Source organism: Hemitrygon akajei, chromosome 9 (assembly GCF_048418815.1).
Source record: "Hemitrygon akajei chromosome 9, sHemAka1.3, whole genome shotgun sequence".
NCBI classification, from domain to species: domain Eukaryota; kingdom Metazoa; phylum Chordata; class Chondrichthyes; order Myliobatiformes; family Dasyatidae; genus Hemitrygon; species Hemitrygon akajei.
In genome coordinates, this window is record NC_133132.1 from 112,682,378 (window position 1) to 112,826,556 (window position 144,179).

Genomic DNA, 144,179 nt, shown 5'->3' on the forward strand with positions numbered 1-144,179 from the left:
TGAGGGAATTTGAGGTAGTTCACAGATCAGTCTCAGCAGGCCTTGAAAAGGCAACAAACCTGAGCCACACGTGGAAAACAACCCCATGGCAACATTGTCCAGTTTTAGACAAGATCTAATTTTGATAATTGAAGTGAAGCCGGAACTGTTCTCAGATGGTCAGCAGAAGCATTGGAGAAAAATCACTGGGTGGTATCTGAGAAGGTGCAATAGTGTCAAGTCTTATTGCAACAAATCATTGACTTATTACAGAAATGAAAGAGTGTCAGGAAATGTAGAGGAAGCTTGACTAAAAAGCAGAGCAGTAGAGACAATTTAGCGATAAACAATATTTTATTAATAGAGTATAAAATAACGGCACAAGGAACAGAAAACAGCAACTAAACACAATGGGCAACAAGATAAACTTTAGGCAAGGAGAACAAAGGCTAGAAGCAACAGGTTAAGGCTGGCTGCTTCAATGAATGAACAAGTGTGGGTGAGAACTGAGGTTCAATAGGCTGCAAGTGATGAGACAGACACAAGCGATAGGCTTATGCTGTTAGCTGGGTGGAAACTAGGAAGTGGACTGCCTTGGCGAACCGGTTTACCACTATCATGATCAAACCTTTGAAGAAATCATGGTAATGTAGGACCACCGGCATCAAAGGACTGGTAGAATTTGCAGGAACCCGAAGCATGCTGATTGGAGAAATTGGACTGTGCAAACTGAGGGCAGGCAGCAATTATCTGATACACATCAGTGATCAGTGTGGGCCACGAGAACTGGAGTCATAGAAAATCCAGAGTCCATTTTATGCCTAGATAGCCAGAGAGGGGTGAGGAGTGGGCCCACTGGAATCCACCAGAGTACACAATCACAGGCATGTAAAAGTGGTTGTCAGGTGTGTCAGCTGGACCAGGCTCATGATTTAAGGCCAGGTGGATCCAATACTCAAGATTTCAGATGGTCGGAGCAAGGATTTTAGAGGATGGAATGATCAACAGTGGGTCAGCTCCATTCAACAGTGTCAAAATGTCATGGCAGGGCATTTGCTCTTGTGTTCTTGAAGCCAGGTCGGTGGGAGATGAAGTTGAATTGGTTAAGGAAAAGGGCCCAGCAAACCTGACGTTGGTGGTTTGTTGTATGGAAATGAAGTTCTGATGGTCAGTCCAGATCAGGAAAGGCTAGGTGTTTCTCATCTGCCAAGGTCTCCACACTGCCATGGCCCATTCAATGGCGAGTAGCTCCCTGTCTTCAGCTCCATAATGACACTGTACAGTGAGAAGGAGACATGAGATTGTGTCTTCCCATCCACTTCCCATCCTCATCCTCACTGGGAGAGGATGGCCCCAGAAGTCCACAACAGATGCATCCACCTCTATCACAAATAGTCTTTATGGGTTTGGATGGCAGAAAATGGGAGTGGTAATGCAGGGTTTCTTAAGCTCCTTGAAAGTGTGGTCCACAGTAGCATGACAGGTTATCCATGAGGTAGCTGACTCGGTGAGGGAGGTGAGAGGAGCAGTGATTTCTGATGAAATGACAGTGAAAATTGGAGAAAACCTAAAAATGCTGTAGATGTTTGGAGGTGCACAGTCATCGCCATTCAACAATGGTGTGCACTTTCTCTGGGTCCATGGTTATGCCTTGGGGTGAAAAGACATAACCCAGGAAGGAAATGATTGGGGTTTGGAACTGGCACTACTCTACTATGCAGTACATTTGGTTTTCAGGGAAGCGCTGAAGGACTGAATGGATGTGACAAATGTGTTCTTGGGGACGATAAGGATGTGTTTGAGGTAGACAGACGCATACCATGTGTGATATGTCTCTGATGATCTCATCAATGAAGGCTTGGAAAACGTATGGATTTCAGGGCCAGAGGCAAGGGATAGGCCAGTGAGGTTTACTTGTCTCTGCGCTGAATGGGGGCTGTGGTTTACAACCAACAGGCTCAGACCTAATCCTATCTTGACCAGCTTTGAGGCTGTGAACTCAGGTTTGTGAACTTTAGCTCTGAATGTTGTTTACTTTTTGCACTATTTGTTCTTTTTTTGGATATTGGGTGTTTAACACTTTTCGTTTTTTTTAACGGGTTCTTTAGGGGTTCTTGGTCTTGTGGCTGCCTGTAAGGAGATGAATCTCAAGGTTGTAAGACTAAGTTGTAATGTTCCTGTGGGAGTTTGGTGAGGTTAAGGATTTCCTCCATCGATTTACGAGGTGAAGTCAGCTGAGGTTGAAGGCAGGTGGTCTGGCAGATGGGTCCCCAACTCAGCAGTGAACTGATGACCAGGCTTATGAGTGGAGAGCCAGGAGTAACCCAGGATGAGAGGAGTGTTGAGTAGGTCGATGAGGAGGAATTGGATGGACTTAAGGTGCTCTCCAATGCTCATGTACACAAGTTATGTGCACGCTCTGACTGTCCCAGGCCCCGAGAGATGTCTGCCAATGGCTATGATGTTGAAGGGATAGAGATAGGTTCAGTAGTGAGTGCAAGCTGCAAACACAGGGTCCAATCCAGGAATCCACCAGAGCCTCCTGTGCATGTTGAGCTGACAGTGAGTGAAGGAGGAGAGATTGAGACAGATGATGGAACTGGAACAAAAGGCTGGAGTGAGCTTGCCAGAGGCGCCATCCTAGATGAAGTGCGCTTTTGATGGAATGGGAGTTAGCTGCTCCAGTAGTTGTTTCTCCACTGGCGTGCTTGCTTTTGGTAGGGGGGGGGGGGGTGAAGGTGGGGTAATAAAGAAGCTTTCCCAAGCTGCGTGCACTCTGAAGGTGTTGATAATGAGGGTACTGCAATCTGAAACAGAACTGAAGTTCTGGCTGTAGATCTGGAGTGTCATTTGTCAATATGAGAGCCAGAGTGATGAGGCTTTCAAGGTTGGTAGGCATCTCCTGGGAAGACAGCTTGTCTTTCAAGTGCTCAGAGAGGTCGTGATGGTAACGAGGCAGCAGCACTTCTGTATTCCAGTCACACTCCATCACGAGGATCCTGAATTCACAGTGTAATCCAGCACAGAGCAGAAGTCTTGGCGTAGGTAAAGTATCAGATCCACTGGCTCCCTTTCGCTTCCAAGATGGTGGAAAACCTGGTGCGTTTCAATGGTGAAAACCTCATATCTGTTGCAAATAGTGACTTTATTGTTTCAGTTGGCGGTGACCCACGTCAGAGCTCACCCACTCAAGAGAGAGGGATTAGGAATACAATCTTAACCCAGTCCATTGAATACAGAAGTGGTTGGAGCTCAATTAGAGGGACAAGAAGTTGTGGCATTGGACTGGAGACCCATCAAAGTATTCAGGCACTGGAATCTGGGGCTTAAAGGGAGGAGACTGACTGTCATGGAGTTGCTGCACTGAGGCGGAGAGTTGGTATGTGTGACAGAAAGATGGTCAATTGTTTCCTGCTGCATCAGGATTGAGTTGTAGTCAGTGAACAACGTGCTTTAGCGGAGCATACTTGCAGGCTCAATTGATGATTAACTCATCCTGTCAGGAAATGCAGAGGAGGCTTGACCCAAAAGCAGAGCAGCAAAGAAAACAGTACTTTCCTAGTAGAGCACAAATTAACAAGTCACAATGGGCCACAACACATGAGAGAACAGAAAATAAACACAACAGGCAACAAGGTAAACTTTAGGCAGGGACGATGAAGGCTTGGAGCATCTGGCTGAAGCCAACTTGTTCGATGATTGAACATAGACTGTGAGTGAGAATTGGGGTTAAATAGGCTAGCAGTGATGAGTATGGAATGAGCAGCAGGTAAATCCTACTGGCAGGGTGAATACTGGGAGGTGCCTGCATGTGTAAGCCTATCTAAGAGGACTTTTCTCTGTCAGGTTTAGTCTGTTTCCTAGAAACACCACACTTCATTCCCCTGCTCTTTCCCCACAGCAGTGCTAATTATTCTAAAGTGCAAGTCCAGTTCCCTTTAGAAGGCACTACCCTTACAGGCAGTGTATTCCAGACTGGAGTCTCTGATTTTTAAAAATCCTTTATCTCACATCTTCTTTGTGCTTTTGCCTAGAATATCAATTATCTCATGAGCTTGAACTATTTCTGAACGGGAACTGTTTCACTCAATTTACCCTACCTGAAGCATCATAGCCTTGTAGCCCTTTGTCTATTCTCCTTTTCTCTAATCTGGTCCTAAGTCTTTTCTACTCCTTCTTTTGGAAGTATCAAGTCCTCCATAAAGTCTGGAAATAGACCTGAACACAATTTTCCAGCAATATCCTAACCAGTGCTTAGTACAGGTTTGACAAAACTTGCTGTTTATAGACTCATTGGCTAACAGAGTCACAAATACATACTACACAGAAATGTTTTTTTCTCTCATACCAAGTACATACTAACCTTATTTTTTAAACCTATCTACACCAATTCCACTTGCCTTCATTAGACATGTATCCTTCAGTGTTTTGTCTTTTGAGTTCCGAACGTTCACTCATCTCCTTCAACTTGCACCTGCTTCAGATACCCTTTCTTACACTCACGAGAGAGAAATTAGCCTTATTGTCACATGTACATTAAACCATACAGTAAAATGTGTTTGCTAAAGGACTAGTATGTAGTTGACAACTCCTTAGAGAAGCACCAGGAATTGATCCTTGATCTTACAGCTGGCACTGTAATAGTGTTACACTAACTGCTACACTGCCCCCAAGATGCTGAAGGGACACAATTGCTCAGGAAACATCTGTAGAGATGGGCAGTAGCTATTTATGTTTGAGGTCATCATGAGTCCAGATGAGGAGTCTCGATCCAAAACACTGATGGTCTATTTCTCTCCATGGAGTTGCTGAGATAATTTTGCATTGTGCCAGGTTCCAGCAGCTGCAGACTCTCTTGTCTCCAGCTCTGTTCTACAATTGTAGCCCTTCTGCGATTTTCTTGTTTCTTCTGATTCAGGTTTTTCTGATTCCTGGCTTCAACTAATTTCCTTGTGAGATTATTAGGGGCATTTTAATACCATGGCCTTTTATGGAACATGTTCTCAAACATGTAAGTGGGGAGAGATGGAAGAGCATTCAGCCCTTATTCTGGTCTCCTTCAGCAACCAATGATACATCCCACCTGAATCTGATGAATTGTTTAATTTGAGCATAGCCAGCCTTTCTTGTAACTTCCTCTTTATCATTTTGAACTTATCCTTTCTGCTAGGGATTTGGCTGTACATTCTATCTTGCTAAAGATCAATACAAAATATTTATTTTGTATTCTGCAAAATCTGAAATTTAGTCTACAGTTTCATGCATCGGCCAGATAAATTAATTTGGTCTTGGATCAAACCTTGAAAAGCAGTGCACCAGAAAATATGATAGCGTTGCTTTTGAGCTGTTTCCAAAGTGGCATGAGGTTTTTGAATAAAACGGGGAGGATGAAAACTGCATAACCTTGACACATTCTGGTTTATAGGAACTACATCTGTTTTTCAACTTTTCATCTTTCCACCTGGATGCTTTCTGTAATGAATATTAGAGATAGCAATCCCTTATGCACAAAGAATCGTGTGCATTCAACGCTTTCAATCTTTCACTTACAAGAGTATCAATACATGACTACACATTTGGTCTTTAGAATAGCCTTTTGAAATATATGTTGATTTTCCTTCCCCGTCAGTTTTGCAGAGGTAAGGAAATAAATGAGGAGAAAATTATTTCTAGCAAATCTTGTTTGACATGGAATTAGTGTGCAAGTTTAATTCTACATCAACACATCAAAATCTTCTCAAAACATTACTCCCAGGAGCTGAACTTTGTTACAGGCAATGATAGATACATTGCTTCATTATCCATCATCCTGGCCACTGGGGTGATATAAAATAAAATTATTATAAATAGAAAAGCAGAAAGATCATGTTAGAATTTAATTTTTCCATGGGCAACTCCAAGCACCATGGTTCAGGAATGATGAAAACAAAATTGCTGGGAGATCACCAGGAGGTGATTTGGAATGGAGACCTTCATTTACTTCAGAGGTTGGACAAGTTAGAACTACCCTTGGATCTGTGTAGGAGGAGCTGTGTAGATAACTTGAACTACTGCCAGATCGGAAGGTGGAGGCAGATACAATCACAAAATTTAGAAGGCACCTAGATAACCATTTGAAATTGTAAGGCATAGTAAGTCTGTGAGGCTAATATGGGCAAATGGAAATAGCACAGACATGCAGAACAGTTGTCATGACTCTCTGAAGTTATGTACATTACTCACCTCTCAGATAAAATCAATAAAACAGCCAATTTCTTATTTTGCCTCTATTATTATTCTGACAATTTGATAGATTGCAGTTTCCTGATCCAAAACATTTTTACCAAGTGATGTGCATTCCACATGAAGAAGAGTTGGAACCTCTATTCCTTTTCAACAAGTACCTGACCAGTTCCCCTCCATCAATACCTCATTTGTCTGGCTAAGCATCTCACATTGAACAACTTTATCATCTCCACTCACTTTTTCCCAATCAGTGATGAGCAATGGGCCCTCACTTGGGCCCAAGCTGTGTCTATGTTTTGGAGGTTTCATAGAATAGTCCTTATTTCAGTCCTCCTCAGTCCTCCTCAGTCCCCCTCACTCTCCTTTTTCTCTGGTACATTGATGACCATATTTGTGCTACTTTATATATTCATAGAGAATTTTGGAATTACATGCCAGCTGCTGTCAATTTCCACTTACTATCATTGAATTGGTTCATTTCTGACTCCATCCTGTTTGGAAAATTTCTGTCTGCATCTCAGGAGATGGCTCATGGCCAAGATCCATTTGAAGTCCATTGACCTTTACAACTTTCTCTACTGCACTTACTATCATCCAATTTCTTATATAGACCATTCTATTCTGTAAGGTCCTGAGTCCAACATTTATGCTCTCAAATGAAATAAATATCAGAATTGAAAACAAAATTAAGAACTGACAACTATCAATAACTATGTTCCATCCAGAAATTCATCTATGTAATACAGTTGTTTAAATGTTAGAATCCTAGTGGTTTACTCTCAGTTTGGAATGGAAACTATTAGATGGTACTTTCTGACATCAAAACAATATTATAATTTTGTGATGAATGAAAACAATTATGAAACAATTATCAGACTGGATAGATCAAGGCTCACAAACAATTGATTTCAACGGATGCTGCCCGACCTGCTGAGTTCATCCAGCTTGTTTGTACGTGTTGATTTGACCACAGCATCTGCAGTGTACTTTGTGCTCACAAACAATTGGATGGGATAAAATTAAAAGTAATGATAGTGAAATAAAATAAATATTAAACAGTAACTTCATGAGGAATCTAGAGGGAAAGTGTAAATTAATTGTAAATGTAAATTAAATCTTTCAAAAGGAACTGCCAATGAGTTTCTAATTCCCATGCACATCCCAGACTTCCTGACAGTTGGACAAAAGTGACTTCAATTGTGCTCTTCTTCCAGCTGACTTATGGTCAAGTAGCATAGTAAAATATTGCTGCACATCTCCCACCAATCAAAAGCCAGGGAACAACTTGCATTATATTAGATTTCCTACAGATTGACTTATTTTCCTTCATTTAAAACAATGGAGGAAATTCTTCATTGCGAGGGATTATATAACATAAAAGAACAGCACAGGAACAGGCCCTTCAGCCCATGAGGTTGTGCCAAACTAATTGGTGAATTTTGTCTCAGACCCGCTTACCATAGGATAAAGATTTTTACTATCTGTGCCATCTCTCTCTCTCCATTTACTACGATTCTTTATGACCTGTCATTTTTGTGGTGAGAGCTGAAGTTTCCAAGGTGCAGGGCAGTTGCGGCACAGTGTGTACAGGCAAAATCGAGGTGCTGGGTCCCAGTCCTGAGAGTGAGGAATGAGCCAATGTCTGGCCTTTGGTGGAGCAGACTTGGAGTTGATTCCAAGTACCGAGCTGAGGCAGGCCGAGGCAAGGCAGAATCACGGATGCAGGGCCTTAATTCGAGTGCATGGAACAAGCTGATGTTTGATCGATTTGAGTGCTGGACATAAATGGAGAGGTTGGGTATGGTCCATCTCAAGGTGGTGGGACCCAGGCCTGAAAGCATATCAAAGTGACAGGGCCCAGATCAGAGTAAAGAATAAAGGTTGGGCACTTTAAGCACTGGGCCAGATTGAAAAGTTCAACATGTTGGAACCGAGGGCAAGGGCTGGCCACTGCTTGGTGAGGTTTATTCATCTCTGCACTGAACTGAGGCAACTAACAAGCTCGTGGATCAGCTGTGACTGGCTTTGTAGCTGTGGACTCACTTCCATGAACTTCAGTCCTGAGTGTTATTTGCTTACTTTAATTGTTTGCACATCTTGTGTTTTCTGCACATTGGGTGTTTGATGGTCTTTTTAAATAGGTTCTTTTGGGTTTCTTTGTTTTGTAGCTGACTGCAAAGGGATAGCTCTCAAGGTTATATATAGTATTGATATTTTGATAATAAATGTACTTTGAACTTTAAAACTGGGCAATGTGTCCCAATTAACATAAACTTTGGCTCGTTAAAAATATGTAACCTATCCTTTTGTGTAGCTAGATTTCTCAGTTGTATTGTCGTTTAAAGAACTTAACTTACCCACGTGCTGGAACAGTTAGTTTACTTAAATGCAATGTGTGTCAATTCAATGTCAGAAAATGTAACTGTTCCAGCACATGGGTCCACTTTTCCTACTGTCGACACTTTGGACTCTGCCCACCTTCAGGGTATCCCTCAATAAGCTTCAGCTGCTGCATGGCCAGCTTCCCATTTTCTGGTCCAATATTCCCACTAGATTAATGTTAAGCAGACTATTCCTCATTCATAACGATTAATATAAAACAGTATACTAATTTGCTGAATCCATAAATGATTTTACTGGGGAATTTCACTTCACAGGACCCAAAACTTGGAGTGCATGCAGGAGTTTAGAAAGGTAAGTCTAAAGGTGAAGCTAGTTAACTGATCAACAGCAGCTAATAAATAGAAGTTATGGTCATGCAGAGCAGCCATTTTGAAGTAGCCATTGTGAGAGAAGGCTAGTATAGGAGAGGGAGTCAAGGCTTTGCTGTGAAATGTCTGAGTGAGTCGCTTGGGTGTTGGAAGTGACAGTGGATCTTTTAAAAAGGCTTCACTGGGAAGGAACAGGTAAAATTTACTTTGCTGATGATCTTTAGTACTTGATTCAACGTAGGCAGAATGTTAGCTAGGGCAGTGGAATGCTCTTCCTGCAATATAAAACCATAAGATGAAGGACCAGAATTGTGCCATTCAGCACAAGGACTCTTCTGTCATTCCACCATGCCTGATTTATTATTCCTTTCAACCACATTTTCCTACCTTCTCCCTGTAGACTTTCATTCCCTGACTAATCAAGAACCTATCAACCTCCTCTTTAAATATATCCAATGACTTGATGTCTATACAGCTGTCTATGTCAATGAATTCCACAGATTCACTACCCTCTAGCTAATGAAATTCCTCTTCATCTCTGTCCTAAATGGATATCCCTCTATTGCATCTATGTTCTCTGGTCGTAGATGGCCTCTCCTCTGCTCCCTCACTCCCGCCCACTGTAGGACACATTCTCTTCATGTCCACTATATAGGCTTGTAGGGTAAAGTACTGGGTGACAGATGATGCATATTGTTCATAATAGAAACTGTTCTACATAATTCACAAACACCATCATTGAGTTATTGTGTTTACTTAAAGAAAGTGGTTTTGTCAGTGTTAGTCTTTGGTTTGTCCTGTTTCACTCTGGGGGAACATCGTATCATTTCTTAATGCATGCATGCATTTCTAAATGACAATAAACGAGGACTGAGTGTCCTCATAATCTAAACGGTGTCCAATGTAATGATGTCTGTGTAAGGAGAATGCTTTTGGCTTCTTTGTAATGGAAGTAAAGGGCTGCACATTAAAAAGACTCCCATGTTTTGTTCACAAAAACCTATAGGTCTTTCAAAATTCATTAGGTTTCAATGAGATCCCCCCACACTCATTCTTCTAAACTCCAGCAAGTGTAGACCCGGAGCCATCAAACACTCCTCAGAAGTTAACACTTTCAGTCCTAGAATCACTCTTGAGAACTCCCTGGGCCCTCTCCAATGCCAACATATCTTTTATTAGATAAGGGGCCCAAAACTGTTCTCATTGCTCAGAGTGTGATCTGACCAATGTCTTATAAAGCCTCAACATTACATGCTTTCTTATCTGTTCTACTCCTTTTTGAAATGAATGCTAACATAACATTTGCCTTCTTCACCACCAACTCAACCTGCAAGCTAGCCTTTAGGGAATCCTGCACGAGGACTTCCAAGTCCCTCTGCACCTCACATTTTTGAATTTTCTCCCTATTTATAAAATAGTGTACACCTTTATTTCTTCTATCAAAGTGTATGACCATAAACTTCCTTACATCATATTCCATCTGCCAATTCTTTGCCCCTTCTCCCAATATGCCAAAGTCCTGCTTCAACAATATCTGCTTCTCTAGCTGTCTTTATATCATCCACTAACTTGACCACAAAATCATCAATTCCATCATTCAAACCATTGACGTATAATATGAAAAGAATCACTCCTAACACTGACCCCTGCAGAACACCAGTCACTAGGTGCCTACCAGAATAAGCCCCCTTATTCCCACTCATTCCTTCCTGCAAGCCTACCAATGCTTTATACATGCTGGCATGTTTACTGTAAAATCATGGGCTTTTATCTTGCTAAGCAGCCTTGTGTGTGGCAACTTGTCAAAGGCCTTCTGAAACTTCAAGTATACAATACCATTGATTCTCGTTTGTCTATCCTGTTTATTATTTCCTCAAAGAATTCCAACAGATTTGTTAGGCAGGATTTCCCCTTAAGGAAACCATGCTGACTTTAGCCCATATTATCTATATGTGAGAAGCCAAGCTACCTCCTGTTCTCCCTGATAGCTACATCTAAGGAAAAATCACCAGATATACTGTCACTCCTGACAGACTGGGTTAAGGAACTGGATAGGATTTGCATGTTCTTTCAGCGGCTAATAATAGTATGGACTGTCTGAGGCTCGGAGGGAAGTGGTGTAGCCAGATAGATTTGATAGTATGTCAGACAGAGACTCTGGCTACAGAAAGGATGTCAGGATGACGTGATGCCTCCTGTGTGCCAGGCTCAAGGATGCCTCTGAGCAGCTGCAGAAATTTCTCGAAGGGGAGGGTGAACATCCAGAGATTGTTGTACTTCTTGGTAGAAAAAGGGATGAGATCCTGGAGCATGAGTATGATGGAGCTAGTTAAGTTAAGTGAGATTGCAAGCATAATGATCTCTAGATTTCTCACTATGTCATGTACTAGTGAGGTCAGAAATAGAAGGATATTGTGACTGTGGTGAAGGGGACAGGGGATTTTTGGTTCTTGGACCATGGGGAACTCTGTTGAAATAAAGGAGATCTGTACAAGAGGAATAGATTGCACTTAAACCAAAGAAGGACCAATATCCTTGCAGGGAAATTTACTAACTCTACATAAAATGGTTTAAACTAGATTGGCAGAGAGAGTGAGGCTCTGAGCAGGAACAAAAGCAGTAGCCAGCAAGACCAAGTTTAGTAAAGAGTCAAATCAAGTCAAGTCACTTTTTATTGTCATTTCGACCATAACTGCTGGTACAGTGCATAGTAAAAATGAGACAACGTTTTTCAGGACCATGGTGTTACGTGACACAGTACAAAAAAGCTAAACTGAACTACGTAATAAAAAAAAAAGCACAGAGAAAGCTACACTAGACTACAGACCTACACAGGACTGCATAAAGTGCACAAAAAAAGTGCAGGCATTTACAATAAATAATAAACAGGACAGTAGAGCAAGGTGTCAGTCCAGGCTTCGGGTATTGAGGAGTCTGATAGCTTGGGGGAAGAAACTGTTACAGCCACTGGATAGCCAGTGTTGTGCTCTTTGTACATTCTGTGGGTTACTAAGAACAAACCATATTCTGGAAGAATTAAAACTAGAACTTTTATTTAACAGCAAACAACAAACGGGTTTAACCCAAGCTTCTCGATCATTCTGTCAGTTCTGCGCATGCTCACAACTCGGTCCAATCACGTTCTGACACATGACACATGATATCACCACAGCCGGGGGGCATAGTAAGGCAAAGAAACCAATTATCTGTGAAGCTTTGAGCAAATTTATAGGTAAATTGCTCATAGTTGCTTGCGTTAATGTTGTATTAGTGGAAACTAGTGGTTATTTACAGGACCACCCTGAGTGTGGGCTAGATATGGTGTTATTTCTGAAATTCATCCAGGTAAGTTTCCTGTGTTAATATAGAGTGCCTCATTTGGGGGGCAGGGGGTGGGGATTTGTATGTGCAATACTGGACCTCTTTATTAGAGAACAAAGTAGGGCAAGTAGCGAAAGTGTCAGTCAGGGTGCTAAGGACCATAATTCCATTAGTTTTGCTGTACAGTTATCTTAGTGTGGGCTCTGCTGCCTAGTAGTATCTGCAGAGGAGACAAACTAAGCTATGTACTGTATATAAGTATACCAAAACATATTAACCAAAGTAAAAAGAAAACCTGAGAATTAATCTGACTCAACATACACACATTGCTGGTAGAAATCAGCAGGCCAAGCAAAATTTATGAATGGATAGAAATAGTCGACTTTTCAGGCCACGATGATGGAGACCTCATAGATGCTGCCTGAGTTACTGAGCTCCTCCAGCATTTGTGTGTTACGCAATATTTCCAGCATCTCGAGAATCTCATTTCTGTGAAACATATTAGTTTCAGTTTTACTTTCCTACTGAAAATTTCCACATTACTACAAAGACCTTAGTTGAATAATTTACATGCTGAAATTGGGCTTTTGCTGATTTTGTGGTTCCCCATTATGAGCATGCTTAAAACTTAAATTTCTGGAGAGCCTTATTACTATTTTCACTACCTTGAAACTAAAATAATTATGGTCACTAGAGTCAAAGTGTACCCTGGTTAATTGATGAAATTGGGAGCAAGTCATCAGTCAGTTGAAGGCAATGGGAAAGAATTCAGAGTAATAACAAATTTTGAACTTTTTTTGTGAAATTGATTAGTTTTATTTACAGATACAGTGCAGAATAGGCCTTTATGGTCCTTGAAGCTGCACCTCTTACCCAACACCAGACAAACCCAATTTTAACCCTAACCTAATCACCGGATAGATGTACAAGGTAGTTACCCTACCCAGTACATCTTTGGACCATGGGAGGAAATTGGAGAACGTGGAGAAAATCCATGCATTCCATGGGAAGAAGGTACAGACTCCTTACAGTGGAAACCAGGACTGAACTCCGCATTCTAGCACCCTAAGCTGTAACAGTGTAGTGCTAACCACCCCTGCCATGCTACATGCCAAATAGAATAATTCTCCTCAATTTGAAAGCACTGAAATCCTATATATAAAATATATATTAGTAATTCAAGTTGGCGATTCTGCTTTGACTCCAATTTTTGACCAGAAAAGTTATTCTTGAAGGCTTGACAAACCTTTTATTAAACTTATTTACACTTTTAAAGATAGTTATTATTAACTATAGACCAAGTGTCAAGAAAAGTTAATATCAACATTGCTGCACATTGTATTAGGCCAGAACTCATGGAAATTATTGCCAAAAGCCAATTCAAAATGTGTTGCAAGGTGAATCTATTCCAAGATGCTTTATTTTGCCTGATTGAAAAAGCACCTGCATCATTTATTAAAGCTTGCAAAAAATCTGTCGGAATGTATGTTTAAATATACATAACAGTTCTTCTCTGCATACTAAGCAGAAGCCAAGCCCCTCAAATCTGCTAAATAAGCATCACCATAGTCCCAATGCATCTATAATACATTAGAGAACCAAACCACTGGTGGCATGCCTGATATCTTTATGCTTAATAACAGTTTGCTTTTTCATTTATTTTACTTCTATGGCAGGAGTAAAAGAGATGAAAGGTACAATCTGAAATCTGATAAATTTCAGAGAAGCAGAGAATCACAGCAAGGATTAATTATGCTTGAGAGTAGAGCGACCAGGAAATATTATGGAATAAAGCAGTGTGTGCTCTGTCTACACCAAAAACATTTGAAAAATTCAGCACCCTGGAGGTACTAATTCCAAACAATAATCAACATTATTTTGGAAAACTCCTAAATATACACGATTGACATGAGCATTAAACTGATTTTAAAATGATTCATAGAATCCGATTTTCAAGTTTCCAGTCTTCTATGCTTTGGCTTTTGAAATATTCTTTCAAACATTGTGTAGGAACCTGCCTCCACTCCAGCATTTGATCAGCTAGTGTGCTCCAGGTTTCACACACTTCCCGGATTTAAACATTTCTTCCATAAGTTTTTTCTTCTAACTGTACTATCCCTTAAGCTGGTTCCAGACAAATGTACTAAAGGAAAACATTTCCCACTGACGATCCTATCTACACTTCATGTAAACTTTGCCTTCCTCTATTAGGTACCCCTTCAGTCCTTTTCTGTTTCGAGGAAAACAGCCAACCTCTCGAGTCTCTCTCTGAAGCCAAAATCCCCATCCCAGACACAATTTAGTGAATCTTTTCTGCATCCTCTCGAGTGCAGTCACATAATTATCAAACCCTTTCCCTTATTTTAGCAATTTTCTCCCAATATATTCATTTTTCCACTGCTCTCTGCCCCCTCCCAACTCTGCCTTGGACTCCCCTATACAGGAAGAAATTTTGGTAAATCACTCTACACAAATCCTTGGACAGGAGGAAGGCACTGTGGGAAGCTTATACATTATCACTTTTGTAAACGGGCATTGATAACTAAGTCTAATGTCTGGAGCAGCATGGTAACACAGCGGTTAGCATTACACTATTACAGCACCTGCATCACGTGTTCATTTCCCACCACTGTCTTTAAGGCATTTGTACGTTCACCCTGTTACCACGTGGGTTTCCTCTGGATGCTCCAGTTTCCTCCCACTTCCCAAAGACATATGGTTTAGTAGGTTAATTGGTCACTTGGGGGTAATGGGTCATGTTGGCTGATTGGTCTGGAAATGCCTGTTACTGTGCTGTATTTCTAAATGACACAATAAAATAAAATGAACCCCTTGCTGACATACAAGTTACTTAATACACTGTTTGAGTTGGCGCAAACAGTTATACTGAAGAAATCCTGAAAAACGAGAGATTCAATCAGCTGGATTTATTCTCACTATAACGCAGGTGGCTGAGGGGTAACCTTACAGAGGTTTATGAAGTTCTAAGTGGCATGGATTAGATAGATAAAATATTTTTTCTGAGGAGTCTCGAACTGGAGGGTATAGATTTAAAGTAAGAAGTAAATTTCAAAGGAATCTAAGAGATAAGCTTTATTAGTGTTGAACAGCTGAAACAAACTACTGGAGAAAGCAATGGAAGTGGATATTATTACAATATTTAAAAAGACATTTATTTGAACAGGTACTTTTATAGGAACTGCATAGAGGAATACAATCACATGCACAATGGGATTAGATACAGGCAGGCTGAAAGTGTTCTTCTCTGTGCCCTGATTCTATGATCTATGAAAACATTGATATAGAAGCTATATCCAAAAAGGGTTATCTTTAAGATAACCCTTACTTTTTTCTGTTCCATATGGTGTTTTTAGTGACTGAGTGATAGAGAGAAAACAAAACAGAATTAAAAAAAGAACGTGTGGCAAGAGAGTGGTTGATTGGGATACATACTGAGAAATATACATACAATATGGAAAAAGTAAGAGAGAAAGGTTAAATGAGAGGGCAAGTTACCCTTTGGCAAAAACATACTCTGTGCCCATTTTATTAAGTACACCTGTACTTTAATGCAAATATCTAATCAGTCAATCATGTGGCAGCAACTCGATGCATAAAATTATGCAAACATGGTCAAAAGGTTTACTTTCTGTTCAGACCAAACATCAGAATTAGGAAGAAACGTGATCTAAGTGACTGTAACCATGGAATGATTGTTGGTGCCAGATGGGATGATTTGAATACCTCACAAACTGCTGATCTCCTGGGATTTTTACACATACTAGTCTTTATAGTTTACAGAAAATGGTGCAGTAATAAAGCATGCAGTGAGTGGCTGTTTTGTGGGTGAAAATGCCTTGAGAGAGGTCAGAGAAGAATGGTCAGATTGGTTCAAGCTGACAGGAAGGAGACAGTAACTCAGATAACCACGTGTTACAACAGTGGTGTGCATCAGAACATATCTGAATGTAGAAGAACATCTCTGAATGCACAACACAACAAACCTTGAGGCTATAGCCGCAGAAGACTACAGTGATGTCGAGAAAACAACCTCTCTCTTAATGTTGCAAAAACAAAGGAGCTGGTTGCGGACTACAGGAGAAATGGAGACAGGCTAGCCCCTCTTGACATCAGTGGATCTGGGGTTGAGAAGGTGAACAGCTTTAAGTTCCTCGGCATACACATCACTGAGGATCTCAAGTGGTCTGTACATACCGGCTGTGGAGTGAGAAAAGCACAACAATGCCTCTTTCACCTCAGACGGTTGAAGAAGTTTGGCATGAGTCCCCAGATCCTAAGGACTTTCTACAGGGTCACAATTGAGAGCATTCTGACTGGCTGCATCACTGCCTGATATGGGAACTGTACTTCCCTCAATCTCAGGACTCTGCAGAGAGTGATGCAGACAGCCCAGTACATCTGGAAATGTGATATTACCCCTATTCAGGACATTTACAGAGATAGGTGTGTAATAAGGGCTGAAAGGATCATTGGGGACCCTAGTCACCCCAACCACAAACTGTTCCATCTGCTACCATCTGGGAAAAAGTACCACAGCATTAAAGTCAGGACCAACAGGCCCTGGGACAGCTTCTTCCACCAGGCCATCAGACTGATTAATTCACACTGATACAATTGTATTTCTATGCTATATTGACTGTCCTGTTATACATACTATTTATTACAAATTGCTATAAATTGCACAGCTAGACAGATACATAACATAAAGATTTTTACTCCTCATGTGAAGTGGGTATGTGAAGCATGTAAGAAAAAAAAGTCAATTCAATTCAATAACAGTGGAGTAAATGAATAAGTGAGGCATGAGAGAGGAGCTCGCCAAAGTTGATTGGAACGGGACACGAGCCCGGTTAATGGCTGAAAAGCAATGCCTGGAGTTTCTGGGAGCAATTTGGAAGACAAAAGATAGATACATCCCAAAGAAGATGTAGTATTTTAAAGGTATTGATAATGCAACCATAGCTGACAAAGAAAGTTAAAGCCAAAGTAAAAGACAAAGTGAGGGCATATAATAGAACAAAAATTAGAGGGAAGTTGGAGGATTGGGAAGCTTTTAAAAACCAGAAGGCAAATAAGAGCCATCAGGAGGGAAAGGATGAAATATGAAGGTAAGCTGGCCAATAAAATATCAGAGGATGCCAAATGTTTTTCAGATATACAGAGTAAAGAGAGACACACTGTAGTAGATATTGCATTGCTGGAAATTGATGCTTGTGAGATAGAAATGGGGGACAGCAAAATGGCAGACAAACTGAATAAGTATGCCAGAAGTTTGAAATTGTCAAGGATAGATCTGAGTGCAGTTGCTATTACCAAAGAGAAGGTGCTTGAGAAGCTCAAAGGTCTGAAGGTAGGCAACTTATTCTGGACCAAATGGACGACATCCCAATGATCCTGAAAATGGCAGCTGAAGAGATTGTGGAAGTATTAGTCATGATCTTTCAAGAATCAATAGATACTAGCATCTTTCCAGAGGACTGTGAAATTACAAATGTCACTCTACTCTTCAAAAAGGGAGCAATGCAGATGAAAACAAATTAAATCTGGTCTCTATGTTTTGAAGATGCTGAAGTTGATGTTAAGGATGAGCTTTTTGGGACTTAGAGCCACATGATGAAATAGGCCACAAAGTCAGCATAGTTGTCTTAAGGGAAAAACTTGCCTGACTTTGAGGAAATAACAAGCAGGATAGACAAAGGAGATTTGGTGGATTTTGCACATATTTTCAGAAGGTCTTTGGCAAGGTGCTGCACATGAGGCTGCATAACAAATTGCGAGCCTATGGCATGACAGGAAAGATGCTAGAATGGATAGAGTATTGGCTAATTGGGAGGAGCAAAGAGTGGGAATTAAAGTAGGTTTTTTTCTGATTGACTGTCAGTGACAAGTGGTGTTTCACAAGGGTCAACGTTTGGACTGTTACCTTTTCATTTTGTATATCAATGATTTGGATGAATTTTAAAGGCCTACATAGAATAAATGTGGAGAGAATGTTTCCTATACTGGGGGAGTCTAAGACCAGAGAGCACAAGCTCCAAATTGAAGGAAATCTATTTAGAATAGAGATGAGGAAGAATTTGTTTCCCCAGAGGGTGGTGAATCTGTGGACTTTGTTGCCACAAGTGGCTGTGAAGGCCAGGTGATTGGGTATATTTAAAGCGGAGTTTGATAGGTTCTTGATTAGTCAGAGTGTGAAAGATTATGGGGAGAAGGCAAGAGAATGGGGTTGTGAGGGAAATGGATCAGCTATGATCAAATGATCTTATGGTCTTAAATACTAGCAAGTTAGTGCATCAAGTCTATTTCTAGCTCTGTTTTCTCTCGATAAATGATGACAAGTGCTAGTTGTTGACTCTAGATTCTTTTTACGGAAGCATAACATTATCTACCTGTGGTTGGTCAGAACTATGACTCAGGATACAAAGTAATTTCATTTGAGGCAGCCCATATCTCTGCAATCATATTTCTCAAAAACAACTATGGGTTCATCATTTCAAATCTCACATACTGATGTTTGTTTTGACAATTCCTTGTGGATAGATATTAATAAAATGCCTGCGCCAAATTAAATAACATTCTGCAATTCTGAAGTTATTCAGGAAATAAAACTGCCCAACACATCACTGGCACCAGTCTAGGAGACATTAAGTTCATCTGTACAGAAAGGTGACAGAAAAGGGCCAGTGACATCATGAAGGATCCCACCCAGCCTGGCCATGGGCTTTTTGCCCCACTCTCATCAGGGTTGAGGCTACATAACATCCACGCTAGGAAAACCAGTCTCAGAAACAGTTACTTTCCCAAACAGTAAGGCTGACTAACACCTTGACCCACTAACCTGCCCATCCAGAGTCACAACTACTTCTTTTTCATTTCCTGTCAGTTGTTTTATGTACAGACGCTCCTTTGCCTAGCATCACTTTAGATATACAATCAATCTACTGCATGTATATAAACTCTTTATGTATTTGCATTTATTGTATTTTTATTATTATGGTGCTCTTTTTCTTATTGAGTTTTTTTTACTGCTGCATTGGAGCCAAAGTAACAGATATTTTATTCTCCATCAACTCTTGTATACTAGAAATAACCTTAAACAATTTTGATTATGCAAAGCTGATCCATCATAATACTGTACCAGGCATTTCCAAGTGCAATTCAGGAGAATGGGATTGAGTAGGATAATATATCAGCCATGACTCAATGGGCCAAATGGCCTGATTCTGCTATGTCTTATGGTCTTCATTTGCATACATATTAATGTCATTGATATACTCACTTAAATTAATGTTATAAATATGATCAACAAGATTTGTTTTTGACTCCCAGTGAATCAAGGACAAAATCCTCCAAGTCAACAAGAAGATGTGAATTAAAGCATTCCATCTAGGACACTGATAAATATCTGTCTGCAACCATCTGTCTCTGATTTTATTGTTCTGCACAGTTCAGAACAATGAAATCTCAGGCAGACAGTTGCAGATCATTGCCTCAATCTCCTGCCTTTCCACATATCCCTTTGTGCTCTGGCCAACCAAGAAACTATCAATCTCTGCCTTTAAATATGCATAAAGACTTGTCTGGGGCAACGAATTCCACAGACGCACCATTCTCTGGCAAAAGAAATTCCTCCTCATCTCATCCTAAGAGTTCAAAGGTTCATTTATTATCCAACTATACAACTTGAAATTCTTCTCTGGCTAGACATGAAACCAAGATAGAAAAGAAAGGCAGCATGATCATCAAGCCCCTCCCCCAGCACAAAAATAACAAACAAAATGCAATAGGCATATCACCCCACAAATCCCTCCTTCCTGCACAATAAAACAAGCTGTTCACCCTCCCACTTAAGAAGGCTAAGTACTTGCTCTGAAATATCCTGGACCCTGGCACTTGGTGGGGGCAACATAGCATTTGGGAATCTTGATCTCGCCCACAGAACCTCCTGTCTATTCCCCTAACTAATGAATCCCCTATCACCTCAGCATGTCTCTTACCCCTTCCCTTCTGACTCAGCCACTGTGACTTTCCTCCGTTAGGTCAACCCTCCGACAGGATCCAAAGTGATATACCTGTTGTTGAATGGAATAGCCTCAGGGGTACTCTGCACTGGCTCCTTAATCCCTTTCCCCTTTCTGACTGTCACCCAGTTTCCAGTGTCCTGCAGAGGTGTAACTACCTTTCTACATTTCCTATCTATCACCCCTTAGCCACCCAAATGATCTGGAGTTCATCCAGTTCTGGCTTCAAATCCTTAACATGGTTTGTTAGAAGCTGCAGCTGGATGCACTTCTCTCAGTTGTGGTAATCAGGGACACTGCAGGACTCCCTGCCTTCCCACATCCTGCAAGAGGAGAAGAGGAGCATTTCACTAACCTGCCTGGCATCTCTGCTGACCTAGCTGAGCTGATACAAATGAGAAGGGGAAAAAAAAACCTTGAGCTTTACTTTCCTTTCTCTGAATGAAGCCTCTCTTCATTGAAGTCTTGAACAGTTAAATCTTAAGATCATTTCTGACTATGTCCACTCAGACAATTGCCCCTGTTCTTGCCCCTGCCTTCCTTTAATTTGTTATTGCTAATCAATCTTAACCGCTGTTTGGTTGCTGGGCAAAGCATTTTTCTTTGCTGTGCTGTCCCACAGCTACCTTTTATCCCCAAGTTGTGGACCTGATTGAAGTCCCCTCCTCTCAAAACTTGCAATGTTTGAATTGGCCACTGGTCAAAGCTCTTTTCCTAGCTCTTGCAGCAGGATTCTGAATTCACAAATGCAACTTTAAATGACAACAACTCTGACAAAATGCTACTTCTCCCTGGAGGTGAGGGTCTTGTGAATGGCTGTAATCAGAGTTAAGGGCTGACTTGGATCATCAGGGTTCTCCACCTGATGTTGCCAGACCTCAATAGGTGCCATCCTGACATATATCTAGGCAAAACATCTCCTTGAAATATCCCCACACTAATTCTCACATTATGCAAAATATAAATGACAGGTACTAATTAAACAGTATATACTTAAAACTGCAGAGTGTGTACTCCGCAATCTGCCACTTTTGAGTGCTTGACCTCATGATGCCTGCTGTATTCCCTTGAATCTCTGTTACACCCTCACACTTACTCGCAAAAATGTGTATGCTAAAATGCAACCCCCAGAACGAGTATACCCAGTCCAGAGGCATTCTGAACCTTCATCTCCCAATGGCCACCCATTTTAATTCCACCTCCCATTCCTAATATGGCCTCCTCTACTGTCACAATGAAGCCACACTGAGGTTGGAGAAACAACATCTTGTATTCAGTCTAGCTAGCCTCCAACCTGATGGCATGAACATTGATTTCATGAACTTTCTGTAATGCCCCACCCTCCTTCACCATTCCCCATCCCTTTTCCCTCTCTCACCTTATCTCCTTGCCTGCCGATGGCCTCCCTCTGGTGTTCCTCCACCTTTTCTTTCTTCCATGGTTTTCTGTTCTCTCCTATCAGACTTTGCCTCTGAAGAGATGAGTTACAAACTTCAAACTTTCTGCATAATCACTCAAAGAGTTGACCTGCATGTGCATGTAATGAGAGCTGTATAACTCATCTCCTTCTACTTTAAGCCACAAACTTATCAATCACCCCTGCTGTGGACCACTTCTGGAGGCCCAAGACACCAAATTCAACAAAGAAGGGATCCGTATGCTCCACCACCGCTGGACTAAGTGTGTAAATGTAGGAAAAATAAATGTGCTAGGTTTTCTAAAATTGACTCCTTCTACCTTGGGCTATGAACTTATCAATCACCCCTCGTATTTCAGGTCAAAAACACTTGATCAGAACTCTCCATGATCAAGGAACTGAAAAAGATTAAGCTCTTTCATGATATGATAAAGGCTTAGTAATGTTGTTCAATGAAAGCCAAAGTGGCTCAATTCACCAGCGAAGCAACTTTAAACATATTTACACAGCTACAAGTAATTTTCCAACTTTGGAAAACATATATACCAAAACAGAAAAGATTTAGAGGAAGAAGCACAGGTAGGGGATGGGATGGATACAAAAATGACTGGTATGAGTTAGTGTAAGTTAGCTTGCAATATTATTATTAATAATAGATTTCAGTTTCATTGAAACAGCCAGAGAGCTGTGAATTTTATTCATAGTGTGTATCATTGGTTGATTTGAAATCAGTTTAATTAGATAGTTACTGTTTAGCTGCATGGAATGTATAATAGGATTAACCGGGTATGTGGCTGGCAAAGTTTAGGATATTGATGATTCATCAGTGCCTGACAGGATATAAATAAGTAGGTCCTCCACTGTTCTCGATGTACAAAAAAATTGTGTTGCTAGTGAAGGAGCTGATTAACAGAACTCTGATGATATGAAAGCTTGGAATGTATTTGAAGACCTGCCTCTGTGGACTTTTAATCAAGTTAATAGCATACATTCTCTATCTATCGTAAATTCATAGCCATCTTAATCCATCTGCATTATGGCTGATGGCTTGTTTTATGACTTTTTTCCTCATTAACTCTAGCACTCCCCAGGGCTTTTCTTTGCCACACTACAAGCCAATAGTTCTTTCAGGCCTTCAAGCTTTCACTGTTCCCTACAGACCTTTCTCAGCTAATAGCAAAACCCTTCCAAAACACCCATTCCTTCGCTTCCCCCTCCCGTTACTTTATCCACTTCTCTCTCTTTCTCCCCAGGTTTCTAGTTCTTTACTTCTCCTTATTTTCCTCCTGAATCATCATTCAAGCCCTTCACTATCACTTCACCTGTTGTCACAGGCTTGAATCTGTCTAAATAAGCATGGAACTTCACTCATCCCATTCTTCCAAAGATAGATAAATAGGTATTTTATCAATCCCAAAGGAAAGTACAGTGTCACAGTAACAATACAAGTGCACACACATACAAAAATTAGAAGAGTAAGAAAGAATTAACAAAGTTTCCTTAAAAATAAGATGTACAAGTTCACACTGATAAGATAGTAGTACAAAAATTACCATAACGTTATTCAGTAATGGGTGCATAGTCACACCGTCCAGTTAAGAAGTGGTAGTAGTATTGCCCAGGGTGACTGCGATAGCAGTGTTACGTACCCTGTAACTGGGTGTCTAACCAGCAGAGAAAGAAGAATTCGTTGAAGTCTAGTGGTACTATACTAAAGGTGTTTATTAATAAAAATAAGCAAAACCATATCAATAATGCAAATATACATATAAAACAAGTTAGCAGTAATAAACCTAAAAGTGTAGGAATAATAATAATCAATAATAAACAAGCTCTATCGATGTCTAGGGGTAAATAAATTGTCATAGAAAAGTATAAAGTTCAGTTCATGAGTGCTGATGTAGTTATAGTTGTTGTATTGTAATCGTTGGGGAGAGAGAGAAAGAAAGAGAGAGCGAGCGAGATGTAACAGCTACAGTCAGGCAAACCTTCTTTTGCTTTCTTAATCCGTCATATCGGTGTGGTCATTCAGTTATGACCTCTCCGTCCTTCTGCTAGACCGTTCTTCTGTGGTGGACTCATCACTCTGGCATGAGTGGACACACACACAAATCCCCACCGACCCTGCTTTAACACTGATAGCCTTAATGACCGACCTCCTGGTTCAGTCTTTGAAGCCCCCACCTTTTTTGTGGGTTCCAACACTCAATCAGTGTCCACTGGCATGTCTGGAGGGTGTCTCTCCAGACCTGTCTTTTATCCCTACTCACAGGGATTCAGCTATCCATCACTCCTGAATGACTGTGTCCATCAAATAACGCCACTCCTTCAGTCCACTGAGGAATGTTTATGAGCAAACTATTGTCCTTGCAGCGAAACAGTAAATAATTCAAAAAGAAGTCACAATACGGTTAATCAGCAATTTCCCCCTCTCTCTTATCTGTCGCCGATGTTCTTGCTTGTTTTTCCGTCTCTCTTTCTTATGGTCAGCATAGCAACAATAATAGTTTGTGTTTCTTAGGAGGGGAATGGTTAACTCTGTACCCCATTGTCCATCAGGTCTATTCATCACTCGTAACAGCAGGGTGTGGTAAAGAGAGCTAAATTAACTCTAAACAAGGTCTGGTAAGGAGATGTTAAAAACAGTCAAACAGAAGGGGTCATCACTTCCCCAGCAATAGGCTGACTCATTAGAGAGCCTAACAGAGGAGGATAAGAATTACCTCACATAGCGCTTTGGGAGCAGAACAGTTGTTTTAGTCTGCTACTGAAAGTGCTCCTCTATTCAGCCAAGGTGGCCTGCAGAGGGTGAGAAACATAGTCCAGAATTGCCAGGATTTTCTGGAGCATTTCAGCTCCTTAAATTTCCCTGAACTTCTTGGACAGCACATCAATAAAGGGAATAGTTATGGCCAACTTCCTTCCTGTTCAATTTCACCCATTCCACCTGCTGACTCCCTGGACCCTGTTGGTGGATTAATAATCGATATTCTTTTCCATTCAGCACATCTACTCATATGAGGTAATGTTGCTTATCACTTATGTATGGCTTCATTGTCATTGATGTCATGTGAGAGCATCTGACTTCCAGCTTGAATCTGCTGGAAAATGATGTTAGATAGATAGTAACGGTGGGCAACTGAATAAGTATTTTGCATCAGTCTTCACTGTGGAAGACACCAGGAGTATGCAGGAAATTCAAAAGTGTCAGGGGGCAGAAGTGAGTGCAGTTGCTATTGCTAGGGAGATGGTGCTTGGGAAACTGGAAGGTTTGAAGTTAGATAAGTCACCTGGTCCCAATGGACTCCATCCCAGGTTTCAAAAGAGGTGGCTGAAGTGATTGCGAAAGCATTATTGATCATCTTTCAAAAATCAGAAGACTCTGTCAAGGTTCTGCAGGACTGAAACTTTGCAAATGTCACTCCACACTTCAAGAAGGAGGGAGGCAGAAGAAAGGAAATTATAGACCAGAAAGCCTGACCTCAGTGGTTGGGAAGATGTTGGAATTGATTGTTAAGAGAGTTGTTTTGGAAGCACATGACAAAATAGGCCAAAGTTAGCATGGTTTTCTTGTTGGAAAACCTTGCCTCCCAAAACTGTTTTGGAATTATTTGAAGAAATAGCAAGCAGGATAGACAAAGGAGAATTGGTAGATGCTGTGTTCTTGAATTTTCAGAAGGCCTTTGACAAAATGTAGCACATGAGACTGCTAAACTAGCTAAGAGCCCAGAGAATTCCAAGAAAGATAGCAGCATGGACAGAGCATTGGCTGATAGTCAAAAGGCAAAGAGCGGCAATAAATGATCCTTTCCAGATTGGCTGCTGGTGACGAGTGATGTTTCACACGGATCTGAATTGGAACTACTTCTTTTTACATTATATGTCAACAATTCAGATGGCTTGTGTTCAAGTTTGTGGATGTTACGAAGATAGTTGGAAAGACTGTAGAAGGACTTGGGCAGCTTAGGAGAATGGGCAAAGAGATGGCAATGTCAGGATGTGTATGATTATGCACTTTGGTAGAAGGAATAAAAGCATAGATTATTTTTTTAAATGGGGAGAAAATTTAAAAATCAAGGGTGCAAGGGATTTGGGAGACCTCATGTAGGATTCCTCAAGGTTAATTTGCAGGTTGAATCAGTGGTAAGAAAGGCAAGTGCAATATCAGCATTCATTCCAAGAGGACTAGAATATAAAAACAAGGATTTAATGCTGAGGCTGTATTAGGCACTGGTGAGGCCTCACTTGTCCTATTGTAAGCAGTTTTGGCACCCATATTTAAGAAAGGATGACCTAACATTGGAGATGTTTCAGAGGGGGTTCACAAGAATGATTCCAGGAATGAAAGGCTTATCACTTGAGCAGCAATTGAGGGCTTCGGGCATCAAGAATGGTGGTGGGGGTGGGGGGGGAGATGGAGTGTTGCAATCTCATTGAAACCTATCAAATGATGAAATGCCTCGATAGAGTGGATGTGAAGAGACTGTTTCCTTTGCTGGCGGAATCTAGAACCAGAAGGCACTGCCTCAAAATAGAGGGAAGTCCATTTGAAACAGAGATGAGAAGGAACTTCTTTAGCCAGAGGGTGGAGAATAGGTGGAATTCATTGCCGCAGGTGGCTGTATAGGCCAGGTCACTGGGTACTTTTAAGGTGGAGGTTGATAGGTTCTTCATTAGACAGAGCATGAATGTTTATGGGGAGAAGGCAGGACAATTGGGTTGAGAGGGGAATGGATCAGCCATACTGAAATGATGGAGTAGGCTCGATGAACTGAATGCACTAATTCTGCTCCTATGTCTTATGGTCTAATAGTCTTATGAATCTACATTTCATGTTTGATGCAATGCACATTATGGTGGAAGAACTCAATGGGTTACCATCTATGGAGGGAAATGGACAGTAGATATTTTGGGTTGAAACACTTCATCTGGAATAAATTCAGACAAAACATCTCAACCCAATACATTGACTGTCTATTTCCTTTCACTGATGTTGTCAGATTCATTGGGTTCCTCCAGCATCATGTGTGTGGCTCCAGATTCCAGCTTTTGTAGTCTCCTGTGTTCCATGTTTGATAATACATGCACAAACATCTGAGTTCACCTGAACAGTGACTGAAGCATTTTTCTGTGGGACCATCAGCTATTAGGGAAATTTGATGTTAGTTTACAGATGCCTGAAGAAATGCCCATCACTAATGGACAAAGTACCATATACATTTCAATTTTTATACAAAAACATAATTTAAGTCTAATTTTGTCATTTACTTCCTCTGAGAAACAAAAACACTGAATTAAATAAAGCAAGATTAAGATGTTCTCAGTTAGTAGATTATGCTGACAGGAGATGTGTGTTTTATTGGGAAAATAATTAGGCTACATGAGGAAGCAAAAATATAAGCATATTCTAACAATATTAGATTATGCTGGATAAAATACTGAGAGATATTATCAAACTGACACTAAATTAGTAATTATTTTCACAAATATATTTATGAGATCTTTAAAATTACAAGAGATTGAATCACATTGCTGTTGAGGTTCAAGTTTATTGTCATAGTCATACTTCCACAGGATAAAAATGCAATGAAAGTTGGCTTTTAGCAGCAGCAACACAGTAAATTTGAATCATAACAGCCATAAATTAACAGAAATTTAAATTAAACTACACAAAATTTACAGAACAATACAATGTAAGAAATTCAGCAGTCATTTGGCAAGGAGATTTCTCCAGTAACAATGCTATGAACAGATAACTTTTTTTTGTAATTTATTTTTTAATTGAAATTCATCAAACAAACATTTCCATAAGATATATTTCAGACATTGTACATATACATCAAATAATCATATATATCACAAATCTCCACAAAGTATTTATCTGGGGTTATACACTTATAGAAAAGAGTGGAAAGAAAAAATGAGCAAAAGGAAAGAAATATGTACAAGTAGGGAGTGATTTTTTTTTACAACAGATTCATTGATTTGTGAGAAAAAAATCAGGCCTATGAGGCATTATGTAGTTAAACCATTTTTCCCAGTATGAATTAAATTGTTCCAGCTTATGATTAACAGATGCTGTTATCTTCTCCATTTTGTAAATGTCCATTGTAATTTCCATCCATGTATTTAAAGTTGGGCTATCCTGTGATAACCATTTCCTAGTAAGAGTCTTTTTACCAGCCACCAACAGGATATTCATTAAATATTTATCTCTTTTCAACCATTCTTGAGTTATATACCCAAAATTTATGGTCTTACTCTCCAAGGTTATTTCACACTTAAAGATGTCTTGTAGGGCATTGTGTATCCCCCTCCAATAGTCTTTGATAACAGGGCAGTCCCAAAAAATATGATAATGATTTGCATTTTGATTTCCACAATTTCTCCAGCAAACAGGGAGGTTACTATCATAATGGGATTTCTGAGAGGGTGTAATAAAATATCTTATCAAGTTTTTCCATCCAAACCCCCTACATTTCTGTGAACTGGTACACTTCCATTGATAACTCCATATTGTTGTCCATTCTTCCTCAGATATAATTATCCCTCCTTCCTTTTCCCATTTTGTTTTAATGTATGAAGTAAAATGTGTTTTAAGATTTGATAACCCCTTATACATGCTTGAAATGATTCTACTACCATTATCTGAATTATATGCTTTTCTAAAGAGCTCTATCAAGCATGTATTGGCCTTGGTTACATTTTTAAGCGTCTTATTAACATATTGTCACATCTGTAAATACCGATAAAAATCGTTTTTCTAATAAGTGGTTTGCTTTAAGCATTTCAAAACTTAAAGTGTTCCTTCTTTCATTATGTTGCAAAGAACTGTTATTCCTTTAGCTGTCCAGTCCTTAAATCTAGGATCCAATTTATTTGCTGTAAAATCCGAGTCATATGCACACCATTTAAGAATTGCAATATCTCCCTCAAGATTATATTCTTTTATAGTAGTTTTCCATATTTTAAGAGTCAAGAGTCTATTTTTAGTGTTCTCCACCACTGCCATGCACTCACTCTGAATTTCCTCAGTCAACAGTTAAAAATAATTATCTGTTCATAGCATTGTTATTGGAGAACTTTCCATGCCAAATGACTGTGAATTTCTTACATTTTTAAAATCTCCACATTTTTACTAAAAAATGTTAGGGGAATTTGTGAATTAGATCACATAATTTCTAGTTTCATACAGTCATAGAACACCTCAGCGCATTAACAGGCCCTTTGGCCCATCTAGTCTATGCTGAACTAGTAATCTGCGTAGAACCATTGACCTGTACATGGACCATAACTCTCCATACCCTTCCCATCCATGTACCTATCCAAATTTCACTTATATGTTGAAATTGATTCTGCACCCTTCACTTCCAATGGCTGCCTGATCCACACTCTCACCACCCTTTGAGTGAAAAAGTTACCCCTCATATTTCCCTTAAGCACTTCATCTTTCACTTCAGTTTTATTCTCACCCAAACACAGTGGAAAAACACGAGGAAATCTGCAGATGCTGGAAATTCAAACAACAACACACACAAAATGCTGGTAGAACACAGCAGGCTAGGCAGCATCTATAGGGAGAAGCGATGTCGACATTTTGGGCCGAGACCCTTCGTCCTGAAACGTCGACATCACTTCTCCCTATAGATGCTGCCTAGCCTGCTGTGTTCTACCAGCATTTTGTGTGTGTTGTTGTTGACAGTGGAAAAAGCCTGCCTGCATTTACCCTAACTATACCCCTAATAATTTTGTATACCCTATCAAACCTCCCTTCATTTTTGAATGCTTTAGGGAATAAAATCCTAACCTATTCAACCTTTCCTATAACTTAGGTCCTCAAGTCACTGCACTCTTTCAATCTTGTTTACATCTTTCCTGTAGGTGGGTGAACAAAACTGCACACAATACTCTGATTTATGAATGCCAATGTGGCAAAAATTTTCTTTATAATGGTATCTACCTGTGCCATCACTTTCGATGATTATGTATCTGTATTCCCAGATCCCTTTGTTCTACTGCACTCCTTGGTGCCCTACCACTTACCATGTAACTCCTACCCTGGTTTGTCCTCCTAAAGTGCAACACCTCACACTTTCCTTTTTCCTTTATCGCACAACTGTACCTTCCGAGAAAGCAACACAGAAATAGAATTCAATGGGATAGATAGTAAGGTGGGACATAGATAATGAGGTGGATGTTTCTGCATGAGGTGATTAAGATCGTAAGACTTTGGAGCAGAGTTAGGCCATTCAGACCACCAAGTCTTTTCTGCCATTTGCTCATGGTTGATTTATTTTCCCTTTCCACCCCATTCTTCTACCTTCTCACCAAAACCTTTAATGCCCTTACTAAACAAGAAGCTATTAACCTCTGTTTTATATATACCCAGTGACTTTGCCTATCTGTGGCAATGAATGCCACAGACTCTGGCAAAAATAATCCTCCTCGTCTCTATTCTAAAGGGACATCCTTTTATTCTGAGACTATGTCCTGTAACCCTGCTCTTTCCCGCTATTGAAAACATCCTCTCCATGTCCATTCTATGCAGGCCTTTCAAAGTTCATTTGATTTCAATAAGAGCACCTCTCTCCCCATTCAAAGGCTCTTCATATGTTAACACTTTCATTCCCATGATCATTCTTGTAAACCTTCTCTGGACCCACTCCAATCCCAGTACATCCTTCTGAGATATGGGGCCCAATCTGCTCACAACTGACACACACAAAATGCTGGAGGAACTCAGCAGGCCTGGCAGCATCTATGGAGAAGAGTACAGTTGACACTTCAGCAGGACTGGAGAAAAAAAAGCTGAAGAGCAGATTTAAAAGGTGGGGGAGTAAAGAGCTGAGAAGTTAATTAGTGAAGAGATTCAGGGCTGGAGAAGGGTGAGTCTGATAGAAAAGTAGTCTCAGATTTCACCTATCTTTTGACTTCATCCCTCCCCTTCAGGTTTCACCGATCATCTGGTGTTTCTCTCTCCCCTCCCCCCACCTTTTACCTCTATCCCTCATCATTTTTTTCTCCAATCTTGCTGAAGGGTCTCGGCTCAAAACATCAACTGCACTCTTTTCCATAGGTGCTGCCTGGCCTGCTGAGTTTCTTCAGCATTTTCTGTGTGTTGCTTGGATTTCCAGCAACAGCAGATTTTCTCTTGTTTGTGATCTGCTCACAACTGGTCGGAGGAACACATTACAAAGCTTCTGCATTCCATCCTTCCTTTTATATTTTAGTCCTCACAAAATGAATGTTAACAATGCATTTGCTTCCCTTTTGACTAACTCAATCTGCAAGGTAACATTGAGGGAATCCTGCACTCGGTCTTCTAAAAACCTTTCAACCTCCAACTTCTGAATCCACTCCCCATTTAGAAAATAGTCACTGTCCTTATCCTGTCTCCTAAAGTGCATGCATATTCTTCCCTACACTATATTCCATCTGCTACTTCTTTTTCCATTCTGCTAATTTGTCCAAGATCATCCACAAGCTCACTGCTTCCTCAACATTACTTACTCCTCCACCTATCTTTGCATCATCCATAAAATAGGCTACAAAGCCTCAATTGTGTTGTCCAGATCATTAAGACGTAACATGAAAAACCCATAGTGTTATCCCTGCCTTCAGTCCATTCAGTACATTCAAATGTTCCATATTGCCTGATGTTAAATTCTTAACGCTTTCTGTCTTATTCTGTATTTTGGAGACTTTGATAATGTCTCATAAAGTCATAGTCATTAATCTGCCTAGTCGCATCGACCTGTACCTGAATCTTAGCCCTCCAGACCCTCACATCCATATACCTATCCAAATTCCTCTTCAATGTTGAAAGCAAACTTGCATCCACCACTTGTGCTGGCAGCTTGTTCCACACTCTTACCACAGTCGGAGTGAAGAAGTTTCCCTCCATGTTTCCCTTAAACATTTCACCTTTCAACCTTAACCGATGACCTTTATTTGTCGACTCAACAGCCTGCTTGCATTTGGTCTATTTATACTCCTCATGATTTATTATAATCCCATCAAGTATCTCCTCAATACTTAATCTATTCAAACTTTCCCTAAAATTCGAGTCCTCAAGTTCCGGTAAAATCCTTGTAAATTTTTGGTACACTTTTTCAAACTTATTTACATCTTTTCTGCAGGTAGGTGACCAAAATTGCACACAATACTCATTTTACAAATTAAGCCTCATCAATGTCTTATACAGTTTCAACATAACATCCCAACTGTCCTGCAATCTCCTCTTTCACTTTATCCATATTTTTGAAACCTCCCCCTACTAATTAGCTTAAATGCTTATCCACAGCTCAAGTTATGTGATTCGCCAGAGCTTGATTCATGTAGAGTTTGTCCCATCAGAATAGTTTCCTTCTTCCCCAATATGGGTGCCAATGTTCCACAGATTCAAAACCACTTTCACACACCAACCATTGAAAAACACATTTTATCTTCTATCTTATTAACCTTGTACCAATTTGCATGTGGTTTAGATAACAATCTAGAGATCATTACCTTTTTGGTTCTGTATGTGATTGTCAGGAGAAGGAGGGAAAATGCACAGTCAATGCAGAGTACACTTGCGGCCATTCCTCTCAATAATAAGTATGTAACTTCAGATACTATTGTGAGGAAAGACCTTCCTGGGGGAGCCACCGTGACCGGGTCTCTGGCATTGACTCTGGTGCTGTGGCTTGGAAGAGCGGAGAGGTGAAGAGGATTGCAGTGATGACAGGAGATTCCATGGTCAGAGGAACAGAGATGATGTTCTATGAGCATGAAAGAGACACCTGGATGGTAAGTTGCATCTCTGGTGCCTAGATCAAGGAAGTCTCAGATCGTGTCTACGGCATTCTCAAGGGCGAAAGTGAGCGGCCTTGGTATACGATGGCATCAATGACATAGGTAGACAACATAAGGAGCTCCTGAAGAGAGATTTTAGGGAGCTAGGTAGAAAGCTGAGAAACAGGACTTCCAGGGCAATAATCTCTGAATTGTTGCCTATACCATCTGCCAGTGAGGGTAAGAATGGGATGATTTGGCAGGTGAATGTGTGGCTGAGGAACTGGTGCAGGAGGCAGGGGGATCAGATTTATGGATCATTGGGATCTCTTCTGGGAAAGGTATGACCGATATAAAAGGGGAAAGGGGTGGGTACTCCTGAACCTGAGGGGGTCCAATATCCTTGTGGGCAATTGGGCTAGGGTTGTTTGGTGGGTTTAAACTAATTTGGCAGGGGGATGGGAAATGGAGTGATAGTTTGGAAAATGAGGAAGTTGGATTACAACCAGAGTCAATGTGTAGTGAGACTCCTAACAAGCAGAGGCTGTTGATAGGGCAAATTTACAGTCAACAGGATGAGCTGCAGCATAAAAGGCAGACAAAATTGAAAAAGGTGAATACAGGACAAAAGGTGTTATACTTGAATGTGCACAGTATACAGAATAAGGTCAATGAACAGTTGCAGATTGGCAGGTATAATGTTGTAGGCATCACTGAATCATGGCTGAAAGAATATTATAACAGGGAGATTAATGCCCAAGGATACACATCTTATCAAAAGAACAGGCAAGAAAGCAAAGGGATTTGTGTGGCTCTGTTGGTTAAAAAAAATTAAATCGAATCATTAGAAAGAGGTGACATTGGATAGGAAGGTGTTGAATCATTGCGGGTAGCACTAAGGAATTGCAAGTGTACAAAGACCGTGATGGGAGTTATATTCAGACCCCCAAACAGTAGTAAGGATGTGGTCTACAAATTAGAACAGGAGATAGAAAATGCATGCCAAAATGGCAATATTACAACAGTCATGGGGGATTTCAATATACAGGTAGATTGGAAAAATCAGGTTGTTGCCGGATTTCACCAGGAAGAATTTCTAGAATGTGTAAGAGATGACTTCTTAGAACAGCTCGTGATTGAGCCCACTAGGGGATCAGCTATTCTGGATTGGTGTTGCGCAATGAACTAAAATTAATTAGAGAGCTTAAGGTAAAAGAACCCTTTGGGGCAAGTGATCATATTATGATTGAACTCACCCTGAACTTTGAGAAGGAGAGCCAAATTCAGATGTATCAGTATTATAGTGAAGTAAAGGGAAGTTCCAAATTAAGACAGAAGAATTGGCCAGAATTGATTGGAAAAGAGCACTGGTGGGGATGACAGCAGAGCAGAAATGGCTGGAATTACTGGAAACAACTCTGAAGGCAGAGGATAAATACATTCCAAAGAAGAAGATGCCACAACCATGACTAATAGATGATGTCAAAACCAACATAAAAGTCAAAGAGAGGGCATATAGTACAAAAAAATTAATGGGAAGTTAGGAGATTGGGAAGCTTTTAAATACCATCAGAGGGCAACTTAAAAGTCATTAAGAAGATAAAGATGGAATACTAAAGTAAGCTATTCAACAATATTACAGTGGAAACCAAAAGCTTATTCAGATACATGAAGTGTAAAAGAAAATTAAGTGTGGATATAGACCACTGGAAAACAATGCTGGAGGGGTAGTAATGGGGGTCAAGTAACTTGTGGACAAACTGAATAAGCATTTTGTATCAGGCTTCACTGTGGAAGACACCAGTAGTGTGGTGAAAGTTCCAGGTGTTAGGGGTCATGAAGAGTGTGAAGTTACCATTAGTGGAGAGAAAGTGTTTAGAAAACTGAATGAAGAATAAATCATCTGGAACAGATAGGGCTCTGAAAGATATGGTTGAAGATATCATTGGAGCATTAGTAATGATCTTTCAAGAATCACTAGATTCTGGAATGGTTCTAGAGGACTGGAAAATTGCAAATATCATTCCACTCCTCAAGAAGGGAGAGAAGCAGAAGGAAGGAACTTATAGGTCATTTAGGCTGACCTCAGTGGTTGGGAAGATGTTGTCGTCAATTGTTATGGATGTGGTATTGGTGTACTTGGAGGCACCTAACAAAATAGGCTGTAGTTAACATGGTCAGGTGTCAGATCTCTTAGTGGGAGAGCATTTTGGAGATAGTGATCACAATTCTGCATTGGAGAGGGATAGGAACAGACAAGTTAGGAAAGTGTTTAATTGGAGTAAGGGGAAATATGAAGCTATCAGGCAGGAACTTGGAAGCATAAATTGGGAACAGATATTCTCAGGGAAACTTATGGAAGAAATGTGGCAAATGTTCAGGGGATATTTGTGTGGGGTTCTGCATAGGTACAGTCCAATGAGACAGGGAAAGGATGGTAGGGTACAGGAATTGTGGTGTACAAAGGCTGATGTAAATCTAGTCAAGAAGAAAAAAAGAGCTTGCAAAAGGTTCAAAAAAACTAGGTAATGATAGAGGATTATAATGCTATAAAGGAGCTTAAGAATGAAATTAGGAGAGCCAGAAGGAGCCATGAGAAGGCCTTGATGGACAGGATTAAGGAAAACCCCAAAGCATTCTACAAGTTTGTGAAGAGCAAGAGGATAAGATGTGAGAGAATAGGACTAATCAAGTGTGACAGTGGAAAAGTGTGTATGGAAGCAGAGGAGATAGCAGAGGAACTTAATGAGTACTTTACTTCAGTATTCACTACGGAAAAGGATCTTAGCAATTTTGGCAATGACTTACAGCGGACTGAAAATCTTGAGCATGTGGATATTAAGGAAGAGGATGTGCTGGAGGTTTTGGAAGGCATCAAGTTGGATAAGTCACTGGGACTGGGCGAGATGTACGCCGGGCTACTGTGGGAGGCGAGTGAGGAGATTGCTTAGCCCCTGTCAATGATCTATGCATCATCAATGGGGACGGGAGAGGTTCCGGAGGATTGGAGTCTTGTGGATGTTGTTCCCTTATTCAAGAAAGGTTGTAGAGATAGCCCAGGAAATTATAGACCAGTGAGTCTTACTTCAGTGGTTGGTAAGTTGATGGAGAAGATCCTGAAAGACAGGATTTATGAACATTTGGAGAGGCTTAAGTGAATAGGAATAGTCAGCATGGCTTTGTCAAAGGCAGGTTGAGCCTGATTGAATTTTTTGAGGATGTGACGAAACACATTGATGAAGGTAAAGCAGCAGATGTAGTGTATATGGATTTCAGCAAGGCATTTGATAAGGTACCCCATGCAAGGCTTATTGAGAAAGTAAGGAGCCATGGGATCCAAGGAGATCTTGCTTTGTGGATCCAGAACTAGCTTGCCAATAGAAGGAAAAGAGTGGTTATAGACGGGTCATATTCTGCATGGAGGTCAGTAATCAGTGTTGTGCCTCAGAAATCTGATCTGGGATCCCTACTTTTCATGATATTTATGAATAAACTGGATGAGGAAGTGGAGGGATGAGTTAGTAAGGCTGTCAGAGGTTACAGTGGGACATTGATAGGATGCAAAACTGGGCTGAGAAGTAGCAGATGGAGTTCAATCCAGATAAGTGTGAGGTGGTTCATCTTGGTAGGTCAAATGTGATGGCAGGATATAGTATTATTGGTAAAACTCTTGGCAGTGTGGAGGATCAGAGTGATCTTGGGGGTCCAATCCCATAAGACACTCAAAGCAGCTGTGCAGGTTGACTCTGTGGTTAAGAAGGCATATAGCGTATTCACCTTTATCAATTGTGGGATTGAATTTATGTGTTGAGAGGTAATATTGCAGCTATATAGGACCCTGGTCAGACCCCACTTGGAGTACTGTGCTCAGTTCTGGTCGCCTCACTACAGGAAGGATGTGGAAACTATAGAAAGGGTGCAGCGGAGATTTACAAGGATGCTGCCTGATTTGGAGAGCATAATTTTTGAGAATAGGTTGAGTGAACTTGGCCTTTTCTCCTTGGAGTGACAGAGGGTGAGAGGAGACCTGATAGAGGTGTACAAGATGATGAGAGGCACTGATCGTGTGTATAGTCAGAGGCTTTTTCCCAGGGCTGAAATGGCTAGCACAAGAGGACACAGTTTGAAGTGTCTTGGAAGTAGGTTCAGAGAAGACGTCAGGGGTGTTTTTTTTTACACAGAGTGTGTTGGGTGCATGGAATGGGCTGACGGCAATAGTGATGGAGGCGGATACGATAGGGTCTTTAAAGAGACTTCTGGATAGGTACATGGAGCTTAGAAAAATAGAGGGCTATGGGTAACCCTAGGTCATTTCTAAGGTAAGGACATGTTTGGCACAGCTTTGTGGGCCAAAGGGCCTGCATTGTGTTGTAGCTTTTCTATGTTTCTATGAAAAATCTTGCCCGACAAATTTGTTGGAATTCTTTGAATAAATAAAAAGCAGGATAGACAAAGAAGAATTGCTTGAATTGTACTTGGATTTTCAGAAGGCCTTTACAAGGTGTCACACATGACACTGCTTAACAAGCTACAGGTCTATGGCATTACAGGAAAGATTGTAGCATGGATAAAGCAGAGGCTGATTGGCGATAGGCAAAGAGGGGGAATAAAGAGAGCTTTTTTAGGTTGGCTGCCAGTGACAAGTTGCATTCTACAGTGGTCTATGTTAGGACTGATTTTATTTTACACTGCATGTCAATGATTTGGATGATAGAAATGGCAGCTTTGTTGCAAAGTTTGCAGACAATACAAAGATAGGTGGAGGGGTAGGTAGTTTTGAGGAAATAGGCTGCAGAAGGACTTAGATTAGGAGAATGGGCAAGAAAATGGCAAATGGAATGTAGTGTTGGGAAGTGTATGGTCATGCACTTTGGTGGAAGAAATGAAAGGGTTGACTATTTTCTAAATGGAGAGAAAACACAAAAATCTGAGGCACAGTGGTGTTTGTAAGTACTTGTGCAGGATTTCCTAAAGTTTAATTTGCAAGTTCAGTCTGTGGGGATGCCTGACAAAACTAGTATTTTCTTCATGACAGCAATTACTGGATGTCCTCAACTAGTTCAAAATGTCAGAATTGAAGAGCAGTTTACAACAAACCTGCGAGGGATTTTTTATGTATGGTATTAGTATAGTAATACAATTCCATTAATAAATTCACCACCCTGTAACTAAGGATATTTCTCCGCATCTTTGTTTTAAATGGACACACCTCTCTCCTGGCAACTCACACAAAATGCCAGAAGAATTCAGAAGGCCAGACTGCATCTATGAAAAGGTCTACTGTCAATGTTTCAAGCTAAGAGCATTCAGCAGGAATGGGGAAAAAATTCTGATGCTGTGCCCTCCTTTCGTAGACTCTTCCACCTTGAGAAACATCCTTTCCACATCTACTATGTCTTGGCCTTTAAACATATGAAAGGTTTCAATGCAATCCCCCCTCGACCTTCTAATTTCCACTGAGTATTGAATCAAAGCTATGAAATGTTCCTGGGATGATAACCCTTTCATTCCTGGAATCATCTTTGTGAACCTCCTCTGAACCCTCTCCAATGCCATCACACCTTTTCTTGGATGAGGAGCCCATACAGTTCACAATGCAGAAGTGACAGGTAGAGTTTAATCTGGAAAAGTGTGAAGTGATTATTTATTGGATGGCCAAACTCGAAGGCAGAGTACAAGGTTAATGGCAGGATTCCTAACAGTGTGGAGGAACAGAGGGATCTTGTGATCCACATCTACAGATCCCTGAAAGTTGGAGCACAAGTTATCGGGTGGTGAACAAGGCATGAGGTGTGTCAAATTTCATTAGTCAGTTGACTGTGTTTAAGAGCCATGAGGTAATGTTGCAGCACTATCGAACACTGGTTATACCACACTGGAAGTGTTGTCTTCAGTTCTGGTCACCTCATGATAGGAAAGATGTGGAAGCTTTAGAGAGAGTCCAGAGAAGATTTACATGAATAGTGCTTGAGATAAAAAGCATGACTCATGAAGATAAGTTGAGCAAGTTAGCGCTTTTCTTTTTGGAATGAAGGAGGGATGGGAGGTTAATTGATAGGGGTGTACAAGATGATAAAAGGCATAGATAGATTAGACAGCCAGAGACTTTCGCAGGTTGCAATAACTTTAAAGTGTTTGGACAAAATGTATAGGGGTAGTTTTTTTACACAGAGATTAGTAGATACAGGAGCACATTGCAAGGGCTGGTGGTAGAAGCAGATACATTTAAGAGACTGATAGGCACGTGAATGAAAGAAAAATATACCGCTATGTGGGAAGGGAGGGTTAGATTAATCTTGGAGAAGGCTAAACGGTTACAACATCTTTAGCTAAAAGACCTGTAGTGCACTGTACTGTTTTATGTTCTATATAATGCAAACTTGAAATTTAATAGGGAGAAAGGAAAGGAGCCAAGAGGTAATGTTGCAGCTATATAGGACCCTGGTCAGACCCCACTTGGAGTACTGTGCTCAATTCTGGTTGCCTTGCTACAGGAAGGATGTGGAAGCCATAGAAATGTTGCAGAGGAGATTTATAAGGATGTTGCCTGGATTGGGGAAGATGCCTATTGAGAATAAGTTGAGTGAGCTCGGCCTTTTCTCCTTGGAGCGAAGGAGGATGAGAAGTGACCTGATAGATGTGTATAAGATGATGAGAGGCATTGATCATCTGGATAGTCAGAGGCTTTTTCCCAGGACTGAAATGATTGCCACAATAGGACACAGATTTAAGGTGCTGGGGAGTAGGTACAGAGGAGATCTCAGGGGTAATTTTTTTAAGCAGAGAGTGGTGAGTACGTGGAATGGGCTGCTGGCAACAGTGGTGGAGGCGGATACGATAGGGTCTTTTAAGAGACTTTTGTGTAGGTACATGGAGCTTAGTAAAATAGAGGGCTATAGGTAAGCCTAGTAATCTCTAAGGTAGGGACACGTTCGGCACAACTTTGTGGGCCGAAGGGCCTGTATTGTGCTGTAGGTTTTCTATATTTCTATGTGAAATTCTGATGTAGCAGTATTTCAGAGGAGTAAGGGCAATTACAGTGGTTGAGAGAGGAGCTGGCCAAAGTAACTTGGAAGGAGCTGCTGCCAGGAATGTCAGCAGAGCAGCAATGGCGTGCATTTCAAGGAAAAATGAGGAAGGTGCAGGACATACGTATTTCAAAAATGAAGAAATACTCAAGTGATAAAATAATACAACCATGGCTGACAAGGGAAGTCAAAGCTATTGTAAACGCAAAAGTAAAGCCATACAACAAAACAAAAATTAGTGGGAAGATAGAGGATTGGGACATTTTTAAAAAACTAAGAAGTCATTAGAAAGGAAAAGATGAAATATGAACGCAAACAAGCAAATAATATCAAAGTGGATAGTAAAAGTTTTTTTTCAAGTATGTTAAAAATACAAGAGAAATGAGAATGGACATGGGACTGCTAGAGAATGAGACAGAAGATAGAATAATGGGGGACAAACAGATGGCTGATGAACTAAATGAGCATTTTATATCAGTCTTCACTGTGGAAGACACTAGCAGTATGCTTGATGTTGTAATGTGTAAAGGAAGAGAAAGAGAAGTGGGTGCAGTAACTATTACAAGAGAGAAGGTGCACAAAAAGCTAAAAGACCTAAAGGTACATAAGTCACCCAGACCAGATGAACTGCACCCTAGGGTTCTGAAAGAGGTAGCATTAGAGATTGTGGCGGCATTACAAATTATCTTTCAAAAAGCACTGGAATCTGGCACGGTGCCAGAGGACTGGAAAATTGCAAGTATCACTCCACTCTTTAAGAAAGGAGGAAGGCAGCAGAAAGCAAATTATAGACCAGTTAGCCTGACCATAGTGATTGAGAAGATGTTAGAATCAATTGTTAAGGATGAGATGATGGTGTACTTGGTGACACAGGACAAGATAGGACAAAGTCAGCATGGTTTCCTTCAGGGAAAATCCTGCCTGATAAATTTGTTGCAATTCTGTAAGAAGATTACAAGTAGGATAGATAAAGGGGATGTAATGGATGTTGTACACTTGTCTTTCAGAAGGCCTTTGACAAGGTGCCACACATGAGGCTGCCTATCAGGTTAAGAGCCCATGGTATTACAGGAAAGTTAATGTCATGGTTAGAGCATTGGCTGATTGGTAGGAGGCAGCGAGTGGGAATAAGAGGATCCTTTTCTGGTTGTCTGCCAGTGACTAGTGGTGTTCCACAGGGGTTGGTGTTGGGACCACTTCTTTTAATGCTGTAGATAAATGATTTAGATGATGGAGTAGATGGCTTTGTTGCCAAGTTTGCCTCACCTTGAGTATTGTGAACAGTTTTGGACCCCTCATCTTTGAAAAGATGTGCTGGCATTGGAGAGGGTCCCGAGGAGGTTAACAAGGATGATTCCAAGAAATGAAAGAGTTATCATATGAGGAAAATTTGAGGGCTCTGGGTCTGTACTTGTTGGAATTCAGAAGGATAAGGAGGTTTTCATTGAAACCTTTTGAATGTTGAAAGGTCTAGACAGAGTAGACTTGGAAAGGATGTTTCCAATGGTGGGAAAGTCTAGGACAAGAGGGCACAGGCTCAGGATAGAGAGGTGCCCTTTCAAAACAGATGTGCAGAAATTTCTTCAGCCAAAGGGTGGTTAATTTGTGGAATTTGTTGCCACATGCAGCTGGGGAGGCCAGGTCATTGGAAGTATTTAAGGCAGAGATTGTTAGGTTCTTGACTGGACATGGCATCAAAGGTTACAGGAAGAAAGCTCAAAACTGGAGTTGAGGAGGAGATTAAAAAAAAAGGATCAGCCATGATTGAATGGCAGAAAATATTTGATGGGCCAGCTGGCCTAATTCTGCTCCTATGTTACTTATTCTTTCCAAGGATATGTGCTTTGCAGTTTGAGCCAGTACTTAATTACCCATTCTTAATTTTCCTTGAGAAGGTGGTGGTGAGCTGCATCATTAAACCACTGCTGTCCTACTCACAATGCTGGTAGGGAGAGGATTCCAGGATTTTGTCCCAGAGATAATGAAGGAACAGTGATATATTTCCAAGTCTGGATGGGGTGTAGCCTGGAGGGCAAATTCCAGCTGGTGGTCTTGTTGTCCATCTAGCTAGTTGAGTCATGGGCTTGGAAGATTCACTCAAAGACATCCTGTAGATTGTATTGGTGTAGATGTGTTGGTGGTACAGTGAATGAATAGTTATTGGTGAAGTACATATCATGTGAGTTCCATTGTGCTGCATGCTGTTGAGCTTTTATTGTTTTTGAAGCTGTACTGTACTTGCAAACTAAAGGCTTGGACTAATACTCAAGAGTTCAAATGCCACCACAGCAGCTGGCAAAATCCAAATAAATAAAGCCTGGAATTAAAATCTACCACTGAATGTAAAGGTACTGGAATACATTGGTGCCATTTATTGATGAAAATCCATCATCATTACCCTGGCTTGAGTATATCTCCATGCCTGCCTGCTGATCTACCTCAGCAAACTATTCATCCAAGGGCAGTTATGTATGGCTCATTACTTATATATCATGAAAAAATAAAATTGAAGGATTGACAGGAAGATAGCCCTGGATGATCTTTAGGTGCTTCCTATGTATTTTGGCCAGCAGGCAAATTATTTATCCTTCTTTTCCAACTAAACAATGGCATCCTGAAAAAAAGATACAGAGCCCTGGCTGCAATGAGGAGGGCATCTTCAATCCTCCTTAAAGGCCAGTCAGATTTAAACATGAAAAGGTGCAAATGGAGCATATCCTTATTGACATAGCATTCATAGAACAGGAAAGAAAGAGTTCTAGAGAAAAGTGATGTAAGATATAGGAGCAGAATTAGGCTATTTGACCCATCGAGTCTGCTCTGCTATTTCATCATGGCTGATCCATTTTCCCTCTCAGCCCCAATCTCCTGCCTTCTCCCCATATCCCTTCATGCCCTGACCAACCAAGAATCTATCGATCTCTGCCTTAAATATACATAAAGACTTGACCTTCACAGCTGCCTGTGGCAAAGAATTCCACAGATTTACCACTCTCTGGCTAAAGTAATTCCTCTTCATCTCCATTGTAAAATGATGTCCCTCTATTCTGAGGCTATGTCCTCTGGTCCTATACTTTCCTGCCGTAGGAAATATCCTCTCCACATCCACTCTATCAAGGCCTTTCTCCATTTGCTGGTTTCAATGGGTCAACCCTCTTTCTTCTCAATACTAGTGAGTACAGGCCCAAATATGTCTGGCTGTATTTTTTCTACAAGTTTGATTACAATTCATTTCTTTGTTTCCATGAAATGGTTTTGTTAAGGCAACAAATAGTGACTATTGCAGAGATCCATTTTGGGGCCAAAGTATTCCTTGTACATTTCCCTCTTAATAGTACATTGAAATACTGTCTGCTTAAGGCAGCACTAATTTTAGGCCTGAAAGAGAATTCAGATTGCATTTCTCACTAAATTTCTACCTGCATAGTTTGTGCGCACACTATGATTGACAAAGTACATAAGCTTAGAGTGCAGTAGTAAAGCAAGATATGCATAACTGATGATGCAGTAATTAAATTTCAAAACAGCACATTGTGGTTTATTAATCTCAAAAGGCATTTTTTTCTATAATTAAAGTAATCATGTTCTGAATGCAGAGGAAGTGGAACTTTGATAGGTATTGACTTTGAAGTGAGAAAAACTTATCTGTAAATTAAAACTGATACATACATTCTCAAAGTAAAGAAAACGTGAAAAGAAAGAAAAGAATCTTACTGTAATTCAGGGGTATTCTCAATCACACCTCTTGGTGTGTCAGAGTTTCTCCTAGATCCAAAGTCCCAGCTGCATTTTGGGATGATTCTTGATGTTAAGGTAGAAGCCATGAGTATTTACATTTATTATTTATTCACAGGATATGAGGACTACTTGGAAAGCCAAAAACAACTGCCTGCTTTTTTTGTCGGGTAGCAATCAGCCTGAGAGGTCACTCTTTGGTGATTCAGCTCAAGGATTAAAAAGCTTGGGTGCATTTTTGCTTTTTTTTTGGCAGGCGGCAATCACCACAAGAGGTCGTTCATTGGTGATGCAGAAAGGATGTGTAAGCAGAGCAGACATTGTGTGAGTGGGGCAGTATTAGAGTGGTCTGGATTTGGCTCAACAGACTTGGGGAAGCACAGCTGAAGATTCAAAGTAAGCAAGTTTCGAGTAAGTTTTTTTTTGATAGCACGCAGTTAGTGCACTGGGAATTGATCCAGAGATAGTTATATGTTCCTTGTGTGAGAACTGGGAAATTTGGCAGACTTCCAGTCTCCCTGATAATTACAACGTGCATTAAGCTGTGTTTCCTTACAGACGGTGTTAAGGATCTGGAGGCACAGCTCAGTGATCTTTAGAACCTACCGGAGAATGCTGAGGTGACAATCAGGAGCTACAGGGAGGTAGTCATTCCTAAGCTGCAGTAGGCAAGTCCCTGGGTGACTGTCAGGGGAAGGAAAGGGAATAGGCAGCCAGAGCAGAGTATCCTTTGGCCATTCGCCTCTGGCACTGAGTCTGGCTCTGTGGCTCAGAAGGGGAGAAGACGAGTGCATAATTAGAGGAGCAGAAAGCAGATTCCGTAAACATGAAGGAGACATCTGGACGGTATGTTGCCTCCCATGTGCCGGGGTCAGGGATGTCTCGGATTGGGGGCACAGCAGTCCAAAGGTGAACAGCCAGAAGTCTCGGTACATATTTAAACCAATGAATTAGGCAGGTAATGAAAGGATTTCTGAAGAGAGAATAGAGGGGATTAGGCAGAAAGCTGAAAAGCAGAACATCCAGGGTAGTAATCCAAAGCAGCAAGATTAAAATAAAGTGATTTTTCCGGATGAGTGCATGGCTGAAGAATTGGTGCAGGGGGCAAAGTTTCAGATTTCTGGATTGTTGGGCTATCTTCTGGGGAAGGTATGATCTGTACGAACAGAATGGGTTACAGTGTGAACCTGAGGGGGACCAATATCCTTGTAGGCAGATAGATACAGTGTATAGTGAGACTGTGAGGAAGTTCTGGCAGATAATAGAGCAAAATTGCAGTTAGTGGGATGAGTTAAAGTGTAACGGGGGCCGGAATCAAAAAGGGTGATGAATACAGGACTGAAGGAGCTGGGACTGGATGAACTCTGGATCATTCAGGAGGCTGAAGGGCTGATAAATGGGAAACAGAGAGAGGTATTTACACCCAAGGTGCAGGACACAGGAATCTGTATGACAGTAAGGATGGTGAAAGGGGTAAAGGAGCAAGTACAGAGCACTCCTGTAGCCATCTCCCTCAACAAAGGTATATCACTTTAGATAATGTTGAAGGGCTTGATCTCACAGAGAAAACGCATTGTGGTCGGATCTCTGGCACTGAGTCTGTCTTTGTGACCCACAGAGAAAGGGGGAAGAAGAATCACACTTTGGTGATCGGAGATTCATTGGTTAGAGGAATGAACAGGAGGTTCTTTGGACAGGAATGAGATTCCTGGATGATATTATGTCTCCCAGGTGTCAGGACTCAAGACTTCTCAGTTGGAATCCTCAGCATTCTGAACTGAGAGGATGAACAGCTAGAGGTCTTGGTCCACAGAGATACAAATGACATAAGTAGGACGAGTGATGAGGCTCTGCAGAGGGAGTTCAGGGAGCTAGGTGCTAAATTAAAAGGTGTGACCTCTGTGTTTGTGATCTCAGGATTGCTACACTTGTCACATGCTAATGATTCCAGAACTAGGAGATTATACATTTTAATATGTGGCTAAGGAGTTGGTGTAGGAGGAAGGGCATAAGATTTTTGGATCACTGGGCTCTCTTCCAAGGAAGATAGGACCTGTATAGAATGGACAGTTTGCACCTGAACTGAAGGGGAACTAATATCCTAGTGGGAAGATTTGTTAATGCTGCATGGTGAGGTTTAAACTAGAGTTGCAGGGGGATGGGAACCAGAGTGCCAGAACAGTTAGTGGAGAGATTATGGAGACAGATGTTGTTAAGACCTCAGGCAAAGTCAGGAATCAAAAGGCTGAGCATGGTGCGACTAGCCTCCTGAATTGTGTATATTTCAATGGCAAGAAATATAGGAAAGGCAGATGAGCTCAGGGCATGGATAAGCACATTGTAGCTGTTAGTGAGATTGATTACAGGAGGGGTAGGACTGGCAGTTCAATACACTGGGGTTCCATTGTTTTAAACATGACAGAGCAGGAGGGATTAGAGGAGGGGTGGTGTTACTACTCAGGGAAAACGTCACGGCAGTGCTCCATCAGGACAGACTGGAGAACTCGACTAGTGAGGCATTATGGGTGGAAATGAGAAATAAGAAAGGTATGACCATGTTCATGGGGCTCTATTACACACAACAGTCCTAGGGATTTAGAGGAATAAATTTGGAAAGGAATCACAGACTGTTTCAAGAAGCATAAGATTGTTATACTAAGTGATTTTAACTTTCTAATATTGTCTGGGATTCTCATAAGGTAAAAGGACGAGGTGGGCTAGAGTTTATCAAATGTGTTCAGGAAAATTTCCTTCATCAGTATGTAAATGTCCCAATGAAAGAGCATGTAATACTGGATCTGCTATTAGGGAATGAGAGAGGGCAGGTGACATAAGTTTTCGTAGGGGAACACTTTGCATCCAGTGGCCACAATGCCATTTATTTCAAATTAAATATGCAAAGAGATGGGTCTGGTCTGTGGGTTGAGATTCTAAATTGGAGAAAGGCCAGTTTTGGTGGTATCAGAAATGCTCTGGCAAGTGTGGATTGGGACAGGCTGTTTTCTGACAAAGGTGTTCTTGAAAAGTGGCAGTCCTTCAAAAATGAAATTTTAAGGGTACAAAGCTGTATGTGCCTGTGGGAATAAAAGGTAAAGATAACACATATAGGGAACCTTGGTTTTCATGGGATGTGGAGGCCCTGGTTAAGAGAACAAAGGAAGTGAATAACAGATATAGGCAAGAAGAAACAAATGAGATGCTTATGAAGTACAAGAAATGCAGGAAAACACTTAAGAAATAAATCAGGAAGGCCAAAAGAAGGCATGAAGTTGCTCCAGCAGACAAGGTGAATCCTAAGGGATTCTTCAGATATGTTAAGAACAAAAGGATCGCAAGGGACAAAATTAGTCCTCTGGAAGACCAGAATGGTATTCCATGTGTGGAGCCAAAACAGATGGGGGAGATCTTAAATGCATACTTTGCATCTGTTTTACTTGGGAGATGGATACAGAATCTATAGAAGTGAGGCAAAGCAACAGCAACATGGACCCTGTACAGATTACAGAGTAGCAAGTGTTTGCTAACCTGAGGCAAATCAGAGTGGATAAATCCCTAGGCCTTGACAAAGAGTTTCCTCAGACCCTGTGGGAGGCAAATGCAGAAATTGCCAGTGCCCTTGCAGAGATAATTAAAATATCCTTAGTGGTAGGAGAGGATTGGAGGGTTGCCAACGTTGTTCCACTGTTTAAAAATGCCTCTAAATAGAAACCAAGAAATTATAGGCCAGTGTGACACCAGTTGTGGGGAAGGTATTGATAGGTATTCTAAGGCACTGGAAATATGTGTTCAGAGAGACATGGATTGATTAAGGATAGTCAGCATGGCACTGTGTACGGTATGTTATGTCTAACCAATCTTATAGCTTTGCAACAAACTTACCAGGAGAGTGGATGAGGGCAAGGCAGTGGTTGTTATCTGCTTGGACTTTAATAAGGCATTTGAAAAGATCCTGCATGGGAGGCCAGTCAAGAAGGTTCAGTTACTTCACATTCAACATGAGTTGGTAAATTGGATTAGACATTAGCTTTGTGGGAGAAGCCAGAGAGTCGTAATAGAGGGTTGCCTCTCTGAGTGGAGCCCTTTGACTAGTGGTGTGCTGCAGGAATTAGTGCTGTCATCTATATTAATGATCTGGATATTAATGTGGTTAACTGGATCAGCAAATTTGTGGGTGACACCAAGATTGGGAGTGTAATGGACAGTGAGGAAGGCTATCAAGGCTTGCAGCGGGATCTGCATCAGCTGGAAAAATGGGCTGAAAAATTGGCAGATGGAATTTAATACAGACAAGTACGAGGTATTGTACTTTGGTAGAACTTACCAGGGTAGGTTTTACACAGTGAACGGTGGGGCAGTGAGGAGTGTGGTAGAACAAAGGGATCTGGGAATATAGGTACATAATTCATTGAAGGTACAGTCACAAGTAGATAGTGTCGTAAAGAAAGCTCATGACACTTTGGCCTCCATAAATTAATATATTGCGTACAGAAGATGGCATGCTATGTTGAAGTGGTATTAGATGTTGGTGAGGCCTAATTTAGAATATTGTGTGCAGTTCTGGTCACCTACCTACAGGAAGAGTGAGAGTTTGAAAGAATGAAGAGAAAATTTACAAGGATGATGCCAGGATTGGAGGACCTGAGTTCTAAAGAAAGATTGAATAGGTTAGACAGTATTCTTTAGAGCATCAAAGATTCAGAGTAGATTTGATAGAGGTATACAAAATTATGAGGGGTCTAGATAGAGTACGGTAAATGTAATTTCCACTGAGGTTGGGTGGGACTATAAGACCATAAGACATAGGAGCAGAATTGGGCCATTCAGCCCATTGAGTCTGCTCTGCTGTTCCATCATGGCTGACCTGGGATCCCACTCAATCCCATACACCTGCCTTCTCGCTATATCCTTTGATGCCCTGACCGATCAGGAAATGATCATCTTCCGCAATAAGTATAAGCCTGGACTTGGACTTCACCGCAGTTTGTGGCAGACCATTTCAGAGATTCTCCACTTTGACTAAAGAAATTCTTCCTTTCCTGTGTTCTAAAGGGCTGCCCCTCAGTTTTGAGGCTATGCCCTCTAGTTCTGGAGACCACCACCACAGGAAACATCCACTCCACATCAACCTCATCTTGTATTTTCAATATTCGGTTGGTTTCAATGAGATTGCACTCCTCTAAATTCCAGTGTGTACAGGCCCAAAGCTGCCAAACGCTCATCTTATGTTAACCGTTTCATTCCTAGAATCATCCTCGTAAACCACCAACGGATTGTCTCCAATTGCAACATATCCTTTCTGAGATACGGGGCCCAAAACTGTTGACAATACTTCAAATGCGGCCTGATTAGTGTCTTATAAAGCCTCAGCATTATCTCCTTGCTTTTATATTCTATTCCCCTTAAAATAAACGCCAGCATTGCATTTTCCTTCTTTACCACAGATTCGACCTGTAGATAAACCTTCTGGGAGTCTTGCACAAGGACTCCTAAGTCCTTCTGCACCTCTGATGTTTGAACTTTCTCCCCATTTAGATAATAGTCCACACTATGGTTCCTTTTACAAAAATGTATTATCAATTATTTTCCCAAAGCTGTATTCCATCTGCCACTTTCTTGCCCATTCTTCCAATTTGTCTAAGTCCTGCTGCAATCACATTGCTTCCTCAGCACTACCTACCCCTCCACCTATCTTCATATCATCTGCATAGGCCATAAAGCCATCAGTACCATTATCCAAATCAATGACAAACAATGTGAAAAGTAGTGCTTCTAATACTGACCCCTGAGGAACCCTACTAATCAGACAACTAGAAAAGACCACTTTTATTACCACTCGCTGCTTCCTGCCTGTTAACCGTTCTGCTATCCTTGTCAGTATCTTTCCTGTAATGCCATTCTTTCTTGTTAGGCAGCCTCATGTGTGGCACCTTTTCAAACACCTTCTGAAAGTCCAAATGAATGGCATCCACTGCCTCTCCTTTGTCCACCCTGCTTGTTACTTTCTCAAAGAACTCTAACAGATTTGTCAGGCAAGATTTCCCTTAACAGAAACCATGCTAACTTTGACTTATTTTATCACTAGCCTCCAAGTACCTCGAAACTTCATCCTTAATAGTAGATTCCAATGCTTCTCCAACCACTGAGGTCAGGCTAACTGGACTATAATTTCCTCCCTTTTGCCTTCCTCCCAGCTTAAGGAGTGGTGCGACATTGGCAATCTTCCAGTCCTCCAGGACCATGTCAGAAACAAGAATACAATCAGAGCTCATGGGTTAAGGATGAAAGGTGAGAAATTTAAAGGAAACATGAGGGTAAACTTCTACATTCAGAGAGTCACAAGAGGTCCATGCAAGCTCGATTTCAATGTTTCAGAGAAGTTTGGATAGGTACATGCATGGTAGGGCTATTGAGGGCAATGGTCCTGATGCAGCTCGTTGGAAATAGATAGTTTAAGTAGTTGTAGCATGGACTGGATGGTCTGGAGACAGTTTTTGTGCTGTACTTCTCTATGTCTCTAGCCAGGGTTGATGAATCTGTGGTATTTATTTGTCACAGATGATAGTGCAAGCCAAACTATTGAGTATATTTAAGCTGAAATGTGATATGTCAATGGTTACGAGGACAATGCAATAGAATGTGGTTGAGGGGGATAACAAATTAGTGGAGCAGACTTGATGGACCAAATGGTTTAATTGCTGCTGCTACATCTTATGGTCTTATCTCATAATTGCCCTGGAGGTGGGGGCTGTCAACATAGTCTCTTTCACAGGGTGGTATAGAGTCACTTATGAGCTAAACTAGGACATGCTGTTCACTAGTCAACTGTCCTACTGACTCACCAGGAGTAACTTTGGAATAAATATCAGACACAAATTTTGCTACTCACAAGACTGCATCAATTATAAATAGTTGCACACTCCTGCAGAGACAGTGAAAGATACATGCACTTTGTATACAAGAGGCTCCAGATACTGGGATCTGGAACTACTACCCAGCAGATGAACAGCATCCACGGGAGGAAAGGAATTGTAGATGGTTCAGGTTGAAATGCTGCCTCAGGACCTACAATATCTAATGGTCCTTTCCTCCCACAGATACTGCTTGTCTCACTAAGTTCCTCCAGCAGATATTTATTGCTGTAGCTTCCAGCATCTGCAGTTTCTTGTGTTTCTCTATTTTAGCCATATCAGAAGTAGATCACACTAGAGGGCAAGGGGCAAGAGATTTAGAGGGGATTTCAAGGGGGACCTTTCTTACACAGGGAGTAGCAAATAGCTGGAATGGCCTGCCTGAGAGAGAGGTGGAAGCAGAGTCACTGACAGCTTTTAAGATGTGAGGAATACTTGAATTGCTTGGATATTGAAGGCTATGGAGTCAAGTGCTGGAAGATGGGGTTGGTCCTCCATGGTCAATGTGAATGTGGTGTGTTGAATGGCTGTTTACAACTGTATGACTCTGTGACTCTAAAAGGAATGCCATCACCAATTAAATGGACTCTGAAAACTCACATTTGTTTCTAAATCATATTCTATTTACTTGTATGTAAGGAGAACAGCAATGACCCTGTCATTGTTCATACCAGAATCACTGTTCTGATACTGAACAGAGAAATGCCATTTTTATACAGAATTGACTGGCACTTACAGATATTGGCCATTTGGTAATCTGCGTATTCCTTACTTGCAAGGTCAATCACAATTCACAGCACATGTGATAGAAGTCAATAAGCATAAGACATTTGTAAATGCTAGAAATCCAAAGCCACACACGCAAAATGCTGGAGGAACTCAGCAGGTCAGGCAGCATCAATAGAAATGAATAGATAATTGACAATACAGGCTGAGACCCTTCTTCAGGACTGAGAAGAAAATGGGAAGATGCCAGAGTAAAAAGTTGAGAGGAGGGAAGAGTGGCTATATGGAAGGTGATAGGTGAAGGTAGGGAGGTGAGAAAGGTCAAGGGCAGGAAAGGAAGGAATCTGATAGAGGAGATTGGAACATAGGAGAAAGGGAAGGAGAAGGGGACCCACAGAGAAGTAAACAATGGTGAGAAGAAATAAAGGGTTGGAGTGAGGAAATAGAGTGGGGGGGTAAAATTTGTTTAATGGAAGGAGAAATCAATATTTATGTCATGAGGTTGGACAGTACCCAGATGCAATATAAGGTGATGTTTTGAAATTAGTAAACTAATTGTTGCTTAGTTGGTATATATTCCTTAAACATTTCCACTGCATTCCATAATGAAAGATTCTATAACATGAAAGATTTTGTTTGGATCACTGACTTGGATTTGCAGATGTTTCCAGCTACAAGTGATACAGGTCACCTCTCTACCTCTAACCTTTCAGAGTGCAATCCAGCTGTTAATGTTTTTTTTCTATCTCAACAGATTCCTTCTACCACATTCAGATCCTGCTTTCCTTCAGCATAGATAAAGCTGACTTATTCAGCCTGTATTAAGGAATGTTTTCCAATTAACCACCCAGTAAGCAAGTTTTCTAATATTTTATGTTTTATTCTTCCTTGGCATAAGTTATAAAAGGAATGGTATTATTTCATTGTTGTTGGTTGCTCACTTTAATTTTCTAACGATGATCCAGCTACACTCAGAAGACACCTTATTAGGTACACTTGTACATTTGCTCTTTAATGCAAATACATATCTCATCAGCCAATCAATTTGTGGCAGCAACTCAATGCATAAAAGCATGCAGTCATGGTCATGATGTTCAGTTGTTGTTCAGACCAAGCATCAAAACGGGGGAGATGTAAGTGACTTTGACTGTGGAATGATTGTTGGTGGTAGATGGGGTGATTTGTGTGTCTCAGAAAATGCTGATCTCCTAGGATCTTCATGCACAACAGACTCTAGAGTTTACAGAAAATCATGCAAAAAACAAAAAAGAAAATCCTGTCAACAGCAGAGAAATTACCTTGTTAATGAGAGGGGTCAGAGGAAAATGGCCATATTGGGTCAAGTTGAGAGAAAGGCAAGAGCAACTCTTATAAGCACACATTACAACAGTGGTGTGCAGAACAACAAACCTGAACACACAAACCTGAAGCTTGAAATGGATGGGTTACAGCAGCAGAAAGACACAAATATATAGAAATACACTCTACACTGTGTGTAGGAGGAACTTAATAAAATGACCATTAAGTGTTTGTGGATAATAGGCAACCTGTTAAAATTGTATTGTTACGTAAATAATTATTGATGCATGACCACTTGCCAGAACAAGACACCACAATAGTGACATCCTTCCTTATCAATAGTTTTTAACAAATTTTCTGATTAAGTTTACCGTACTAAACAATATTCAAAGATAACATTATCCTCAAATGTATTCCTAAAGATAAATAATAAAAAATCAATTTACATTACAATCTAGATCTCTATGGCCTTGCACCTTATTGGCTGTCTGTCCTGCACTTCTCCGTTACTGTAACACTCTTCTGTATTCTGTTATTGCTACCTCAATGCACTATTGTGATCAAATAATGTGTATGGATGGCATGCAAAGTTTTTCATTGTAACTTGATACACTTGACAATACTAAACCAATATATCTAAGTAGTGAATAGAACATAGCATATGTATACAGTATATATCACATTGTCTAGATAGCAACAGAAAATTAAGCAGAAGAGATTCAGCAGATCATGAACAATGCAGATAATGAAGATCTTAAGCACACACATAAACTGGAGTAACTCAGAAAGGAAGGTAGCATCTATGTGGGTGGAATAAATTATTGATGTAAACAACACACACAAAATGCTGGTGGAACACAGCAGGCCAGTTAGATGCTGCCTGGCCTGCTGTGTTCCATCAGCATTTTGTGTGTGTTCTTTGAATTTCCAGCATCTGCAGATTTCCTCGTGTAAACTATTGATGTGTAAGGCCAAAAATGTTCATCATGACTGGAAAGAAAGGAGAAGATTTGCTGGTGGAAAGTTAGCAGGTGACAGGTGAGATCAAATGAAGGGACAGATGAGTGGTGGGACAGGGGAGAATGAAGTAAGTTGGAAGGTGATATTTGGAAGAGGTAATGGGCTAAAGTAGAAGGAATCTTACAGGAGAGGACAGAGGACTGTGGAAGAAAGGGCTGGAGGAGGAGAACCACTGGGATGTGATGAGCAGGTGACGAGAGGAGAAGCATTGAGAGGGTAATCCAGAATGGGGAATGGGAAAAGAAAGAGGGTGGAGGGCGTAGTAACTACTGAAAATTGGAGAAATTGGTGTTTTTAAGTAAAACGTAATGAGTGAACTTTTTTGAGATGTATAGGTAGTACCTCAGAAACATCACCTTTCATTATTCATCCAAGTTTCTTCTGAAAACTCCTATTGAGTGTGTTTCTGCGAAACCATCTGTGAAAATGTTAGTGTGTGAAGTACATTGAGAATGTAGGAAGTTGATGGTGGTGGGTTGAGGTGGGCCTGAGTTTTTACAAAAGAAGCTTTCAAAAAAAGTTTTTAAAAAAAGGCACATTTCAGAACCTTATGATGAATCAAAGCATTAATAAGATGATTTCTGAAGTGCTGACACCATTGTACAATAAGAAATGCAGCAGCCCAGGACATGCACAATAATCTATTCTCGTTATGCTGTGAGAAGCATAATTATTAACTAGGGTAATGAAGCTAATTCCCCTGTTTTGCATTGAAGATGTGCTGTGGGACTTTATGCCTGTCTGGGAGAGCAACTTGGGACCTTGATTAATGTCTCATCTAAAGAAATTACATCTCTGTCAGTGCAGCAGCAGGATGCCAGTCCCGATTTCTTTGTGCTCAAATAGAAATTGATTGCAAAATTGTGTGACTTAGAAGTGCTGTTTACTGCAAGATAAACATACCAGAGAAGGACAGTGTATCAAATAATAACTTCCTATCCAATGCAAATAGGTAAACGTCTTAGAAAAATTGATAGCACTGATGTTATAAATACTAAGTTTTCACAAAATGATAAAGAAAAAAACCTGAAACATTATGAATAGGAAACATGATTTCATGCATTGATAATGGAAAAAAAAAACAAGTTTAAAAACCTTAATTTTTTTAGAGGTGTTCCCTTATGATCACAAGACCTTTCAGCATGTTCTAAATATTCTGCACTGTTTTGGTTTCCATGTTTCTATTGTTTCATAAATTATGTTTTATGATCCAGGCTGAATAGCAGAAAACATTTCAGATGATGATAACATGTTTTTATAAATCACTCTTTGCGATTCTCTTAGAATGACTCAGTGTGCTATATTGCTACTGACAAACTTTTGATGTATAGCCAGTTCTGCAATGTAGGATGTGAAACAGCCAATTTGGACATATCAGAATCAGATTTATTATTATTGATATACATCATGAGATTTGTTGTTTTGTGGCAGCAGTAGGATGCAAGACATAAAAAATACCAAAAGTTACTATAAAAAGTGAGTAAGAAAATAGTGCCAGATAGGATCAGCAAGGAAGTGCTCACAGACTGTTCAGAAATCTGATGGCAGAGGCTGTTCCTAAACGTTGCATAGAGTCAACACATTAAGGGATGTTTTCTTGTCTGATTAATTTGATTGAATTTTTTAAGGGGATAACAAAGTGAATTAATGAAGGTAATGTGATTTATTTAGTCTACATGGAATTCAGTGAGCCTTTTGATAAGATCGTGCATGGGAGATTGGTCCAAAAAGTTAGAATCCATGGAATCTAGGACAAGCTGTATCAAAATTATCTTGTAGATAAGAAGCAGAGGTCGTGAATGAAAGCCTATGACCAGTGGTTTACCATAGGTTTCATTCCTGGAACCTTTCCTGCTTGTTTACACACTAATAATCTACTGTGATTGTAGGAGATATGATAGACAAGTTTGCAGGTGATATAAAAATTGCTGATGTTGTTAATAGTGAGGTAGGTAGCCTTTAGATGGAGAATGATATAAATTATTAAATGGGTGCATAATGCTAGCAGAGTCATAGAGTCATCAGCACAGATGTAGACCCTTCAGCTCAAATGGTCCAAGATGTCCATCTAAGCTAGTCCAATTTGTCCATATTTGGCTCATATCCCTCTCAGCCTTTCCTGTCTAATGTCTTTTAAACATTATTAATGTGTCTGCCTCAACCACTTCCTCTGGCACCTCATTCCGTTTAGTGTCCACCCTTTGGGTGAGAAGTTGTCCCGCAGGTTCCTATTAAAACTTTGCCCTCTCACATTATGTCCATACTCTCTCATTCTTGATTCCCCAGCCTTTGGGAAAAGACTGTCCAGAATTGATGGGTGAAGAGCCTGCTTTTGTGCTGTATTATCCTATGGCCTGATTGACTAGGTGGGGAGAGCAACAACATGTGTAATTTAATCTTGAAAAATTTGCCAGGATGCATTAAATGATAAGGCCCTCAGGAAATACTGATGAACAAAGAAAGCTCAGTGTTCATGTCCGAGGTTCATTGAAGCGAGGTAAAAACTGATAAGGTAGCAAGAAAGGAATACAGATTAGTTGTCCTTATGCACTAGGCAGAGGATTGAACTATAATAAAATAGACAAGTGGAGTAATATGAACATTTCTGGTCACTGCACTCTGGAGGGATGTAATTGCACTGGAAAGGGTGGAGAGTATGTTCACCAGCGTAACGCCTTGAGGGCAAACTTGATGGGTTGGATTTGTTTACAGAGAACAGAGAAAGTTGTATGAGGACTAATTAAGTCATACAAAATTATGTGGGGCAGAGGTAGGGTAGATAGTGAGAAACTTCTCCCCCATCAGACGTGTCTAAACCAGGAAGCATGAATTTAAGTTGAGGGATGGGAGATATAGAGCAGATTTAAAGAAGAATTATTTTCACTTTGAACTTGATTAAAACTGAAACACACTGTCTGAATGGCTGTTGGGGGCAGATATTCTCACAACATTTAAAGGAATCAATACAGGTGGCAAAGACACCAGGTCTGTTTCTGAGCTGTCTAAACAATGGATTAGAAATCTCTGACAAATTATCCTGGTGAAACAATTCCTCTAAGAAAAGCCTCAAGGAAAGTACCATCATAACCAGTAATAATAGCACACATCATAACAATTGATTTCTTTTGCAATTAGTTTGCAAGATTCGGGTGACATTGACAAACTTGGCACTTACTGCCTATGTCAGATTGATCTCTGAAATAAACAGCTCATTGGGCAATTAAGAGGCCACATTGCTTGATATGAACACACATATAGGTCAGCCAGGATAGCAATGACTGACTTCCTTTCCTGAAGAACATTAGTGGATCAGCTGGAGTTTCTAAATATCTGGAAGCTTCATGGTTACTTTTATTGATACTGCATTTTAAAATAAAACAATTTTGCTTTACAACTTGAATTTAAATGCCTCACTGCCATTCACACTGATGCCTCAGGATCAATAGTCCAGGTCTCTTTACACTTGTCTGTGACTTAAACACCATGCTACTTTGTTGAATAGTAATTATTGTTCAATTACTTTTACTGCTGATCATTAGTCACTTAGGTGCAAACACTGAACTGTTCATTAATTTAAATTAAGTAATGTTAAAATCAATGACAAATTGAGAATTGGATAATTTGATTTAAGCAGTTCTGAATTAGAGGGTGTTAGTGCATGCCAGAAATGGAAATGAATTGACAAACATTTTCTGGTGGAAAATGATTCGAGACTCTCACCTTGCTCTGTTGGTTGCAATTTATCTAAGAGCCAAAATGGAGTTGTTTCAGTTCCTAAACTGGGTCTTCTCAAAATGGAGCCTGAGAAGATGCTGGGCATCCAAATCCATATCTACAAAATAAGACTTCCTATGATGCCGATTAGAGCAGCTAATGAGAAAGCAGATTTGTGGATGTAAATAGCGTTTCCACCAAATGAGTACCCAAGCTGATCAGAACCCAAAGACGAGCTTGGCAATTAAAATAAATATCTGTATACCAAGTAGTTTCCACAAGTATTATCAATTATGGAACTTCAAAATAATTCTTTCATGTTAAAAAATAACAGCTGCTTTAAGAATTACAAGATGACTTTTCTGCTCATGAAAAAGATGCACTATTTATTTAAATGACTAATCTATTTTCTTTGAGATCAAATTATTAATCAAAATCTTTATACTGTGGCCTGTGTTACATAAATGTCCAGGTCTCATATCTCTAACTCTCTCTTGTTGGTCTCAAAATCCAGAATACAAAATATGAATCCCATTCATAGATAAATGTCAATTTGAATATTGATATCTATCTACAAGTGAAATGCCATACCGGTTTAAATGAGAAATTCTGCATAATAGAAACATTGATCAGATAATCAAATGCAGAGCGAATACTTCCTAATCATTAAATTAGACATTGGTGATGAAGACTCAAATCAGATGCACTTTGATTAGTAGGTGGTTACCTAGTGCTTGATTCCATTGAGTGAGAAAGTACCCAGAGTCGAGCGGCTGAATGTTTGCTCCTAAATGAAGTCTCCTATAACAGTCCCAATGTGGAACTGTTACTATTTTCTACTCAGAGAACCATTGACAAAAACAAATATTTCATCTACAGTACTTTTTAAATATGTGCCGATTACAAAGTAGATTCCCATCATAATGAAGTCAATGCATTCAAGATAACTAGCCATATTATAAATAATTTTAAAATCAATGATGACATGCTGTTAACCAACAATGTATCTTATTGTCTAAATATAGATAGCAATTGGAAGAATACTTTCAACATGATTGTTTCAGGAAGCAGATCAGCAAGCTAAGGAAAACATGAAAGAAGGGAAATCAATTTAAGTAATTCAATCAATATTATATAATCTTCATGCTCAAAGTTTAGCTTGGCTTTAGTAACCTCCAGGTTATCAGTCTCATGACATCCCTTTTGCTTCAATTCCTACATTGGTGGCATTATCATGGGAACAATGAATGTCCATAGGGAAACTGTTAACTTGAAATGGTTTCATCATAATTACTGCCAATTTCAATTCAAATGAAATAGTTTTCAGCAAAGCTAGCTGATAAGATGTTAAATCATTTGGCCGCAGGTTCACACTACTACCTTTTCAGTCTTGTACGCGTCTTCCAGTTCCTTCTAAGTATTTTATTGATACATGTACACGTGCTGGGTGGCAGCAGGGTGCTCAGAAATGTAACAGCTCACCAGCTCACCCACCACACATGTACATCTTGTCTAAATTCCCTACTGCCCATCCCCTCCCTAACTTCCTCACTTTTCAACTCACAGAGTCACACTAACTGGTCACTTTTCATCTTTTATTGCTGCTGTTTCACATATTTATACGACCGTTTATTTCAATATAATAGTGCCAGTAACATTATACAGTCTCACAAAAACATGTGCCTGCCACTTTACGTCACACGTCAACCTTAAGGCCATGCCACTCAGGGACTTATGTTAATATTACTGTATTTTGTGACTGCATGCACTGTATCGTAACTATATCTGCTGTGTGTGACTATATGTACTGTGTTTTGCGGAATGGCTCCAGAGAAATGATGTTTCAGCTGTATACGTGTGTACGGTTAAAGATGGCCCTGCTCAGGGAGTTTACTTGATTTGGCTCAGGAATGGGTGAATTCCTGCACATATATGAGATTCTCAAGAATAAAATTAAGATTTACATTTAAGAGTTTAAAAACTGTTTGATGGTTTATTATCATGAAAGACAAGCTTTATTTATGTATGCCTTAATGCACTCCTCGAGGATGTGTGCTTAGCCCACTGCTCTACTCTCCCTACACTCATAGCTATGTGGCTAGGCACAGCTCAAATGCCATCTATAAACTGACTGATGAACTGATGGGCACAACTATTGTTGGCAGAACCTCAGATGGTGTATTGGAGTGAGGCAGATTGGTTGGTTGAGTGTTGTAACAGCAACTTTGTACTCAGTGTCACTAAGGCCAAGGATCTGATAATGGACCAGGAAGGAGGAAGTCATGAGAATGCAAACCAGTCCATATCGAGGTGTCAGCAGTGGAAAGAGTGAGCAGCCTTAAGATCCTAGGAGACAACATCTCTGAAGCTTTATCCTGAGCCCAGTATATTGATCCAATTCTGAAGAAGGCACACCAGCAGCAATATTTCATTAGAAGTTTGAGGAGATTTGTGATGTTACCAACAGCTCTAACAAATTTCTACAGGTGTACCACAGAGAGCATTCTGACAAGTTACATCACCAGCTGGTATGGAGACACCGATGCACAGAATCAGAAAAAGTTGTCGGGTATTGTAAACTCAGCCAGCTCTATTTTAGGTACTAACCTCCCACCATTGAGGTTATCTTCAATAGGAGGAGGAGGCATTCATCATTAAGGACTCCCACCATCCAGGTCATGCCTTCTTCTCATCACTACCACCAGGGGTATCAGTGGGCATTTTCCAGAAACATTTGATTCAATCACATCCACTTTTAATCAGAGTAATTGGTTGGAAAGGTAAACTGAGTTACTTGCGAGCTGAAAAACTCGATTAACAATTTTATTTTTGTGAAATGTTTAGAGAAGCTAGATTATAATTTTTTAGATTTTAATAATATCTCACTACTTTTATCTTTTTTTAAAATACTGTCTAAATTATTTTTCAGACACCACCCCTCAGTGGGACCATTTTGTTTATATTTTCATGGCAAATTAATCAGACAGGAGTTATACAGTACTTGATTTTCAAAGAATGAGAAAAGATCTCATTCAAATATAGAGAATTCACACCTGGTTTGACAGGATAGATGTAATATTTCACTGAATGGAATGGTTGGAACTAGAGACCACAGTCTTAAAACTGTATTGAGGACTAAGATGAGAGGAATTTCTTTCTTGGGAGGTTAAAGGATTGTTGGAATTCTGTACTGTTAGATTCTGTTGTTATAATCTAAGGTTCCTTCAGAAGTCAGGAAAGAGGCACAAAATTTGTTGCTTCACAATTGGTTTATTACGCACTGACAGAGCAAAGAGAAATTGAGAATGGACAGTAATAGAGGTCTGCCAATCAAACAGGAGGATGTAGGAACTGAGATAAAGATGAAAAGATTAAGATTTAAAATGCCGTTTCTTTGACTTTATCACATCCTGCAAGGATCGCAAGATCTTCCATCTGCAGACCCCAGAGCATGGACTTCGTATCGCGGCCCTGGGCCCGGCCGTCGATCTCGGCTGCCCCAGCAACCCAGGGCATATTCAAAACCCGGACTCCAGCACCATCACCGCGTGTTTCAACGGCCATGGACAGCTTCAAAGCGATTGCGCAACCACCAACTGCGACTCCAGCCTTGACCTCCAGGCCAGGTCTTCACATGCTGTGATTGTGACTCCCATCTCCCCTTCCCCCACCACCACTCTGCAATCCCTTCTCCCTCAGATCCCATCGTCAGCTCCTGCGCCCTCAGAGGCTCCATCTTCCTCTCACCCCAACCCTCTCCTCTCCACTGACACTACCAGCCTCCCTCCCCCCTCTGATCCCATCTCTCATCCATGCCGGGTCTTTACCGCTCCTTCTGACCTTCAACTCTCTGAGGCAGAGCGCTCTGTCCTCAGTAAGGGCCTCAGCTTTGTTCCCCTTCGCCCACACCTCAGCGAGTTCTGCGTACGCCATGACGCTGAACTCTTCTTCCACCGGCTCTGTCTCCAAGCTTACTTCTTTGGCCAGGACTCTCCTATACCCACCGATGACCCCTTCTCCCGTCTTCAACCCTCCTCCTCTTCATGGACAACCCGCTCTGGTCTTCTGCCTGCTCTGGATCTCTTTATTGCTAATTGCCGATGGGACATCAACCGTCTCAACTTCACCACACCCTGTTCCAATTCCAGCCTAACTCCTTCTGAACGCTCTGCTCTCCGCTCCCTCTGCACCAATCCCAACCTCACTATAAAACCTGCTGATAAGGGGGGAGCTGTTGTTGTCTGGCGTACTGACCTCTACCTGGCCGAGGCACAGCGACAATTCTCTGAAACCTCCTCTTATTTACCCCTTGATCATGACCCCACTAAGGAGCACCAGGCCATTGTCTCCTATACCATCACCAACCTTATCAGCTCTGGGGATCTCCCATCCACTGCCATCAACCTCAGTTCCCACACCCCGCACTTCCCGTTTCTACCTCCTACCCAAGATCCACAAACTTGCCTGTCCAGGTGGACCTATTGTCTCAGCTTGCTCCTGCCCCACCAAACTCATTTCTGCATACCTTGACACTGTCTTATCCCCCCCTTGTTCAATCTCTTCCCACCTATGTTCGTGACACTTTTCACGCTTTGAATTTTTTCAATGATTTTAAGTTCCATGGCCCCACCATCTTATTTTCACCATGGACGTCCAGTCCATATATACCTCCATCCCCCACCCGGACGGTCTCAAAGCTCTTCATTTCTTTTTGGATTCCAGACCTAACAAATTCCCCTCTACCACCACTCTCCTCCGTCTAGCAGAATTAGTTCTTGCTCTCAATAATTTCTCCTTTGGCTCTTCCCACATCCTCCAAACCAAGGGTGTAGCCATGGGCACCCATAAGGGTCCCAGTTATGCCTGCCTTTTTGTTGGCTTTGTGGAAAGGTCCATGTTCCAAGTTTATACGGGTATCCGTCCCCCTCTTTTCCTTCGCTACATCGACAACTGCATTGGTGCTGCCTCCTGCACGCATGCTGAGCTCGTTGACTTCATTAACTTTGCCTCCAACTTTCACCCTGCCCTCAAATTTACCTGGTCCATTTCTAACACCACCCTCCCCTTTCTTGATCTTTCTGTCTCCATCTCTGTAGACGGCCTATCTACTGATATCTACTATAAGCCTACAGACTCTCACAGCTACCTGGACTATTCCTCTTCCCACCCTGTCTTTTGCAAAAATGCTATCCCCTTCTCACAATTCCTCTGTCTCCACCACACCTGCTCTCAGGATGAGGCTTTACATTCCAGGACGAAGGAAATGTCTTCCTTTTTTAAACAAAGGGGCTTCCCTTCTTCCACCATCAACTCTGCTCTCAAACGCATCTCTCCCATTTCCCACACATCTGCCCTCACCCCATCCACCCGCCACCCCACTCGGGATAGGGTTCCCTTGTCCTCACCTACCACCCCACCAGCCTCCAGGTCCAACCTCCGTAATTTCCGCCACCTCCAACGGGATCCCACTACCAAGCACATCTTTCCCTCCCCCTCCCTTTCTGCTTTCCGCAGTGATTGCTCCCTACACAACTCCCTTGCCAATCGTTCCCCCCATCACTTCCCACCGATCTCCCTCCTGGCACTTATCCTTGTAAGCGGAACAAGTGCTACACCTGTCCTTACACTTCCTCCCTCACCACCATTCAGGGCCCCAGACAGTCCTTCCAGGTGAGGCGACACTTCACCTGTGAGTCAGCAGGTGTGGTATACTGCGTCGGGTGCTCCCGGTGTGGCCTTTTATATATTGGTGAGACCCGATGCAGACTAGGAGACCGTTTCGCTGAACACCTACGTTCTATCCGCCAGAGAAAGCAGGATCTCCCAGTGGCCACATAATTCCATGTCCCATTCCCATTCTGATATGTCTATCCATGGCCTCCTCTGCTGTCAAGATGAATCCACACTCAGGTTGGAGGAACAACACCTTATGTACCGGCTGGGTAGCCTCCAACCTGATGGCATGAACATTGACTTCTCCAACTTCTGTTAATGCCCCTCCTCCCCTTCTTACCCCATCCCTGACATATTTAGATGTTTGTTTGTTTTTTCTTGCCCATCACCCTGCCTGTTCTCCATCTCCATCTGGTGCTCCCCGCCCCCCCTTTTCTTTCTCCCGAGGCCTCCCGTCCCATGATCCTTTCCCTTCTCCAGCTCTGTATCAGTTTCACCAATCACCTTTCCACCTCTTAGCTTCATCCCACCCCATCCGGTCTTCTCCTATCATTTTGCATTTCCCCCTCCCCCCAGTGCTTTCAAATCTCTTAGTATCTCTCCTTTCAGTTAGTCCTGACAAAGGGCCTCGGCCCAAAATGTCGACAGTACTTCTCCCTATAGATGCTGCCTGGCCTGCTGTGTTCCACCAGCATTTTGTGTGTGTTGTTTGAATTTCCAGCATCTGCAGATTTCCTTGTGTTTGAGATTTAAAATGGTGCTGCTTTGTGGTCAGCTCTTTTATACCCATAGATAAGGGGAAAAAAATCCATTGACATTTATAGATAAGAGTTAACTAATGAAATACCTTAAAGTTTTTGTAGCCAGGGGTGGTAATGAGGACAAGCTCCTGCTACCTATTTAATTCTCCCAAAGACAGGCACGTCAAATAGCCTCTGACAACCAAGTCCAGCTCCTGCTCTTCACATGTGGCTTGGGTACTAAACCGCTTGGAATCGTTTCTTCTGACTGAAGAAGGGGCAAAGATGGGTTACTGACATATTAATATCTGTTGCTGTGGGTCGATGTGGCTCATCAGCTATGGTTGGCAGCTTATCTAGAAAAGGGAAACTCTGATCTCAAACTTCCATTATCTGCATCTATACCCATTCATGGGGAAAGCTTCAGGAGAAAACCCTGAAGGAAAAGTCCAGAGCTGGAGTCCCTAAGACAGCTCTACATTGAGTCCAGTGTTGACTGGCTATTCCTGCAAAGCTGCTGGTGTTCTGCTGTTCCTTTCGGTTTATCAAATCCATGGAGAGGGGGATTTTGCTACATGGGCAATAGCTTGCCCTCCAAGTTGTACTGATAAAGCTTGCATATCTAGACAGCTAGACAGCTAGAACACAATATCCACAGTTGACCCTGACTGATGGAGTCCTCAAAATGAAATACCTCCTATTCAAATAATGTAGATCAAAGAAGCTTCCAGAGATTTCTGTAATTATATTGTGTATAACCACTAGAGGCACATTAAAGTAGCATATACATACTAATAGCACTAGGAAGTATACTAGGCATTTATTTTTATATAATTATATGAAATACAATCCGATAATTGTGAAGTGCAAAGAAAATAACAATTAAACAGTTTAATCTAAGAATTAAACAGACAGATCCAATAGTACACAAAAGAATTGTGGAGATTCAATCACTGAAAATATTCAGGGCACTAATTGCCTTGAATATTTGCATATTAAGAGGCTAGTGGAAGAGAATTCTTTTCCTGACTGGAGATTTGTGTCCAATGGTGTTCCATAAGGCAAAATGCTGGAACCTCTGTTATTTGCAATATATTAATGATTTAGATGAAACTATTGGTTGTCTGATTGGTCAGTTTGCAGATGACATAAAACCTTGTGGGGTTTTGGCAAACAGGGAAGCTTGTCAAATGATACAACAGGACATAGATCAACTGGAAATTTGGTGGAGATATGGCAGATGGAGTTTAATCCTGCTAAGTGTGAGGTGTAGCATTTTCAGATGCCAAATGCAAGAGGAAATTATGCAATAAACAGCAGGACTCTGAGGAGCCTTGATTGTACAGATAGCTCCTGTGGTGCTGTCCATAGCTCTCTGGAAGTGGCAACAGGTGTAGATAATATGGTAAAGGAGAAGTATAACATGCTTACCTTATTGGTTGGGGCACTGATCTAAGTGTAGGGAAGTCATGTTGCAGCTGTATAAAACCTTGGTTACGCCACACTTGAAATATTATATTCAATTCTGGTCACCAAACTGTATGAACAAAGTAGACATTTCGGAGTGTGTATTAAAAAGTACAGTGGCAGTATCGTAGCCGATGAGGTTTACCTGAGGCACAATTATTGCTTATTGAAAAAGGTTTACCTGGATAAGATAGTATATGTTGAGAGGGTATATTCCCTTATGCCAACTAAAGATATGAAAGATATGGTAGAGAGAGTCTTTTTCCCAAGGTGGCAATGACAAATAATTGGTAATTAGTTTAGTATTGTTGCATGTACTGAGGTATCGTGGGCATCCTCAGACCACCCATTGCCTCCGAATTCCTTCTTGTCAGTCCTCTTCTCCTCCCTGCCTCTTCTGTCTCATCTCCCACAGAGTTTCCTCCCATAGATGCTGCTTGACCTGCTGATTTCCTCCAGGAGATTGTTAGTTCCTACTTTTGTTTGTCTGCCGTCCAGAGATCATTCCATACCGTACAAAAGTACACCAAGGTGGTACACAAGGAAAACAAGAACAACATGCAACATAGAGAGTTACAGTTACAGAGAAAGTGCAGTACAGGGAGACAGACTAATTGTATGGGTCATGACAAGGTATATTGACAGATGGAGTTCATCTTTCTGCATGGTGGAAAGAAGGAGCTGACATAATAATTGAGGAGAGAGGGGTATTTGATTATGCTGGTTACTTTCTTGAGGCAGCTGGAAGTGAAGACAGACTTAATAAAGAGGAGGCTGATTTGCATGATAAACTGGGCCACATTCAGAGCCTTCTGCAATGTCTTACAATCTGAAACAGAACAGTCAGCAGACCACGCTGTGAGGCAACTGGATATTACACATTTGTAAATGTAAATGCCACTGGGAACATGCCAAATTTTCTTAATCTTCTGATGAAGTAGGGGTGCTGGTGCGCTTTCTTGGCCACAAAGTTCACATAGCTAAAGGGCATAGATTGAAGGTGGAAAGGGGTAAATTATTGTAAGTAATAGTAAGTTATTGTCCCACTTGGAAAAATGTGTCTCATACGCCAGGACACATTTTATTGATTTCATCTCAGCACTTAATACGATCATCCCTCAGAAGCTGGTGGATAAGCTGTCCTCATTGGGTCTCAAAATCTCTCAGTAACTGGATGCTCTACTTCTGGACAACAAGGCCCCTCAGTCAGTTGTGTTCATGGAAGCATCTCTTGTCCATCACGTTGAGAACCAGTGCTGCCGTCTCATTGCTCATGAAAGCACAGCAGTGTCTCCATTTCCCGAGGAGATTGAGACAAGTGAGGCTTTTCCTCCTTACCCCGCCCCCCAATTTTAACCAGTTTTTACAGAAGCATCATCAGGAGTGTCCTGACCAGCTGCATCACTGTATGGTACAGGAGTTGTAAGGCATCTGTCTGCATGTCCTTGTAGAGGATTGCAAGGACTGCTGAAAAGATCAACGGGGTCTCTCTTCAATCGATTAGAAATGCTTATCAGGAGCTCTGCATACGCAAGACCCTTAGCATTGACAATGATCCCTCCCCTCTGTCCAGCCATCTATTTGACCCCTACCATCAGGCAAGCGGCCGCATTAGGACAAGAACTGTTTGGATGGGAAACAGCTTCTTCCCCCCAGGCTAAAAGACTACTGAATTCCCTGCCACCACCCTGGTCTCATCACATATGAAGCGTCAGTAGTGTTACACCGTTTACTTTTAACTTGCATTGTATATGCATCTTATTATTTGTTAATTTATTTGTGATAATATCGCTTTTTGTGTTCTGTGTAAGTAATATGCACCTGAGTCTGGAGGAACTTTGTTTCCTTTAGTGGTTTACATGGGTATGGGTAAATGACAATACTTGAACTAAAGGAAATCTGAGAGGTAAGTGTTTCACATAGTGAATGGTGGGTGCCTGGAATGTGGTGTAAGGAGAATTGGGGAAAAAAAACAAATGTAATAGCAATGCTTAAAATGTTTTTAAAACTGAAATGCAGAACATAATGAACAGACAGGGAATAAAGGATACAAACCACGTGCAGGAAGAAATTTAAATGAAACTGGCATCGTGGTTTGTGAAGGCATGCTGAGCTGCTGTGTCTGCTTCAGTGCTGTACAATGGAATTGCAGATTATGGAATTAGTGCAGGAAAAGTAGTACTGTGGTGAAAGATAACCTATATTTGTATTGTATGGCAGAGCAAGCAGATTAAATAGTCTGTTTCTATTTTTATGGTAAAATTTTCTCTTTATCCCCCTGTTGAAAAAAGCTAATATGAATTCCTTCTGACTGTAAAAATGGATGACCCTTTGTGCCACCAGTTAATATTTATAAATGCAATGGAATTATATAATTTATTGATAGGTTTTTTTTTCTAGATCCTCCTGTTTGCTGGTAAATTTTTCATGTTGACATTAGGTTGACAAGGGAAGAAAGGCCAAGCTCCATGAAGTATGCTTCCTGTCAGGTCAGCTTTCAAAAAATTAGCAATGATGAATTACGTAACTTTATCATGCCATCAATTTCCATGAATTAACCCCCAAAATAACCATTCATGAGGCAAGTCACCTATAGTGCAAAACTTTGAGAACCAATGTTAAATTCTGCTCGTAAGTGTGTTACAGTGATCAGACTTTCAAAACAGTACACTAGAATACTGCATTTCTTTCTCTTCTCTGTCTCTCTCTCTCTCTTTCACAGTTACTCCTCTCTCTCTCTCTCACAGTGATATACACTCCATCTCTCTCACTCTCTCTTTCACACTCACTCTCACAATCACACTCGCTCTCACTCTCACACTTACACTCAAACACACATCTTTCATCTCCCATTTGATTCTTTTGTCACTAATTTACATTAGCGTAATGCTTAACTGCCAATTAGCCTAGTTGCACAGAACTGAGAAATGGGAGGAAATGAGAGCAAGTTGGGGAAAGCTATCAGTCTCAAGGAGAATACAAATTCCAGACAAACAGCAGAAGCAGTCAGAACTGAGCTCGGGTACCTACAGCTGTGAGACAGCAGCACTCAACTCTGCGTCACTTTCGGAAATAAATCTATGAAGAATTTGAATTCAATTGCACCGATTCCATCCATTCACATTATCATAGCAAAGAATTTCTTCCTCTGTCATACAGTTGTACAACACAGAAATGAGTCCATTTGCCCACCATAACCATGCCAAACATTTTGCCAATCTACACAAATTCCATTTTCCTAAATTCTATACATATCTTTCTATGTCTAAGTGTCGTTTCAATGTAATTATTGTATCTGATTCCACTGCCTCCTCCAACAATGTCTGGATATCAATCATTCTCTATGTTCAAAGAAACCTTTCCCTTCAAATTCCTTACTTTGCTGAAAATGCAACAAAGTTGGACACATATAAAGAGCATGTCAGTAAGACAAAAATAAATGGATTGCACAGGGAAAATATAAAGCTGAAAAGTCAAGTTGCAGCTTCAATAATTTGCATGTTGGTGAAGAAAAATCTGATAATAATGAGTGACACAGGACTGCATAGCCTTGAGATTTACAATGTGAAAACAGACAATAGACAAGTAATATGGCTTACATCAGAAGTGAACAGCTCAGCTTCACCAATGCCATCTTAAAAAGTGCCAGTCAAACTCATTGTGTTATGACTGAACAGCCAAGCCAATGTCCGATACCATTTTAATTACGATGGTGCTGGTGAAGCTCAATGACTGCTTGTTGATGGCAAATAAAACAAAGAAAACAAATAAATACTTCATTAATTATTCTTTCTCTGCTAAATGATCACTGTAAACAATAGACTGTAACTTTGCTGTCAGAGTTGACTTTTTGAACCGCCTGGTATTTTTGCAGTGAGAACTGAAGTCTTGAGGTGCAGGACAGCTGTGGTGTAGTGTGTATGGACTGAATCAAGGCGTTGGGGTCTGGCTGGAAAGTGGGGAATGAACCAATGTTTGGTCATTCCTGGAGGCAATTCGATTTGGAAGAACAGAAGCAAAGTGAGCGGAGGCAATGCAGAGTCAAGGTGCCAGGCTCCAGACCCAGGTTTGAGAGTGAGGAAAGACTCAAGGTTTAAGCGCCGAGCCAAATTATGAAAGTTGGGTACGGGCCAAATTGAGGTGGCAAGGCACCGTCCCAAGAGCATATTGAAGCAGCAGGTTCCGAGCCTGTGAACAAGATCTGGACAATTTAACTGCCCGGCCAGACTGAAAAGGACAGAGTGTTGGAACCAGAGGCCATTTCAAATCACTGCTCCGCAAGGTTTACTCTTCTCCGCACTGAACTGCAACTCGTTACTCTGAGGTTTACTCTTCTCTGCACCAAAATGTGGCTGTGGTCTGCAGCTATCACATTATGAATTCACTTTTGTGAACTTCAGTTCTGAAAGCTATTTGCTTACTTTTATTGTTTTATTTTTTTCTCTGCACGTTGCGTGTTTGAGGGTCTTCTTTAGTTTCTTTGTTTTGTAGCTGCCTGTGAGAAGACAAATCTCAAGGTTGTATAAAGTCTACATACTTTGATAATAAATGTAATTTGATTTTGACTTGACTTTGACTTCAAAGACACAGAACTGAAGCCTGCAGAAATCCAATTAAGAACTTACACTGAAAATAAGAAAACTCCCGTGGTAATGATGTAACAGTGAAATACGACAACCAACAAGCCACATTGAACTTGTATGTGGTAAAAACTAGAAGAGCAGCACTATGGGGACATATTTGGTTGAGGCAACTACAACTTAATTGGAGATCCATCTACCATTTGCATGCCACATTCCTTGCAATACAGTCAACTGAAAATGATTTAAGAAAGATACCAGATGATGCCAATGTAATGTTCAAGAGTTGCATTGGAAAACTGAAACATATCAAGGATAAACTAGTGTTAAATAAATATACCACAACTAAGTTTGCAAACCCTGTCTGGTTCCTTATACCATCAATAATAAAGTAGCCAGTGAGCTGGATCACATAGAGGTGGAAGGACTTCTTTCCACGGTTGAGTGGAGCCCATGGATATTGCCAGTTGTCCAAGTAGCCAAGAAGAATGGGTCCGTCAGGGTCTGTGATGATTTTAAGGTCACCATGAACACAGTACTAAAAGTATATCTAAACTCTTTGCCCAAAGCAGATATCTTTGTAAACCATTCGGAAGGAATACGCTTCAGTAAAGTGGACTTAGCTGAGGCCTGCCTACATATAAAGGTGGAAGTAGACCCTAAAGTGTTTCTCACCATAAACACTCACAAAAGACTTTATGACTACAATAGGCTTATTTCTGGAATAGCATCTGCACCTGCACTCTGGCAGAAAGCTATGGATCAGTTGCTGCAAAGCTGTCTAGGAACTTGTCATTGTTGTGGCTATTCCTCGGGGTCGAGGATGATGGTCTTCATTCTGTTGATCTATCACAGAGCGAAACTGCCTGTGGGTTTATTTGTTTAATGTGTACTTGATGTGGCACTCCAAGAAGCACAGGATACTTCACAAATCAACCACCTGATCCAACGGCATGGAAACCATGATGGCTGGAGCTGATAGATTTGTTGCAGCCTTCAACCACCTTCACAGCCGTTGAATTTGAAGTAACTTTGTCTGCCTATTCCACAGTTGAGGTCTTGATTGGATTGTTCTTTGTCACGGACCTCACCCTTGACCTTACCGCCATGGGTGACCCTACCAGGAGCTTAACTCCAGACGGCGTTGCTCTCGGGATCTCAGGACCACACAAGCTTCTCCACCACAACAAGGTGATAATCCATGGAGAATGTCTTAGGAATTCAGTGTTATCTGGATGACATCATTGTTACTAGCAAGGATGACAGGAAACATCTTCAAAATCTCAAGACTGTAAACAGGATTAGAACATTATGGGCTCACAGCATGACACAACACAGGTGGATTCTTCAAACAAAGCATTATTTACTGCTGTCACACCATTGATGCACACAGATTACACAAGTGTGCTGAGAAAACTCATGCAAAGTGAGATGTCCCAAGGCCAAAGGACATATCGCAGTTGCCGTCCTTTATAGGGTTTGTCAATTACTACAGCAGCAAGTTTGCAGATGACACCAAGATTGGGGGTGTAGTAGACAGTGAGGAAGACTATAAGAGCTTGCAGCCATATCTCGACCAGCTGGAAAAATGTGCTGAAACATGGCAAATGACATATAATGCAGACGAGTGTGAGGTGTTGCACATTAGTAGGACTAACCAGGGTAGGCCTTACATAGTGAACAGTAGGGCACTGAGTAGTGTGGGAAAACAAAGGGATCTGGGAATACAGGACCATAATTCATTGAAAGTGGTGTTGCAGGTAGATAGTATCATAGAGATACCTTTTGGAATATTGGCCTTCATAAATCAAAGTTTTTTTTGTAATTTATTTATTTATTGAAGTTCATCATCAAACAAACATTTCCATATGATGTATTTCAGACATTGTACATATATATCATATAATCATATATATCACAAAATCTCCACAAAGTATTTATCTGGGGTATACATGTATAGAAAAGAGTGGAAAGAAAAAACAAGCAAAAATAAAGAACTATGTACAAGTAGGGAGTGATCTTTTATTTTACAACAGATTCATTGATTTGTGAGAATAAAATCAGGCCTATGAGGCATTATGTAGTTAAACCATTTTGCCCCGTATGAATCTGTTATCTTCTCCATTTTGTAAATGACCATTGTAATTTCCATCCATGTATTTAAAGTTGGGCTTTCCTGTGATAACCATTTCCTAGTAAGAGTCTTTTTACCAGCCACCAACAGTATATTCATTAAACATTTATCTCTTTTCAACCATTCTTGAGGTATATATCCAAAATATATGGCCTTACTCTCTGAGGGTATTTCACATTTGAAGATGTCTTGTAGGGTATTGTGTATCCCCCTCCAACAGTTTTTGATAAATCAAAGTTTTAAGTACAAGAGATGGGATGTTATGTTGAAGTTAAATAAGATGCTGCTGAGGCCTAATTTGGAGTATTGTGTGTAGTTTTTGTCACCTACCTGTAGGAAAGATGTAAATAAGGTTGAAAAAGAAAAGAGAAAATTAATGAGGATGTTGACAGAACTGGAGGTCTGAGTTATGGGGAAAGAATGTATAGATTAGGAATGTAGAAAATTGAAGAGAGATTTGATAGAGATGTACAATATATTGAGGGGTATAGCTAGCATAAATGTAAGCAAAATTTTTTGACTGAGGTTGGAAGGGTCCACAACCAGAGGTCATGGACTAAGGGTATAAGGTGAAAGTGTAAGACCATGAGGGGAAACTTCTTCACTCAGGATCGTGAGAGTGTGGAATGAGTAGCCAGTGCAAGTGGTGCATGTGAACTTGAGTTCAATGTTTAGGAGAAGCTTAAGATAGGTATATGGATGGTAGGAGTACGAAGAGCTACCGTATCAGAGCAGGTCAATAGGAGTAGGCTGTTTAAGTGTTTCAGCATGGACCAGCTGTGCCAAAGGGCCTGTTTCTGAGCTGTACTGTTCTACGACTATAGCTTTAGGTTCTGCCAAACTAAGAGCTGATACATATGCAAAGCTCATCTAACTTGCCTGTAAAGCTTCTTGCATTAAAGTAAATCGCATTGAGTCTGTTTATTTCCCATGTATCTTAGCCTGCCTCTATCTGCTTTGCCCACTGGACTTAGCTGATTTATATTCTACACTTCTCTCGACCTACTGCACTTCTGCAATGCTTCCCACACCCCCACAAAATTAGTTGAAGTGAGTTACTTGGTGCACCGAAACAATTTGAGAAGCTGTGGAGTGCAATTCCATTCATGTGATTGCACAGTTGTTTTTTTTTAAAGAGAATTCAACCAACTGGATCTTCAATGTAATTTATTAAATAGGTGAAGCATTTATCTTGCCCATCTGAGTAAGAGATTTCTCTATTCATAAAGTGGATGGTGCATCTTTCATTGTTGTACAAAAGACATGATTTTATGTTTTAGCTTAAAAGTGAAACATTTGTCTTCAGAGCCTAATGTGTTCATTTGACCTATTTAGCTTTAGTAGCTGCTTTCCATTTCATTTCATCTTAGTCCATTAATATAAGAGCTGAAGTCCTGATTAAAATAAAGCTCCAACTATAAAATATTGCCCCTTTTTTATAATGGTGTAGCAACTGATGTATCAATGTTGCGATCTGAAAGCTACAGTTGAAGATTTAATGTTGGCTTTTCTTTACTTAACTTTAAATCATTCAATTCAATGTCAACGTCCTGCTCAGTGTATTCATTTATCTTTTGCCGATGCCCTTGAGGTAAAACACAACCTCCTATATGGAGTTTTCCTGGTTGTTCCAACATTTCAATTATCTGTGATGCATTATAGTCCTGCCTCCCATGGCTAATCATAAATTGTCAATGCCTGTTACATCCACTAAAAACAAGGCAGAGCAGATTTGTCTTTGTCATCTTCTGTGAAACTTCAAGGTCAAAATCAAAGTTGAGTTTACTGTCATACGCACAAGCACGTGTATACACAGATGCCCTGATAAACTTACAAAACTCTAATCATTTCTACAGTTCAGCAGCATATGACCACTCTGATCATTTTGCACTAAAACTGATTTTTTTGTTTTTTGCTCTAATTGTGAAAAAAAATTATCATCTATGCTTAACTTATTTGTTCTTTATGAATGCTGCTGATTTATTTACTTTTTGAGATAGAGTGTGGAATATGCCCTTCCAACCCTTTGAGGCACACACCCTAGCATCATCTGATTTAACCCTAGACTAATCACAGGACAATTTACAATGGCCAGCTAATCTACCAATGATGTCAGAACTCCGAGCCCCGAGCTGTAACAGTGTTGCGCTAACCACTATGCTACCATGGAGCTCAAAATGATGTGACGTGCCTGTCATTCTACTGTATTTATCCATGTATGTTTTTGTGACTATAACAATACACTTGACATTCACAACTTCACAGGGACATACCTGCTATCAGAAACACAACATTCACAAGAAAAACATAAATTATACAAAATAACACTAGAAAGAAACAATTAGAACAAAAAATAAAATCATTGTAGATCAAAGTTGTCATAGAGTTAACATTCAGAGGTAGTAATTAGGTTGTGCAGGTTGGTTCAAGAAATGAATGGTTTAGGGGAAGTAGCTGTTCTCAAATCCAGTTGTGTGGATTCTGTATCTCTTTCCCAAAGTTAGCCATGAGAAGATGGTGTGTTCTGGATGGTGGGAATGTTAGATGATAGATGTACCTTTCTTGAGGCAGAACCTCATGTAGTGCGGAGGAATGTCCCAGTATTATATGGGACTGATTCTATTACTTCCTGCAGCTTTTTATATCCCTGCACATTTGAACTGCTGTATCAGACCATGCAGTGTAGAAAACGACAACGATGGTACTCAGCTTCTGAAGTTCAGTCCCACTGATCTCACCATTACGCAAGTAATCAGGAGAATGCATTTGGTAAAATATTGTGCTCAACTGAATATCTTCAATTTACAAAAGCACTAGATATTGAAAAAAAAGGCATCAGCTGCCACATAATGGGAAGTGCTTTATCCTCAGGTTTTGCAGGCAAAACTGTAGGCAAAGCTGCCAAGCTTGAATTAAATATTCAGATGAACATGAAGTTTACTGACAACATTTCAGTTCAATCTTCTTATTAACTACCTAACAGAGGTATTGAAGTGGGACACTCAACGGCCCTTCTCCACAAAAGTGGGCTTGTAGCTCTTTATAACTGGTCGAAAGGATAAGAGTATAGTTTATATACAGATCTTTTTTGTTTCTACCAGTTTTTCATTTTACTGATTTATTTTGCTGTGGGTGGAACTGTACCCTCCTGTCGAGGGAGCAAAGGAAACAAACGTTAATTAAACTTCGAAGTCTGGTGAAAAGGTCTTTATTGTTGCTGATATGCTGAGTGTCTCCTTCATCTATTAAATTTGTGAGTTGTCCCTTTCCCCAATCAATTATCTGCCAATTTCTGCTACCTGATGGTAGCTAAGCATCAGAAATCTACTTATTGATCTAGAGCCTCAAGTCTGAATTGACACATAAAAACATAGAAACAAAGAAACCCTACAGCACAATACAGGCCCTTCAGCCCAGAAAGTTGAGCCGAACATGTCCCTACCTTAGAAATTACTAGGGTTACCTATAGCTCCATAGAATTGTTAAAAGAAATAAAAAGCCAGTGTTAGTAATGTTGATGTGAAGCTAGTGAACTGTTGTTCTAAGCTGTGTGTACTTAAGGAAAGAAATCTATGTTACCAACTCTGTTTTACATGTGACCCCAGATCCACTGCTGATGAAACTGGATTTTAATTGTCTTCAGAAATGATTCAACAAGTCACTCAGTTCAGGGGGCAATTAGAGACAGACAATAAATCCACAGCCAAGTGTGAATAAAACAATGTAGTCTTTTGTATGATTACACTGATCTGTATCTAAGTCTCTTCAGTTCCTTTTGCTTGTAAAGCATTACCCAAAATAATCACAGCTTGGAGATAAGAGGGCAGCAGGTTGGAAGGAGTCATTCACAAATACCCTTTTCATTTGTAAAATTAATTCTGTCCATAAATCTTCAGTAAAGAACAGATTAATGAGGAGGTCGAAGATTGCAAAGAAAGCCTTCCAGGTGCTGGAAAACATTTAATTCTTGCAGATTGTTTACATGTGAGGCAAATAAAATTGTTAAATTGGTTTATTATTGTCACATGTACCAAGGTTTATTTTGCCAGATTATTTCATCACATCAGTAGATTGAGGTAGTACAAGGGAAGAGCGATTGCAAAAAGGAAGGTTTGAGAGACTGAGGGACAACGCTTGGTGTTCAGATGGTAACTTTTAAAAATCCCATGTCAAATGTACTCTGCCAAGTCATTGTTAGTTAATTTGAATTTTCCTTTTCCTTTTCCTTGGTGTCTGCTAATTATCTCAACATTTAGCACAGAAGAAGTAAATATTAACTATTACTATTAACTATTTTTTAACTATTAACTAGTAACTATTAATATTAAAAAGCTAAAAGGTATTGCAGCTTCTCAAAGATTTCAATTCTATTGGTAGTTGTATATGAAGATATTAAATGTGGCATAAAGCCTATGAGAGTGATTTCCATGTAAGTTTTCTTAATTTTTTGTCCTGCAGAAATGGGGTCACCAGGCCTCCTTGGCAAAGCTCACACTATTGCTGCATAACTTGGCTTAATAGTTTGCTAGATATTAGCCACAGTCACTGGCTAAAATTGGAAATCAGAATAAAAAGTTCAAATCTGATTAACTCAGCATTCAGCATTTAATTTTAGGAGCAAACAAAGAACCATTTCTACACATCAATTGATTAGATCTGTGCACAGCAAGAAAATGAAGATTGATTATGCAGGCAAAGATAGGAAATCAGTATTTAAATAATAATGTATACAACATCTTATTAAATCAAGGATCAAAGATCAAGGATCAACTTCATTTGTTGTACCAATTTACATGTATTTGGAATTTGTTGTGGAGTATTGGTCAGGGCTCGACATGCAACTAACAACATTCAATGATTATAAAATATAAAGATGTATGTACATAAATTAAAGTTGGATGTTAAGCTGTGCGAATGGAATAAAATGTGCATAAATACATAAATACCAGCATGTATTTACAAAGTAGATAGCATAATAAAAAGTGGTTTAAAGTATTTACAGTGCAGTCAGTGATGGGGGTAAAAGATAGAGGGGGTGGGGGGTTTCTAACTGGAACAAAGCAATTCATCCTGAGTTGTTACAAGATAACTCAGGATAGGCTATGCACAAGTAGAAAACTCATAATCCAATGCAATGTGCTTACTGTTGTGATAACAGACATTATTGCAGAGCTACTTTAACTGTACCTCACTTTATTGAAGAGTTAAGCAATATGAAAATTAGCTTGAAATAGATTTATTCAGAGGCAATAAAATTTGTGCAGAATATCATACAAGTTTCGAGTGAAAATATTATTTACTGGATGGCCTAGAAGATGATAAAAATACCTATGATTCAGATTTAATCAAAGTTTTGGCAATGCTTTATGAAAGTTTCACAGGACTAAGCTCAGAAAAATACTGCAGCAATAATGTACGAACACTATTTTATATCCTATTGGTTTATAAAAGCCTGAAGCAGTTTCTGGAAATTGGAGAGCAAAAAAAAACTGCAGGAAGAAGGAAAAATGGGATTTCAAGCATGTAATAAATTTCAGAGAAAGAGGAAGAATGAAGAGAGAATGTCTATATTAGGTGAAGAAAAAAATGGTACTGAAAACCTGAATAGCAGTGTTGGTCTACCTAAGATATAAACAGACAAAATTGAATGACGAGAGGACAGAGAAAGAGATGAAAAGGGTTGGAATGGAACAATAAACCACAGATGATGAAAGCCTAAAATTCAGGATAATGCTAGCAATGTACTGGCCAATGACTTCTGCAGAACTGCTGCTGTGCAGTACACATTTTTCCTTGCTACGTATTGCTGATAGGCCAGTTACAACCTGAGGAAGAAATCCCAAGTACCAGCGGAGAGCATCCAACATGCAATTAACTGCAACACTGTATGTCACTGGAACATCAAGGCTCCTCCAACAATTATCTATGCTGTCAAACATCGGCTCTCCATTCATCAGTTGCAATCTGCAACTACCACTAATTCAGATGTTAACATCACAGCAAACTCTTGTTGGAGACCCTGAGTCAAACAGCTCGGACACAAGCCTGTTTACCTACCACAAAAATGTCAACCTACATATACTAATCCTATGTCTACACTAATTCCTTCTATGCATTGCTCATTCAAGTATCTATGAAGATAGCTCTTCAATATTGTTAGTTCCTGCCTCTACAACCTCCTTTGGCAACATATCCAGATACAAATTAATCTTTATGTGAAAAACTTACTCCCCAGATCCCTATTAAATCTTCCTCTCTCACCTTAAACCTATACCCTCTACTTTTAGACGCCCTAATATTGAGAAACATATGCTGGCCACCTATCTTCTCTAAGCTTATCAGTATTTTATATATAACTATTGTGTCATCTCTCAGGCTGTGTCACTCCAAGGAAAACAAAACAACTACAATCATATTGTAGCCTTATTAGTCATGCAACCTTCATTCTCAACCAAATCATTAATGTATGTGACAAACAGAGGGCTTAGCACCAACCCCTGTAACACCCCACTGGACACAGTCTTCTAATCTGTTTAAAAAAAAACTCTCCATTGCCACCTGACTTTTACCAAAAACTCAATTTTTGTATCAAATTGACTAGCTCACACTGGATCCCATGCGTTCCAACCTTCTGGTCTAGCCTACCATACGGGACCCTATTGAGGTCTTTGCTAATATTCATCTTCATGCCCTCATCAATTCTCTTGATTACTTCTTGAAAACCCTCAATCAAATTTGTGAGAAACAAATTTCCCAAACACAAAGATGTGTTGACAATCCCTAATTAGTCTTGGCCTTTCTAAATGCAATAAATGCTTTCCCTTAGAATTCCTTCCAATAAAGTTCTCACCACTGATGTACTTCCTCAATATATCCTGTTGTTCTTCCTGAATAAGGTAGATACTTTATTGAACTCAAAGGAAATAACAGTGTCACGGTAGCATTACAAGTTCACAAATATTAGAAGTAAGAAAGAATTAAAAAGAGTAAGTTACCTCAAACAGTCTAACAGGAGAGGGTCATCATTTTTCTAGCTATAGGTTAACTTATTATACTGCCTAATGGCTGAGGGTAACATTGCCCTCATATAGCACTCTTTCGAGAAACACAGTTGTCTTAGTCTATTACTAAAAGTGCTCCTCTGTTCAGCTAAGGTAGCACGCTGAGGGTGAGAAACATTGTCCAGATTTGCCAGGATTTTCCATTGGGTCCTTTGTTCTACCACAGCTGGCCTTTCTAATCAGTTTATTGAGCCTATTAGCATCACTCGTGTTGATACCATTGCCCTAGCACATCACAACATAGAAGATTGTACTGGCAAGAACAGACTGGTAGAACACGTAAAGGAGAGGCCTGCATATTCCGAAGGACCTCAGTCTTTTCAGGAAGTAGAGGTGACTCTGGTCCTTGTTATATACAACCTCTGTGTCAGTTCTCCACTCAACTCTTTCATCCAGATGCACCTCCGGGTACTTGTAGGTACTCACCACATCCATGTCCTCACCATCAATAGTAACACAGAGCAGTTGTGGGCTTAGTCTTCCTAAAGTCCATCCCCATCTCCTTTGTCTTACTAATGTTGAGCTACAGATGATTCAGCTTGCATGATTTGACAAAGTCCTCCACCAGGGTCCTGTATTCATCTTCCCGTCCTCCCTTTAGACACCCAACTATTGCTGAGTCAACAGAGAATTTCTGCAGATGATATGACCCAGTGTTGTATCTAAAGTCTGAGGTATAAAAAAGGATAAACAGGATAGAAGTCAATAAAGTCCCCTGTGGGGCCCCAGTGCTGTTTATACCCATGGCTGACACACAACTCTGAAGCTGCACCAACTGTGATCTGCCAGTCAGGTAGTCCATTACCCAGGATACAATAGAAGTGCCAGGCTGCATTGATTTTCTCTCAGCAGTGAGGGTTGTATGGTATTGAAGGCATGTGAAGTCAAAAAACATGATCCTGACAGTGCTGCCCTGCTTATCCAAATGGAAGAAAGCTCTATCAGCAGACAGATGACAGCACCGTCGACTCCAATTTGCTCCTGGTAGGAGAACTACATGGGATCAAGGGCTGATCTGACCAGGGGTTGGCGGTGAGCCAGGATCAACCTCTCTAGGATCTTCATGATGTGTGAGGCATAACATTAGCTATCTTTCAGTTTTCCCACACCTCATCTGTGCCTAATGAATATACAAAAATGTCTGCCAAGATCCCTGCAATATCCTCTCTTGGTTTTATTAGCATCCTAGGGTGCAGCAGAACAGGCCTCATCTTTAAGCATTTCAAGACATCTAACATCTCTTCCTTTGCATCGTTGTTGAAAGAACTGCTTATAGATTATTCCCCTGCTGAGTACCATCAGATAATAACTGAAGGTAAAGAATATATACCATATTCTCCTCGGTATTAACCTAACCTGTGCTGTGAAGGTAGAATCCAATGATTAGCATGCAGCACTGGAGTTGGTGGGTTTCCTGAAGTCATTCATTTGGGGAATGTTTCATTGCCTTCCAGTAAAAAATAATACACACAAAAGTCATTCCTTATAGTCCATAGATCACGCTTGTTTGCTTAGAATTAGTCGTAAACAGCTTGATATAGCAGTAACTGTACATTGTATTCTGCTTCTGAAAATTAGTTTGTTTGCTATCAATTAAACAAAATTTCAGAAGCAGTTATTGCAATATCAAGCTGTTTATGGCTAATAACTTGAGATTAATTGTTTACTCTTATAGTTACAGACTGAAATAAATATGTATTTCCAATTTCTGTCGATTCCATTAATAGTTGCATCAGTCGAGTCCAATGCTTAGTGGATCCCTATTACCTTCCTATCATAGAGGAATAAAGGTTGCCAACTTCCAATCTTCTGATACTACTCTTGTGGCCTGTGAGGATACAAAGATCATCGTTAAAGGTGCAACAATCCCTTTCCCTCACTCCCTGTGGTAACCTTGGTTATATTTTGTCTGGCGACTGGGACTTAACTGTCCTAATGTTTTTCAAAAGTTCCAGCAATCCTCTTTCCTAATATTGACATATTCAAGAATACTGTATAAGCCTGTTCTGTGCTGTTCTCACATTAATCAAGGTCACTCTCACTGGTGAATACTGAAGGAAAGTGTTCATTTAGGTCCTCACCTATCTCCTCTTCCAAGCAGAAGCTTCCTCACTGATCCCTTGTTGATTCCATCCTCACTCTAGTCATCCTCCTGTTCTTGATGTATGTGCAGAATACATTAGGAATTTCCTTAATCCTACTTGCCAAGGCCGTCAAATGTCCCCTTCTAGCTCTCTTAAGACTAAATGACCTGAAAACCTTAAGACATTGGAGTATAATTAGGCCATTCAGCACATCAAATAGGCTCATGCTTATGGCCTATCAACACGACTCTGCTGCTTTCTCCTCATAATCTTTCATGTTCTAACTTATCAAGACTGTATGAAACTCTGCTTTAACTATACTCAAGAACCTGTCCCCCACAGCCCCCTGTGGCAATGAATTCTACAGATTCACCACCCTCTAGCTAAGGAAATTCCTCCTCATCTTCCTTTTAAATGGAGGTCCCTCTATTCAGAAGTTATGCCATCAGATCCTAGACTTCCCCCACTACAGGAAACATCCTCTCCACATCCACTCTATCTAAAATCTTCAACATTCGATAGGTTTCACTGAGATCCCCCCTCATTCTTCTGAATTTCAGTAAGTACAGCCCCAGAGTAATCAAATGATCCTCACATGATGCCTTTCAAACCCAGAATCATTTGTGTAAACCTCCTTTGGAGCCTTTCCAATGTCAGTACACCTTTTCATAGATAGAGGGCCCAAAACTGTACACAATTCTTCAAGTGAAGCCCCACCAATGCCTTATAAAGCCTTAGCATTACATCTTTGTTTTCACATTCTAGCCCTCTCAAAATTAATGCTAACATCACATTTGCCTTTCTCGCTACAGATTCAGCCTGCAAGATAAGCTTTAGGGAATCTTGCCTGAGAATTCCAAAGTCCCTTTGCACATTGGATTTTGAATTTTCTCCCTCTTTAGAAAATATGCTTTTATTCCTTCTACGAAAGTGCCTGACCATACATTTCCTGACAGTTTATTCTATCAGCCATTTCTTTGCCCATTCTCCCATCTGTCTAAATCCTTCCACAGCCTCCTTACTTCCTCAACACTATCTGCCCCTCCATCTATTGTTGTATCATCAGCAAACTTGGCCTCAAAGCCATCAATTCTATCACTCACATCATTGACGTACAATGTAAAAAACAGCAACACCTGCTGAACATCATGAGTGACTGGTAGCCAATCAGGAAATCTCCCTTTAGTCCCACTCTTTGCCTCCCACCAGTCAGCCAATGCTCTATCTATGCTAATTTCTTTAATGTAACACCACAGGCTCTTGCTAAGCAGTCTTGTGTAGCACATTGTCAAAGGTCTTAAGAAAATTCTAGGACACAACATGCACCCATTCTCCTTTGTCTGTCATACTTGTTATTTCCTCAAAAACTTCCAATGGATTTGTCAGACAATACGTTCCTTTCTAGAACTTGTATTCTATCCCATTTCTCTTTACTTTCAGAAGTTCCAATAATCAGATGGAGATGGCGTAGTGAAAATTCATTAGACTGATCTCTAGGAAGTTCTTTCAGACTATTACTGATTAAGTAAGACAGAGGTATATTCACTGGATCTTAGATGTATAATAAGCAACCCCAATGAATAATATAAAATCTTCAGAGAAAATATCAGGATAGATCCTGTTTTGGAGATGTACAACTGTAGGGGTTGGTTTCAGAAGCAAAGGTCACTTATTTAGGGTTGAGATTTGTGGAAATTTTATTTGATTAAAACAATGTAATCTTTGGAATTATTCATCATAGATGTTTGTTTAAAGCATTTCAATAAATAATTGAATCAGGCATTCAGGGGAGATGGAGATTGGGTAAGTGTGAACTATAGGACTGGCCTTCGATTTCCTAAGAGTTGAGCAATTTAATGAATGATACTCTTGTTTATCTCTCAGTTTGCAGGCCAATGAAATCTGAATAAATTAACATGGTTCAATCTTTGAAAATTAATAACAAAAATAAAATGTTAAGAATACTAATGAATCAATAATCAACATCAGATCGACTACTACACCAAAGCAATTTCACATCAACACAAACTACATAATGTAACTTAGATGCAAAAATATCAGTTATTCTCTCAGGAATCCGTGTGGCAATTTCTATGTTTTTCTTATGATTTGTTACCACTTTAAGTTCCACAATTTAACTGCAATGCAGTGCAAAACTAAGTTTTAAATGTTCCCAAATGGTCTATTGAACTTAAGAAAATTCATTTTTATTTTTTAAATGTTCATACAAACCTAATGAAGCTGTAACCTGTTTGCTTAAGCAAGTTGAATATAGACTATGAGAACAACAGTGGACCTTTTGGATATTAGATAATCGAGTTCCACTGCTGTGTTGTCTAATTACACAAGTCTTTTCCTCAATTTTTCTTTATACTTAGTACCAAATTGTATGAATTATATTTTTAACCTTCTGCAAAAAGATGTTATGAGTTTATTAAAAGTGGTGTACAGAACGTTAGAATCAGATTTATTACCGTGACCCCAGTGGCCATCCCCCTCAGTAATCGTTATCTCGTTTTGCATGCTGTTGAGGGGGTGACCTGACAGAGGACGACCACAGTGATCGGGTTCTGGCACTGAGCATGGTTCCGTGTGCAGAATGGTGAGAAGATGAGGAATGTGGTAGTCATAGGGGATTCCATAGTGAGGGGAACAAACAGGAGGCTCTGTCAGCCTGTTAGAGATACCCACATGGTGTATTGCCTCCCAAGTGCCAGGGAATGGTAAGTCTCAGATCAGGAGCACAGTATTCTGAAGGGAGTGGGTGAACAGCCTGAGGTTTTGGTACACATTGGTACCAATGACATAGGTGGAAAAAGAGAGGAGGTCCTGAAGAGAGAATTCAGGGAGCTGGGTAAGAAGCTGAAAAGCAGGACCCCCGGGGTAGTAATCTCAGGATTGCTGCCTATGCCACATACTAACAAGCGCAAGAATAGCATGAGCAGGCATGGCTGAGAGACTGGTGTAGGGAGCAGGGCTTTGGGTTCCTGGATCATTGAGGCCTCTTCTGGGGGAGGTATGACCTGTACAAAAAGGACAGGTTACACCTGAACCCAAAGGGGTCCGATATCCCAGCAGGCAGATTTAATAGGAAGGGTTTAAACTAATTTGGCAGGGGGGTGGGAACCAGAGTGATCAGGCTGAGGAAGGGGGAAGCAGAAATAAATTAAAGATAACATGCAACAGAGATTATAAAAAGGACAGGAAGGAGATGACTCAATTACGACTGAGAAGATGCTCAGGAAGCTTAATGGTCTGCAGTTTCAAGTTCTGAAGGAAGTAGTTAGAGTGATTGTAGAGGCATTAACAATGATCTTTCAAGAATCAATAGATCCTGGCATTGTAATGGATGACTAGAAAATTGCAAATATTACTCCGCTATTTAAGAAGGGTGGGAGGCAGCAAAAAGGAAACTATAGACATGTTATCCTGACATCAGAGGTTGGGAAGTTGTTGGAATTGATTGTTAGGGATGAGATCATGGAGTACCTGGAGGCCCATGGCAAGATAGGCCAAAGCCAGCATAGTTTCCTGAAAGGAAAATCCTGCCTGACTAACCAACTGCAATTTTTTGAGGAAATTACAAACAGGGTTGACAAAGGAGATGTAGTAGAAGTGGTGTACTTGGATTTTCAGAAGGCCTTTGACAAGGTGCAGCACACAAGGCTGCCTAGTCCTTGGAATTACAGGGAGGTTACGAGCATGCATGTGGCATTGGCTGATTGGCAGAAAACAGAGAGTGAGAATAAAGGGATCCTATTCTGGCTGGCTGCCGGTTAACAGTGGAGGTCCACAGGGGTCGGTGCTGGGACCGCTGCTTTTTACGATGTATGTCAATGATTTGGACTATGGGATTAATGGATTTGTAGCTAAATTAGCTGATGATACAAAGATAGGTGGTGGAGCGGGTAGTGTTGAGGAAACAGAGAGCCTGCAGAGGCTTAGGTAGTTTAGGGGAATGGGCAAAGAAGTGGCAAAAGAAATACAATTTTGGGAAGTGTATGGTCATGCACTGTGGTGGAAGAAATAAACAGGCAGACTATTATTTAGGATTCCCTAAAGGTTAACCTCCACGTTGAGTTGGTGGTGGGGAACACGAATGCAATGGTGACATTCATTTCTAGAGGTATAGAGTATAAGAACAGGGATGTGATGTTTAGGCTCTATAAGGCACTTGTGAGACCATACTTGGAGTATTGTGTGAAGTATTGGGTCCCTTATTTTAGAAAGGATATACTGACATTGGAAAGGGTTCAGAGAAGATTCATGAGTATGATTCCAGGAAGGAAAGGGTTACCATACAAGGAACATCTGGCAGCTTTTGGGCTCTATTCCTTGGAATACAGGAGAATGAGGGAGGATCCCATAGAAATATTTCAAATCTCAAAAGGCCTGAACAGATTAGATATGGCAAAGTTACTTCCCATAGTAGGGGAGTCTAGTCAGGAGGGCATGACTTCAGAAGACATCCATTTAGAACAAAGATGCAGAGAAATGACTTTAGTCAGAGTTTGGTAAATCTGTGGCTTTTTTTTGCCATGTGCAGCTGTGGAGATCAAGTCATCGGTATGGGGAGAAGGCAGAGGAGTGACGATGACTGGAAGAATTGGATCAGCCCATGAATGAATAGCGAAGCAGACTCGATGGGCTAAATGGCCTACTTCTGCTCCTATATCTTAAGGTCTTATGAACTAAGATGAAAATTTCTCCATTTAATAATGTGAAATATCTATCGTAAGGTTCTGTGGATGTTCAGTCAAACAATATATTGAAAGTATGGACTGGAGCTGGGAAAGCAGGAGTGGGAAGGAAATGGAACTGATATAAATCTTCAGGTATGACCTTTTTGAATGATGGAACTGGCTCTCTGACTCTTAATCATATGATTTAGATTATTGTTATTTATTCTCAGAATCCAAAGAGTACTTTATGTTTTGATAGAAAAATGTCAATACATCCTTTTGATTTTTGCTTTTATGGACATGCAGACCATATGCCCTACTCAGAACCATAATTATCTACTATTTGCAGGTAGGTGTTTGGAAAAAGAATACAGTATTCATTCAGCAGGCTGACAAAAAAAGACATATAGTGCATTCTGCAAACATCATTACTGAGAGAACTACTAATTTATTTTAAATCTCATTGGCAATTGTTGTAATTTAGTGCATTCTTACAGTGGCTGTCAATGCAAATGGTTAATTGTAAAGCCCAAAATTACAAGAATGTGATGCTTCAAAATCTAGCAACAATTTATCATGGATGAATGAAAGAAGAAAAATGGCGGTAAAAAAGTGTCATTTGTTACGTTCCCAGTAACCGGGTGACTTACCAGCAAAGATAGAGAGGTTTGCTGAAGTCTGATGGTGCTATTTTCAAACGTTTTTTATTTATAAAGGGGCACAAACGTATGGTTAATACAAAACATTCAGATCATATACATCGTCAAAACTCAATCTAAAGCACAGGTATAATAATAATCAATCAGAAATAAGCTCTGTTGGTGTCTAGGGGATAATACTGAGTCCAATGGAATATAAGAGTCACTCAAAATCTGCAGGCTTTCCCGTTTTGGGAACCGTTGGCATTTCACGTGTTGGAGAGAGAGAGTGGTGAGAAAGAAGGAACACTTGCCCGTCGTCTTTGCGAAGCAAATCCCTGTTGTTAGTTAAAATGGTTTTCCTTGGGTTTCAGCCACAGACTCCCGATCCAGAATCTAACGCACGTGGCTTCCTTCAAAATGGCTTCCCGCTCCGACGGGAAGCGCTATCGTGTCTTCTTCGTGTGTCTCCTTGGTGCGTCTGAGGCCCCGCCTTGGCAGCCCACCTTTTATCTGGACTGGCAGGGTTGTAGATGTCAATCAGGGTGGGGGTGAGGCAATCTTTCCCCATCACCCAGCCCACGTTGCCCTGAGGGTTTGCACGTAGTCCAGTCCCTTATTCCACAAAGGTGTCTCCCAAGACAATGGCCATGTCCGTGGTTTTTGTCTGGCTGAGAGGCCAGACCACATTCCAAACCGTAAGGCTTCTCTCTCTCTCTTGCGATTCTCACAAAGGAGGGGGTTGGGGTCATAACACATTTAATTGTACAATGTCAACATTTTCTTCTCCTAATTATGGGAAAGAAATCGCATATGTGTTCCATAACTGAAAGCACATCAGAAATAGTTATGCTGCCACCTTTTAAAAATGGCTCGGAATTACCCAGTGCTTTTAATTCAGAAATTACAACAACCAAGGATATTTCGATTTAAGTATTACTTCTTCTTAAATAAAAAAGCATGAGGCAAATCCATGCAATTAATTTTGTAGATTGAAATTGCTTTGCCACATTAGATTAATGCATGCATATGAAATTTCTGTAATCTTTAAAGGAAGATTTTATAAAATGGCTTGCACAGCACTCTTCATGTCCTCAGATATCCTCAACCTTTGAAGTGTAATCATTATAATTTAGGGAACTACTGCAGCCATTTTTCTACAAATCAACATCTCACAAATGGAAAAGAGGTAAAATTGTAATAAAGTTAACATTAAGCATGGGTGAAAATATAAAATACATGAAGTAGGTTCACTCTATTCCAGTGTTACTATACCTGTAGCTCATTGGTAGCATATTTCTGTCTGAATCAGAAGGTTCTGAATTCAGAGCTCACTTGAGAACCTTGAACATAACATTTTTGCAGTGCTTTTGGCTCTGGAGTGAGGCCATTCTTATATGTTCCAATTACTTTTCCCTCAGTATTTGTAGGACATTGGGTAAATTGGCTACTGTTATCTACATCACAACTGTGATTAAATTTCAAAAGTACTTTATTGACATAAAGTACTGAGTTGTTCTGAACCCAAAGCAGGACATGATAGAGAAACCAAAGTGCTTCAATTCTCCATCCTAAACACTTGTTTTCTTTTCCATAGGCATGTTAATCAATAGAGCTACTTAACAGGCTGTTTATCATCTTATTTTATGCAATAATCCAGTCAAAAAATTCCAAACTAATGGAAAAATTATACATGGAATATTTAACTCAAAGGATCTGGAAATAGGATTTATTCCACGTGTAATTAATAGCAAGAATTGAAGTTTTTTTTTTAGTATGTTTTACTTCTTCAATACAAGTGGTACAATAAGTGTTCTTTCCGATCTCATCTGCTCTCATTCACTCATTGACTCTTTTTTTTCTTGCCTGAATATTAATTTCCTTTTGGTGGTTTGCCTTTTTGTGAAATCCGTAGTGCTGTTCATCTGAAAAACATTTTTATGTTACAGTTAATGTCTCTGTGAATGCCAGAAAGTATTTTACTTGACTCCACTCCTGTAGACAATAGATCTGGGGCAGCACGGTAGTGTAACAGTTAACATAACGCTATTAACGTGGCAGCGACTTGGATTCAATTTTGCTGCTTTACAGAAGGAGTTTGTATGTTCTTCTCATGACTTCATGGGTTTCCTCTGGGCTCTCCAGTTTCCTTCCACATTCCAAAGGTGTATGGGTTAGTAGATTAATTTGTCACGTGGGTGCAATTGGATGGTGCAGGCTCATTGAGCTGGAAGGACCTTTTACCATGCAGTAGTTCTAAAACAAAATAAAATAAAAAATCTGGCTTGATTGACATTACTATAACTCAAACAAACATTCTGATGACTTAACTCACAATTCTGTTGTTACAAATTGTCTGTAAGAAGTTAAAAAGCTAATATTCCCCCCCAAAAAACAATGTTTTATTAATGTTGTTTTCAAAATGGATATGGGCATCACTGACATTTACTAACAATCCCTGAGACGTCATGGTGGGCTGTATTGAAGCATTGCAGTTTTAATGGTGAAAGGACAACTACTGAGCTGGTGGATAGGGACTACTAGAAATCTGACCTTGTGATAAAATAAAATATTTATATGTTTCCAACTTAAAGCGTTATTTGACTAGAGGGAACTTTGCAAGTCATGATGCTCCTGTGTACCTGCTGTTGAAGAAGCTTCAGCAAATTGCTGCACCACTATCTGTTGCATTTTCAGCTAAATATATTATGCCAAAAAATGCTGGTGATTTGCTCAAGATTAGATTCCATGTAGTTTCCAATGGTCAAATTATTTCAGCTTCTTGGCAGTATCCCTGGCAAGTAATTTACAATATTTTAATTAATTCAGTTTGTCTGGAAATTTTTCATTCCTCAGAAGACCATGACCATAAGATAAAGGAGAAGAATTAGGCCTTTTGGCCCATTGAGTCTGCTCTGCCATTTCATCATGGCTGATCCATTTCCCTCTCAGCAACACTCTGCTGCCTTCTCCCCGTATCACTTCAATCCCTGACTAATCAAGAATCTATCAAACTCTGCCCTAAATGTACTCAATGACTTGGCCTCCATAGCCACCTCTGGTAACTAATTTCAGATTAACCACCCTCTGGCTAAAAAAATTCCACCTCATCTCCATTCTAAATTCTGGGCTTGTATAACACCAACATTACATGCTGTTGACCTCAGTTTCAAAGAGAAGTAACAAGCTGGAGACTTTCAGAAACAGAGCTTGAGTCTTTGAGTTCATAAATTGAAGTAAATTCATAATTATCCAAGTGTTTATATGACATAAGCAGTTGAACAACATAGTGAGGTTGAACAATCATTGACATTGATAGAGAAAGTAAACAGATTTTCAATCAGTGTTATTTTGAAACTTGACCTAATTTCTTCTGGATGTTATCGCTGAGCAGTACTTGAATAAAGCAGTGATTATAATAAATAATTACAGAGAACATAGCGTGTGACCAGAGTTGGATTAATGGTGGCCATGATAGATGGGGAAGTGAGAAACTGCATCAACTGGGCAGAGAGAAGTTATTACCATTTGAAGATTGAGGGTGCTGGTTGATGGCCTGAAACTAATAAATTAGATTATTGGGCTAATGGCAATAAGGGATAAAGAGTGCAAGGAGGTAAAAAACATTTACCAAGGTAATGGATCAAGAGCTGAGACAGCTGGTGTGGGTAAAAATTAAAAATTCCTCTGTAAGTAAGAGTACGAATAGAATACCTGCTCCTTATTAATAGCACGTTTAAAGAAAAGCCAAGGAAATCCAGCTTTCCATGATATTCACAGGTTGTTTTACACAAACCTATTGACACTATCTCTGGAAACAAATTACAGAATTGCATCATTTCAAAACCATTTGTACTTTGAATAAAGAATTATTCAGTGAAAGCTGAAATTGCTTCCTACTGTACTCAATCAGCAACATTTCCAGCAAAAAAGATCAGAATTAGCATAGACTTTATATTTTCAGGAGTTAGATTTTAATGCTGTAAATCTTGAACTACACAAAGAACAAGTGAGGATCAGCCCACATAACCGCTGGGAACATTTTTCAGAAGATGTGTTGCTTCAGCTCTGCAGCTTGCAGACAAACCATACAAGCAACAGGTGTTTCAGTCTCTTTCAACAGTAGTAATTCGTTCTACTCTCAGCTTTCGTCTGAATGGTGATCTCTGCCTCAGATGAATTCCAAGGGCATTGTTGAATTCTGATGTAATCACGGTTTACCACAAAAAGGGCAGGTCTAACTGATCCTGGAGACCATACAAACACAGCAGTATATTAGTTTATTAAAATGCACAATCATGTTTAATGTTCCATTGATTTGATTTGTTGTATGACATTTAAGCAAAACATGATTTCACATAATAGTGGTTAACCCTAATTGTCATTCATCTGAACAAATGCTCAAGTAAAGTGTGATTCTGGAAATGACTATTGTATCTTAATTCTGAATGCAACTGAAAACACTATAACCAAGTATCTACTGCTACCATTTTTCTCAATTCTTGTGTGATCTTTATGCATTTATATTTCTTTCCTATGTAGACATAATATATGTTTCTGCTGGGGTGCAAATAAAAAAAAATGTATATTAAGTAGGTAAACCCTTTAGAAGTGTTAGCACAGTTACCAAGGGAAGAACTGTGCTGCTTCTATGACGTTCTATTTTTCACATGCTGCAAGATTGCTATGCAGGGCAGTACACTCCTATTAGTTAGAGGCTGCACTGAGAAGATTTCAGGTTCTTTCTGTGCTAATAAACAGAGTGCCTTCCTCCCCTGTAATTAGTCATGATCTAACCTCTTGTCAGTCTAGATATTCTCATAATAATCACACTAAACTGTGTGAGAGGAAGGCTTTGGACACTTACAAGATCTGATGAATCCCAAGGTGAAGTGTGTCTCTATCAATTGCTCTTAGACCTTCTCCACCTGAGTGGTCGTTTAGCTTTGGTCCAAATGGATTACTTGATCACAATGGGATGAAGGTCAAAGAAGAAATCCCTTCTGTTGAATCAAAATATCTAAGCAGGGAAAATGAAAGCGAGACATGGTTTCCAGTGCATTAAATCCAGGCCAATGTGTTTTATAGAATTCAGTAGCAGAATGATAATAATCATGTGAAGCTCAAACTTCTTATGTGACATGAATTCCTGCCAGAGGTTCCTTGGAGACAGCCACTAACTCCATTTCATATCATAGTTCATCCCATATTGAACAAATATTCTGTGATCTTCTCCAAGTTTTACCAGGTGCATTGTATAACAAAGTAGAGAGAGCCACAGGTAATCATTAAAATGACAGATTCAGCTAGAACAAAGGCAGCAATGTTTCAGTAACACCAATATAGGGATACATAACTTAATAATATGACATACGTGTGGCTGAACATTTGGTGCATTTGGCAGGGCTTCAGATTTGTGCAACACCGGGTTCGCTTCTGTACAGAGGTCACCTATACAAGAGGGAGAGGGTTAATCTGAATTGAATGGGAACAAATACTCTGGTGGGCAGATTTGCTATTGCTGTCAGGGAGATTTTGCACTTTCTATTGGAGATCCAGCACTTTTGAGGGAGATGTTAAACCTGATTGGTAAAGGGTTGTGACCTTAAGCATCATTGTGGCAGTTGAAAGTCAGAGTCATAGAGACAAAAATTTAGACAGTGTCAAAATGGGCCCTTCAGCCCAAATGGTCCATGGAGACAACGATTCCCAGCTGACTAATCTTATTTGCCTATGCATGGTCTGTATCCTTTTAACTACATGGTACATTTCAAATGTTGATAATGTATCTGCCTCAATCACTTCCTCTAGCAGCTCATTCTACATTTGTATATACCGATCTCCCTCAATTTTATACAGAATTGAATGAGTTTGGTTTACCAGGTTGAGGAATTTAGGGAAGTGTCAGACAGGACCAGAACAATCTACATGATGGTATAGAATGATGTCAGACAGGAACAGAACAATCTACATGATGGTATAGAATGATGTCAGACAGGACCAGAACAATCTACATGATGGTATAGAATGATGTCAGACAGGAACAGAACAATCTACATGATGGTATAGAATGATGTCAGACAGGAACAGAACAATCTACATGATGGTATAGAATGATGTCAGACAGGACCAGAACAATCTACATGATGGTATAGAATGATGTCAGACAGGAACAGAACAATCTACATGATGGTATAGAATGATGTCAGACAGGAACAGAACAATCTACATGATGGTATAGAATGATGTCAGACAGGAACAGAACAATCTACATGATGGTATAGAATGATGTCAGACAGGAACAGAACAATCTATATGATGGTATAGAATGATGTGTGATTGATGTGTGTTTATTTTAATGAAATGTGTACTAGGGGTAAGGGAGTTGAATTTAAATTGTGAATCAGAACATGGAACTATGATGTTGTGGCCTTTAGAGACTTGGCTGAGAGAAGGGTGAGGCAGGATGCTTAATCTTCCAGAGTTCTGATATTTTAGAAGAGATAGAAATGAAGATAAAAGAGAGGGAGGTATTGCACTTCTAATGTGTGACATTTTCATAGCTTCACTGAGAGAGGACATTTGGAGAGCTGCATAATATAGTGGATGTTTTCAACTTCACCAAAATAGAATAACTCCTCCTTATTTGGGAAATGAGCCTGGCCAGGTAACTGATCTGTCAGAGGGAGCATATTGAGGAAACAGTAATCATAATTCCCTATGTTTTAAGATAGCTAAGACTAGGGATAAGAATAGACCTTGTAGTAAAGTATTAAATGAGAGCTCTGAGTTAGGCAGAGTTAATTGGGAACAGTTGTTTCTGGGCAAGTCCATAAATGGCATGTGGTGGAAGTTTACAAACCAGTTGCACAGAGTTCAGGGTAGGACTGTTCCAGCGATAGCAAGATAAGAAAATCTTGGTTTATAAGTAAGGTTATGAATTTAGTAAAGAAGAAAAAGGAATTATAAATTAAGTTCAGGAAGATTGAACAGAGCACTTGAGGATTATAAAGAAGCCAGATAAAATGTCAAGAAAGGAATTAAGAGAACCATGAGAGGCCATGAAACGTCTTTGGCAAGATCAAATAAAGAGAATCTCAAGGACTTCTATACATACATCAAAAGCAAGAAGATAACAAGGGAGAGGGTAGGAACCCTTTGGAATAAAGGAGGGAGCAAGTGCTTGGAGGTGGAGGACAAGGGTGAGGTCCAAAGTGAGTATTTTTAATCAGTATTCATTAAGGAAAGGGACATAGAAGATAGTGAAATCAGCATAGAGTATGCTAACTTGCCAGGGCATGTTGCGATGAATTAAGAGATGGTGTTGGATCTCTTGAAAAATGTTAAGGTGCATAAATCACCAGAGCCTGATGGGATATCACCCAGGTTATTGAGAAAGGTGAGAAATTAGAATTGCTGGGATCTTGACTAAGATCAGTGTGTACTTTTTAGCCTTAAATGAGGATCCAGAGATTTGGTGTGTAGGTCCTTTGTTCAAGAAGGAAATAGAGAAATTTCTGGAATCTATAGTCCAATAAGTCTCAAATCAGTGGTAGGGGAATATTGGAGTAGGTTCTGATGGATAGAATAAATGGGCATTTTGTAAAAAGTTTGGCCTAGTTATGGACAATCAGTGTGACTTTGTATAGAGAAGACCATGACTAACAAACCTGAATTCTATTTCGAGGAGATAACCAAGGTGAATGAAAAATGTAAAGCAATGAAGCTGTTTAAACTGATTTTAGTATTCAACAAGGTTCCCAATGATAGTTTCAACCAAAAGATTAATATGCATGGTATTCATGGTGACTTAGCAAAAAGGATTCAAAATTGTGTGTTCCGATAGATAAACGACCTGGATGAAAATGTGGATGTGTGTGTTAATAAGTTTGCTGTTAATACAAAGGTTGGTGGTTTTGTGCAAAGTGTAAAAGATTGTCAGTGGATAAAGTAGGAAATAGTTCAAGTGGATGTACATGGAAAGAAATGACAGATAAAAGGTAATTGGGGCATTTGTGTGGAATTGTGCTTTAGACCATCAAATGTAAAGGGAAATACGTTGATAATGGCAGGATCCATAACAACCGTGATGTACCAAGGAATCTTGAGATCCAAATCCACAACTCTCTGAAAGTGGCTGCAAAAATTCATAGGGTGTTAAAGAAGATATATAGCATGATTGCCCTTAATAGTCAAAGCATGAGCTCAAAAGTTAGGAAGTTGTGCTGCAGTTTTATAAAACACAGGTTAGGCTACTTATAGACTATTATATTCATTTGTGCCTATCCCAATACAGGTAGGATGTGGAGACTAAGGAGTGGATGCAGAAAAGGTTTACCAGGATTTTCCAGTGGGCATGTTTTTAAGGTGAGAGGTGGAAAATTCAAAGGAGTTGTGTGAATCAAGTTTTCTTGTACAGAAAGGGGTGAGTATCTCTAATACACTGCCTGGGATGGCAGATTAATTTGAGATGTTTAAGAGGCTCTTAGATAATCTCATGAATGTCCTGAGAATGGAGGGGTATGGATTATGTGTAGGCAGAAGGGAATAGTTTAGTTAGGCATTTTAATTAGATCAGCATAGTATCATGGGCTGAAGGGCCTTTGCTGAGAAGAACTTGTTAGTTCTATTATAGCACTGATTCAAGTTCTGCGTTCCAAAATCATTGGTTCCTCATCCTCTCTTAAGTAATGATTTTCATTCTGGCTTCTCTGATGAAGGCATGGTTCATAGTTCATTGATCCATTCTTTGATGTAATGCGGCCAGCATTTGTTATCCTTCTCTAATTGTCCTTGAACAGACTAGTTCCTGCAGATGCAAATTTGCAGTCAACTACATGATTATGGACCTTGCACAAGTATATAGGGAAGGACAACAGATTCCATTACACTCATAAAATGGATGGGTCTGTAAAATAATCCCTTTTTTTCATGATGGCTTTCTCTTACCCCTAGATTTAATAATTTTATGAATTTAAGCACCCCAACTATGGCATAGAATTTGACTGTATGTCATTAAATCACTAATCCACAAACAAAACCACACTGCTACTCTTCTGCATTCAAGCATCACAATGAAGGTACAACAGTGCCTCTACATTCTTTGAAATTTGCACAGATTTGCCATGCCATCTAAAACCTTAGCAGAAGTCATAAGCTCTAAGTTAATGGTGGAGTTCCATGGAATAAAAAGGTTAGGAATCCTAGTCTAGACCCTATGGCCACAAATGTGGACTGTTTATTTCCCTCCATAGATGCTGCTTGATCATTGATTTCCTCTAGCATTTGGTCTGTTGCTCAGGATTTCCAGTATCTCGAGTATCTCTTGTGTTTCTAATATAATTTACTTCTGTCTGATATTTATTGTTATTTGATTAATTTAAAGGCATAGTATAAGTAAAGACTGTTTTCTGGAATATTGCTGATTCCACTCAGCAACACCACCTCATCCTGCAACCTCCAACAACAAAAGGCAAATGGATAGCAGGTAAAAAGGACCTCCATTAACTACAGAGTCCACCCCATCTTGCACACTACACTGAGTAGGGAACATAAGGCTGTTGCATGATCTAAATCCTGAAATTCATTCCTGAACAAAATTGTGCAAATACCTTCACCACAGAATTCAACAAGAGAATGCAGCTCACGTCTTATTAAGGGCATTGTGATTTCCCATTTCTTAAAAATGCATGAATGAAATAAAGGTTTCAGACCATAAGAACATAAGAACAGATTTAGGTTATGTATTCAGCCTATTGATGGCCCATTTGATCATGGCTGATTAATTTTTCCTCTCAACCCCATTCTCCTGCCTTCTTCCATAACAATTAAACCAGTCTACGTACACATGATTATTGGAACTCATCTCTTCCAAAAGTTGGGTATAATCGTTAATTACGGCACTGAATCCTCATCATCAATCACTGGTAGAGCTTCACATCTTTGACTCTGTCTCACGAAGCACTCTTTGAAATCGAGTCTTCCCATTGGATCAAATCCTGCAACCATCTCTCCTAATCTTCTCTGCATCTCCAGTCAAAAAGCTATGAAACCCAACAATGTCTGTCATAAATCTCTCTCCACCAGCTCTCTCTCTCAAACCTTCTTCCATTTCCATTATCCAGATTGGCTAACACCATAATTCCTAAGTTGAACAACATGCCTCCTTACCATTAGCCAAAACTATCAGCAGAACACACTGCTTTTACAGAAAGCTACTAAATGAAATAACCCACAGCATAGCAGCAGAAATATCAGCAAGGGCATTACACTTGGCCTTCACAGATTCACCTCTCACTGGTTAAAGAAATTCCTTATCTCTGTTTAAGTGGACATTCCTCTATTCTGAGGCTGCTTCCTTTGATTCTAGGTTCCTCCACTATAGGAATCATCCTCTCCATATCCACTCTATCTAGGCCTTTTAATATTGAAAGACTCCTCATTTGCTAATCAAAGACTCCTTATATGGTAATATTTTTGTTCCTGGAATCATTCTTGTGAATATTGTCTGGACTCTTCACAGTGCCATCTCATCATTTCATAGGTAAGGGGCCCAAAACTGCTCACAATACATTAGGTGCAGATTGACTAATGTCTGATAAAGACTGGGCATTATATGCTTACTCTTATGTTCTCGTCTTCTCAAATTCAACATGAACATTGCATTTGGCTTCCTTACTGCTGACTCAACATGCAATCTAACTTCTAGGGAATCCTGCCTAAAGATTCCCAAGTCCCTTTACACCAGCGATTTTAGAATTTTCTCCCTTTTTAGAATATAGTCTATGCCTTCATTTCTTCAATTCACTTCCCTAATCAATATTCCATCTGTGTTTTCTTTTGCTTATTCCCCTAACCCCTTCAGCAGATTCCAGGCTTCCCCAACACTATCCTCCCCTACACCTATCTTTAAATCATCCACAAATTTAGCCACAAAGCTATCAATTCCGTCATCCAAATCATTGACATATAGCATGAGAAAAAGCGATCCCAACACCGACATTTGTGGAACGCCACTAGTTACTGACAACCAATCACAAAATATATTCAGTGTTGTAACATGAACAAAGTCACCGGAGAGACACTGATGTTTGTGAAGTATTACATGAGTGTTTTATTCAACAAAATGAGACACTCTTAGTGGAAGAGGCCTGTTCAACTCGATATTACAAGACATTTTATATGCTAAAAATCAAAGGACAATTTTATAGTTACAATGTATCTACAATACTTCCTTTGAATTAGATACAATTTTTTACACCTCCTTCTTTGCAACATACTCTCCAGACACCCAAAAAGAATGTTAATCAGCATCGGGTGATTTTCAATTAACTGTTGTCCACAGCTCTAGGAAACTATTGTCCAGGGCTGCATTTTAAAGTTAATCTACAATCCACAGTCAGGTCAAAAGATTGGTTGCTGAAGTTAACATTTTGCAATATAATCTAACTTCAAAATATACCCTAACATTCAGTTTTTAAAATATGATATCAATATATCAAATGTGTGCTGATCTATGCATTTTAAAAACATTGTCAGAACAAAGCCAAGGATATCAAGAATACCACAGTATGGATTAAGAGATTATTTGAAAAACATTGGACTTGTGGATTCATGTTACCTGGTTGACCTTTGTCTTCATCAATATCGAAGATGTAAATTGTTTCGTTTCAGGTCTTGATATCTTATCCTCCAGGCATACACATACATTTTGAGCAAGACCGTATGAAAAATGTTTAATATTAATCTTTATTACCTTATTTGACTGAATCATTTGTTAAATCAATAGACCAGATAAATGTTTTACTGAGCATAATTATTAAAGTAGATTCCATGGTCTAAGTATTGCATTTACAAAGACAGCCAATTGTAGGATCATGTTGTAAAAGCTAATAGCAACACTTAGGTTGCAAGAGCAGGAATTCTAAGGCTTATTACAGTTTATCTTACATACAACACAGTACAGGCGCTCAGCCCACGATGTTGTACAAATCTTTTAGCATACTCTAAGATCAACCTAAGCCTTTTGTCCTACATAGCCCTTTATTTTTGGATCATCCATGTGTCTATCTAGGTGTTTCTTAAATGCCCCTAATATATCAGCCTGACCGGGTATTCCACACACTCACCACTCTCTGTAAACCCTCTATCACCTCTGATATCCCCTGTCCATTCCTCCAATCACCTGCGAATTATGCCCCCTGATATTAGCCATTACTACTCTGGGAAAACAGCTCTAGCTATCCATCTTCTAGACGTGGTGATGTCTTGCAGCTTTTTCAGAGTACTCTATTGATTTTAGTGATCTGATAAGAAATTTAGGTATTGATGAATTATTCTGCTGTAAAATGTCCTGAAAATATTATGCTCTTTGTTGCATGAGGTGTGAGTGGGTTTTTAAATTGTGTACTAAGCCATAATTACTCTTTAGGGTACTCTTTGGATTTGAAATAATCTTAGATGGCTGAATGTTAATTCCAGTGGATTAATTATTTCAAAATATAATGGATTTTAAAATGAGATCTTTAATGTTCCATATGCTCCAAATTTTACTCAGCATTCTTAAATGTTATAAATGTTTGCTTAAGATAGTGCTTTTCTGTTCCCAGTTTGATATTTTTGAGAATTCTCCAGCGCAGTAATAACACTGTTTCTGAACTTTGGTGATCCTTTTGAGCTGAGGCTTGGCAACAGCCAGTAACAGAGAAGGGAAAGTCCATGTCACTGAGATTATTAGAGCTTTGTCGGCAGATTTCTTCAAGGTCAATGAAGAGCATAGTCAATCCCCACTGACTGCAAACTGTAGCACATATATTTTCTGCCCTGTAACGCATCCACAAGTTTAATTTCAGTTTCTTTGTATATAAAATAAACATATCTGATATAAAAGACAGACTGTCCTTCTCAGGCTGTGAGAGAAGGGTGAGCGTGTGCCTCAGCAAGTCAGTGACTTACAAAGGTCCTATTGCTGAGAAGGTTCTCAAACTATTAAACTAAAACTTGAATATAGAAGTATCTCTAAGGTACAATGATACTTCCCTTGGCACAGGGCTGTCATTGAGACACAGGACCAAGTCTAAGCAAATGCATGCCAATCATCAGACATTATTTCCACTGTAAAACCAGGGGAAAAATAACTTATTCTTTTAGTAGAACAAAGTGACTGGTAACCTAAAAAAGGTTCAAGATATTGCTCAGTTGACTGAACTCTTATGTATGGCTAAGGTTGTGAGTTTCATTCCCATCACAGAGCCAATGACAAAAATTGGACTGGCCTTCCAGTATAATGTCCAGGATACCTTGCACAGTAACAATGTAAATTTTATCATTTAACATATCACAATGCCTGTTAGGCACAAATAGAGTTATATAACATGAAGCAGGTATTTCAGCCCAACATGTTCATGTTAACCAAAGTGCTCTCTTAAGCTATTCTCGTTTTGTCTATATTAATTCTGTATCCTTTTGAACCCTTTTCCTGTTCATGAATATGCCTAAATGTTATTTAAGATTTAAATTGTACTTGCCTTTATCTGGCAGCACATTTCCTACACCAACCAAGTTCCATGTTCACAAATTGATCCTCAGGTCCATGTTAAATCATTATCCTCTCATTTTAAATCCATGCCCTCTAGTTTTGGACTCCCGTACTCAGGGAAAAAGATTGTGACCATCCATATTATTTATGCATCTCATGATTTTATAAATCTCTATGTTTCTCACTTCAGAGAAAACAGCTTCAGCCTATTCATTCTCTTCTTAGAACTCAAGCCCTTCAGTAATATCCTCATGAATCTTTCTTAAATTCTCTCCAGTTTAATTGCATCCTTCTTATATTATGGTGGCAGGAGCTGCACATAGTACTCCAAGTATATTCTGACCAATGTCTTATACAATTATAACTTGATGTCTCAACCTTTGTAATCCATGTCTCAGCAGATGAAAGCAAGCATATCATGTGCTGTTTTTACCATTTTATCCACCTGTGTCTTCACTTTCAGAGTACTATGTATTTGCAGGTTTTCTCTGTTCTGCAGCAATCAGCAGAATCCCGTCATTCACTCAATATCCTGAACTAGTTTAACTTCTCAACATGCAACACTTTGCACATGTCCATGTTAGTTTAAATCCTGTTGTAACTTTAGACAACCTTTTTCACTTTCACTATACCCCTAATGTTGGTGTCATCCATAAGCTTACTGATCATGCAAATGACATTCTCTCCAAATAATCAATACATATGACAGACAGGGAACCAAACACCAATGTCTTTGGCACACCATCTGTCACAGGCCTCCAGTCTGGAAAACAATTCTACCACCTTCTGACTCCTTCCACCGAACCAATTTGGTAACCAGTCAGGTACTTCATCCTGGATCTTGTATGATCTTACCTTCAACGTATCATTCCATAAACAAATATATTAATATTATCTATCATTTATCCATAATGTATGACAAATACATTTTCAAGCATTTCCATTTGACACTTCATAACTTGAAAAATAAAGTATTATTTGCCTTGTTGCTCAATCACTTCTTGGTTTTGGTGTCAAAGTTCCAGGATGTTAGAGAATTCAGAACCGTCAGTGCCTGACAAATGTTAGGAGTGATCTGAATAAGTCCTTTTAACTAACCGTATGTAATAGTGTTAAATTTCTGACACATAGATATTAGAGTCCAGTTAGCCGGAATAAACAACCCCCACCTTAAAGCACCCAACTTAAAGTTTGCAGTTATTTGAATCAAAGTACCACTTCTGCCTCGTTTGATGGTTTGATATTGGGAGAGCATTCCTCCAAAGCGTAAAAAAAAGCACCAAACTAAATATTGTATGAAAGTTATAGCTTGGAGTATTCAGTTGCTATTTATGTTGTTAAAGTTATATACATGAATTGCATGGAAATGATACAATGAGATCTAATATTAAGAATAATTACAGAAGTGCTCAGAGGTTGGATCTGGCACCATTTCAGCCAGGAAATTTCTCCAATGTGCAACACCAATATTGGGCTACATAGCCTTCAGAGATTATTAATAATAGATGAATCTCAAAAATCATCAGTTAAAAATAGTAATGAAGTTGGCAAAAGATCAGCTGTGACCCCAATGTAGAAGGCAACATTAATGCTATTTCCTTTTCTTGGAGTGCATAATCAATGCCAGTCTACTTTATACTCTTTGATGCTTATTTAACCACCTGGATGTTAATGTGAAGTAATTATACATTATATAATACACACCCTGCTTTTTCAGTTTTCTTTTTACTTTTTTCTTACTATCATCTCATCTCATTCTCATTCTCCCCTCACTCTTACCATCTCTTTCACTCTTTGTCACACATTCTTCATACCGATATGTCTATATGTTTGCCTGTGTGTTTCTTTCTCTCTCACATTTTTCATTACACAGTATATTGGGAGTCTTTACATACAGTAATCATTTGATGATTTTAAATCTGGTTATCTGTACAGGCCTTGGGAAAACAAGTATTGTTGGCCAGATAAAAAAATACATGATTCCTACATTAGCCTCTTTCTAAGCACTTCAGATTATTAACTCAGATGAAAAATCTATTTAGATTTTGAGAAACTATTAAGTTTTTAGAAAGATTTTAATTGGACGAGAGAAAATAACTACGCTTTTGTCTGCAAATTAATGAAAAATAATCATCATTTTAAATTTTCACTGTGAACCTGACCATTGCTGGACCACGAAAAGCTTGTTATATCAGCTGCAACATAGTGGGCAGCAATGTTGGATATGAATCAGAAAATGGTGTGTTTGAATTCCTAATCCAGCAATGTTGGTGCAAATCTCAGTGTACCACGAGTGAGAGAGGGTGCATTGTATTTCATAGGCTGCTTAGAGATTTGGGATTTCATGAGGCAGTAAAATGGACAAAATAAATGCTAGATTCATATCAGAATATCACTGAGGAGGAATGGGTGACTGCAATTTACCAAAAATGAACGATGAGATGGGTTATTCAGTGGTGACTACAGAATTAGGTAGCAGAGCGGAGAAAGTTACTTTCAGTTACTCCAACAGGCCAGGAGAGGCATCCAGCCCATTCTGATGCATGTACAAGGATTAAATAACGATTCACTATTACTCATGAATTTTACAAGCATAGGGGGGAAAAGGGGAAGAAAAAAACAACAGTGATGTTAATTAACTGTCATCTTTGTATTGTTAAACACTGTATTCAGATTTCTACATTATAATAGGCTGATCTGTAAGAGATTTGACTTTACAATCCCTACGAAAATACTGGAAACAATAATGTGGACACTCCTTAACTTAATTAAAAATTATCAAATGAGCCTATGCTTAATTCATCTAAAGTTCTCATTGATTACAATCAAGAAAGATAGAGTTTACTGCATCAAAGTGGTAAAGATGATGATGTTGCTGCTCACAGATCCAGTAACCCAGCTTCAGTCCTTACCTTGTTTGCTGTATTTGTTGACTAGAGGCTGTTTCCCTGTGATTATGTGAGATCCTCGAGGGTGTGGCTTTTCTCACACATGCCAAGAATGTGACAATTGATTATTGCAAGTCCCTCATGCAAGAGAAGAATCAGTGATGGGGTAGTGGTGGTTTGGAGTGGATAGGGTGTGAGTAGAGAATTGAAATTAGTGAGCTTGGGGTCATGGTGATCTGTGTGGAAATAGTGGGTATGTATCAGTACTGTACCTCTTCATAACTGCAACATAAAATAGAAAATTGTACCTTTTAAAAACAATTGAGTTCCAACAGCAAATTCTTGCATGTTCAGTTGCTTTATCCATATTTATATATATGACCTCTTAGTCACCTCTATCTCAGTCATTAAAGATTAAACTGGGTTGAACCGTGTACTAAGTAGTGGTTTTCAATAGAGTCATATGATCCCACAGCACAGATACAAGCCCTTCAGCCTATTATTGAAGGATGCAAGTAACAAAGCCAATTCACTTCAATTCAATTCTTACCTGCACTGGTCCCTGTTATCCATTTAGATTCATAGCTCCTCCAAGGAGACCACAACCTTTAGATAGGAATTGGAGGCTTAAATCCCCCAATGACCCAGAGAGCTATGTTGGCTGGAGTCAGAGCATTGTACTTTGGCTCTTGGTAGGGTCACCAATGCTTAACAGGTCAAAGTGTAGAGGCCAGACCGAGTGGTCCACCAGTCCTCCATGTTTGGGTGTTCAGCTCAGGGTTAACAAACCAGACTGGTTAAAAAAATATATATATATTGTGGAAGCAGCAATGAAGACTCCTTCTATATCTGTGTGTGACTCTATGGACAAAAAGAGATGGAGGACCTCCATTGCCGTGCAGTAAGTAAGGCAATAGGCAGTAAGTAGGGTCTATAGCTATCAAGATATTGGAAATATAAGTATCTGTCCAGATGCTTTTAAACCTTGTGGGAGTATCTATTGTTGTGTCTGTGCATAACTACAGAGATGGCTTTACTGGTGTATTCACATTACAGAGGCAGAGAGAGAGCAATATGCAGGCGTAGATGACAGTGCATGCACAGACATCAAATCAATATGTAGTGCAAAGGAGGGTGGGGTCATTGCTCTGAAGGAAATAGATCCATACATTACACTTCCTCCCCCTTTAGACAAATGCAACATAACCTGTATAAAATATCCAACTTCCCTTTCATAAACCCGTATTCTAAATAAACATGTTTTCACACTAACAGCCCATAACTAACTTTACAGTTCTAAAGGTTCAGTCTTTTGGGTGGTGCACTGTTTCTTAAAGGATAGCGCCTCTGGAGCTGTAGAGTGCCATCAGGTTTGGCAGGTTTCTTGTCTAAGACAATGTTCTCAGTTTCCAATGTCACTTTGCTGTCAGTGACATCATCACTGAAAGATAAGTCTGGTGACTGTAATGTGTCTATCTTGTTGGATGCAGACCATTCTTTGGTTGAGCATGTAGTACCTGGTCAACATGATGTCTCCATGTCTGATTTCCAACATCCACTTTGTGTACATCAGTGGTCAGTTCTTGTAGCTGTCCTAACAAGTGTGCATTTGTCTTCTCAGTAATCATGTGCTAGGACTTCTGTCCAATCTCGAAGCTCCTTGCTGCTTCACTTGGCAACTGGCTGAACTGTTTATTCTGTACCTCCCTCGATAGATCTAGGAGGTCTATGCGAGATCTCAGTTTCCTGTTCACGAACAGCAATGCAGGTGTTTGATTTGTCATCGCATGATCAGAGTTCCGATACACAAAAAGGAAGTTGTCCACCTTGTGCTGTAGAGAAATGTCCTCCTTGTCCATCATTTTAATGGAATTCATGAAGGTTTGGATAAACCTTTCAACTAATCTATTCATTGCTGGGTAGTGAGGAGCTGACTTGAAATGCCTGGTGCCATTTTTCTTCCTGAACAGTCGGAATTCTTCTGAAATATATTGTGATCTGTTGTCACTCACAATTTGTTCTGGTAAGCCATTTGCTGAGGTGGTTGATTTCATTGGTCTAACTTCCGGCCACTTCAAATGAGCAACCACAGCAATCGGGAGCATGCAGGCCATAAATGGCCCAGCAAAGTCAATATGTACTCTTGGCCATGGTGAAGATGGTCACTCCCACAGTGCAATGGTGCATGTGGGGTGCACTTTGAACTTTTCTGCATCCTGAACAGCTTTTGGCCAAGCTTTTAACTTGCTTATCCATTCCCGGCCACCACACATAGTTCTGGGTGAGACTCTTCATCTTGACTGTACCCAGATGTCCTTCATACTGATTTTCTAACACTCTGTGCTTAGTTTAGAGAGAACCACAACATGAGACCCACACATCAGCGTTCTTTAACATACTGACAGTTGGTCTCATCTCGTTGGGAACACTGGAAGCATAAGATTACCATGAGCTGGCCATCCTTGCATGGTGATTTCATAGACTTTTGATAATGTTGGGTCATTCCTTGTTTCTCTTTGTATTTTGGAATTTGTTACCAGCAATCGATCCACCAAAGCAGTGTGGACCACTTCTGCTGAGTCACAGTATGAAGATTTTTCATTTTCAGTTGCCAAGAGTGGAAGATGTGACAAGCTATCAGCAATGCTGTGATGTTTGATATCCTTAAACTATATGTCATAAGAGTGGGATCCCAGGAATAGTGACTAACGTTCTTACCAGGTAGCAGTTATCACTGGAATTCCCTTCCTGGGGTTAAAATGGACACAAGGGGCTGAGGATCTGTCACTAGCATAAACCTTTGTCCATAGAAGTAGTGGTGGAACTTCTCTATTCCTCATAATAGACTAAGAGCCTCTGAGACTATTTGTGCATAGTTGCGTTCCACACTTGTCAGTGATCTTCAAGCAAGTGCAATCAGGCATTCAGATACATCATTCATAATGTGTGACAGAACTGGTCCAATGCCATAAGGGGGTGCATCACATGCCAGTCTGATGGACAGGGATGGGTCATAATGGGTGAACAGTTCATCAGATGTTATTAGTTTCTTTTTTTCCTTGAATGTTTTTTTCTCATCTTTCTAATCATTCCCACTTTTCTCCAGGCTGTAACAGTGCATTTAATAGATGCAGTACTGTAGCAATGTTTGGGTGAAAACTGCGGTAGTAGTTTACAAGGCCCAAGTATGACCAGAGTTGTGACATATTTTCCCATTTGGGTGTCTGTAGCATTCTTCAATCTTCTCTTGTGACTTATGTAAGCCATGCTTGTCAATGACATGCCCACAAAATGTGATTTCATTCTTGAAACACTCATGTTTCTCTCTCATTAAATGCATGTCACACTCACTCAGCCTGGTAACCACATCACCAAGGTTCTGGAGAAGCTCTTCATCATTTTTGCCATATTGTGTTCTTGGGATATCTTCGAGCAGTTGATCCATTGTTTTTTGTCAAATTGCTGGAGCTGATGCGACACCAAAGACAAGATGATTATACTGGAACAGTCCCTTGTGAGTGTTCATTGTGGAGAACTTCCTGTTTGATTCCTCAGCGTCCATTTGCAGATAGGCTTGTTGCAAGTCAATCTTTGAAAACCTCACCTTGCCTACCAAAGATGCAAAAGTGTCTTCTACTCATGGCAGGGTTTACTGCACAATAATATGCAGTACCAGTTTGAAGCACACCTTGAAATCCCCAGAAATGTGAACGTCTCCAGCCTTACCTTTCTTGATTACTTGGACAATGGGCATGGCCCAATTATTCCACTCAACCTTGGAGAGAATTCCAGATGCCTCCAAACTCTACAGTTCAGCATCTACTTTAACATGTAATATGTAAGGCACTGGATAGGCATTATGGTGTTGCTGTTTCATCCAGTTAAGTTCTGGCCTTCATGCTTTTGAGTTTGCCAATCCCCTTCTCAAGTGCCTTCTTATTAGCGTTAAGCAGCTGTGACAGTCTCAGGTTAGTGCTACCATATGGGCTCCAGTGCCTGTTGATGTCGCATTGAGAACTTTGATTGAGTTGCCTGTCTGTCTGGAGTTTTCTCAACCATTCATGTCTGAAAAGTGCTGGCTCCCACTTTTCACCACATGAAGCTCTAGCTGTTGTGTTTGGCCTCCATTCATCACATTTACGTTTCATTTCACCTTTGGGGGATACTTTCTCACTTGTGCAAGTCTTTAGCATCATTGAGCTCTTCTCTAATAGTATCCTGGAAACAGTCTGTTGTAGTCAGCTCTGGAATTATGGACAAAGCTGACCATGTACCCATCTCCATTTTCAGTTTTACACCAGACACATCTATTGTGATCCATATTATATTGTGATCTGCTTCAGTAATACTTTACAGTTTTATGCATGACATTTCACCTTTGTCAGACTCTAGGCTGTCTAATTCTCTTTTACATTTGGTCACTTTATGAATTTGCTTAGTTTTGTGTTTGAGACTTTTCATTGGGTTCTGTTTTTTGTCTGGCTTGTACATTCTACCCACGTGACCTGGTCTATGACACTTTGTGCAAACCTTTTCTTTGAACCAATAGGCATTTACGTCATGGGAGGATTTGCCATATCAGCAACATCTTTGGCTTTTTGCACCATTCAGGGACATTCTGTGCATTTCACATTCTAACCTCCTATTCTGTAGTTCTGCTGCATCCTTTCCTGCAGTCTTTAACAATATTGTAATGGTCAATGCCCATTCTAAGATTAGGACTCTTTCAGACATGGCCTTTTGAGTCCTTTAACAAAGCATACCACATATAAGCCTGTCCTTATTACATGGAGAGTCCATTTATAAAGTCACAGTACTGGGAAAGTTTGTGCAGTTCTGCAATGTATTCAAAATGCTTTCCTCTTTTGACTGGCTCATTTTGTAAAAATTAAATCTCAGCTATTGCCAGTGGTTTAGGGCTCAAATTATTTTGTAAAATTGTGATAGTTTCATCAAATGTCTTACTTGCTGGCTTTTCAGGGATTACTGGGTTGTCTAAGAGACTGTATGTTCTGGCATTCATCAAGCTAAGAAGTATAAGGGCTTTTGTTTGCTCCTCCATATTGTTTACATTACAGTACAGTTCAACCCTCTCAATATATGACTCCCAGTCTTCATTAGCACTATCGAATTCATCATATTTCCCAACTGAAGCCATCACCACATTATTTTAATTTTAAATTTGGTCTCTCTTACACTATTACTATGCATATACACACGCATTTGTTAGCCTTTGTGTCAGGGTTCTTGTACTGTCAAACTCTCACTGTTTCGTCTTGTTACTGTCAGTGCAGTTTGTGATATTTTCTAACACTAAGGTTCATATCACCAATTTTTTGTGGCAGTGCACAACTACATGTATATTAAATGAAAGCACACATATTGCAGTGAAAGAGAGAGAGAGAGAGCACTGCACATGCATAGATAACAACGCATGCGCAGACATCAGATCCATATGCAGTGCTGGGTGGGGGGAGGTCATTGTTCTAAAAGAAATAGATCCATACATTACATCCATCTCCACCATCTCTTCAGGCAGTGCATTTCAGACCCTGTGTGAGAAAGATCCTCCTCAGATCCCTCTAAAACTCCTGCCTCTCACCTTAACCCTATACCCTCTTATCTTTGAAGGTCTCAACTAAGGAAAAAGTATATTTATTATCTGCTCCATCTGCCACACTATTAACTTAATGCATATTTATCAGATCACCATCAGCCATCTTGCATTCCAGGAAAAACAAATCCAACTTATTCATTCTCTCCCTACTAGTGAATATGCTCCAGTTCAGAAAACATCCTGGTGAATCTCCTCTGCACTCTCTCCAAAATAATCATATCTTTCCAACAGTGTGGCAAACAGAACTGCCCACAATATGGCAGGTGTAATTTAATGAATTTTGTTTACAAGTTTATAATAGGGCATCTCAGCTCATTCCATGGCCAATGAAGCCAAGCATCCCATGTGCCATCTTCCCCTCCTTATCTGCCTGTGATGGCACTTTCATATATCAGTGGACTTGTATCCCAAAGACCTATTCGCTAACAATTCCTGGGCCTTAACATGATTGTGTACATCGTAATCTTGATAGCCTTTTCAAAGTGTATTTCACTATTAAGTTCTAGTTCCAAATGCACCACTCTTCTCTGCAACATGCTGTAGCCTTAAACAACCTTCCTCACTATCTACAACACCACCAATTTTCAAATGACTTGAACTCGTGCATTCACATCCAGTTAATTAATGTGTATTACAATCATCGAGGGTCTGAACACAAATGCTCAAGGTACATCACTGGTCATAGTCTCCATTCAAGAAACCAAACCTCCAGAACCTCTCTCTGCATCCTATTTCCAAGACAATTTTGGATGTAATTTACAAAGCTGTTCTTGATCCCAAGGACTCAAATCTTCTCTGCCACACAACTATGCAGTTCTGTCTGTTAGGTTTTACTGAAATCTTGCAAACATCTACTATAATTATCAATACGCTTAATTACCTCCACAAAATAACTCAACTTTGTGAGGCAGAATTTCCCATTAACAAAGACAAAGAATCAATCCCTTCTCTATAAGTGAGGATAAATCCTGTCCATTATACTTTTACAATAATTTCCTCACCATTGACTTAAGACTTAATGTTCTGCAGTTATCTGGCTTATCCCTACTCAACTTATTGTATAAAGGAACAAACAACATTTGCTATCTTTCAGTCATCCTGTACCACCCATGGCTTAACCCAAGGTACAAAAATATCCAGTAAGTCACCAGCAGTCTCCTTTCCACTTTCAGTTGCATTTAATTACACTTGGGGGATTTGTCTGGATTTTGTGTCCAAGGGCATCCAGCATTTCCTTCCTAATGATAACATTGTCTCAAACATTAGCATCTTTCACTCTGAGATCTCCCTTTACCTCTGAACTCTGTGCATCTCCTTGGTGAATACAGATGATATCACCGCTATCCCCCAACTCCACCCACAGATGGCCCCTTTGATCCCTAAGGAGGCTTACTGTGATGGTATTGGGTTTGCCAAACACAAAGGTCTGAACTGAGATGAAAATCTTATGCCCGATAGGATATAGATATTGTTATGCCGTTGGCCCCCTCCTTTGTGAAAATCGCAAGAACTCTAGTTAAGGGGGGTCAACTGACCCAAGAGAGAGACGTGCGAAAGACCACGTTCTTCCAAGACGCAGAATAAAAGTGACTTTGACTATTGTCTCATGGAGACCACCTGAAAAGCCCTCGGGCAAAGTGGGCTGGTTGAGAGAGAGATCGCATTACCTGCAACTTGATCGACACCTGCGATCTCGTGAAGAAGTATAAAGGCGGGTCTGAGGGGAGGACCCTCAGATGCACCAAGGAAACACACGAAGGAGAAACGCTAGAAATCCTGCGACAGCGTTTTAATAGCTACAGCCGGTGGTGGGGTTCGTGTGCGTCCTTCCCTTGCCTGGGATTGGCGACTTCCCCACGGAAGACGGCCTAGCTACAGGGGAAGCCACAGATGAGAGTCCATTCCCCCAACGAGACTTCCGACTACCTCCTACAGGTTGGAAAACCTGTCGGGTAAATGCTTCATGTTCTCTGTCTTTCTAACTAAACGTGCACCAACGCGACACTTCCGCCGACAACTAAGTGAAACTGCCGTGAACTGAAAGACTTTTAGCTATCCAGTGAACGATATAAAATCTACATTACCCCTAGACGACGATCGAGCTTGTGTTTTGAATGATTATTATTACACCGGTGTTTTAGATTGAGTTTTGATGATCTGAATGTTTTGTATTAACCATACGTTTGTGCCCTTGTTGAATAAAACGGTTGAAAATAGTAGCATCCGACTCAGCTGATCCATCTATCTTTGCTGGTAAGTTACCTGGTTACGGGGTTTTCGTAACAAGTGGGGTGCTCGTCCCGGATTTGAAACCAAACGGGAGGGTCAGTGAATCGGGCTGTAAGTCCAAACTTAAATCTGGTTACGCAGGTAGTCAGACGAGAAACCAGCAAAGATGGATGTGCAGGAATTTATGGGAAACCCGACGGTAGGGGCGCTAGGGAAAGCTACAAAATCAGACTTAGTAAGTTTGGCGCAGGCCTTAGACCTCACAGCGGTGAAGCCAGCAATGAAAAAGCAGGAAGTGCTAAGGGTCATACAACAGCATTACGTTGGGAAGAAGGTGTTTACAGCTGAGGATTTGGAAAATATTCCCGAAAGGAGATTAGTGAGTGGGACAAATCAGGCAGAGTTGGAGAAAGCGAGGCTGGAATATGAGTTTAAAATAAAGCAGCTAGAAGTAGAAGCAGCTGAGAAGGCTGCAGAGAGAGAAGCCGAGAGAGCCGAGAGGGCAAGAGAAGCCGAGAGAGCCGAGAGGGCAAGAGAAGCCGAGAGAGAAGCCGAGAGAGCCGAGAGGGCAAGAGCCAAGAGGGCAAGAGAAGCCGAGAGGGCAAGAGAAGCCGAGAGGGAAAGAGAGCAGGTGTTCAAACTAAAGCAGCTAGAAGCAGAAGAGAGAGAGAAACAGAGGAACTATGAATTGGAGCTGGACAGGCGAAAACAAGAGCGAAGAACTCAAGGGGGAGAGAAAGAGGGGTTTGATATTAGTCGGGCGTTGAGGTTGGTCCCCCCGTTCGAGGAGACGGATGTTGATAGTTATTTCTTGCTCTTTGAAAAGGTGGCAGAGAATCAGAAGTGGCCCAGAGAGCAGTGGGTGGCGTTGTTACAAAGTGTGTTACGAGGGAAAGCACAGCGGGTATATGCCGCGCTGCCCACAGAAAGGGACGGGAATTATGATCAAGTAAAGGAGGCCATTCTCTGAGGTTACGAGTTAGTACCTGAGGCGTATAGACAAAGGTTCCGAAATTTAAAAAGAGGGTGGAATCAAACGTATACCGAGCTAGCCCATGAGAAGGGTGTGCTCTTGGACCGTTGGTGCACAGCTGAAAAGGTGGCCGAGAACTATGGGCGTCTCAGGGAGCTAGTTTTGATTGAGGAATTTAAAAGTTGCGTTCCGGAAGAGATCCGAATGTATTTAAATGAGAGGACGAATCAGTCCATCTCAGAGATGGCTAGGCTCGCAGATGAATATGCCCTAACCCACAAGACAAAGTTTTCCTCGCCAAAAAGTTACCCGAGAGACCGTCGGAATGGTAGGGACAGTCCGCCGGCTAAGGGAGAAACTCCACCGGGAGCTAGCACAAAAAGTGAGGATAACAGACAGGAAACCTGGAGATCTCCTGGTTTAAACTGTTTTAATTGTGGAAAGGTGGGACATATTGCATCAAAGTGCTTTGCTCTGAGAAAGGAGCCAGAGAGGGAGAGAGCAGCGATCCCTATCGGGCGTGCAGTGGTAATCAGGAAGTTGACAAGAGGGCCCCAGGTAGATGGAGTACCGGAGGGGCGGGAGACATTTAGTTCCGAAGGAACCGTGTCTTTGAGGGAAGGGGACCCCCCCATCCCCGTACGAATTTGGAGAGACACGGGGGCGGAACTATCGTTAATTAGCCGTAATGTGTTAAATTTCGGCCCTCGGACGGGGGAGGTTGCCCTGAGAGGAATCGGGAACCAGACCGCGGTCGTGCCTTTGCATAGGGTCTTTCTCGATTGCGAGTTGGTGTCGGGACCTGTGGAGCTAGGAGTCCTGCCGGAGTTACCGGGGGAGGGCGTGGACCTCCTGTTGGGTAATGACCTCGCGGGTGGGAAGATGGGAACCGCCCTGATAGTTGAGGCCCCGCCCATGGAGTCCCCGAGCTATCGCGCATGCGCGGTCACTCGCAGCCTGTCGAGAGCGGCGACTGGGACCGCGCGCAGTTTGAAATTGGCCCAGACGTTTTTACCGACCCTACACCACGAGGGTTCAGAGGGTGGTAAAACGGAAGGTAGTAAAGTAAAATGGGGTAAGGGTAAGGAGATAGCCCTCCCCTTAGTGAAGAGAAAGGTCCTAGAGGTAGGAAATAAAGATGAGAAACGGATAAAGCTGTTAAAACGTCCAGAGTTGGACGTGGTTGATCTGTCTGGTTTGGCAGAATTGTTTGGAGAAGTTGAGAGTCCTAAAGATGTTCTCGATGGTCCCGAGAGTGAAATGAGGGCAGTCTTAGAGGAGAAGGGTATCCTTGCTGTGGAGAAGTCAGCTGACATGGCCGAGGAGGTTGTTTCAGCTCGCAGGGTTGCGCCTTCCCCAACAGGGGGCTGCCTGGAGAGTTACTGGAAGGAGGGGGGGACGTTAGAATTTGAAAAAGGTACGGGTGTTGAAAACCTGGACGAGGCCAATGTCCCGTTTGAGCGTGTCCAAGATGGGGATACACATGGTGCTGAACCTAGTCACGGAACTCAAGGGAAAGGGGGATGTGTAGTTCCCAAATTGAATGAAGAAAATTTAAAGGATGGACTGATATCAAAAGCAGCAACCAGGCTACAGAAACAATGGCTTGGTACCACAAAGCCTGTGAATCCATTACAGGTTGAGTTGGAAGGTAAAGGGGCCCCACACGCTATTGTTATTCCAGAGTGTGGTGTGAAAAGGCAGAATTTGAAATGCTGTCTGAACAAAGCGAGATCGCTTGCGGATCTTAAATTGGAAACTAATAGCATGACGGGTCCTGAAGAGAAAAACGACAAATTGCCTAAAATTAAGGAATTGGGTGGTCTAAGTTTGGAACACGCTGATAAAATAACTCCTATGAAAGGAGCGGGCGAAAGCCTATTTCGCCAGGGTGCCCAAGATCGCCACGAGGGAATTAACCGGAAAAAAGGCGAGGGTTAATGGGGGCGCGATTTTTAAAATAGCAGAAGCCGGTTTTAAGGGATTTTGACAAAGTATGTGAATAATAAAGACAACACCCATGGAAGCTTGACTGTTAAGTTTGAAAGTAGCATAAAAATTTGTCTTTTGCATGAACCTTTGTAGATGTATGTAAGCTAAGATCACACCTCCTTAGTTATGTTGCTGAAGAAAGCAAATAAATAAGGTGGTTATTGAGCTGAAGTTTGATGCTACCAGGCGTTAGTAGGGCACATGAGGTTAAGGTATTAAAGAAAAGGGGCACTGTACTTGTTACCTGTTTAGATACTGACTTGAATGTATAACAGTAGTACTCTGTGAAGAGAAAAGCTTGTGTAGTATGTAGATTCAAGAAAAAAAAAAAAAAATTTCCTGTGTCAACCTGTTTTTAACCGCTGGTTAAAAACCCATTATGGGGGGAAGTGTTATGCCGTTGGCCCCCTCCTTTGTGAAAATCGCAAGAACTCTAGTTAAGGGGGGTCAACTGACCCAAGAGAGAGACGTGCGAAAGACCACGTTCTTCCAAGACGCAGAATAAAAGTGACTTTGACTATTGTCTCATGGAGACCACCTGAAAAGCCCTCGGGCAAAGTGGGCTGGTTGAGAGAGAGATCGCATTACCTGCAACTTGATCGACACCTGCGATCTCGTGAAGAAGTATAAAGGCGGGTCTGAGGGGAGGACCCTCAGATGCACCAAGGAAACACACGAAGGAGAAACGCTAGAAATCCTGCGACAGCGTTTTAATAGCTACAGCCGGTGGTGGGGTTCGTGTGCGTCCTTCCCTTGCCTGGGATTGGCGACTTCCCCACGGAAGACGGCCTAGCTACAGGGGAAGCCACAGATGAGAGTCCATTCCCCCAACGAGACTTCCGACTACCTCCTACAGGTTGGAAAACCTGTCGGGTAAATGCTTCATGTTCTCTGTCTTTCTAACTAAACGTGCACCAACGCGACACTTCCGCCGACAACTAAGTGAAACTGCCGTGAACTGAAAGACTTTTAGCTATCCAGTGAACGATATAAAATCTACATTACCCCTAGACGACGATCGAACTTGTGTTTTGAATGATTATTATTACACCGGTGTTTTAGATTGAGTTTTGATGATCTGAATGTTTTGTATTAACCATACGTTTGTGCCCTTGTTGAATAAAACGGTTGAAAATAGTAGCATCCGACTCAGCTGATCCATCTATCTTTGCTGGTAAGTTACCTGGTTACGGGGTTTTCGTAACAATATCTTCCCTCTAAAGGTATCCTCACTAAAGGAACGTTGCACTATAGTCACCTTCTCTCAAAAGTTACATCACTTCCCTGTTTATCCTCCACAGTGAGTTTAGCTGCCAATGCAACAATTTGAATGGTGGTTCCCCCCTCCCTACTAAGGAGGAAATACATCCAGCAAACAAAGTAGACTAAACATTTATTTTTAGTGATACACTTTTAAATTTATAAATCACATTTAAAACTCAGAGGATTTCTACCTTATAAAAGGTTTCCAAATTACAAACCATTTCTAAAACACAGAGGATTTCCAAAACACAGATACAATTCCTGTAAGCTAAATAGACATACTAATGAGTTGCAGAAAAATGAGTCATCCGTTACAAAAATCAAAGGCAGAGGAATGATTTCCAGTTCACTCTGTCTTTATGTCATTCCTATCGATGTCTTTTGACCATTCTAACAAGCCTGGCTGGTCTCTTACACTTATACTGTTTTTCTGCCACTTGGGTGACTTAACACATGATAATTTTTCAGATACCTTTTCTCACAGATGGTCTAAAAGCTTTTGGTACAGAATACACAGATGCCCACAATTAATGTTGTGAAAGGTGATCATCTATGTACAGAAATCTCCAACTATTAATAGATCAACTATTTGACGAGCTAATTGATGGTATCTATCTAGCTTGCAAATTTCCTTGAACTAAATAACTTAGCCTGTGTTGTCTGGTTTGATACAAGCCCAATTAGCACAACCACATTTTTTTAAATGCATTTCTTCACTATCAGCTTCATGCTGTGGGCCAGCAGTCTATGTTCTTTAGACAATGATGTTTGTTTGTAAAGCTGACCTTTTAACTTTAGACTGATTCTTGCTTCCCATTTACTATAAGAACTGAAGACTGACTCCCAATTATGACAAGAAGCTGAACCCTAAAAACTCACAGCAGCTGTGTTGGAAAATAAGTTGGGCAAAAAGTCCCTCTGGACCTGGACAGTGAATATTCAAAACACTATTAATTCCGTAGATCTTTTTTCTCTTAATTAATCTAAAATACATTCATGTCCCCTTTTGCACACCTAGTTCACTTTTAAAGTACTCTTCTACACTCTATATTCCTCAATTAACTATTTTCAGTTGCCAATATCTGTCACATGCTTCCTTTTGTTTTCATCAATTCCTTAGCATCGATTTTCCTTCCCTAATTTTATCAATTTTACCTTTCGTCCATCAATATGCAAGCCCTGATCTCCCACTCTCACTTAAAATACTCCAACTCATTGGACGTTCTTAACTAAAAACAACAGCTCCCAATCTACTTTCATGAGATCCTGCCTTACGATTTTGAATTTGGCCGTCCCTTAATTTTGGACATTAGCTTGTGTACTAGTCTTCTCACTCTCCGTAACAAGTTTAAACCACCAAAATATGTTCCCTGTTCCCAAAATACTCCACAGTATCACTTCCACCACTTGTTGGCTTCATTGATCAAGATTAAATCTGGCAAAGTCCCATCTTTCATACATTTGTTTTAGCTAAAAAAAAAACTGTCCTGGTTGCACTTTACAAATTCCTTCCCAACCAAGCTTCTTGCACTGAGATAATTCCACTTAATATTGGAAAGTTAAAGTAAAATTTATTATCAGGGTATATAGAACATAAAATATAGAGATCTACAGCACATTACAGGCCCTTTGGCCCACAATGTTCTGCCGACCATATGATCGACTGTAGAAACTGCCTAGAATTACCCTACCATATAGCCCCTCATTTTTCTAAACTCTGTGTACAAAGAGTCTCTTAAAAGACCCTATTATATCTGCCTCCACCACCATCATCGGCAATGCATTCCACACACCCACCACTCTGTGTTAGAAACTTATCCCTAACGTCCCCTCTGTACCTACTTCCAAGTAACTTAAAAACTCTGCCCCCTCAAGTTAGCCACTTCAGCCCTGGAAACAAGCCTCTGGCCATCAACACAATCAATGCCTCTCATCATCTTATTATCCATCAGGACACATCTCATCCTCTGTCACTCCAAGGAGAAAAGGCCAAGAATATATATGTCACCATATACAACCCTGAGAATCTTTCTCCTGCAGACATACTGAGCAAATCTATAGAAAAGTAACTGTAAACACTATCAATGAACAACAAACTATGAAAGTGCACTGTTCTGTGATCACATGCCATAATGATGTGTTGCCTGCTGGTTTCAGGGTCAGGGACATCTCAGGGTGGCTGCAGAACACTGTCAAAGGGGAGAGTGTACAGTCAGAACATAGTGCATGTTGGTACAACTGATGTAAGTGGAAGGAGGGATAAGGTCCTCTGTCATGAATATAGATAGTTAGCAGAAAACTAAAAAGTTGGACCTCATAGTTGGTATTCTCTGGATTAATCCAAGTACCATGTGTTTGTGTGGATAGAAATGGAAAGATAGCTCAGATGAATGGATTGCTGAGGAGCTGGTGCAGAGAGCATGGAGTCAAGTTCTTGGACAAGGGAGGTGGGTGGCACCTGAAATGTAATATCCTGGCTGGGAAATTTGCCAGTACCATTTGTGAGGGTTTAAATCTAGCATCGCGGTTGGTGGAGCCCCAAACAACAGTCTGACTGAGAAAAAATCAATGGTTAATACTGTAGCATGTTTCATAATCAGGGTAGACAGGAGCACAGTAAAGGGAGAGGAAGGAAAATTGCATTAAACTGCATTTATTTCAATATGAGTGGATATACAGGAGACAGATGAAATCAAGGCTATGGGTTGGCTTTGGGGACTGGGATATCATTACCATAACAGAGGCATGAGTGAGGGAAGTGAAAAACTGGCAACTCAGTGTTCCAGGATATAGATACTATATAAGTGACATAGGTGCAACTAAGAAATGAGAAGAAGTTGCCTTTTTGATGAAAGAGGATATAACAACAGTCCTGAGAGAGGATATTCTTGGGTGATCATCCAGTGATGTCATATGGATAGAACTTAAAAATGAGAAGGGTCACTCTGATGGGCTTGTATAATAGACCCTCAATAATTAATGGGAATTGGTGGAGCAGATATATAGAGATTTGCTGCTAGCTGTAAACATAATAGCGTAGTATTATTGGGGGATTTTAACTTCTTTAATGTTGTGAATATAGAGCAGTTTGTAAAACGTGTGCAAGAAGGCTTCCTTGATTAATGTACAGTGCAGCCTGATAACTCCTGGGGAGTGACGTAAGGAAAATTGCAGAAGTGTTTGCAGTGACCATAATACTATTAATTTTAAAATAGCTATGGAGAAGCATACAACTGGTTCACAGGTTAAGTTCTGAACTAGAGCAGAGCAAATTTTGGAGCCAATTGGCAGGATCTTGCAGAGGTTGATTGTGTGAGTTTGTTTGCAGGGAACTGTGTGTCTGCCAAGTTGGAGACCTTAAAAAACTGTAATGTCAAGAGCTCAAGTACTTCATATTCTTGTTAGGACTGTTGGACACAACCAAGAAACTCCCTGGCAAATTTCAAGCAGTGGAAAGACCAATTAAGGATAAAGAAGGACAAGTTCTGTCAGGAGTTGAGGACCAGACCCAAAGATGGGCTGAACACTTTGAACAGTTTCTAAACAGACCATCACCACCAGAACCACCTGTCATCCCACAAGCAGAGAGTGACCTAGAGATATACTGTGGCATTCCTACCAAAGAGAAGATCAGAATAGAAATCAAGCACCTAAAGGATGGTAAAGCTGCAGGACCTGATGGTATACCTCCAGAGGCACTCAAGAGCAGTATCAACATATCTATTGAAATGATGCACAACATCATAAAAGAGGTCTGGGAAGCAGAAGTACCCAGGAACTGGAGAATGGGACATCTCGTTAAAATCCCTAAGACTACAGAGAGATATTGTTGCTTTCAGTGCCAGGGAAAGTTCTGAGTAGAATCATTTTGGAGAGATTGAAAAATGCAGTGGATGAGAAGTTTAGAGATGAACAAGCAGGATTTCAACAAAACAGGTCTTGCACTGATCAGGTTGCAACTCTTAGGATCATCATTGAATAGTTGTTGGAATGGAACACATCACTGTACATTAATTTTGGAAATTATGAAAAAGCATTTGACAGCCTGGACAGAGAGACATTATGGAAACTAAGGAGGCACTTTGGGATTCCAGAGAAGTTAACTAACTTGGCAAAGAAAATCTATGAAGATATGGAATGCAGAGTAATCCATGTAGGTCAGTTGTCAGATACTTTCAAGGTGAACACTGGGGTACGACAGGGATGCTTATGTCCCCTTTTCTCTTCCTACTAGCGGTGGACTGGATTATGAAGCAAACAACAGATGGCAAGAAGAATGGAATATAGTGACATTGTTCAGATAGCTGGATGATCTTGACTTTACTGATGATTTGGCACTACTATCACAAAGCCATGCTCAGATGTAAGAGAAAACAGATCTCGACTCCACATAGCAGAAAATAGGGCTACACATCCATGTAGGGGAAACAAAATTACTAAAAGTAAATGCAGGAAACAGCACAGTTACCCTGAGAAATACTCCTCTAGAAGAAGTTGAGTCAATTGTTTATATGGGAAGCATTGTCAACAAGAAAGGAGGTACTGATGAGGATGTAAAGACCAGGATCCAAAAAGCCAGAGGAGCCTTTATAATACTACGTCCAGTTTGGACAGCAAAAGAACTAAGGTTAAGCACCAAAATGAGAATCTTTAAATCAAATGTCAAATCTGTCCTCCTATATGGCTCTGAAACTTGGAGACTGACATCAGAAGTAATCAGAAAAATCCAAACCTTCATCAACAAATGCCTATGTCAGATTTTGGGGCTAACATGGACAGAATATGTGAACAATATAGAATTTTGGCAAAGGACCAACCAAACACCAACTGAGGCAGAGATCAAAAGAAGGAAGTGGTGCTGGATAGGACATACGTTGAGGAAGCCACCAAATAGTATCATCAGACAAGCTCTCACATGAAATCCTCAGAACAAGTGAAATCGAGGTAGGCCCATCCACATGGAGGAGGGAAGTGTTAACCGACGCCAGGAGAGTGGGAATGACATGGTCACAGCTGGAGAGACATGCACAAGACAGATTGACCTGGAAAGACATTGTTGATGGCCTATGCTTACTTGTGAGCTGATAGGCCGAAGAAGAAGAAGGTATTCTTATTAGGGTGAAGGGTAAGGCTAGCAGGTTTTAGGAACCCTGACTATAAAGAGATAATGAGGCTCTGGTTAAGAAAAAGAAGAAAGCATATACTACACACAAGCATTTGGCAACTAGCAAATCTCTTGATGACTACAGGCAGCACAGGAGGGCACTTAGAAGTTAGGGGAAGTGAAAAGAGGATATAAGCAAGATCTGGCAGGCAGGTGAGGCAAAATCCAAGAGATTCTGAAGGTATAATATGAGTAAAATGGTTTCTGGGGATTGAATAATTCATCTTAAAGATCAGAGTTGCCTCTGTGTGTGGAACTAAATAAAATGGATGAAATTTTAAATGAATATTTCTCTTCAGGTTTATGGCGGAGAAAAAACAAATGGTTTTACTTTCAATATACATATTAAGTCTGATGATTCATTCAGATCATATCTGCAGAGGCTTCAGTGAGTGGAATGGAGTGGGGTGGGAGGCAGGGAAGGGATGAATGTGATATATCGCGAGATGGTATTCCCATATTACGCAAGAGTAAACCACAGGCCTAAAGATCCACTAGACAGTTTAAAAATGTTATTATAAGGTTATTTGTAGGCAATAAGAGTTTGGCATAATGATTCATAGAGCCAAGAAGGAAACATTGAGTCTCTTCTGCATGGAGTTGACATGTTATCCTCTCTAACTGCCTATCATCTCCAGCAAACCTGGTTAGAAGCTGATCCTGCCACTTCACCTGTACTCTTCTGTTCCTGCCCAAAGCTTTCTTCCAGCTACATCCCATCTTGCCTGTCGCCTTGATTCTGCCCCAAAACCTCAGCCTTGGGTTCCTGCCAATGGAAGCTTGTGTTGAATCTTAACATGCAAATGGTCAGCCTGATAGGTGCCGAGACAGTTTCTGCACACGTTTGTGGGATTCATGTCCATCTACTTAGAACAACAGAGCTTCCACTTTGCATCACCTTGCTGATTTCAATTGGTAGTTTGTGAACTCCCAGTGAAAACGGTCATTCCTCCATTCCTCCTCCCTCCAGCTTCATGTGCAGTGCAACTGAAATGAGCATTTATTTTATTCAGCCCCAAATATGTACTGTAAACATCACTCACAGATGGTTTGGAACTGAAATAGCAGTGATTCAGATGACATTGAAATGCATCAATAAATCAATAAAATATTTACTTTGTGTCACAAGACAAAAAAAGTCACATCATTTATAGAAAAAGATAGATGGCACTGCTAAGTACAGGTGGCAATAGTGTTTATTTGTCATTTGACAAGGATTTTTATTGCCGCAGGACTTCTTTCAATTATCTATGTGGGATACTATTTTTTAGTAACTCTCTTTTCAAATTTGCTACATTGACTTGAAGTGTCAGTAATCTTGTTTCTCCTTTGTTGCCCTCTCTCATGTATTGTATTCCTTTCTTTTAGTTAGCTCCACAGTAACTGACCTTTTATGCTTCCTGTTTTCCAGCAGATTTGTAAATTTTACTTGTTGCAAAATGTTTCATTTGCTACCATTAGATCTTGTGAATATTGGCATGATTACCAGATGCTCAGCTGTAAAGGCAAAGCTGAGCACTAAGTCTGTGCCATTAGATTTAATCAAATAGTGACCAGGGAAAGTAAATTTAGTTAACTGCTTCTCTCTGATATTTTTCAATTCAATTGCTAAGAGGCTTATTTTCAGCTCATACCTTCACCTTAATTGAGGTTATGTTTTGGTTTTTCTTGGTCATAAACTGCAGTGCCACAGTATCCACATTACTAATGTTGACTTGCGATGTTCTGCAGGGATTGGTGTTAGGAATGCTTCTTCTCACATTTTATGTCAATGGTTTGGGTGGGGGGAAGGATTTGATTGCTCTGTGGCCAAGTTTATGGGTGATACAAAGACAGGAGAAGCAGACAATGTTAAGGAAGAAGGAAGTAGGCAGTCTGCAGAAGATCTCAGATTAGGAGAATGAGCAAAGAAGTGGCAGATGGAATACAATGTACAGAAGTGTTAGTCATGCTCTTTGGTAGAAGGAATAAAGGCATGAAATATAATCTGAACAGGGAACAAATTCAGAAATCTGAGGTGCAACTGGAATTGGGAGTCCACGTGCAAATGCAAAGGATGCTCAGGCTATATCAGGCATTGGTCAGACCACATTTGGACTACTGTGAGCACTGTTGGGCCACTGATCTCACATAGCATATGTTAGCTTTGGAAAGCATCTAGGGGAGTTTTATGAGAATGATACAGGAAATGAAAGGGTTAAAATATGAGGAGCGTTTGATGGGTCTGGGCCTGCACTTGCTGGAGTTTAGAAGAATGAGGGGGGACCTCATTTAAACCTACAGAATATTGAAAGGCCTAGACAGCATGGACATAGAGAGAATATTTCCTATAGTGAGTGAGTCTAGAACCAGAGGGCCTAGTCTCAGAACTGAAGGACGTCCATTTAGAACAGAGATGAGGAGGATGTTTGCTTTTACCTAGAGAGTGCTGAATCTGTGGAATTCATTGTCACAGATGGCAATGGAGGCTAAGTCATTGGATATATTCAAAGAGAAGGTTGATAGTTTCTTGATTAGTAAGGACCTCTAAGGTTATGGGGAAAAGGCAGGAGAATGGGAAAGAATTAAACCTATATGGCTTGACATGAAGGACTTCAACCTGCAGTGTAGACTATATTCTATCTGCTACTTATTTGCCCATTCTTTTAATCTGTCTAAATCTTTCTGCAGACTCTCTGCTTCCCCAACACCATCTGCCCTTCCACCTATCTTCATATTATCCACAAACCTAGCCACAAAGTATTCATTCCACCAATCAGATCATTGACATATAAAATGAGAAGCAATGGAATGAACAGAACTGTATGAGTCACCGACAGGCAACCAGAAAAGGCCCCCTTTATTCTCACGTTTGCCTCATGCCATTCAGCCATTCTTCTTTCCATGCTTTCCTGGAATACCATGGGCCCTAATCTTGTTTAGTGGTCTCATTAGGCACCTTGTCAACTGCTTTCCGAAAATCCAAGTATGAAGAAATGTACCTGATAAAACAACTATGCCATAGAATACTGAAAATCTACTGAAAATTTACAAACATATGAGCAAGCATCAAGAAAGTTAAATAACCAGAAAAATAACATTCTAAATAGCAATTTAGAGCCTAATCCAACATGATGCTTGGAATACTGTGTGCTTTTTTGATCACCCTATTATAGAAAAGATATTGTTAAACTGGAAAGAGTGCAGAAAAAAATTTACAAACATCTTGCCAGGACTAGAGTGCATGAGATACAGGGAGAGATTGGCCAGGCTAGTTCTTTATTCCTTCAAAGGGAGGAAAATAAGGACTAACCTAAAAGAAATGTTTAGAATTATGAGAGATATAGATAAGCTAGATGGTAACAGTTCTTTACCCAGTATAGGGGTGTCCAGAATTAGAGGGCATAGATTTAGACCAAGACAGGCATGATTTTAAAGAAACCTGAGGGGCAATCTTTTCAGGCATATGGTGGTGAGTATACAGAATGAGCTGCCAGATGAAGTAGTTAAAGTAGATACAGTAGGTATACTTAAATAGCTGGATAGGTACATGGAGGGGTGGTACTTAGAGATAGGGGCTAAGTGAAGGCATTTGGGATGAGCTGGGTGGGCAGTGTGGTTGGCATGGACTAGTTAGACCAAAGGGCCTGTATAACTCCATGACTATATGTGGAAGCACAGCACTATTGACAAATAGTGATGAATTCAGAACTGATTGAGAATTGGAAGTAACTTAATGCTTTTAACACAAATATGTGAACAGATGTGTGACAAGGAGCCTTTACAAACCTGTAAAGAAGATTACATCCCAGGCATATTTGCCAGCTGAATTTGACACGGTACTTTGTCTGAATGCTAAACAACTGTTGAAATGGGCAATGTTTAAATAACATAACTCTAAATAAGAATTATGAATTAAACTTTGCCAAGCTATATACTGTTTTCTTCAAATGCACCTATATATTTATTATATTTTCAATACAAATATATAGCTTAGGAACTGGAGTCTGCCACCAATCCCTCAAGCCTGTACTGCCATTAAGTAAGACCATGACTGATTTCATTGTAACTTCAGCTCTGCATTTCCATTTACCCAGGGTAACCTTTCAGAATCAGAATCATATTTTTGTTACCAATAGCTGTCATGAAAGTAATTGTTTTGCAGCAGTACAGTGCAATACATAAAAAAATCCATGTTAGTGCAAACAGAGAGCAGAGGTGAGGTAGTGTTCATGGGTTCATGGTCCATTCAGATATGTGATGGTGGAGGGGAAGTAGCTATTCCTTAAATGTTGAGTGTGTGTCTTCGGGCTCCTGTAGCTCTGACGGTAGTGATGTCACGGCGGCAGAGTAGTTACTGCTGCTGCTGCAGAACCAGCAGCCGAGTTGCACTCCAACTCAAAGTGTTACCTGTGAATAGTTTGCATTCAAAGGTTCATTTTAATGTCAAAGCATGCATGCACAATACAACTCTGATATTCATCTTTTCCAGATAGCCGTGAGATACAGTAAAACATGGGAGTCATTGAACAAAAAGACTTCAACCCCCCCTTCCTGCATGAAAAGGAAAAATAATTAAAGCTCTGACCCCAGCCTTCCCTCACACAAAGAAACTTTCAGATTGCCCACATGAAAAATGACAGTTGGAACACCAATTCCTCCGCCGCACTAAAACCAATAGATCGCCCACTTGGAAGGTAGCAGACAGAACATCAAAAACCCCAGACCCCAACCCCCTCCCTTGCAAAAACAACCCATGACAACGACATCAAACCCCAAATCCCCTCCCCTGCAAAAATGAACAGTACCAAAAGCACCAAACCCCAACCCCCTCTCCCACACACAGAACACAACAGTTCACACACACAGAAAAAGCAGTCAGAATATTAGACTGCAAATCCCCAACCCCTCTCTCGCATAAAAATCAACAAGTCGCCCACCCGGAACCCCAACCCGCCAATCGCCCACAAGAACGAAAACACAGAAAACTGAAGGAGAGCAATATAAGCTACAGTCCAATAATCACATGAATCTCAGAATTTCGAAAAGATCCTCCTACCAGTACCGAGAAGGACAGTCACTCAAACTCATCCTTCCACCGCACTGCTGATCTGTGGCTTACTGACTGTCACGCCACTCCCTGGTGTGTGACCTTCTGAACATCACCGACTTGGCTACCAAACACTGTTGACATGCAGCCTCCGTGGAGATTGACCTACATCAACATGACTGCTCCCCGAATGTTTGTTTCCTCCCACGAGCCGAAGATTTGCTATCTGGCAGCTTAATTTTCTTCTGTAAATTGCTCCTAGTGGAGATAGGAGGCAGGAGAATGAGGGAGTTAATAGACTGACATGTGAAAGTGAATAATTGAGGCACTGGTGCTAATTTGAATGCTAATTGTGGCCTCAACTCATTTTTAATCCCATCAAGTATCTGATCTTGCGATGTCACTGGGTGATTGAGCACTGCTTGTCAGTCATCATTCTGAGCTCTTAGTGTCATAACTGAACCATATTCAGTCCCTTATTTACCTATTATCCTTCACCCCATCTACTGCATTCTGACTCTCAAAGCTATGCATCTCCCCATCATAACAGTTATTTCATGGTTCCTGACATGTTATCAGTCTCAGAAAAGAATGCTTTGGAATTGTTTCCTTGAACATCATAGTTTCTTGGCACATCACCGACCTTGAGAGAATATGCTGTTATAACTTTACTGATTGTAGTGTCTGACTTTATTTGATTTTCAGTTTTGATCTTATCCAGTTAGAAAAAAACCCTAAAGCTTAGTGAGTGTTTCCAAAAAAATCCCAACTTTTACTGTATAACAATTCCAGTACTCGGTTTGAATTAGACCTGTATGGCTTGATATGAAGGGCTCTGGCTGAAGATTATGCTTTGCTGTCAATATCTATGAGTAATGCCTTAAAGACCAGAAAATAATTAGGCCATTTGGCCCATTGAGTCTACTCCATTTCATCAGGGCTGATCCATGATGCCAAAAGAGATTGACAATTAAAATGTTAAAATATATAAGTTGATTTCCCATTACAATGATAGATGGGAAACTGTCATTCACATCACTATGTTTGACCTTTGTTTATTTCTGTCTTTTTTTCCTTTACATTTCTGCGCACTCATCAGATCACCACCACATATCTCAACCCTATCTTCAAACTTACTTTTCCCACAACTTATGATTATTGCTCTTTTTTACTTCTGCTTTTTATCAGGTAATAAATTTTAAGACAATAAATAAGATATAAGTATTATTAATAAATTGTATCTGCTTGTTTTCAAGATTCAAGATTGTTTAATGTAATTTCCAGTACCGAAGTGCAAAGGAGAACAAAATAATTGTTACTGTGGATCCGATGCAGCACAAAAAGCACAATAAGATAAAGAACATAATAAATGTAAATACATACGATAACCTGAAGACATTGATAGAGTGACGCTGGACACAGGAGTGACTGTGCATGAGGAGACTGACAGGAAATGATAAAGTAATGGTGGTTGGGGTGTGGAGGGGCAAGTACTCAGGATGTGCGCAGCACAACTGGCAGGTGTGCTTACTGACAGTTTAATCTCTCCCTCTCCCAGTGTAGAGTGCCCTCCTGCTTCAAATTGTCCACCATTATTCCTGTACCAAAAAAGACCAAGGTAACATACCTAAACAACTGGCGTCCTATTTCTCTCACCACAATAATAAGCAAATGCGTTGAGAAGATGGTCAAGGATTACACCTGCAGCTTGCTACCACCAAAACTGGACCGCCTACAAGTCACCTACTGACACAACCAATCGACAGACGATGCAATAGCCACTGCTCTACCAATCGTCCATACACATCTGGAGAAGAAGGATGCTTATGTGAGAATGCTGTTCTTGGACTACAGTTCAGCATTCAAAACTATAGTTCCATCCAAGCTTGACAAGAAGCTCAGAGAACTCGGCCTTCATCCGGCCTTGTGCAGTTGGATCCTGGACTTGCTGTCAGATCGCCAGCAGGTGGTAAGAGTGGGCTCCCTCACCTCCACCATTCTGACTCTCAACATAGGAGCCCCACAGGGTGTTGTACTGAGTCCCCTCCTTTACTCCCTGTATATCCATGACTGTGTCACCACCCACAGCTCTAATCTGCTAATTAAATTTGCTGATAACGCTTTATTGATTGGCCTTATCTCAAACAATAATAAAGTGACCTTCAGGGAAGAAGTCATCCTCTCCCTCAATGTTGCAAAAACAAAGGAATTGGTTGTGGATTACAGGAGGAATGGAGACAGGCTAATCCCTGTTGACATCAATTAATCTGGGGTTGAGAGGGTAAACAGCTTTAAATTCCTCGGCAGCCACATCACCGATAACCTCACGTGGTCTGTACACCAGCTGTGTGGTGAAAAAGACACAACAGTACCTCTTTCACCTCAGACAGTTGAGGAAGTTTGCTATGGGCCACCAAATCCTAAGAACGTTCTACAGGGACACAATTGAGAGCATCCTGACTGGCTGCATCACTGCCTGGTATGGGAACTGTACCTCCCTTTAGAGAATGGTGCAGACAGACTAACACATCTGTATTTGGGAACTTCCCATGAATCAGGACATTTACAAAGACAAGTGTGTAAAAAGGGCCCATAGGATCATGGAGGACCCGAGTCACCCCAACCACAATCTATTCCAGCTGCTACAATCCAGGAAACGGTACCACAGCATAAAAGCCAGGACCAACAGGCTCGGGGACAGCTTCTTCCACCGGGCCATCAGACTGCATTAGAATTGAAAATACACGTGGACTAAGATGTTAACTGTCCTGTGCTATCATCAGTGGGATCATCAGTTGATCTGCCACCTGTCCTCAGGAGTTTCGGCCCACTTATGATCAAGAATCCCTCGAGGTGGTGGGCCAGCGGGCCATCAGACTGATGAACTCACGCTGATTTGAGTGTACTCTATATTACATTGACTGTTTTATTTATTATAAATTATAAATTACTATGATTGCACATTGTACATTCAGACGGAGACATAACATAAAGATTTTTACTCCACATATATATGAAGGACATAAGAAATAAAGTCAATTCAATTCAATTAGTGGGTAGAGGTGTTGATCAGCCTTACTGATTGGAGAAAGTAGCTATTTTTGAGTCTGGTGGCCCTGGCTTATGGATGCTACATAGCCCCTTGTTGATGGGAGTGGGACAAACGGTCTGTGAGCAGGGGGAGTGGGATACTTTATGAAATTGCTGACATATCTAGAACCTTTCTGTATATAAGGCATGTTCTTGATTGCAGGTAGGCTGATACTGATGATGCATTGGGCTGTTATGACTAACCATTGTAGAACCTTCCTGTCTGCTGCAGGACAGTTTCCGTACCGTACAGTGATACAGCATTTTAGGATGATCTCTTTTGCACATCAGTAGAAGGTCATGAGCATGTCGTCCAGCTCTCATCTGAATCCTCAGAAAGTAGAGATGTTGGTGAGCTTTCTTGATTGTGTAGGATGGGAGGCTGAGGTGAATGTAGTTATCCATGTTGGTTCAGGAGACTGATGGTTGTAGGATAATAACTGTTCCTGAAGCTAGTGGTGTGGGACCTCCTGGATTTCCTGCCCAATGGTAGTAGTAAAAAGAGAGCTGGGCCTGGACAGCGAGCTCCTTCATGATGAATGTTGCTTTCTGGTGGCAATAAGACTTGTAAATGTGCTCAGTGGTGGAGGGGGTTTTGCCGGTGATGGACTGGACTGTACCAAGGAACGTAGTAAATCTACAGCTTATTACAGGTCCTTCAGCCCACAATGTTGTGCCGACCATGTAAACTACTCTAGAAACTGCCGAGAACTTCCCTACTGCATAGCCCTCTATTTTTCTAAGCTCCACGTACCCATCTAAGAGTCTCTTAAAATATCCTCTTGTATCTGCATCCACAAAGGAAACAGCATTATGAAGGACCCCATGCACCCCTCATACAAACTCTTCCCCCTCCTGCCGTCTGGGAAAAGACTCCGAAGCATTTGGGCTCTCATGACCAGACTGTGTAACAGTTTCTTCCCCCAAGCTTTCAGACTCCTCAATACCCGAAGCCTGGACTGACACCTTGCCCTACTGTCTTGTTTATTATTTATTGTAATGCCTGCACTGTTTTTGTGCACTTTAAGCAGTCCAGTGTAGGTCTGTAGTCTAGTGTAGATTTCTCTGTGTTTTTTTTAAATTACGTAGTTCAGTGTAGTTTTTTGTACTGTGTCATGTAACACCATGGTCCTGAAAAACGTTTTCTCATTTTAACTATGCACTGTACCAGCAATTATGGTTGAAATTGGAATAAAAGTTGACTTGACTTGACTAAAGCACACTCTCCAATCCAGGCAACATCCTTGTTATTCTCCTCTGTACTCTCTATATTGCATCCACATCCTTCCTGTAAATAAGTGACCAGAACAGAACACAGTACTCCAAGTGGGGTCTAACAAAGGTCTTATATAGCTGCAACATTACCTTATGGCTTTTGAACTAAATCCCAGGGTTGATAAAGGCCAATACAGCATACACCTTCTTAACGACACTGTCAACCTGCGCAGCAGCTTTGAGTGTCTTATGTGTTAAGAACCCCAATTTCAACACCTGTGACAGTACGTGATGTACTGGAAATCTGTGTTATGTACCACAGTATCTGCTCTTGGGATGGTACGTGATGTACTGGAAATCTGTGACTTTGTTTCTGTGAGTGTCACACGATGACCTACCCCAACAGTATAAAAGGAGCAGCACAGATTGCTCCGGAGAGTCGAATATGGTTTCGATCAGGGAAAGACACCAGTGAGTGGGGTTGCTGGTTTAAACTTTCAGTAGCCCAAAGGGGGAAGTTGGGATCGATCCAGAGTATTGATAAAACACTCTCATGGTGGCTGCAGCTGGAGGCAGTTGCAGAGAAGAGGGGAGAGAAAAGGTTTGAAACAGAAGAAATCTACTGACAAAGAGATCACTATTTGGACTCTCTCCAGGTAGCCCTTAAGGGTGAGTTTGATTCCATTCAAATACGAAAGTGTGGTTGTCACATAGTTAATCCCCAAAGTGGGTTCTCTGGTGAGGGAAAACCTTTGTGAGTACCACGTGTGTGTTAACCCTTTATCTGGGTGTGGTAGTTCAGTGAAGAAGGCACCCCTGTGGCAAATCACTGTTGGAGTTACTTCGTATGTCGTGGAACTATTGGTGATAATCCAAATGTGGATTTTTGGCACCCACTATGGTAAACCCCTGCAAGGTCGTGGGTGTGTGGTGACCAGTACTGGAAAAGGGTCGTTTCCTATCAGTTACATGGTGAAATTCTCACTTTTTGGGTACTGTGTGGCTGCTGAATCACCTTCGGAAAGGTACGGTGGTCATTTCAGACATATCTCTGTGAGACTCGCTTCTTTGTTGTATTTTGAATCTTTATCTTCAAGATCGTCTCTTAGCTACACTTCAAATCTAAAAGTCTCTCCTGTCAATTCCCCCGTGAATCCCTGAAACTTTCTGAACTGACGTTCTGAGACACCAGTATGTGTTATGAACCCCAGTTACAACACCTGTGACTCCATTGCTCCAGTAAGACTCTGTTGTTTCTCAGTTTAACCGTTTTTGAACTATAGATGCATAGCGCTGTTAACTTCATTTTAAGTTAGTTGCTTGTTTAATTTTCTATGTTTTTGCTTGAGTGTTAATAAACTCTGTTGTTTTCCAATAATATCCTGATGCCATTCCACATCTATTATTACTGGTTCCATGTAACATATGGACATAAACCCCAAGATCTCACTGATCCTCCACACTGCCAAGAGTCTTACCATTAATATTATATTCTGTCTTCACATTTGATCTACCAAATTGAACCACTTCACACCTATCTGGGTTGAAGTCCATCTACCACTTCTCAGCCCAGTTCTGCATCCTATCAATGTAACCTCTGACAACCCTCCAGACTATCCACAACTCCTCCAACTTTTGTATCAATAGCAAACTTACTAACCTATCCTTCTACTTCCTCATCCAGGTCATTTATAAAAATCACAAAGAGGAGGGGTCCCAGAAGAGATCCCTGCAGAACATCACTGGTTGCCATCCTCCATACACAATACAAATCATCCAGAACATCCTTTGCCTTCTGTGGTCAAGGCAGTTCTGGATGCACAAAACAATGTCTCCTTGGATCCCATGCCGCATTACTTTCGGAATGAGCCTCACATGTGGAACCTTATCAAGTGCATTACTGAAATCCATATACACTACATCCACTGCCCTATCTTTATCTATGCATTTTGTTACATCCTCAAAGAATTGAATCAAGTTCATAAGGGACGACCTGCCCTTGACAAGGCCTTGCTGACTATTCCTGATCAGATTATGCCTTTCCAAATGCTCATAAATCTTACCTCTCAGGATCTTCTCCAACTGAAGTATGACTCACTGGTCTATAAGTTCCTGAGTTATCTCTACTTCTGTTCCTGAACAAGGGAACAGTATTTGTAACCCTTCAATCCTATGGTACTTCACCTTTCCCTAGTGATGATGCAAACATTATTGCCAGAGGCTCGGCAGTCTCCTCCCTTGATCCCCACAGAGGCCTGGGACTCAACCAGTCCTGGAGACTTATCTAACACCTTCTGCTGACTTTCCTATTCCTGAGCATTGTGGGTTCCCTACCAGGCCATAGTGCAACCAGTTAGGAAACTTTCTATATACAGATGGGGAAAACGAAGATCCAGTTGTACGGAGTTTTGACCTAACATGAAGAAATCTGCAGATGCTGGAAATTCAAACAAAAACACACACAAAATGCTGGTGGAACACAGCAGGCCAGGCAGCATCTACAGGGAGAAGCACTGTCGACGTCAGGACGAAGGGTCTCAGCCCAAAACGTCGACAGCGCTTCTCCCTATAGATGCTGCCTGGCCTGCTGTGTTCCACCAGTATTTTGTGAGAGTTCTGACCTGTTGTATTACTACCTCAATATGGAGTCTCCAATGAATAGGGTTGTAGATTCGGCCAGCTCTATCACAGGCATAAGGCTTCTAATACTCAAGGACATTTTCAAAAGACAATGCCTCAAGAAGGCTGCTTCTGTGATTAAGGGCCCTCCTGTCCCTTGTCATGCCTTCTTCTCATTACTGCTATTAGGAAGGTGGTACAAGAGAATGAAGATGCAGACTCAACATTTTAGGAAAAACTTCTTCTATTCCTCTATCAGACTTCTGAATAATCCATAAACCCATAAACACTAGCTCACTATTACTCTTTTGCAATATTTATTTTTTATTGCAATTTGGTATAATATTTTCTGTCTTGCACTGTACTGTCTCCACAAAAATATCAGTGATAATAAAACTGATTTTAATCCTCGAATGTGAATTGGCTTCTGTATTATTTATCTATTGCAAATTTGCATGTAGCTCAGTTAATAATCTATTTTGCTCCAAATACATCAATCCCTGAGCAGAACCTTCTTCCACATTCGATCTTATTATTCGTGCCAACCTGGCCACAACATCTGGAACCATCACGTTCCACTCCAAGTTTTCCAGTCATGCTGAAGTGCCCTTAATCCTCACACCTGACAGGCAAAGAACCCTTGGGACTCTCTATTTGTGCTGTGGAGAACAATGTCTGTGCTCTTAACAATGCTATTTGCTGAGAGATTTGTCAGAAATGCATAAATCAAAAATAAACAAGAATTGACAAATGCATCATCTTACTGGGGCCTTTAACAATGAGAAATTTGTAACATCAATTATTTCTGAATATTACACAAGAAATAACTTAAAATAGGGAATGACTTTACTGAGTTGGTGCTGTGTGTGTGTGTATATATTATATATATATATATATAGAGGGAGAGAGAGAGAGAGAGAAAGTCAGGGCATTGAAACAGTTCTGTGAAATAATGATAAAATTCTCCTTCTATTTGTCAAATAAAAACTACATTTTCCTGTCCTATCTTCAGATCCAAATGGTGCTATATTTTCTTGTGATGCATCAACCCCCAATTAATTCAAAGCTGGTGAAGTGAAAGTAACTGTCTTGTTCTGGAAATTCCTCCAACCTGACAACTTCCCAGGAACTCTGACCTCTTTTGTATTTGCTCATTTCTTTCCACACCCTTTGGAGACACTGCTTTCAACAACCTTGGACTAAACCTTTGGATTTCCTCCCTAAACCCTCTAAATGCTCTATAACTATGGAGATGCTGCCTAAACCTAACTTCGAGTTCAGACAGCTTCCAGTTATAGGAAGAGATTGAAACAAGCCTGGACTTTATTCCTTCAAACATATGAGATTGCAGTGAGCTTATACAGATGTATCAAGTCACAAGGAGTGTAGATAAAGTGAGCATACATCAACTTTCTCCCCAAGAAAGGAGAGCTAAACGCTTGATGCACAGGATTAAGGATAGAGGGTTGGCCTTGTATGGAACGAGCTGCTTGAGAAGATCTTTGATAATATTTAAAAGACATGGAGAAGTACATGGATATGGAAGTTTTAGTGGGATACGGGCAAAGCAGGCAAGTGTGTTGACCTTGATGGGCACCATGATAAGCATAGATGAGTTGGCCCAATGATCTGTCACTTTATGGCTATATCTCATAGGTCCATTCAGACTCTGCTTAACAACCTTCTCAAATTTCACAAAGTACTTTAAACAAGCTATTGAACATCTGGTCTAATGATTTTTAGTTTAGTGTTAGATTTATTTTGATAACATTGAGCAACGCTGCGGGGCACTTTAAAAAAGTTAGACACTGTAAGTAGATTTTATTGTTCCAGAATACAATCAGTTTATCCCTGTCAATGAAATTATCACAGTTAATTGCAGGGTCTAAAGATTCATGTTATATGGCACATAACAGTGTTGCAATTACACATTATTGTTTCACACTTGGGAGCATTAATTTGAAAAAAAAAAGCACTTCCCCTCACAACCACCGCTCCATCTCTTTAAGAGGGATAGGTAGCCTGATGAAGAGCGATTCAGGTGAATGTATTCAGCATTATTGGACAATTTCTTTGAAGGCCATTCTGCTTCAATTTTCAAATATTCTTCAGTGCCATGATTCCTTAGAGTTATTGGGTGCTGTCTGAAATAATTGTCCGAGGTTGTCATGACAAATTGCATGTCTAGGTAACTGACTGTCAGTGTCATGGCTGAAAAATTCTTGTGCAGTTCATGGTGTTCATCTGAAAAGCTTCAAAGTGGAAAGAAATCTGACTGTTTATGAGCAATTGTACTGTTCATTAATAGATTTCTTTTATATTTGTGATGCAAAGTTAAGACTTTGGAAATTATTGAATTATGAATAACTGAGTTGTTTTGAAATTTATCACAATTACAATCTTGAATAAGAGATAATCAAAGTTTAGGGTTCTGACGAAGGGTCTCGGCCCAAAATGTTGACTGCTCATTTCCACGGATGCTGCCCAACCTGCTGAGTTCCTCCAGCTTGTTGTACGTGTTGCTTTGACCCCAGCATCTGCAGTGTACTTTGTGTTTACAAAGTTTAGGGACAGTTTATTCATAACTTAAATTAAAAAATTACACACTTTGGATTCATCCTTTTCAGAGGTGGAGTACCAACATGATTAATTCATCAATTGTGAATCATCCATCTCCTGATTTGCGGGGGGTTTTGAAACTGTTGTTATAAATTAGTGCTCCGTTTAGAACGGTATATAGCAAGAGTCTCGGTATTTTAGGAAATTTGACAATGAGTCAGATATTAGGACATTAACTAAGCCCTACTGAATCTTTCTATGTCATTGCCTTAATCCTTTGCAGGTTGATTTCCATGTGGTACATGTTGCACACATACCCGTGACATACCAATGAGTCAGACACCCTTTACGTTGAACGTGACAAAGAATGTTCTATCAAATGCATGAACATAAACTTCTCCACATTATATTCCATCTGCCGTTTCTTTACCCATTCTCCCAATCTGTCTAAGTCCTTCTGCAGACTTGCTTCTTCAACACTACATGCTCCTCAACCTATCATCTGAAAATTTGGCTACAAACCATCAATTCCATCATTCAAATCATTGACATATAATGTGGAAAGAAGTGGTCCCAAGAGCGACCACTGCGGAAATCCACTGGTCACCAGTGACCAACCAGAAATGGTCCCCTTTATTCCCACTCTTTAGCTCCTGCTAGTCAGCCAATGCTCCATCTACCCTGCTCTCTTCCTGTAATACCACGGGCTCTTATTTTGTTAAGACGCCTCATGTGTGGCTACTTGTCAAACATTTTCTGAAAAACCAGATAAACTAGATCCAGTGACCTTCTTTTATCTAATCTGCCTGTTATTTCTTCAAAGAATTCCAACAGATTGCCAGCCAAGACTGCCCTACTTTATCATCTGCCTCCAAGTACTCCGCAACCTCATCTTTAATAATGGAAAACAATATCTTTCCAAAACCTGAAGTCAGGTTAAATGGCCTATAGGTTCTTTTCTTCCCTCCCTTCCCTTCTTAAAGAGTGGAGTGACATTTGCAGTTTCCCAGTCTGAAAGAACTTTTTGTATCCTCTTTTATATTTTTGGCTCACTTAGCTTCATATTTCATTTTTTCTCTACTTCTGGTTTATTTAGTTACCTTCTGTTAGTTTTTAAAAGCTTCTCAGTCTATTTTTTGTGATGTTACATGCTCTGTCTTTTGCATTTATGATGGCTTTGACTTCCCTTGTCAGCCATAGTCGCCTCATACTCCTTTTAGGAAAAATTCTTCATCCTTGGGATGTATCTATTCTGCGCATTCTGAATTAATCATGGAGTCATAGAAAACTACAGTACTAAAACAGGTCCTTCAACTCATCTAGACCATGCTGAACTATTTAACATACCTAGTTCCATCGACCTGCACCTGGACCATAGCCCTCAATGCCCATAGTACCTATCCAAACTTCTCTTAAAGATGCAATAAAAATCACATTAACCACATGCTGACAGTTCATTCTACGTTCTCCCGACCATCTGAGTGAAGACGTTTCCCCTTATGTTCCCCTTTAACTATCACCTTTCACCCAGAATCCTTGACCTCTAGTTGCACTGCTCAGTGCACTAAAACAAACTGTGTAAGACCTGTCCTGTTGGTCCTCCCAAAGTGCAACACCTCACATTTTTCTGCATTAAACTCTATCTGCAGTTTTCCAGCCTATTTTTCCAGCTTGTCCAGATCCCACTGCAAGCCTTGATATTCTTCCTCACTGATCTGGCTTCTGTGCGTTTCTGCCCCACTGCTGTGATGAACTGGGGACTGAGGCTTGGGCCTACTCCAGTGGCTCTGGGACTCAGTCTGGTTTCGATGCTGTTGGCTAGCTTCTATTGTTTGCATGATGTGTTTCCTTTTTTCTCTCTCAGCGCAATGGTTTTTGGTCTTTTTTTAATATTATGTTATTTGGGTTTCTTGCTTTGTGGCTGCCTGTAAGCAGACTAATTTCAAAGTGTACAATTTATATATTCTTTGATAATAAGTGTGTTTTGAATCTTTGTTCATTATATCTCCCATTTTGGTGTCATCCGCAAATTTGCTGATCCAGTTAACATTATCATCCAGAACATTGATATAAATGACAATCATCAATGGACCCAGCAACAATCCGTGCAGTACTCCACTAGTCACTGGCCTCCAATCAGAGAAGCAACCATTTGCAACCACTCTCTGGCTTCTTCCACAAAGACAACATCTAATTTAATTTACAACTGCACCTTGAATGCCAAATGATTGAATGCTCTCAACCAAACTCAACACAGGACTTTGTCAAGTGCCTGACTGAAGTCCATGTTGACAACATCCACTGCCTTGCATTCATCACCATTCCTGGTGACTTCCTCAAAAAGCTCGATAAGGTTGGTTAGACATGACTTATCATGCACGAAGCATGTATGCATCCACGTCTATGCAAATACCCATATCCAGTCCCTCAGAACACCTTCCAATGAATTTCCTAGTACTGATGTCAGGTTCACCAGCCCATTATTGTTTGGGGGGTTTTATACAGACTTTCTTGAACACCGGAACAACATTGGCTATCCTCCAATCCTCTAGTACCCGTATCCTTAAGATACCAAAGTAAAGGTATGTGAGGATCAACAGATAGTGTCTTTGAAGTCATATGACAGTGGAAAAAAACACAGCTGTGGAACCTAACACTAGCACAGAACATCCCAAACTACTTATTGAAGTGCATTTGCTGTTAAAATGCTATGAATGTGGCAAGGAGTTGATACATAATAAAGATAAAAATCTAGAGATTCAAGAACAAATCAAAAGCATATTATTTGGAGAGCCATTTCTGTGGTATTACATGAAAATAAATGCAAATGAGAAGGTTGGGAAAGATTTGCTGTTTTCATGGAAGAAGTTTGGTTTAGCTCATGTCTCTGGAAGAGTAAATGGGGAAGGTTTCAGTCAAAAGTAAGTCAGCAGTACTGATTTTCTGGCAACCATTCTGCATGGTATTATAGCAGCTACTTATGTTACCTGCTTATGTTTCTGGAATGAAGTTCTATCTATCCATACTATCTGTTGGCCTTGACAGTCACACACCTACAGATACTACGTAATTGCAACATTTCAACCATAAACCCGACCATCTTTCTCAAGCATAAGTTAGTCAAATGACGAGTTCCCCCTAGAAGATACTTCCTTGTATAACCTCTCGAGTGATCAGAGCATTGGTGGGGTTTAATAGTCAATCCTAATTGGCTGGATCAAAATTACCTGCTCCTGATTGGTTTGTTTGAATTGACCTTGTTCTGACTAGATGATTTTTAGGCCAAACCCTAGTTAGGAATGTGTGGTCCCAGACTGGTGCTATCTCTACACTCTTAGAGCCTACTTGTAGGTCCCCCACATGCTCCATCTCTACTGATTCCCTATTTTTTCTCTTGTAGGCATTCTAATCCTTGTCAAGGATGTTGACCTCATCAAACCTTGGTCTACATGAGCATGCTAGGCAGTGTTCAGAGATCTCACTTCATTCTGCTCCAAGTTTTTTCAGGCACTGTTATGTTCTGCCATCCTGCTCTTTAATGACCTTCCAGTTTCACCAATGTATTCTTTTGGCATGGTGATAGAGGTATGGAGTACACAACTTCCTAACACAGCTTTTAAATCTTCTGGTGCCTCTTTGCTTAGCCTTTTTATAATTGTGTTCTCTCTTTTTGCTATTAACTGGACACCGCATTTTTGGCAAATCCATCGTAGCTTTTCAGTGAAGCTGCCACTGTATGGCACAATGATGTTCTACTTGGACATTGTCTTTATTGTGTTGTTTTGCACCCCATTCCTTTCTCAATTATGTGCATAGGGTAGCCATTTTTCTTGAATGCTTCTCTGATCTTGCACTCTTCCTCCTTTGTAGCTCTAGTTGTACACAGTATATTTGCTCTTAGTGCCATGTCTAGAATAACGTCATGCATTGTCTTCTTTGGATGATTTGACTGGAAATTCAGGTACTGGTCTGTGTGAATCTTCGTCCTGTAAACACTCACCTCTAGCTTGTCTACCATTCATTTTACCATAACATATAAAAAGGGCAAACTAGTCTCACTTTTACCTCCTTGGTAAACTGTATAGCCTTGTTCTTTATGATCCTATCTACCTGTGACACTACTTTCAACAAAGTATGGAGTTGTATTTCCAGATCCCTTTGTTCTACTGCATTCTTCAGTGTCCTGCCATTCCCTATGTAATTCCTATCCTGGTTGGTCCTACCAAAATGCGACACCTTGCACTTGTCTGCATTAAATTCCAGCTGCCATTTTTCAGCACATTTTTCCAGCTGGCCGAGATCCCGCTGCAGGCTTTGATACTCTTCCTCACTGTCCACGACACCTCCAGTCTTGTTGTTATCTGCAAATTTGCTTACACAGTTAGCAACATAATTATCCAGATCACTGATACTGATGACAAACAACAATGGAACCAGCACAGCTCACTGCAGCACTCCACTAGTCACAGGTCTCCAGGCAAAAGGTAACTATCAAAGACCACGCTCTGTCTTCTCTCACAAACAAATATTTAATCCAATTTACTACCTCCTCTTGAATGCCAAGCTATTGAACCTTCTTGACCAACTTTCCATGAAGGACATTGTTGAATGCCTTGCTGAAGTCCATGTAGACAACATCCACTGCCTTGCTTTGATCACCTCTGAAAAACTCTATTAGATCGGTTAGATAAGACCTACCCTCCACAAAGTCATGCTGACTATCTCTAATCATTCCCTGTCTATCCAAATACTCATACATCTAGTCCCTTAGAATGCTTTCCAATAACTTTCCCACTACTGACGTCAGGGTCACTGGCCTATAATTTGCTGGTTTATTCTTAGAGTCTTTCTTAAAGAATGGAACAACTTCTTCAGTACCTCAGCTGTCACTAAGGATGATTTAACTATCTCTGCAAAGGTCCCTGTGCTTTCTGCACTTACCTCCCACAGGGCCTGAGGGAACAGCTTGTCAGCCCTTGGGGATTTGTCCACCCTAATCTGCTTCAAGACAGCAAACATCTCATCGTTTTACTTCACTTCTATAGATTCTGTGACCATCTCCTGAGTAAATACAGATGAAAAATATCCATTTATGATCTATCCAATCTCTTTTGGCTTAACACATAACCTACCATTCTGATCTTCTAGAGGACCAACTTTGTCTCTTGCAATTCTTTTGCTCTTAATGTACCTGTAGTAGCCCTTAGGATTCTCAATTCACCTTGTCGGCTAGAACAACCTCATGTCTTCTTTTTAGCCTTCCTGATTTCTTTTGTATGTCTTACAGTCCTTACGTACCTAATTTGTTCCTACCTGCCTATACTTGTTATGTACCTTCATTTTTTTTTCTTAACCAGGGACTCAATATCTCTCAAAAACCAAGGTTCCCTAAGCCTGCCATTCTTGCCTTTTATTCTGACAGGCACATACATGCATGCTACTCTCAAAATTTCACTTTTGAAGGCCTCCCATTTAGCCCATTCATCCTTGCCAGAAAACAGCCTGTTCCAATCCTCACATGCCAGATCCTTTCAGATGCTCTCAGAATTAGTTTTTCTCCAATTTAGAATCTCAACCCAAGGACCAAACCTATCCTTTTCCATAATTACATTGAAACTGATGGCATTTATGGTCACTAGATGAAAAGTGCTCCCCTACACAAACTTCTGTCACCTGTCCTGTCTCATTCCCTAATAGGAGTTCAAGTATTGCACACTCTCTCAATTAGATTTCAATGTACTAATGTAGAAAACTTCATTGAACACATTTGAAAATGCTATCCTATCTAGTCCTTTTACAGTATGGGAGATCCATTCAATATGTTGAAATTTAAAACTGTCTATTCTTACAGCCTTCTCTTTCTTGCAACAGGCAGTGATCTCTCTACAAATTTGTTCCTCTAAATCCAGCAGACTTTTGGGTGGTCTATATTATAGCCCTATTAGCATGGGCTTACCTTTCTTATTCCTCAGTTTCTCCCATAAAACATCTCTAGATGAGTTTTCCAGTCTGTCCTGATTGAGCGATGCAGTGACATTAATAGTAACATTACCCCTCCCCTTGTCATCCCTCCCACTCTATCAAGTCTGAAAAACAGAACCCCAGAATATTGAGCTCCAGTCCATAAGACCATAAGACGTAGGAGCAGAATTAGGCCATTCAGCCCATCGAGTCCACTCTGCCATTTCACTATGGCTGATCCCGGATCCCATTCGACTCCATACACCTGCCCTCTTACCATATTCCTTGATGCACCAACCAATCAGGAATCTATCAACTTTGCTTTAACTCACAGACTGGCTTCCACCACACTGTGGCAGAGCATTCCACAGGTTCACTAACTTTTGGCTATAAAAAAAATCAACTTACTTCTGTTCTAAAAGGTTGCCTCTCAATCTTGAGGCTTTGCCCTCTATTTCTGGAAACCCCCACCAGAGGGAATATCTTCTCCACATCCATCTAATTTAGTCCTTTCAACATCCGGTAGATCACTACACATTTTTCTAAATTGCAGTGAGTACAGGCCCAAAGCTGCCAAACACTCCTCACATGTTAACCCCTTCATTCCCAGAATCATCATTGTGAACCTCCTCTGGACTCTCTCTAATGATGATACATCCTTTCTGAGATAAGGGGCCCAAAACTGTTGACAGTACTCCTAGTCCTGCCCCTCCTGCAACTAAATCTCACTAATGCCTACAATATCAAAACTCCATATTTGATCCATGCCCTGAGCTCATCAGAAGCTTCTCCCTCATGCCTCTGTAAATACCTTTGCTCGAATATTTTTATGATACATTGGACTTAATCTTCTCCCCAAACTGCAGTGTGAATTGTATATTATGATCATAACTGACTCCAAAGGGTATCTTTACCTTAAGCTCACTAATCAAATCTGGTTTATTAAAGAACACCAATCCAGAATACCCTTGCCTCTCATGAACTCAAACACAAGCTGCTCTAAAAATCCACCTCATAGGCATTCGACAAAGGTCCTCTCTTGGGATCCAGTACTATCTTCCCAAACCATCTGCATATTGACATCCCCCATGACTATCATAACATTTCACTTAATACATGCCTTTTCTATCTCCCACTGTAATTTATATCTCACATCCTGGCTACTGTTTGGAGGCTGCATATAACTCTCATCAGGATCTTTTTACACGTGCAGCTTTGAAGCACATGCACCCATGAAGATTCTACATCCTCTGATCCTACAGTATGTCACCTCTTTCTCTGGGCTTGATTTCATTTTTCACCAACAAGCCACCTGACTTCTCTGCCTACTAATCTTTCCTTTCAATACAAGATGTACCCTTGGATGTTAAGCTGCCCACTATGACCTCCCTTCAGCCATGACTCAGTGATGCCCACATCATACATGCCAAACTCTAATTGCACTACATGGTCATCTACATTATTCCGCATACCGTGTGCATTCAAATATAACACCTTCAGTCCTGTATTTATCATCCATTTCAATTTTGTCCCCCTGTTACACTTCAATTCATCCCACTGACTGCAATTTTGCCCTACCATTTGCCTGTCCTTCCTCACAGTCTCACTACACAATGCATCAATTTGTATATCCACTGATCCATCCTCAGCCCTAACCCCCTGCCAAATTAGTTTAAACTCTCCCCAAATTCTTTAGGAAACCTGCCTGAAAGGCTATCGGTCCCCTGTGGTTTCAGGTGTAATCCATCTTTTTTGTAAAGGTCATACATTTCCCAGAAGATATCCCAATGACCCAGATTTCTGAACCCCTGCCCACTGCACCACAGCCTCAACTACTCATTCATTTGTACTGTCATCCTATCCCTGTCCTGACTAGCATGTGGTACTGGGAGTAATCTAGAGATTACGACCTTGAAGGACCTGCTCTTCAGTCTTTTCTGTAACTCCCTACAATCACCACTCAGGACCTCTTCCAACTTTCTACCTATGTCATTGGTGCCAATGTACACCACAACATTTGGCTGTTCATCCTCCTTGAATATCTTCTGCAGTCACCCCAAGATGTCTTGGACCCTAGCACCTGATAAGCAACACACCACCCTTTCTTCTCTTTTGTGGCCTTAGAAATTGTTGTCTATCCTCCTAATTATCGAGATACAACAGCTCCTCTTTCATCTCAGACAGTTGAGGAAATTTGGTATTGGCCACCAAATCCTAAGAACTATTTACAAGTCACAATTGAGAGCACCCTGACTGGCTGCATCACTGCCTGATATGGGAACTGTACCTCCCTTAATCGCAGGATTCTGCAGAGAGTGGTGTGGACAGGACAGCCAAGTGCATCTGTAGTTGTGAACTTCCCATGATTTGAACTTTTATTAAGACAGGTGTGCTAAAAGGGCCTGTAGGATCATTGAGGACCTGAGTCACTCCAACCACAATCTATTCCAGCTGCTACCATCTGGGAAATGGTCCCACAGCATAAAAGCCAGGACCAACAGGCTCCGGGACAGCTTCTTCCATCAGGCCATCGGACTGATGAACTCATGCTGATTTGAGTGTATTTCTATGTTACATTGACTGCTCTATTTATTATAAGTTATTATAAATTACTATGATTGCACATTGCATATTTAGACAGAGATGTAACATAAAGATTTTTACTCCTCATGTATGTGAAGGATATAAGAAATAAATAAATATATTCACTATTGTTCTGCCTAACTTTAACCTTCTATATGGAGCCTCAGAGCCTGATTTCACAGCTTTTACATACCATAGTGTCATAGAATCATGCAGTATACAAACAAATACATACAGCCCACCTACTGCATGCCAATGTTATGCCTATCCATGCCAAACCCATTTCTCTTCTTAAGGTCTGTACCTTCTATACATTTCCTGTCTGAATGCATTTTAAACATTGTAATTGTATCTGCCTCTACCATTTCCTCTAGCAGCTCATTCCAGATCATCACCAATTTCTGTGTGAAAATCATAGCTCTGAGATCTCTTCAACTTCTCCCCTTTGGGTTTAACCTTGTGCTCCCTAATTCCAGATTTCCCTATGCTGTGGAAAGAGGAGTTTCTCTGCGAGGCTATCCTTCCCTAATAGTATCCAAAGTAGTCTGTCTGTTTCGAGAGGGGAATTCAATCCCCTAACCGTGTCCCCCCTTATGATCACCTACCTACTCTCTCTGTAAACATGTGGTGTGTCCATCCTGCTGAAGCTCCTATCTATGACACTCTCTGACTGCTGTATGACCTCATTGATTCTAACTGCTGATCCAATTGATCCATGTCATCTCAGAGAATCTGCAACTGGACACACTTCCCGCAGATGCAGCCGTCATGGATGCTTGACTTCTGCCTGATCTCTCACATCTCACAGGAGGAACATACCACTCCGTTGACTGCCATTACTAATCCTTCCGACTATTGATGCAAAGAAGACAGAACAAACTTATTTATTAACTTGATTTATTGGTCCCCAGCTTCCCTTGTCAGAACCTCTGCACCTGGACCTCAAACCGGAGCACTTTGATCTCTAAAACAGTTGCACTCAAAGTGACCAGTCCAAAATGGCTGCTCCTGTCATACCTACCTCTCTTTTTATTGCTCACCAGCAATCCCAGAGGCAATTGCAATCCCATAGGCTTTACCTTGCTCGCTATATTTACACTCTGTCAAACAGCTCTCATTAATCTATTCACTAGATGTTTTCATAAACAATGTATCATCACATCTAGCCTTATCCTCTGAAAGTTATCATTCTTCCCTTATCCATCCCTCCCCCACTTTCTGTACAGCTCAATCTAATTTGATTTCTCAATGTTTCAGTACTGATAAAGGTTCATCCACCTTGAAATATTCTTTATGTCCTCACTCCCTGGTAGGGTTACCTTACTTTGTGTCACCTATCAGTTTCACTTGGCACACTCAGAAGTGCTGTCAGCCTCAGCTGGAGACCTTGGACTAGTCAGGGTGATAGACTTGGATATGATCACACTTTATGCTCATGTGTTCTTGCCTTTACTCCCCCAGTCATCCTCACTTGGAGGATGAAGACATGGTAGCAGAAGT